Source organism: Zootoca vivipara, chromosome 5 (assembly GCF_963506605.1).
Source record: "Zootoca vivipara chromosome 5, rZooViv1.1, whole genome shotgun sequence".
Classification (NCBI taxonomy): Eukaryota; Metazoa; Chordata; class Lepidosauria; order Squamata; family Lacertidae; genus Zootoca; species Zootoca vivipara.
Window position 1 is genome coordinate 6,230,470 of NC_083280.1, and position 122,511 is coordinate 6,352,980.

The window sequence follows — 122,511 nt, forward strand, 5'->3', positions numbered from 1 at the left end:
TGTTGATAGCCGAGGAAAATGAGGCCATTTTCCTTACCGTTTTCAACACACACACACACAACCGGCAAAGCATCACCATGAAAAAGCATCACAGTATAAAAGAACACAACTCGCCAAAAAAGCTCGTGTGAATGGAATGCCATTTAACATTTTAATATATTATTTTCAAAAGACACTTCACCGACGACCTCATTTATTAAAAAAAAAATACAATATTTTAAAATCTCACTTAAGAAATGCTTTCCAAGGAAATCTGGAAAAAGATCAGCTTGAACTATAGAGGCATAACCCGCCCCAACTAATAATTCTTAAATTATAGCTCTTCTTAAATCCCTCACAAGCGATTTCCTCCTCCCAAACAGTTTCAAACCAATGCCTCCTTATTTCAAAGGGGATTATTCTCGCTTCTCCAGCTCGCATTCTTCTGAAAGAAGCTCCTTAGAATCTCCCCAACCAGATAAACACAACTGTTTAAATAACTTAAATAAATAAATAAATAAGACATTCTGGGCAACTGCAGCCCAGCTACTGCAAGATAAGGCCCACCAAAAGGCTCACCTATGCAGCTAACTAAGGCAGGAAATCCCAGCCAGGATTACTGGGAAGTTTTTCCTTCATGCCTCACCAGATCCTGGCCAAGGTGGTGCTGATCAAGTGGGAGGGAATCAGGAGGCGGAGGGCCTGAAAAAATGAGCGTTGGAGTGCGGTGGAAGAGCTCAGTGGGAAATCGAGAAAAAGGAATGGGAATCCAACAAGGCAGTAACAGAAGCATGGGGTTGGTCTAGATGACCCTCGGGGTCCCTTGCAACTCTATTCTATGGAGCTGGGAGAGGAATCCAGTTTAGACAGAGCTGTTATACCTCCCGAGTCCTGTCCTCTTATCGCCCTCCACGCAATACTCATTTTTTGGAGGGAGGCTTGACCGTGAAGGACTAAGCCACTAAGAGATATGATGAGAGGTTTCCTACGGGGATGGTTTTCACAAGCAGTTTTGAGCAAGTCTGCCCAACAGCCAACCTGCCTTTGTGGGCTGAAGACAAATAGGTTTAGAAATGTTTTTTTTTTCCACCCTTCGGTTAATTGTTCACAGGTGGAGATAGGCAGGCTGCTCACTCACAGGACCCGTTCATGGTTATTGTCTCGAGGCATCTGGTTTTATTTTTTGTCTTGCGCGTTTTAATGGAGAGCAAGATAGAAATGCCTCAGATAAAATAATGTAAGTCGTCTCCTGCATTTACAGCTTGTTTGGGCAGTCAATACAGTGGGGGGGGGGCAGGATTGTCAAGCACCTAAGACGCTGCACCCAGCTCCCTTCAGGATGGGGCAAGTGGCGTCTTGTATATGTGGAAAGCATCGCTGGCTGCAATCACCATCTTTTTAAAAACTTCTTTCCTGAAAGGATGGTAGCATTTCCTGTCTGCTTCCTCCTGGCCTCCTTTCCCTGCTCTCCGTTTCCGAAGCTTACTTGGTTAACGGTTTCATCTCCGAGAAACCAGCTTCCACTATGAACACACACACACACATACACACACACACACAGGGCAAAAGTCTCACCACCACAGAATTAGAACGGATTTGAACACGGCACATGCACAGCGGTACCTTTCCGCCGATATTTAGAGGCAGGGGGAGGGCAATTAACAAAGTAGACCGAGCAAAGTCCATGGATCGCGACACAGTTCATATGGGGGAATTTGAAACAAACAAATAGAAGAGGCATTGGAGGTGAGATTTCGTCCGATTTGATTTTAAAGAGAGGGTGGCTAAGAGGACCAGATGCGACTCTGCCCGGGGGGGAAACCCAGTTGGGCCCAACATCCATTTGGATCGTTTGAGGTTAAAGCAAAAAACAGTATTGCCTTTCCCAAGGCGCCCGGACACTTCCTCCCTTGCTGGGTGTGCCAATTTCAAATTACATTTTCATCACAGCTTTGAAGGAGACCTGCCGAAAGAAAGAAAAACAAACATGCACGCTGTTAGAAACAAAAACAGAAACTGCCGTTTTGTGGACTCCCATGCTCCCCCAAGCCTTCAAGAAAGAGTCTGAAACAGTCAGGATGCCTGGCACGAATGGCATGGAATTCAGAGAAGCTGCGCTCTTATAAATAAGCAGAGTGCCTAGTCCTCTTGATGTGTCCCGAGAGGGCTTTCGGCACATGGGTGCTAGTTAGAGAGAGATGCGCTTCTAGGGTGGGAGTCTGAATCGGGTGCTAAGGGCCTTTTAAAGCAGATTTTAGCTCGTCTATGAAGCAACACACCTGAGCTCACCACTACCAGGGCTACATCAATCAATAACACCCCAAACCTCTCTGGGAGGGGTAAAATATGTGCCCACTTAGCTGACTTGATCATCCAAGTTGTGTTGTATGTCTTGGAGAAACTTACATTGTTTGTTGATGCTAGATTTATAATGTTAGGAGTTGGAGAGTGCTTAATATTTATATTCTGCCCATAAAAGGATAATAAAACATAATAAAGCACTTTTCAACACAGGGTAGCCTTCAAATGTCTTCTACAATAATAAACTTCAAAAAGGGATATTCTAGGTCTCTGTTTCTTGGCTCTGCTAAGGCTTCTCCATGGTGATTTAAAAACAACCCAAGTAAGAACTGTCCAAGCAGGAATGGAGATGTGGCTCTGTCTGGCTCTGAGTGACACATCTGCCGTATAATAACACCGACCTACCTCACAGAGTTTCTGTAAGCCCAGCAAGGCTTTAAAAAGCCTCTGAGCCGCCCACCCCCTTCGGATGTTATACCTGGGCTGCTCTCTGCCTTGCTCATCCAATTCATAAATCACAACTGCTGGCAACTTATTTAAATGGCTATTTTCAGGAGTGATTTTAAAAGCCTTTTTATTGTTCTGAGAAATCTATACACGTGGGCAGCAAAAGCTATAAGAGCACAACTGGAAGGGATGTTAATGCTTTTAAAGCAGGGATGAGGGACAGTTCTCCAGATGTTGCTGAATTGAAACTCCTACCGCCCACGGCCTCTTGGCTCTGCTGGTTGCAAGAGCTGATGGGAGCTGGAGTCCCTCAACATCTGGAGGTTCCCACAGGTTCCCCATCCCGTCGTTTTACAAAGTCAGCTTAACATGACCAAAGCAGCTCACAGACCAGCAATTTAGTACCAGGGTGGCTTGTAAATCCGGGACTCTCAAGACTACTTGCAGCAAGATCCCATTTGGCACAGAACAAATATGGGGGTGCCTGGAGTATTTTGCTATTAGATTTTCTCTGGGATTTTAGGTCAAATTAGCAACGCCAACCCAAAGGGCTCTTCCAGGCCCCTTATAACTTCCCCCTCATTAAAAGGAAGAATTAAAGAACCTTTTAATGAGGGTGAAAGAGGAGAGCGTAAAATATGGTCTGAAGCTCAACATCCAAAAAAACCCCAAGATCATGGCCACTGGTCCCATCACCTCCTGGCAAATAGAAGGGGAAGAAATGGAGGCAGTGAGAGATTTTACTTTCCTGGGCTCCTTGATGACTGCAGATGGTGACAGCAGTCACGAAATTAAAAGACGCCTGCTTCTTGGGAGAAAAGCAATGACAAACCTAGACAGCATCTTAAAAAGCAGAGACATCACCTTGCCGACAAAGGCCCGTCTAGTTAAAGTTATGGTTTTCCCAGTGGTGATGTATGGAAGTGAGAGCTGGACCATAAAGAAGGCTGATCGCTGAAGAATTGATGCTTTTGAATTATGGTGTTGGAGGAGACTCTTGAGAGTTCCATGGACTGCAAGAAGATCAAACCTATCCATTCTGAAGGGCATCAGCCCTGAGTGCTCCCTGGAAGGACAGATCGTGAAGCTGAGGCTCCAATACTTTGGCCACCTCATGAGAAGGGAAGACTCCCTGGAAAAGACCCTGATGTTGGGAAAGATGGAGGGCACAAGGAGAAGGGGACGACAGAGGATGAGATGGTTGGACAGTGTTCTTGAAGCTACGAACATGAGTTTGACCAAACTGCGGGAGACAGTGGAAGACAGGAGTGCCTGGCGTGCCTGGCATCAATGGGGTCACAAAGAGTTGGACACGACTAAATGACTAAACAACAACAAATAACTTCCTTGGGAAATAGAAAAGAGGATAGCTCAGTTGGTTAGAGCATGGTGCTAATAATGCCAAGGTCACAGGTTCGATCCCCGTATGGGACTAGGTGATTCTCAGGGCCCTTCCAACTATGCAATCCTAGGATAAGATGAAAAGAGGTGGCAGTTTGGCCTGATCCAACCCCTGGGCAGGCTTATGAAGGAGGGCTGTGAAGGAATCAGGCAGAAGGCATCATCTTCAGAGCCGCTCCAGTGGTCATTTTTCAGAGCACTTGAAAGGTCCAGAAGACTCCGCCTCCAAGGTCTCTTCCAGACAGACTGCCTGTTCAGCATTCACCCTGATTTGTTTGCAGGGAGATTAGGCAACACTGGCTTTTGAATGACATTGGCTACTGTTTGTGGGAAGGTTAAATGGTGTTGCATCAAAGCAAGCAAGCTGCCCTGCACTCTCCTTTGCATTTCCCCCTCACTTTCCTTATCGCACAATGTTTCTCTCGGGGAAACTCAGGGACTGCACAATCAACTGCAATTGTCCATTCTGAATTTGCCAGTGTGTGCTAGAATCCCAGCCCAAAAGAAGGACAGTGCCCAGGAAGTGCAAAGATGGGAGCCACATCTGCAGTAATAGGATTGCCCAGAGTCAGCTGAGGCGAAAGGTCCCTCCGGGTCATTCAGGGAGGCACATGAAGGAAGGCCCTAGAGGATGATCTCAGGGTCCAGGGAGGTTTATATTGGGGAGAAGTGGTCCTTGAGGTATTGCAGTCCTGAGCCGTTTAAGGCTTTGCAGGTCAAAAGCAGCATTTTGAACTGGGCCCAGAAACTAATTAGCAGCTGGTGGAGTGTATTAAAAAAGAAAGGGATTGATTCAGGATCACTGAGTCAGACCCTTGGTCCATGGATACCTCAGTATTGTCTACACTGACTGGCAGCAGCTCTGCTCTCCAGCCCAGTCCTACCCGGCAATGCCACTGGGGATGGGACCTGGGACGCTCTGCACATGCGCAGCAGATGCTCTACACTGAGCTATGGCCCTTCCCTCCGCACGAGGCAGGAAGAGAGGAGAGAGGCAAGAGACTGAAACTGATGGGAGGAGCCTCGAGGAGGAGAGCCCAGACAAGCCTACAAGTCACATGTCCGCTCTTGGAATCAGGGCGTGCCCTAAGTCAGCCTCAGCCAACCTGTCTGGGGCTGATGGGAGTTGTAGTCAAAAACACCTGGAAGGCACCAGGACGGTCTGATGCTGCTCTAAGCGACTGCCTCCTGTGCCAAGCTGAGAATTTCAGTGCTTTAAAAATGCAATTATCATATATGTGAAGAATATGGGAGAATAAGACTTGATGGTATTGTTTCATATTTTTTGTATTTTTCTACTTTCTTTTTTCTTTATGTAAAATTCAATAAAAATCTCTATATATATAAATGTAAAAATCGTGAAACTGCGTTCTACACTTTTCTCCGTAACCGCTTGACCGATCGTCCTGAAATTTTGACACAACGATCCAGGCCACTCCCCGAGCGTTGTTGGGGGCAAAAATCCCTCAAATCACACACCTGGGCAGGTGTAGACCTGGTTTTCCACCAAGTCCAACAGCGCCCTCAAGTGGCGTAGTACCCTCCTCCACCCCCTCCCTTCCTGTGAAATCTAAGCCACACCCACAAACCAAATGACATCATCAACCAAGCAACTGAAACCACCAAGGCGGCCATTATCAGACAGACTAGGCCGCTTTCCAGACTAGGCAAGTGGAGGTGGGGGCGAATAGAGGGCAGGGATACGTAATGGGTCAGAATGGGGGGGGGGACACAGGGATGAAACCTGCCCTCTCCACAATATCTCACCTCGGCTTTGCAGACTAGGCCGCTTTCCAGACTAGGCCAAGTGGAGGTGGGGAGGGGGGAATAGAGGGCAGGGATACGTAATGGGTCAAAACGGGGGGGGGGGGGACACAGGGATGAAACCTGCCCTCTCCACAGTATCTCGCCTCGACTCAGGGGGACTCTGAGGCTCAGGGGTATCTGAAGGGGGGCTATTACCCTCCATTTCACAGGCTAACACACAGCAACGCGTGCAGGGCCAGCTAGTTATATATATAAAAAAACACAATTTAACATGAACTGATTTGTACAAGTGCCACTTGCCTCTTGCAGCCTTTGCCCCAAGGTCTCCTTGCTCCGAATGCTCTTCCTGTGTAAAAGAAGATATTACTATTGCAAAATACAATGTAGGGCCAGTCCTACATCATTAACCAACAGCTTCAGAGATATCCCGAAGGCGCCATTTTTTGCTGCTGCTGCTTCTTTTGCTTCACACCTCGCCAACACTCACCACCTGACTTTGCCATTAGAGGGGCTAATGAAACCGTGAGCTACAAACGACAATTTCTGTTGAGAATGGAAAATATTTATCTCTTTTTACATTGCTTACACCGGCACCATTGGCATCAATAAAATATTATCTTAAAGATTTCAAAATAGGTAAGGTAAAGGAGCTCTGGACAGTTAAGTCCAGTCAAAGGCGACTATGGGGTTGTGGCGCACATCTCGCTCTCAGGCCGAGGGAGCCAGTGTTTGCCCACAGACAGCTTTCCGGGTCATGTGGCCAGCAGAACACCGTGACGGAAGCCAGAGTGCACAGATTTCAAAATAAAACATTACAACGGAGGCCAACTACAAAATGTGGCAAAGTTAAATATAAATATAAATAAGAATGAGAGAACACATTTCAAAAGAAGCCATTACTTAAAGGAAATCAAATATACCGTATTTTTCCGTGTATAAAACTAGGGGTATTTTTTACCAAAAAAAATAGGTTTAAAATTGGGGCTCGTCTTATACACGGGTAGTACTGAGGGGTGTTTTCTTAATTTAGAGCCCCCCAAAATAGGGGGTGTCTTATACATGGAGGCGTCTTATACACGGAAAAACACGGTATTCTGTTTTTATTATTAATTACCATGGATTGTTCATTGATGACATGATATTTTGTGCATTTTGTTATGTTATTAAAATTACTTTTAAAAACGTAGTAGTGAAATTGGTTTATACTTGTAGTGTGGATCAGTTCTTAGAACAGGACTCTCAAAGAAAAGGACTCCCCAGCCAGAATGTGGGGAGACAAGGCAAGACAGGGGCCCAGTACTGTTTTGCAAAGACATCCGTGTACCTTGGTTCTCCAACTTAATCTGTTCTGGGAGTCTGTTCAACTCCTGAAACCGTTCGAAAACAAAGGCGCAGCTTCTGATTGGCTGCAGGAGCTTCCTGCACTCATTCGGAAGCCGCAGAAACACTTACTTCCAGGTTTGCAGCGTTTGAGAGCTGATTTGTTTGACAACTAGGCCGTTTGAGAACCAAGGTACCACTGTATTCTGAACCTGGTGCTCTCCAGATATTTTGACACTACAACTCTCACCGTGCTGCGGCTGATGGGAGTTGATCGTTCCAAACATCGGGGAGGCAACAGGTTCGGGAACACTGGTCGAACAGAAGCAAGCATGGCTTTACCTGTCTATTTTGGTAGCTACGATCACCGTGAAGCTGCCTTCTGTATCTGGCAAATACGTAGAAGGAACAATGGCGTAATTCCCTGAAGGGAGGCGGCACAGCTGGCTTACTTCCTGCGAGTAGCAATGGGGCACACAGCTGACCACTGGCTCCATGTGCAGGAAGGAAGAGGAAGGCATTTTCACATTGTTGTTGTCACTGGGGACCTAAAAAGGATTGCAGGCTGTTAAGAAGGCTTCCCTCGCTACGAGAAGCCAAGTTACAGGGAACCAGGCAGAGGGCCTTCTCGGTAGTGGCACCCACACTGTGGAATGCCCTCCCACCAGAGGTCAAAGAGAACAACAATTACCAGACCTTTAGAAGGCATCTCAAGGCAGCTCTGTTTAGGGAAGCTTTTAATGTTTGATGGATTTCTGTATTTTAATATTTTGTTGATGGGCAGGGTATGTATGTATGTATGTATGTATGTATGTATGTATGTATGTATGTATAAATAAATATTATCCCTGTGACCCTCAGGTATCTACTCCCTTAAGTCAACGGCTGGGTTCAATTGTAACACAAAACCGAAGCCTGTCCACAAACCATGGTTTGTTTCAGGCCAAGAAACCAGCATCTGAAACCAGGGTTTGAAGGGGTTTGCAAGTCACAGCTTGCACTAACCACAGTTTGCTTTTATGCCCAAATTCAAAGGCCTGCCTCAGGAAGGAATTGAACTGATGAGGGACAGTCCCAAGAAGATAGGAGAGAGAGACAAAGACAAAGACAGAGACACAGAAGCAGAGAGAGAAGCAGTTCCAAACCACGGTTTATCAGTTGTACTTATGGAAGCTCTGACCATGGTGTGGGTTCTTAATCACGGCTAGCCACGGCAGAAAAGGCCCGTTCTTGTGTTGCCACCATCTGGACCTCAGGTGAAGGAGGCACACAAAGAAGGGCCCGGTATGTTCATATGGGGAGAGTAGGTCCTTGAGGTTTCCTACCTGGAAGATGTGAAACCCTATTGGGCGGCACTTGTTATCTGGGCAGTGCTGGCGGAGGGCAATCTTGATGCTGCTCTGCCCCACGCCTGCGGGGATGGAGAAAGGGAAGCAGGGGTTGGTGTGGAAGGATGGGAAGTTGCGGCTGCCGCCGGCGTTCTGGCCTTTCCTCCAGCAGCCCTCCAGCCGGGCTGTGTCCCACTCGCCCCCCGGGAGCTCTTCGCGGATGGCGTTGTCGGGCGACGGGAGTTTTATCTCACTACAAAGGCAAGGCAAGGAGGGGCAAAGATAAGAGATGGGAGAGAGAAGTGGGGTTAACAAAGGGCACTTCTAGACATGGACCACGGAACCCATCATGGTGGTTCTGCGTTAAAAGGTCAAGCCCCACTGGTCAGAAAATGGGAAGTGTAATGCTGGTGGTCATCAAAAGAGGTTTCAAGACCGTCTCAAGGCAAATCTTAAAAAATGTAGTATAACACCAACAACTGGGAAACACTGGCCTGCAAGTGCTCCAGTTGGAGAACAGCCTTTCCCAAAGGTGTCATGGGCTTTGAAGACACTCAAACTCAGGACGCAAGGGAGAAATGTGCTAAGAGGAGGCATGCTTGGCAAACCCTCACCATGATCAACTCCCGCCCAGAAACCTATGTCCCCACTGTGGAAGGATGTGTGGATCCATAATTGGCCTCCACAGTCACTTATGGACTCACTTATAAAACCTTGTTTATGGAAGACCATCTTACTCGGCTACGAGGGATCGCCAAAGAAGAAGAACCTGGGTCACCTAACCCATATGCGATCCCTTAAATTGAGATTCATCTGGGCATGTTATGCTTCTCTAAAATAAATTTATACCCTGCTCCTGCCCACTCCAACCTGGCTTTTGGAGGGGGATTTTGGAGGGGGAACCACACTGCTTGATGACCTGCAGCGGAGCATGGACCACCTCCTGGCTCTCTTGGAACCTCTTTGTGGCTTTTCATAGAACTGTAGAGTTGGAAGGAACCCCACGGGCCTTGAGTTCAACCTCCCGCAATGCAGGAATCACAGCTGAAGAATCCCTGAACTAGAATCTAACCTCTAGTTTGAAAACCTCCAGTGAAGGAGAGACCACAAACTGCTGAGGTTCCACTGTCGAACAGCTCCTACCGGCAGAAATTTTGTCCTCTTGTTGGGGAAGTTGGGCATGTTTAACCTGGGAAAGAGGAGACTGAGAGGAGATATGATCGCCCTCTTCAAATATCCGTCACACAGAAGATGGAGCAAACTTGTTTTCTCCCATCCCGGAGGGTAGGACTCAAACCAATGGATTCAAGTTACAGGAAAGGAGATTCTGACTAAACATCAGGAAGAACGTTCTGATACTAAGAGCTGCTTGACAGTGGAACAGTCTCCCTCAGAAGGTCATGGACTCTCCCTCCCAGGAGGATTTTAAGCAGAGGCTGGATGGCCGCCTGTCATGTACAAACTAGTTGAGATACCTGCATTGCTGGGGGTTGGACTAGATGTCCCCTGGGGTCCCTTCCAACTCTACGATTCTATGATAATAGCACTTGCAGTAACAGTGCCCACCATTATTTAAACCACAGGGTGGGAAATCTTAAAAAGCAGCTAAGTTTCACACAAACTGCCAAGCTCGGTGGTACAGCACCTGCTTTCCAACCCTCAGCATCTCCAGGACAGAACTTGTGTGTGAAACTGCGGAGAGATGCTGCCAGTCAGAGTTGGAAAAACTGAGCTAGGGTCTGACTCATGGGTCTGGCTCATGTACCACCCTCCCTCCGCACATTGCATTTCCTTTCTTTTGGATGCACCTGAGGGAGATTCTTCCACTGGAGAAGACCCGAAGCAGGAAGTTGCCCTCAGCATCGTTCAGGAAGGTGCTGGGGATGACCAGGTAATAGCCAGGAGGCAGGTCACAATGCAGGTGCACCTCTCGGTTGTAGGAGTGGCAAACGGTGCTGGAAACTGGAGGAGCAGAGAGCGTCTTTGGGAGGCTGAACTGTTTCTTTTCGACCTGGAGGGTGGAAAAGGAGAGGGCAGTGCTACACCGGTCTTACTAAGTCTTACAAGTGGTCAAGGCAGGTCATCGCAAACACAAAGCATTCATGTCCCTGGGAGAGAGCTGCTCGTGCTTTGCCCCAGGAACCCACCCCAATGTATACAAAGAAAGCCCCCATAACCTGACCTTAGAACCTGTTTTGTGCGCAATAGTATTATTATTTATTAAATTTGTATACTGCCCACCACCTATACATTTCTGGGCAGTTCACAAGATAAAACTACAGTCGTACCTTGGATCTCGAACGGCTTAGTTGCCAAACGTTTCGGCTCCCGAACGATCGAAAACCGGAAGTGAGTGTTCCAGCTTCCGAACATTTTTTGGGAAGCCGAACGTCCAATGTAGCTTCCGATTGGCTGCAGGAGCTTCCTGCAGCCAATCAGAAGTCGTGCTTTGGTTTCCAAACAAACAAGAACAAAACGAAACCAATAACCGCCCCCCCCTCCCACAATGACTACAATATAATAACACCGAGATAAATTACACGTGGAGCTGCCTCTGAAGACGATTCAGCAGACACAGCGGCAAGTCTGCTTATCCTGGCAAGTTTTGACAGGATTTTACCAGTGTAGCATAATGATTAGAGACTAGGACCTGGGAAACACCCTGTTTCAAACTCCTGCTTGGCCATGGAGCTTGTTGGGTGACCATGGGCCAGTCACTGCCTCTCAGCCTATCCTACCTCACAGGGTTGTTGTGGGGTTAAATGAGGAGGCGGGCAATCATGTGGCACCTCCTTGAGCTCCTTGGAGAAAAAGGTGGCATCAAAATGCCATAAGTAAATATAAATAATTAAGCTTGGCCAGTTCGCAGTCTGTTCCAAGGGCCCACTTAAAGTGCTGGTTTGAGCCTTCAAGGCACCAATTTAGTTACCGTATACAGTGGTGCCTCGCTTAACGAATGCCCTGCTTAACGAAATTTCCGCTTAACGAAAGGTTTTTTCTAGTGGAGGTTGCCTCGCTAGACGAATTCGTTTTACGAAAAATTCGTCTAGCAAATCGCGGTTTTCCCATAGGAATGCATTGAAATTCAATTAATGCGTTCTTATGGGCAAAAAAAAATTCCCAAAAAATTCAATGCATTCCTATGGGATTCGCTAGACGAATTTTTCGTTATAAGAAAAGACCCGTGGAACGAATTAAATTCGTCTAGCGAGGCACCACTGTATTTTATTTATTTATCCGTAGACCTCAAGGCGCTTCGCCCCTTAAGAATTGCCTGTCTCGATCTCAAACGTGAAAGCAAGTTCATTTAAACTCATTTCCTATCCACTCACTTTTCCACAGAGCTAGAAACATTATGTAAAACAAGGCACCTTTTATCATATGTGGTGGACATGTAAGGTAGTAAAAGAATTTTGGGAAATGATATATAACGAATTGAAAAAGAATTTAAACAACCTTTTCTTTAAAAAAAACAACCCCGAAGACTTTCTGTTAGTAATTCTAGGTGCTGAAATCCCAATGGAGCAGAAAAAGACTATTTATGTATGTGATCACAGCTGCGCAGATGTTACTGGCCCAGAGATGGAAAGAAGACAAAGCCTCTACCAGAGAAGAATGGCCGATCAAGTGGATGGGATTATACCGAAATGGCAAAAATGACCAGAAGGATCAGAAATCAGGAAGACCAAAATTTTAATAAGGAATGGGGTGAAATTATAATTTATCTTAAAAACCATTGTAAACAGCTAAAATCATTAGTACAGGGGTTCCCAAACTAAGGCCCAGGGGCCAGATGCGACCCAATCGCCTTCTAAAACTGGCCTGTGGGTGGTCCGGGAATCAACATGTTTTTACATGAGTAGAATGTGTCCTTTTATTTAAAATGCGTCTCTGGGTTATTAGTGGGGCATAGGAATTCGTTCATATTTTTTTCCAAAATATAATCTGGCCCCCCACAAGGTCTGAGGGACAGTGGACCGGCCCCCTGCTGAAAAAGTTTGCTGACGCCTGCATTAGTAGGCTTAGAATAACACTTGTACTTTAATGTTGAATTTTGGATATAATGGAGATGTAAAAGCTCTGGATCATTATAAAAGATGCAGGAGGAAATGTTTAGTAAAAGGACCCACAAAAGGGAGGAGGGAAGTTCAAAAGGGAGGAGATTCTTTGGAATCTTGTTTTTCTGTTGGTTGTTGGATAATTGACTGTAAAACTTTAAATTGTAAAACTAAATAGATAAATAAAAATTTAAGAAACATTCTGTAAAACAAGGCGGCCCAGATCCCCACCCAAGCTGCTCATTACCTTCCATATGTGGAGTCCCACCGCGTGGTAATTTTTGCCTCGGATGCCATCGTTTAAAGCAGGATCCGCTTCCACTAAGCGGGGCCAGTTGCGGATCCTGCCCGCCCAGTCGGTGCTGTGCTTGCGGTGTTTCTGCAGGAGGGCAATGCACACCTCGCTCTGCTCAAAGACCCTCAGCCAGAACTTGGGGTTCGTGGGGAAGGTGCTGTTGTTGCGGCAACCACCTGCAGACTGGCCCCTCACCCAGGACCCATACAGCTTCTGAGTGTGGCTCAGCACTCTGTCTGTGGGGAGAGATGGAAAAAATAGGCACACATCCCATCACTGAGCCACAGCAGCATTTGGGGTTAGGGGGAGACCGCATCTCTTTCCTTGTGTCCTACCGGTGTAAAGGCTCTGAAGCTGTCCTTCTTCAGTAATTGGGTAACCGGTTATGATCTCATCAAATTCCGCAAAGAACTCCTCCTCTTCGACCCAAAATTCTCCTTCTTGGATCTGGGACAACAGCTCTGCAGCAACCACGGGGTCCAGTTGACTCCACCCTGGACCACTGAAGAACAAGCGGCAACAAGGACAAAAATGAATGTCAGTGTGGGGGTTAGAGTGCCGGACAAGGACCTGGGAGACCTGGGTTCAAATCCCTTCTCAGCTCACTGGGTGACTTTGGGCAAGTCACTCAATCTCAGCCTTACCTACCTGACAGGGTTGTTGTGAAGATAAAATGGAGAGGGGGAGAGATATGCATGCCACCTTGAGCTCCTTTGGAGGAAAGGTGGGATATAAATGTAATAATAGATACATTTATTATTATTACTATTATCATTCTTCACAATGTCGTTCAGTGTTTCCCGAACTTGGGTCTCCAGCTGTTTTTGGACTACAGCTCCTATCAGCCCCAGCTAGCAAGACCAGTGGTCAGGGATGATGGGAATTGTAGTCCCAAAACAGCTGGAGACCCAAACCTGGGAAACACTGGACACGGTACTTTAACGAAATACAAAAGGTTAAGTCCCTACACAAAATAGAATCCCCCCCCATTAGCCCTGCAATGTCACTCTGAGGCACAGTGGGAAATTAATATGGAAGCTGCCATTTTAACTTCCCACAATACCCCAGGACCAATGCTACATCCAGGGCATTGGGGAAGGGAAATTAAAATGGCTCCTCCAAAACACCCTACACAGAGAAGCCAGGGCAAGCATTCTTAGCACAGTGTTGGCTCGTGCCCGAGGATGCTGAATGCCAACTGGGCTGGCAAGTTGAGCTCCCAGGTGAAAAGGAGAACTATGGCTCTTGTGGTTTTAAGAGGTGTATAGAAGACAAGGTATACCATCTGAAAGTTCGCCTTGTCCACAAGTCCTTAGGGTGGAGGAAGGGGCTAGGTCCTCTTTCCTACCTGGACACCTTACGGAGAGACAGCCTATTTGGGCATCTCCCACTCTACGTCTGGTTTGGCCCAACAGAAAGAGCCAAAAGTTGCTATGCTTCATTGGCGCAGAAGATAAGATAAGATATCTTTATTGTCATTGTCCCCTTGCGGGAACAACGAAATTACTTGGTTGCTACATCCACTCAGATAAAGCATTCCGATAATCCAAAATTACAAACAGTAAATATAATACAAATAACAAGTAAAATAAGATGACTTCAAAGTCCAGGCTTTCCATTTAAGGCCAAAATCGCTCTAGAGAAGAAACTGTTCCTGAGACGGCTCGTTCTTGCCTGCATTGTTCTATATCTCCGTCCCGATGGCAGGAGCTGAAAGAAATGGTGACCAGGGTGCGTTGGATCTCTTGATATGTCTAGTGCTTTTCTATGGCACCTGGTGGTGTAGATTTGTTCTAAGGTGGTGAGTGAGCAGCCAATAATGCTTTCTGCTGTTTTAATAATTCTACACAGCCCTGCTCTGTCCTGAGAAGTACAGCTTCCGTACCACACACATGAACCGTACGTGAGCACCCTCTGTATGGCACAGTGATAGAAGGCAAGCAGCAGCTTTTGTGGAAGATGGTTTTTCCTTAAAATTCTCAAAAAATACAGTCTCTGCTGCGCCTCCTTCACAAGCCCCCTTGTATTAACACTCCAGGACAGATCCTCCTGTAACTCAATGCCTAGAAATCTAAACGTTGTTACCCTCTCCACACAAATCCCATCAATCAAAAGTGGCTGGACTTCGTTCTTCTGTCTCCTAAAGTCCACCACAAGCTCCTTTGTTTTCTTTGTATTTATGAGCAAGTTATTAACTCTGCACCAGCAGAAGCAGAAAGATGAGAATGGCTGTTGGCACACAGGCCGGTAACAATCAGCAAAGGTAAGTCCACATTCATTGTCTTCTCCTTGGCGAGCATGTTAGCAAAAATATAACCCTCGTCCCATTGGGGTGCACTGCCCCACCAACCTCGGCCAGCCCCCACCCGCCTGCCTCCTTACTTCCAAGCAGTCCAGAAGGTGGCCCCGGCTGTCAGCTTCCTCCTCCTTAGCCTCCCTGTTGCCCTTGTAGGGCTCAGCAGGGATGGGGATGGAGACGGAACTAGAATGAGCTGGCTCTGCCTGTCATTGGGCTCTGGCGCCACCTAGGGTTGGGCTCCCTGCCCTACCAGCCTCAACCCGTCGTCAAAGAAGGGAACCGGGCTGCAAATGGGACAGTTAAGACTTCTGCCACCACTATCAAGATATGCAGAATCCTCCCGAACCAATATAAGCAACTCGCTTCCTGGTTTGAGGAACAGACCTGAAGAAGCATTTATGGCGTTTGCAAATGGTATCCGATGCAGGCCCACGCAGGGACAAAAGCATGGCACAGAGGCATCCTTAAGAAACTGGCATGTGAAACGCGGTCCGCCCACTCACCCCTCCCTCCAGGGCCCTTTCCAGCAACGTCTCCCCCAGGGGTTACGGATCCGCAGCAGGATGATCTCCTTCCGGGACACTTTGGAGAGGTCCTGCATGTCAACGACGATGAAGGCGTGGAACTCCCCCAGTTCGCTGGTACCTGGGCATGCGGAGAAGGCAAGCGGTGGTTTAAAAAAGTGCAGCGTTCCTTTCACCCCTGGGGAGAGGGGAGGAAATGCCCTACACACATGCACACGTCATCTCTTTGCAATGGCCGTTCCCAATTTATGGAAGCCCCTTCCTATTATCTTTCTCCAGCCATCAATTCAAGGTCTATTTATTTGTAGAAAACTTCAGTGCAGCCAGAGTAACTATACTGGGATAACTGTATCACTGATGGTCTTACGGCTTTTGGTTATTGTACTGTGTTCTAGATTATGGTTTCAAATGCTAACTGCACCTCAGCAATGAAATACAAGGGTCTGATTGCCAAAACCTTGAAAACGAAGGCCGTTTACAACAGACGCATTTCAGAAAGCAGCCTGGCCATCCACAGGATTCTTGCCCAGCTAAATTCTGAGACTGAACAGGCTTTAAAGAGCTCCATGTTTACCTTGGCGTGAGCTGAAGACAGAGCAGCTCATTACACATTTCTCTTTCAAGTTCATCAGTCTCCTAAACACCGCCTTCTCCAAAACTTTGCCTGCCCTCTCCCTTTCTGTGCTCCGGCCTGGGTCTTTTAGGGACCACCTCTCAGCTAGGCCTCCTGTCAGATCCACAAGAGCGTCAGCAACCTGGCCTGCCCAGAGCTGTTCGTAAGATCCATGCACCCTAGAGAGAGAAAACGCAAAAACTTCAGGACATCATAGCGGTACTTCAAAAGAAAGCTTAAGTTGGTGAAAACATGTAAAGTCCCTGCCAATCCTTGGGATATCCGCTAATGCATCAGTTAGCGGCGAATGTATCAGAGTTACTGAGGCGAGTCAAGCCTACTAAATATTTTTGATGGCTAGAAGTTTTCGGGTGTGTTTTGCAAGACCAGGCTGATTATCAGCAACTCTAATACATTGGGCACCAGCAGCCAAAATTATTCACACGAATGGAAAACGCTATGTCATCCACACATATTTTTGTAAGGAAGAAAAATAAGTGCACCGGATTTGGAAAGCATCCAGAATCCCGCTGAAAAGATTTTTGTTAAGAAATATTTGAATAGGTAACTAACTTTCCCACAAATTCACAGTCCTCACTATCCAGAAAGCACAGCTAAGGGCAATTCTGGAAAAGAAAACAAGGACTGCAAAGGACACAACGGCCACGTTTGCATGTAACACTAAACCATGGGTAGGCAAACTAAAGCCTGGGGGCCGGATCCAGCCCAATCACCTTCTCAATCCGGCCCGCGGATGGTCCGGGAATCAGCGTGTTTTTACATGAGTAGAATGTGTGCTTTTATTTAAATTGCATTTCTGGGTTATTTGTGGGCATAGGAATTCGTTCATCCCCCCCCAATATAGTCTGGCACCCCACAAGGTCTGAGGGACAGTGGACTGGCCCCCTGCTGAAAAAGTTTGCTGACCCCTATATTAAACCATGGTTTAGTACTGCATATATGAATGGGAATGAGGCTGAGCCAGGCCTTGGGCTCAAACACTCCCCACCCAAGTTACTCCCATGCTGCTGCGAGAGTGGCTGGACCAGTAGTTCCTTTCAGTTCCTCCTAATCTTAGCGTGGACCAGGAGTGGTGTTTCATCACAAACCTTGGTCATTTTAACAAGCCAATTCCACAACCCATAATTCAACAATGGCTTGTTTTAAAACAGTGCAATGCATAACTTTTCTTGATTTTATCCACTGGGAGAATCCCATCAAGAGTAGCAGGTAAGTCACAATAGGAAGTGTTGTCCTATAATCACGTTCCTGGGATTTCTGGGCCTGTTTCTCCCCCAGAAGTTAAGGAGGCGTCTTGAGCCCCCAGAGGACAAATGTTTGGCCTGTTACTTGGCTCTGCCCAAAGAGGAACAAGGCAACACAATGGACTGATTGTCAGTCCTAAAAGATGAGCCGTTTGCCCTTAGGGAATTATCAAGGAAATGCTCTCATTTCGTATTAATTCCCAGTGTCAAAGTAATGAAGACAGGCAAGCTTTCAAATGTTTACGCCCCTTCAGGGTTCTTCCAACCACTTCCATGTGTGGAAGATCACACACAAAAGGAACACTCAGTGCAACCAAGACTTGTTTGAAAATTGCTGTGTGCGTCTGTGCAGCCGGGCACACGGTTTGCAATCCCCTCCAGGGCAAGTCCCTCCACACGTACTTGGCGTAGGCCTTTTCCAGCAGAGGGAGCCAAAACACATCTTCTGTCTGGCACTGCGAGAAGCAGAGTTTGCCCCCCAGGCAAGGCAGGCGGTCATCTATGGTGACCTCCACCCAGTGCCCAAATTGCCAGACCCGGCAAGTGAAACAGCCTCTGTATTTCTCATCTCTCCAGCTGGGCTGACCCAGAGGTATCACCTGCGAGAACAAAACAGGAGCAAGTCAGAAGCAACAGGAGCAGGCAAAGGCTTTTGAATTCCGCGTCTGGGGGCTCGCCGCTTGAGGGTGCAGGCGCCCGAAGACTCCTTTCCTTCCTGCCTTCTTTAAATGTAGCAAGATTCTAGTCCTTATGGCTACAGATAAAAAGCTTAAAAGCATATGATATATAAATAATAATAATAATAATAATAATAATAATAATATATTATTTATACCCTGCCCATCTGGCTGGGTTTCCCCAGCCACTCTGGGCGGCTTCCAACAGAAAAATAAAACACAGTAATCTATTAAACATTAAAAGCCTCCCTAAACAGGGCTGCCTTCAGATGTCTTCTAAAAGTCTGGTAGTTGTTTTTCTCTTTGACATCTGATGGGAGGGCGTTCCACAGGGCGGGCACCACTACCGAGAAGGCCCTCTGCCTGGTTCCCTGCAACTTGGCTTCTCGCAACGAGGGAACCGCCAGAAGGCCCTCGGTGCTGGACCTCAGTGTCCGGGCAAAATGATGGAGGTGGAGACGCTCCTTCAGGTATCCTGGACCGAGGCCATTTAGGGCTTTAAAGGTCAGTACCAACACCTGGGGAAATTGCACAATGAGCAGGGCAGTCCTTTGGTAACTTATGGCCTCTCTTCTACTCTTCCAAACACACCTTGGCCAGACATCCGTATCCATTCTTCCTCTCATTTCCTAAATAGAAACTTCTGCTTAATATGTGAAGTTTAATCTGATTGGGAACCGGCGGTGTGATTTGGAGTGATTTAAAGGCCAGCAAGGACCTGTTTTGAATCAATCAGGTAATAATAATGCAGTAAAATGCACCTTACGTTTCGGAGGCACTGTGCCAAGCTAGGCTCCCTGGTGCCAAAACAGATAGTAAGTCAAACCCCCCCCAACCTGTTGTCCTCCAAGTGTTTTGGACTGAAACTCCCACCATTCCTGACCATTCATCATGTTGGCTGGGGCTGGTGGGAGTTGTAGTTCAAAACATCTGCAGAGAACCAGACCGTAAGAACATGGATCCTCTCCCAACCAAAAGAACAGCACTTTCCTGTACCTTGGCCAACAGGTATTTACTCTTCTGCAAAGCAGCGCAGGCACACAGGAACCAGCAGTCTCCCAGCATCCCTTGCTTGACTTGCCACTCATATTGATTGTCGGAAAATAATCGAGGTGTAGAACAAATCTCCTGGTGGGGGAAAAGAAACAGCGCAAGTTTACCGCTAACTTTTTATAGAGCCAACTGTATTTCAGGATTAAACAGCAAGGCTCTAGGATTCCGCTTTGAGTGGTTTTACAGAACAGGTTGGTTCTATTCCTTGGAGGTTTTTAAGCAGAAGTTGGATGGCCATCTGTCATGAATGCTGTAGTGGAGATTCCTGCAACTGCAGGGGGGTTGGACTAGATGACCCCCAGGGCCCATTCTAATTCTATTGCATGTTCTGTACTTCATCATTTGTGACTAAGCCAGCGCTCCCCGCCCGATTCACTTGCTACCCATTTTGAAAAGTTGCAGAATTAGTCAAAACATGTAAGTAACTTGGGCTGGGTTTTTTTTGTAGTTAAGGAACATGTTTTCCTCCATAAGGCAACTGTGTACCAAGTCACTGCTCTGGAAAAATCTGGAGTGCTGTGATCATACAGATGCTCATTATCTATAAATGGGCAGCTGCTGTCATGGGTCATAAATCAACCCTCAGATGCTGTGCACAGAGGTGGAAAATAAACCTAAGGTTTTAAGAATAGAGAAGCAAGTTCTGGGGAGAGAAACAAGTGGTACTGTAAGTTTCCACTGGTTATGACAGGGGCCGATTGTTTTGCACCAACATAACCTCCCCTTGCCCCATCCAACACAAACCTTCATTTCCTAGTACAGCTTCCCCACTGTTTTTCAAATGTGCATGAAAAAATTTTTATAGTAAGGTATGTATGCATAAAGACAGGGGTGCCCCGTTAAAAATAAAACTTTTCACGGGAGCAGGAATGAGGTTGATCTGGGATTCTATTTGCACAATTAGAATGGCATGAAGGAGGGTGGGGATGAGTGTGTTAACAACAACAACCCCCCCCCAAAAAAAAACCCAATTGGAGGAAAACACCAGCTGTACCCATGGAGGCTCCTCACATGATTTCTAAATCACCTGGGAAGTATCCTCCCCCCCAATTGAAAAAGCTCCGTTTCAGAAGCTGACCCTCCACATATGGCGAGGACAAACAGGCAGGCGACTTGCAATTCTTGTTCCCAACTCTGCCTGACCACATGGAGTACTAAAATGTATAGATGGGGTTGATGTGGGTCAGGCCTGCTGGGAAACCAAGTTCACTGCAGAGGGTTGGGCTAAATGACCCTTGGGTCCCTTCCAGCTCTAAGATTTTATTATTTTATGAAGTCAATAATCCACTGCGGCTGCTCTTAAGTGCTGCCCTCTTGTTCTCACCCTGGGATGTTTTTTTTTAAAAAAAACAACCTTAAATTTGTGGTTTTGTTTGGCTACTTGCTAGTGACTAGGATTTTGCTTTTTTAAAAAACCCACATCAGTCAAAGCGTCCCTGTAAGCTGGTAGGTTTTGCATGTATTTTATTTAGTCATTTTAAAATTAAAATTGCCTCAATTTCCTAAGCAGATGGGTAAAGTAAAGGTAAAGGGACCCCTGACCGCTAGGTCCAGTTGCAGACAACTCTGGGGTTGCGGCGCTCATCTCGCTTTATTGGCCGAGGGGGCCGGCATACAGCTTCCAGGTCATGTGGCCAGCATGACTAAGCCACTTCTGGCAAACCAGAGCAACGCACGGAAACGCTGTTTACCTTCCCACCAGAGTGGTACCTATTTATCTACTTGCACTTTGACGTGCTGTTGAACTGCTAGGTTCGCAGGAGCAGGGACCGAGCAACGGGAGCTCACCCCGTCGCGGGGATTCGAACCGCCGACCCTCTGATCGGCAAGCCCTAGGTTCTGTGGTTTAGACCACAGCACCACCCGCATCCCTAAGTAGATGGGTAGGCTTGTCTAATGTTATTGGCAGGCACCAAAAAGAGTACAGTGAAGGACTAGAGCCTGCTTGATCTCAAGAGGCAGGGAGTTCCAATGTGCAGGCGTTGCCACACTAAATAATCAAGTGCTTAGAGATGTGGGTCAAAGGATAAACCAGGACATTTGTGGTATGAAAAGTTACTGGATTTCAGTGGGAAGTTACAGCACTTGCACTGGTTGGAAATGAAGCAGTTTGACTACTCCAAAACCTTGGCAGATGCAAACAGTATTGAAGTAGGGATTGCGTTTAACTGCGCTGTGTGCAAATCATCACAAAAGCACAATAAATAGGGTGTGTGGAAAGGCCAAAACAAACCTGAGGTCTCAGCCAACAAATCTCCCCCCTGAAATGAGCCAACGGAGTCGAGTAGTTAAAAAAGAGAGAGTCGTCGTTAGCTGGAAATGCGAGGTCCTTGTAAAGATCTCCCTTGAGATCCGACAGCTCCCGGTCTCCCAGCATCTTCTAGGAAACAGCAAATATTTGCATCAACGTCAGAGACTTCAGGACTCCAATTTAAACCTGCAACCGTATTAGAAAGGAGGAAAATTAGCCACAGTTATAAAGATACACACTGTCAGAAAAGAAAGGGTGATGGGAGAGGAGAGAAAGCAAAAAGACATGAAAAAACAGGCCCCCAGAAAGAGGCTCCTTTCTAATACAGTGGTGCCTCGCTAGACGAATTTAATTCGTTCCACGGGTCTTTTCTTATAACGAAAAATTCGTCTAGTGAATCCCATAGGAATGCATTGAATTTTTTTTGATTTTTTTTTTTGCCCATAGGAACGCATTAATTGAATTTCAATGCATTCCTATGGGAAACCGCGATTCGCTAGACAAATTTTTCATAAAACGAATTCGTCTAGCGAGGCAACCTCTGCTCGAAAAATCCTTTCGTTAAGCGGAAATTTCGTTAAGCAGGGCATTCATTAAGCGAGGCATCAACCTGGGGTTGAGTACCCAATCCGTTCCGGGGTGCCGTTCGCACCCCAAAAAGTACTCAACCCAAGCGGCGCTTTAGCACATGCGCGAAGCGCAGATAGAGTGCTTCTGCGCATGCGCGCGCAGCAGAACCTGAAAGTAAACATTTCCGGGTCTGCCGAGTACGCAACCCGAAAGTACGCACCCCGCAGCGTAATCAACCCAAGGTATGACTGTACAAGAGCTCGGGATCACAGAATGGACTGGCAGGAGGTTTTGAGTCAGATAAAAGGAAATACTTCTTCATGCAAAGCATAGTTAACTTACAGAACTCACTGGGGATGGCCACTAGTTTGAAACAGGACTGATCAGATCCCTGGGCTGATTAGGCATGACAGCCAAAAGGAGCCTCCAGCTTCAAAGGCAGTATACCTTTGCACAACAGACTCAAGAGGCAGATAGCAAGGGAGGGCTCTTGCCCTCACGCCTTACTTGTGGGCTTCCCAGAAGCATCTGGCAGGGACCGTGAAACTTTTGGGAGTCCATTAGAGGAGGGATGTTAGAGAAGAGAATTGCAATGTCATTTGGGGATGACTTTGCGCTGTCTATCAGCCAAGTCCAGAGATGCTCTGAAATAGCAGAAGCTAATACTCTCCTTACCCTATATGTAGTCAAGAAAAATCAGACTCCTGCTCCCCCTGGTGTGAAATGAACGTTAAGTCACTTACCATGCCTGCTCTCTGTTTCCGTCCCTTTTACCTGCAATAGTCTTCATTCAGAAACCCTGGATACGTCCTAAGGAACCCACAAGCTGGGTCTATACAAATTGGGGGGGGGGAGGTACAGAGAAAGGAATCAGTTTGCATGGGGAAAACCAGACTCGATACTAGTGATTCCCAACCTTTTTTTTTGCCATGTCCCACCTGAGCATCTCTAAAATCCTGAACCCTCCCCCCCCTTGTGACATATAATTCTTATTATTCAAAAAGTGAACTCCTATTCATGTCATAGCTGCCAAGTTTTCCCTTTTCTCGCGAGGAAGCCTATTCAGCATAAGGGAAAATCCCTTAAAAAAGGGATAACTTGGCAGCTATGATTCATGTAGAGGAAGCCTAAAAGGCCATTAACTTGGTCTAAACTCATTCTTGAATTGCCTCCCTTAAAAATCAAATTGCTCCCCTGTGGGGCATGTGCCCCACGTTGGGAACCACAGCTCTATACAGTGAGGAGCCGAGTGAGAAACAATGGGGTGTTTGGGGCCTTTCAGGGAAAGCAAACAGAATCAAAACTCTGTAACCGGAAACTCCAAATTTCTGCCCACGATATAAATATAATTCTCTGTTCTTATGAGGTTGGCCCTGGCTGAGGCAGTGAAGGTGATGCCAGCATTGCCAGAACAGGATAGGGAGATATGGCAAAATAAATGAATATTTTCCCATTTACAGTACTGAAAACTGTAGCTCCGTGAGGGGGAATAGACAAACTACAGCTCCCAGAATTCTGTTCCTGCTGTTTAAAGTGGCATGGCTCAGCACAAATGTATCGGATGTTCAGAAAGGAATGCCGCCTTTTCATTTATCTATGATTATTTTTAAAGGGCAGGGTTTATTTATATTTTATAATTTTATATTTAGACAGCCATTTATTATTATTAAACAACTGACTTTCAGAAGACATCTGAAGGCAGGCCTGTGTAGGGAAGTTTTTAATGTTTGACGTTTTACTGTGGTTTTATTAATTGTCGAAAGCCGCCTAGAGTAACCGGGGCCACCCCCGCATCAGATAATAATAATAATAATAATAATAATAATAATAACAATAATAACAATAATAATAATATTTTTAAATGAATATTTTGGATTGCTCTTTGCAAATCGCTTAGGGGTTTTCTGTTGGGTAAAGCGGTATATAAATGTTGTACAATAAATAAACAAACAAAAGCAGCGTGCTGCCCTTCTTGTGTGGAGGCAGTTTGAAGAGGCCGCTCCCTTCATCGCCAAGACAACCCTGCTCACACTTGTTACAAACACAATGCCAGGCAACGATGAAATGCTCACAATGACCCCCACAGAAAAACCCATTCAGGTCTCTTTGCACCCACACCACACATTTAAAGCGCAGGACTTCCCAGAATCCTGGGAACCGTACTTTGAAGAAGGTGCTGGCACTTGTGAGGGGGCAAACTACAGTTCCTAGGGCTCTCTTTTTGGGGGGGTATTGCGCTTTAAATGTACGGTGTGGATGCGACCGCAGGCATCCTCGGACACAACTGACCCCCAAAAAGCGACCTCAGAAGCGCAGCAGAGCATCTTCCCCCTCAGCAACCCCAGACTCACCACGACGAACATGGATGTCGCATCGCCAACCCCACATTCTCTCATGCCATCAAAAGCCAGCGACACCTCATGTCCCTTGTCCCCCACAAATGCACACAGGGCCACACCGGTGGACGTGTCAACCTACCCCCATCAGGGTGGGATTGAGACCTTTAGAGGCCCTAAGCGCTTAAAAAGCGCTTAAAAAGATGCCTCTATATATGTCTAATTCAGCCGACGCGACCAACAAACATGTGAGCTTCAATGGACCGAGTGGCGCTTTGCCAGTTGCCAGATTCTAATTTCGTTGTATTTCCAAGATTAATGTATATCATTAATATCATCATCATCATCATCATATTATTATTATTATTATTATTATTATTATGTGTGTATATGGAAACCGAGCCAGGTGGCTGGGGTATAAAGAATAAAATTATTATTATCATCATCATCATGCAATTTTTTTCCATTAATGTAGGAGGCTTTAAATTGCTGTGGTGGCCCCTTCTCTTGACGCTTATTTTGTTTCATGGTTGATCTAGCCCCAATCCCCATCTTTCTCACCGCAGATCCAAGCTATTCCTTCATTACGTTTCTATCCTACCTTTCCTCCAGGGAACCCATGGTGGTCTACTTGATTCTCCCCTTCCCCATTTCACCCTCACAACAACCCTGCGAGGCAGGTTAGGTTGGGAGCCAGTGACAGGTCACCCGGTGAGCTTCATGGCTTCCCAGAGCCCGGTGCAACACCCCAAGTCAGTAGAATGCATCTATATCCATGCCATTCCCCACCTCACCCCACTCATCTTCTAAATCTGTGCTTTCAGCTGCTGTGCAACAGGCTGAACTTTAATCAGAAAAAAAGAGAAAGGCAGCAACGCACTTCAGGGCAGGAGAGTATTTTCCACAGACTCAACAGAGGACAGGACTTCTGTGCCTTTAATTGCCCTGCTCTCTTTTGAGTCTGGAAACCTTAAAGAGAAACCAGCAGACCCTTTGTTTAATTTCCAAGCCAGGCCCGGCTCTAGGTAGACCCCCGGTGGCGCAGGGCACCATGGCGCCGGCCTGCCAGAAAGGCGCCGCGAGCTGCGCCCGCCCGCTGACCGGCCGGTCCGCCGGTCCGCCGCGCAGCTGCGCCTGTGGGAGCCGCGCTGCACCCACCCGCCCACCGCACTGGGAAACGGGGCGGGAGGGCGCCAGAGAGATCGCGCTGTGCCTGCCCGCCCACCCGCCGCTGCGCCCACCCGCCCACTGCGCTGGGAAACGGGGCGGGAGGGCGCCAGAGAGATCCGGCGCACCACAGCAGCAGGGGCGTTTAAGACGGCCCTGTTCCAAGCAAAGGGTCTGCTGGTTTCTCTTTAAGGTTTCCAGACTCAAAAGAGAGCAGGGCAACTAAAGGCACAGAAGTCCTGTCCTCTATTGAGTCTGGCAACCCTAATTTTCCACAACAACTAAAAAGCCCAGGCGCCTTGTTCTCTGTTGCATTGCATCGCCATTCCAAGCAGAAACCCCGACACTGGACCACACCGAAGGCCTGTCCATCCCAGCACCTTTGACAGCCTTTCAGGATCTGCCCAGCAAGCCGGGCCTCCCCTGTTTTGCGCGCCCAGCACCTGTGAGTCACAGGTACAGTGCCTCGGAACATGGAGGCTCGCTAGGTGCCATGCCCGATCGCTGCCGATTGCGCACCCCCTTTTAACGCCATTCAAGCAAATGGCAGGCCACCTCCATTTCTGGATGGCAGCGAATTCTAGCACGCCAGGTTCCCCGCCTGGAATCAATCTCACCCCAGGAAAAGCCATGCCTGGGACAGCCCTACCTCGGCCACACATCAGCTTCCGCTTCCTCCCCTTGCCCTAGCAAACAAAGCCCCTCTTGTTCTCTTCCCATGGCAAAGCAACCCGGGCCACTCTGCATGCACGCATGCATGGTCGTGCAAGCAAGCAAGCAAGCAGCCCCTTTCGCCCCTTGCACAGCGCGCTCTGCATCCATCATCTCGGTCCCACCTTTCAGCCAGATCGCAGCGGAGATCTCTCTCCAGCCAACCCAAAGGAAGGTCCGAAGCACACGATGCAGCCACGACCAATGGCAAAACCCCGTTGTTCCCGATGCAAACACACACGCAAACCCCAATGCACTACCTTTGCAGCCTAGAAAACTACTGTTCCCATCATGCATCTGCGTCGACGAGCGGCAAGGCTCCCAGCATGCATTGCTGGTCGAAGGAACTACACGTCCCAGCATGCCCTTAGGTTATTTTCCCCTTCTCACCTATGCAAAACTGTCCCGGGTTTTTTTTTCTTTTTTCAGAGGGGGTATCTTTGAGTGTAGGCAAGCTGTGCATTTTCTAAAAACAATAACTCAAGCTCTGGCACAGAGTGGCAAATAAGAGGAATGGTTAGTAGCGCTGGGAAATGGAACCTCCCAGTTCTTAAACCGTATCTGTTCCGGCGCGTAACAAAATCTGGGAGTTGAGCTGCCTTGAATTCAAAAACTGGGCTCCCTCGTCTTCTGCAGTGTTTGCTGTCCTTGCATTTTCTCCTAAGCAGTGCAGACCATAGCTTGTTAGGGTTTTTAAAAAAATCTGCTGGCAACATAAATCTTAGGATCATTCCAGTTCTTTTTATTTGCACCCACCTCTCCTCTCAATTGCATGACTACATGGACAGTATTCTGTGTGACACAGCTCCATGGGTATGTTTAACATAATGATACCGGCAATTTGTTCTCATTTCCTTTCCTAATAATCCTTCACGTGGAATTTGCCTTTTTCGCAGTTGCCGCACACTGGCCCCAGGATCTCTTTTTCTGATCGTTCACCACCAGTTCAGATTCTATTAGCATATATGTTAAGTTAATGCTGGCTGGGGCTTGTAAGGGTTGCAGCCCAAAACTTGTTGGGTGAAAGCTATCTTAAAACAACAACCAATTTATTTATTGCCCCCCCCCAAACAAAAATCCTGGCTATACCCATAGCCCATGCATACATTCCACCAGTGATCCTGCTCTGCATTGTTTTCCTCATTTTCTGGATCAATTGCTAATCCAGCTTTAAAGAGCAATCAGCTACTTGGTCGGGCTGTGATTGCTTAGTACTTTAATCTCATTACTGTATATAGAAATCTCAGCACAAAAAGCAACCAACATTGAGCAAACCAAGAAAATACTTACTGAAGGGGCTTTACATCCTTCCCTGGGGAGGGAGTTTTGAACCTGGAGTCACTGAGCTAAGAACTGTTAATTTGCCCAGACATTTTAGGGATGACTGCTGTTACGTTTTGTACTGGTAATCTTAACGGTAAAGGTATCCCTGGCCGTTAGGTCCAGTCGCAGACGACTCTGGGGTTGCACGCTCATCTCACTCTATAGGCCGAAGGAGCCGGCGTTTGTCCGCAGACAGCTTCTGGGTCATGTGGCCAGCATGACAAAGCCACTTCTGGTGAACCAGAGCAGCACACAGAAACGCCGTTTACCTTCCCGCCGGAGCGGTACCTATTTATCTACTTGCAGTTCATGCTTTTGAACTGCTAGGTTGGTAGGAGCAGGGACTGAACAACAGGACCTCACCCTGTCATGGGAATTCAAACCGTCGACCTTCTGATCGGCAAGCCCTAGGCTCTGTGGTTTAACCAACAGTGGCTGGTAATTTTAACAGTGCTCAAATTGATTTAGTGTGCATAGTGTTGTTGTTTTAAAATTTTGTAAACCCACCCTGAGATCTGGATGGCAAGTGGTCTAGAAATGCCCAGAAATAAGTAATTAAGTGTGCCTCTGGCAAAGTGTGTGAATCTTGCATCAATACTTTCATGCCCTGGTGTGATATTTGCATGGGGTGAGTGGGGCTGAGGTTGAGACAAGCATAGATGGTGCAGTGGGGGTGGGAAAACAGGCAAAACTGAGATTCAGAAAGTCACAAAGTTTAGTTTAATTCAACATTTATCAGTGATGTTATCATAAGGCATCAATGTACGTTTAAAAAGAATTTCCACCAGGGTTACATACATTCTCTCCGGGTGGGGGGGAGGACTGCAATAAAACAGAGGCCTAAGGCAGCCCGAGGTGCAAGGTGGGTGGTGGCAAGACTCTGCCAGGATGGAACTGCTGTCAAAGCGGGTGCATGCCAAGAGGGGCCAATTATTTGCAATGTTTCAGATGGGTGGGTGGAAAGGGAGGGAAACCCCCACCATATCCCCCGGTAATGTTAACTAAATTTAATCTCTGTTGTGAGGGAGAGACAAGCTTGCTGTGACTTCAGGATACCACAAATTAGGTGAAGCATCTTTCCGATGCCTCTAGTTCATTATTGCTGCTTTATCAAGCTTTGAGGCGAAACACCAATACTTCCAGAAAATCAATTTAAAATCAAAGAACGGGAGGGCAGAGCAAATATGTAAACAGCAAGCACCTACTATTTTTATATGTTCAGACTGCTGCCTGAGATTCCTCGCTCCTGCCTGCAGTATGTGCCAAACGTAGCCTCTCTTTTTCCAGAAGGGGCGACATTAACCAATGTTCTTGTTGAAATGTGGTGGCCACGAGCACAGGAAAATCCCATGGCTGCTCCACACTACTTTGTGCGACAGGGAAATAAGGAGGGGAATTGTGTGTGTCACTGACTGCAGGTCCCAAGGAAGAGTCTGCCACGTTCCCCAAGTGCACGGGGACAAGACATCTACGGCAGGGGTGAGGAACACTTTTCGGGCTGAGAAAAGCAGTGACGTTTCAGCAAAGGGAGGGCCAGACACACCAAGTCACACACCCTTATCAGACAAAAACACACATGCTGAACACAGAGCAGCCCCCGCCCCACCTGCAATTTGCATTGCCAAAAAAACCCCAACCCAGTTCATTTCAACAGATCCGTTTTTGGTGATGCAAACTGTAGGTGCTGGGAGCCCGATACAGATCGGAGCCATGGTGTGGGAGGTCAAGGACTTTTATCCCCCTTGGGTATGTTCCCCATCTGGACCAAGTCCCAATGCCTGCAGTTTGCCGCTTTCTCCCGCCCTCCTGATAGAAGGGGGGCCAAAGAGAAGACATTCAGGGAGCCTGATGGGAAACCTCCGAGGATTGCATCCATCAAGCCCATGAATCAAAGGGTTCCCCATCTGTTCTTTACAGGATCACAGCAGCAAGCACCAGCATATTCTCGTCTACCACAAAGCGTTAAGCAGCCCTTTGGGCACACTCAACTCTCGAAAAGGCAAACAAAGTTAATTTAAAAACACACACACACACTCCTCTACTGCCTCCACCCCTGGAAGATATGGCAATTTCCAGCACCCTGTTTGATTTTCATTGGAAGCCTCTTTGTAGACCTATTTGTTCAATCATCAGCTCTCTGCTTCTTGCAGAAAAGGGCGCTCAGAGAGATATTAAAAACACAGCCGCTCCCACAGCAGGAAAACTTGACACTGCACCATTTTGTCCACTTCCAGCCATCTTCTGAAAGATGCACCAATGCCTCTACATACGGTTGCCCTTCCATTCACTTTTGACAGACGGCAGTTCGGCTGGCTGGTCAGAAGGGCATTGCATAGTCAGTCTCTTGTTTCTTTCTGCCTAATGGCCAGGAAGGAAAGGCTTTGCTGGTGGGCAGCAAGGCTCTGAGCTCGAGAGACAGCTTTGGAAGAAGCTGGCTTTCATATTCAACGGTTGCTTTCTCATCCAGAGAGAGAGAGACTTAAAAATGTCCTTAGCCAAGACACAGGCTGAACAGGACACAAAGCATACCGTTCTGCACTCAAAACCTAGCCTGTTTGTCCATTCCTATGACCATTGGGAAGCACCAACAGACCAGAGAGACAATCCGCCAGAATCTTCACTTCTTCTGGCCTCCTTTAAAATGAGCAGAGTTTGCACACTTAACAAATGCGGAAAGTTCCCGGAGGATTGTGCCTGAGTTTGCCACTGCATCCCATTTGTTAATTTGCAAGATGAGTTGGGGATGCGAGTCATCCTTACCTGCTGTTTTCAGAGCTGCGTTCCAGACACTAATGAAGGATTCGCAGCGTAGTTTTAGGAAAACAGGCCCCTGGCCCCATTACAGTTAGCTGAGTGGGTTTGGGTGTCAAACGTCCCACAAAAAAGAGAAAATCAGAAGTGAAATGAGAGGGAGATTTCAAATCCACCCCGTCTCCTAGCCTTTAACGTTTGACCATCTTGATGAAACCAAGGCATTGCTTGAAGGCATTGTTCTAAACCCTCCACCTCCTGAGTAACACAGTAGAAGAGCACAAAAACGGAACAGGCTCCCCCATCACTCCTTTTCTGTTCTTTGCAGAGCACTGCCAAACCTTCAAATCTCCATGATCCTGATAGTGTTCCCCCCCTCCCTTTACTTCCTTGTCAGTGCACAGCCAGTGGCGACTTTGCCTCTCTGAAGGCCTGGAAGACACAGCCCCTCCCAAGTGCCCGAGACAGAACTCTTCCCGTTTGCAGTGGGAGAAGAAAAGTCGCCCTGGAATCCACATTCATGATGCATCAAGTCAACAGATCCATCCCGTAACAGTTCCCGCTTGCAGCTAGAAGGGGAGACATCCCTGATATCTGGCTGTGCCAAGGAATTGGGCACCGGAAGGCACATTTGTGTGTGTAATGGGGGTGGGTGGGAGCGACAACAAGAGGTCCTATCTCCCCCCACAAGCTGTGGCACAGAGGGTCAGGAGGCAGCACTTGGTTCATGTTGCCCCTCGTCTGGCTGCTGCTCCTCCACTTTCAAACACCCGGCATGAGCTGGGGAGCTAAGCAGACACGTTTACGTCCCTGAGAGAAATGGCACTATGTGCAGCTTCTGGGGGTTTGTCCTCTACCACAGCAGCCAGAGGGTCTGCCACAACAGCTGTCGCGTCCATGGCAAGGAGTGGGTTCAGGCCCTGCGTCAAGATCTGCTGAATGGTCTTCCGCAAGTTGGGGTGCAACTGGTTCTGGGTCTGGTAGAAAATGTCCAAGGCAAACGACTTCAGGGTGCCGGTGCAGAGGTCCTCGTACAATGGAATTGTGTACATCCGCGACATCTGCAATACAAATGGGACTCAGTAACCGTACAAAAATAAATATGCATTCTGGTTTAGAGCTAACAATGAAAACTGATAGATTGGTGGTACTGCATAAGTCAGCCAAAGGACTGGCTTATTATTATTATTATTATTATTATTATTATTATTATTATTATTATTAAAATTTGTATACCACCCTTCATCCAAAGATCACAGGGCAGTTCACAACATAAAAATACAAAATTAGAACACAAAATACATAACAAAACAAAAACAAACCAAAAAACCCCTCCCACAAAAACATTTTTATTATTGCGCAAACACATTATTCTTGTATCATAGTAAAAGGGAAAGTACTAGAGCGTACAGCAGCAGATATATTCTATGCTTATGAGAATATTTTATTATTTTGCTAGTTATGCTGTTTCAAATGTGCCTTTTATATTTGACTTGACTTAGTAATGTTTTCTTTTGAAATGTTTAAGATAATTTTTGTTAACTTTGCTCTGCTAAATGTGCATTCTGCAGTTGACCTCCTCTGCAGTGTTTTTTATAAAAATGTTTAGGTTAGGATAATATTTTAGTTTCCTGTGAATTATGTTTGAATGTTAATTGTATTTAACTATATACTTTATATTCAACTTTCTTCAGTAATGTTTTATTCTGAATTGTTTTATTTGCTGTTTTAATGTAGGTTGTAAACTGCTTTGAGATTCCCCCCCCTTAAAAATATAAAGCAGTATAGAAATGAAATGAAGAAGAAGAAAAATAGAGATTCAAAAGTGAAGATATAAATAGATTGGCTTCTTAAAATCTACTGAAACACCATGAGTTGCATCCAAGATACGTTCAGATGCCCTGAACTCCAAGTTAGTGATGTCCATTAATTTCATTAAGTCCTCCTTCTTGTTACACCCTCATCTCTTATCCCTCCTCTCTCCTCCTGGGCGATGCTTCTTCGCACTTTTCCCACCCACATCCAAGATTTTCCTCCACCTCTTGATTCCCTCCTCTGTGTAAAGCACCTCCCACGGATCAGGAAGTCTTGGTTTGGCTCGCAACCTTAAACTGGGCAGGCGGCCTTTGGTGACCCACTCTCTCTCAGCCTCAGTCCTCTGTCTGCACTACAGGAAACATAATACTGACCTGCCTAACCTCATCCAGCCCACCAATGAGTTCAGCCACCAGTTTCCACGTGCCGACAAACTGCACCACACACCTGATCCACACACTCGGTCAATCAGCAGGAGTTCCAGGGTCTGTTGCACGCAGCTTGTTTCATGCCCAAATCTCACGCCCCCGAGAGACACAGGGTGTTTTTAATCTGGAAGTTAGTACCTGGTTTTCCAAGAAGCGCCGGACTTTGTGAAGATCGGGATGGTAGTCATTGCGGACAATGATCTGCAGCCAGCGGATGCGAATCTCTGCATTCATGCCGTCCAACTGAGCCGAGTAGCATTCAGAGAGCTTTGATATCACCTCTGAAGAGCACATACGGAAATGTTCAGAAATGGAACCAGGGGGCCTGGCAATTCTCCAACCCAGAAGGGCTTCAGATCCTTGAGAAGACTGAATTTGCAAACCTAACCCAACCACACCTTAACGCGAAAAATGCCCCTAGATTTTAGTCTGCCTCTGGCTTGCTCTGAGGTTCGTATGAGCAAAGGCAGCTAACATTCACTGCCATTCACAGCACGGCCGCTTCAGCTCATATGGTGAGATACTCTGAACAATACTAAGGAGGAAATGAAATTCATAGGGACATAGGAAGCTGTGGTAGACCGTGCCGGTCCACTGCTCTATCTAACTCAATACTGTCTGCACTGGCTGGCAGTGGTTCTCCAGGGTTTCACACAGAGATCTTTCTCAACTCTACCTGGAGATGCGAAAACCAGACCTGGATTTTTTTGCATGCAAAACATGGTCTCACCCTAGTCTCCCACTCTTTATGGGAAGGCACAAGGCATGTGAAATGTCCTCAGGCTGCCCACAGCTGTGTCCCATTCAGCTGTACTCGCCACACCCAGTTTCAGGTACAGCAGGTGTGTCAAGTTTCCCAGGGGATCCTGTCCTCTCCTCCTCCAGCTCCATACTACTGGCTGGTCACTCATGCTCCCGTTTTATACTTAGGGCTGCTTCCCATACAGACCTTTTACTCACGACCTTCAAATTTTTCTGGCTGAGCTATGTAGGGACTCAGATGCTCACCTGCCAGCTCAACGAAACTCACCTTCAGGCAATGGAGACCCGTCCAGCAGCCTGTCAAGGAAGAGCACGGTCTGGAACGTCCGCCATTCTGCGATATCAACACTGCCACCAGCAGCCACAGCATCCAGAGGCTCTGTGGTCCAGAGGCTGAAGAGCGTCTCCACAGGGCAGGTCAGACTGGATCCCTGAGATAAGTCTGGCTCAACTAAAGGAGGACCCGTCGCATTGAGCCAGCGTTCAAACTCTAGTCCTGCAACAGACACACAAACCAGAATCAGACAAGGAGCAGTCTGGACTTCTTTCCAGCTTGGGAGCAGTCAGGTTTCTGTGAGCACTTGCAGCTGCGTTATACTGGATCAGGCTGCTGGCAGAATACTATCTGCACTGGTACGGCAGTGGTCCTCTAGCATCTCAGGCACAAATATTTCTTCAGTCCTGTCCCCGGGGATGTTTTTCGCTCGTGATACCAGTGTACCATTCAACAGTGGATGGTACTCGCTAGAAAGGCTGTGGACTCTCCTTCATTGGAATTTTTAAAGCCGAGATTGGGTGGCCATCTGTCTTGGACACCTTAGTTGAGATTCTCGCATTGTAGGGGGTTGAACTAGATGTTCCTTGGGGTACCTTCCAACTCTACGATTCTGTGATTCTATGAAACTGGGACCTTCAGAATGCAAGACGTGAGCTCCACAACGAAGTAAAGCAAAGCATGGGTCCCAAGTCTACGGACCATGTGCTAAGGCAATCTTAATCTCCAATATCACAAAACAATCATGACTCTCCCTTCTCCCCCGCTCCAAGCCCTACTCAGATAATGATATGATGGAGCTTTCTCCTGGCAGGCACAACACCAACCAGTCAGAGAGGGGAAGGAGGACAGGGGCAAACTCTTGAAATTGCAAGCAGCAATTAAATTAAATACAAATCCAAGCCACCCAACTCTCCACATGTCTTTGCTGCAGGCTACACCCTGTTAAATACTTCCCTTTTCTCCTCCCAGCTCTTAAGTGGCGTGAACTTAGAACAGCAACAGCATGAACTATATTCATATTCATTCCAGTATCAGTGGTGAGTCAGCCATCGAAAGCAATTCACAGTTGTGACTTCCTTGAACCCAGCCCCTGGCTTCTCCTCCTGTGCTATGAATTGCAACCTACAGATTTAGCTTAAGCTGCAACAGTGCAAGAAACAGTCGAATCACTGGCAGGCCAGAGGGGACAGCTCTTTGCTGCTTCTCATAGAATCATATAATTGGAAGAGACCCTGAGTCATCAACCCCCTGCAACGCAAGGATCTCAACTAAAGCACCCAGGACAGATGGCTAGTCAAGTCTCCAATGAAGGAGAGTCCACCACCTTCCAAGGAAGACTGCTCCACTGCTGAACAGTTCTTACTGACAACAAGTTCTTCCTGATGTTCTTGTAACTTGAAGCCATTGGTTCAAGTCCCAACCTCTGGAGCAGGAGAAAACAAGCTCACTCCATCTTCTATGTGACAGCCCTTGAGATATTTGAACCCGGCCAGATGAGCGGGGTATAAATAATAAATTATTATATTATTATATCCTCTCAGTCTCCTCTTTTCCAGGCTAAACGTCCCCGGCTCCTTCAACCGTTCTTCATCAGGCTTGGCTTCCAGACCCTTGGTTTCTCCCATCCCATTCCAGCCTCTACACCACCTGACTGCCAAAGAGGCCCACACAAAGCACCATGACTGTGGAGCCATCCCCTCTCTCTGTCCCTGTCTGAATGGCACAACAGGTGCTGCACTGCATACCCACAGAATGAAGATGATGCTAGTGCAGAAGCTCCCAGGGTCACTTATTTTCACTTCAACGAAAGCAAAAGCAGCAAATGTGTTCTTCTCTACCTGTTCTGCTCTCAATGCATTGTTCTTTCAATTCTGGAAAGAAAGCCAGGAAGGAATCCAAGAGATCTTGGGCCACAACACTAGTGAACTTGTACTTCTCGATGTAGGCCTGGAAGAGAGCCGGGAGAATGGGTCAAGGAGTTGGCAAGTTTCAGGGGAAAGAGAAAGACAGTTAAGTAGCAAAATCTATATATATATAAATGTAGGCATTGCGCGCGCAGAGGTCACAGCCTTTCTCCATAACTGCTGAACCATAATGTAACAAATTTGGCCACAACGTTCCATGCCCATCAGGGAGGGATCTGGCATAATTTTTTTCCAAAAAAACCACACCTTTCACACCTAAAATAATGATTAAACACAAAAAAGTGGCGCCCAAATTAGACGTCACCACCAGAAGCTCTGAAGACTCCAGCAGCATCCAATAGAAAGGCAGATTGCACCCTGCTGCCTCCAAAGCTGCACCACCAGATGACATCACAAAATTCCACAGCAACCAACTGAAAAAAGGCCTTTTGCAGCAACAAGGGCCAGCTTTTTCAATAGGCCGCAGCATTGCCAAGCAAGGAAAACTGAGTAGGCTGCACCATTCAGTAGGCCACAGGCAAAAACAGAATAGGGCCTTTCACAATGGGGTGGTCACAGGGATGAGGCACAACAAAGGGAGGAACACATAGCCGTGGGGGGGGGGAGGACCCTGAATCCGCCAAAGCAGTGGGGGTTGGGGGGTTGGGACAGGGAAAACTGAGTAGGCCTCACCATTGCCCAGTAGGCCACAGGCAAAAACAAGCAGAATATGGGGCTTTCACAACCGGGGGGGGGGGGGGTCCACAGGGATGAGGCACAACAAAGGGAGGGGGGACACATAGCCATGGGGGGGGGGGAGGAAGAACCTTGAGTCAGCCAAAACAGTGGGGGGTAGGTTGGGACAGGGAAAACTGAGTAGGCTGCAACATTGCCCAGTAGGCCTCAGGCAAAAACAAACATAACATGGGCCTTTAACAGGGTGGGGGAATCACAGGAATGAGGCATGACAATGGGGGAGGGGGCTCACAGGGATGAGGCACAACAAAGGGAGGGCGGAAACACATAGCCATGGAGGGGGGGGTAGGACCCCGAGTCAACCAAAGCAGTGAGGTGTGGGGACATTTTCAGGAACAGGCGTGGGTGGGGGGAGTCTTATTTTTGAAACACAGTAGGGGAGTCAGGGTTGGGACAGGGCAGGTGAGAGGACTCTAAAGGGAGACTCTGAAGGTCCATTTAACAGAAAAAAGGTCCATTTAACACAAAAACCCACAGCAACGCGTGGCTGGGCCAGCTAGTCATATATACAGTGGTACCTCTACTTACAAATAACTCTACTTACGAATTTTTCTACTTACAAATGGAGCTCCGTCCGCCATCTTGGATGCGGTTTAGATAGGATTTTTTCTACAGTACTTACGAATTTTTAGATAGGGTTGCTTCGACTTACGAATTTTTTTCCCCAATGCATTCCTATGAGATTCGACTTACACATTTTTTCGACTTACAAATGTGTGTTCGGAACACATTAAATTCGTAAGTAGAGGTACCACTGTATATATATAACGAGGGAAGGAAGGGCAATAACGGAGTAGGCGAAGGGGGATGGAACAAGCATGCAGAGGAAAAAGTGAAATGCAACAGGTAAGGAAAGTCTATTTCCCAGAGGAGACTGCATAGTGGGGAGAGAGAGAGAAAGAGAAAGAGAAAGAGAAAGAGAAAGAACTTATGTAAACCAACATTGTTGACCCACATTACCACTGACACCCCAAATCATGAAACTCCTTCCTCCTAAAGATTCACTAAAGGACATTCATCTGTCACAAGAACTTCCTTTAAATTATTTGGCACTTCAATCCTTTAGGAGGGCCAGGCTGAACGCAGAAATAAAATACCTATATAATGCTCCAGGAAGTTGTTGGTAATTGGGGAGCAGGGATGCAACTGGCATGCACGACAGGCAGCATTTCTTGGCATACATGAACACAAGACTCAGGCTAGTGAAAGCGAGGTCTCTCTGACAACATGTAGGCCACATTTTCAAGATGGGTGTTTGCCATGAAACCCCTTCTATTTTGTCTTCCTTCTCCACTACCTCCCAACTCCTTGCTTTGACTGAGTTGTTTTAACTGGGACCCGTTGCTGATCTATGTCACCAAGCGGTCTCCTGCAGAACTGTCCTCATCTAACAAACAGCTATTTTCAAGCCCTTGCTTAAAGCATGCCATACTGCCTCTCCTCCTCCTTTTCTAAAATTGCCACCCCTCTCTTTCTGCTGGGTGTCTCAAAGGGAAATCCATACAGGCAAGAGTCTCACATACATGCACACAGACACACCCCACCTCTGAAACCCAAGTTACTAACTCGAAGGAAGGCATCAAAGCGTGCTGGGTCTCCACAGAGCTGAGACAGGTAGTAAACAAAGCAGTAACCTTTCTCGTACGTGAAGAGGTTCATCAGATTGCTAGGATTCACACCTGTAAGACCAAGGGATGGGTAACAGGCAAGGGGAGGGAAGGAGAGAGAGAGAAAACACAACAGTATCTTGGTAAAGCTGCAAGCGAAAATGCCACCAAAAGCTTCCTTGGTCCACAGCTTCTTCTCCTCCTCCTCAAATTACGGCTTTTAATTACTTATTTATACAGCATCATCAGTGTCTATGGTGCTCCATAAAGTTTCAGAAGCAAAACATGAAAACAGGCCCCTGCAACCCCACATGCCAAGAGTTTGCAATCTGGAGCAGGAAATGGAGAAGGCAAGAGGGAGAGGGATGAATCTGTGGTCACAGCCACACTTCTTCAACCAGGCATTCGGTTGATTAAGATTCTATGGCTTTTAAAATCTGTTTATGGGAGGGGGGGTGTTGGCTTGGTTTTGTTTTTTTATGTATTTTATATTCTCATTTTGTGTTTTTGTGCTGTGGATCTTGGAAAGGAAAGGAAAGGAAATCAGGAAGACCAACATTTTAATAAGGAATGGGGAAAATTTATAATTTATCTTAAACACCATTGTAAACAGTTAAAATTGTTAGTAGGATTGGAATAACACTTGTAGTTTAATGGTGAATTTTGGACACAATGGAGAGGTGAAAGATTTGGATTATTCTAAAAGATGCAAGAGGAAATGGTTAGCAATAGGACCCACAAAGGGGAGGAGGGAAGTCCAGGAGATTCTTTGGAATCTTGTTTCTGTGTTGTATGTTGGATATGTGACTGTAAAAATTTAATCTGGAAAAAAACCCAAATAAATAAATTCATAAAAAGGGAAGGGAAGGAAAATAAAAATAAAATAGCACTCTCAAATAGCCCAGTCTCAAATCTTCCATTCTTGGGCAAGGTGATTGACCGAGTGGTTGCTGAACAACTCCAGGCACGCCTAGAAGAAGCTGACAATTTGGATCCCTTCAAGTCGGGATTCAGGCCTCATCATGGGACTGCAACTGCCTTGGTTGCACTGGTTGATGATCTCCAGCGGGCTAGGGACAAAGGTAAGAGCTGTTTCCTAGTTCTGCTGGAACTCTCAGCGGCTTTTGACACCATCGACCATAACATCCTTCTGGACCGTCTAGAGGGGTTGGGAGCTGGGGGCACTGTCATACAGTGGTTCCGCTCCTTCCTCCTGGGCCGTGTCCAGAAAGTGGTGGTGGGGGATGAGTGCTCAGACCCATGGGCTCTCACTTGTGGGGTGCCTCGGGGTTCTGTCCTCTCCCCCATGCTTTTTAACATCTATATGCAGCCGTTGGGAGAGATCATCAGGGGTTTTGGGCTGGGTGTTCATCAGTATGCGGATGATACCCAGCTCTACCTCTCTTTCAAATCAGAACCAGTGAAGGCGGTGAGGGTCCTGAGTGAGTGTCTGGAGGCGGTTGGAGGTTGGATGGCGGCTAACAGACTGAGGTTGAATCCTGACAAGACAGAAGTACTGTTTGTGGGGGACAGGAGGCAGGCAGGTGTGGGGGACTCCCTGGTCCTGAATGGGGTAACTGTGACCCTGAAGGACCAAGTGCGCAGCCTGGGAGTCATTTTAGACTCACAGCTGTCCATGGAGGCGCAGGTTAATTCTGTATCCAGGGCAGCTGTTTATCAGCTCCATTTGGTACGCAGGCTGAGGCCCTACCTGCCTGTGGACTGTCTCGCCAGAGTGGTGCATGCTCTAGTTATCTCTCGCTTGGACTACTGCAATGCGCTCTACGTGGGGCTACCTTTGAAGGTGACCCGGAAACTACAATTAATCCAGAATGCAGCAGCTAGACTGGTGACTGGGAGCAGCCGCCGAGACCACATAACACTGGTCATGAAAGACCTGCATTGGCTCCCAGTACATTTCCGAGCACAATTCAAAGTGTTGGTGCTGACCTTTAAAGCCCTAAACGACCTCGGTCCAGTATACCTGAAGGAGCGTCTCCACCTCCATCGCTCTGCCCGGACACTGAGGTCCAGTGCCGAGGGCCTTCTGGCGGTTCCCTCGCTGCGAGAGGCCAAGTTACAGGGAACCAGGCAGAGGGCCTTCTTGGTGGTGGCACCCGCCCTGTGGAACGCCCTCCCACCAGCTGTCAAAAAGAAAAATAACTACCAGACTTTTAGAGGACATCTGAAGGCAGCCCTGTTTAGGGAGTCTTTTAATGTTTAATCGATTATTTTATTTTATTTTTCTGTTGGAAGCTGCCCAGAGTGGCTGGGGAAACCCAGCCAGATGGGCGGGGTATAAATATATTGTTGTTGTTGTTGTTGTTGTTGTTGTTGTTGTTGTTGTTGTTGTTGTTGTTGTTATACCACTTTCATAGTTTCCTCTAAAGCAAGCATCCCCAAACTTCGGCCCTCCAGATGTTTTGGACTACAATTCCCATCTTCCCTGACCACTGGTCCTGTTAGCTAGGGATCATGGGAGTTGTAGGCCAAAACATCTGGAGGGCCGCATTTTGGGGATGCCTGCTCTAAAGGATCTTGGATACCGCAGTTTGTTAAGGTTCTCCTAAGAATTTTCAGCACTCTTTACAAACTACAATTCCTGGGGTCACCTGGGAGAAGCCCCAGCTGTGAAAGAGGCATAAGAGTGCTTCCTGGAGGAAGCACACAAAGAAGGGCCTCGGATGGTGATCACAGGGTCTGGGTTGGTTCATATGGGGAGAGGCGGTCCTTGAGGTATTACCATCAAGTAACCTAGCAGTTAGACCTTATGTAATCTCCTGGGGTTCTTACAGTGCAATCCTACAGAGTTCAGTGGGGCTTAGGCTTACTGTCAGGTAGTAAGGATTGCAGCCTTATAGACCCTTCTGTAGTCAAAGAATGTAAAGAAGCAGGGAGACGAGAGAAAGAAGGGAACCCAGCAATGCAGGGGCGTGTTGTGAGACTGAAATCTAAACTAACCACCTCCATACTTTATCGTGAAAGCTCGTTGCCTGCCCCTAATTTAGAGCAGCATTTTGATAACAAACAACTTCCACTGTGCTGTGATACTTCATGCTTGGCCTCTGTCTGCGACACTGAATTTGTTTTGTGGAACTGACCCAAGATGCAGCCACCTATTTCAGGCTTCGGGGGGGTGGAGGGGTGGGATGATATTACAGCCATGATAGCAGAAGCTCATGCATAACAGGAAGCCAGAGATGGGCAGGGTGAGCTGGCCTGTTTTATAAAAGCCGAGACCCAGCTGGCCAGTCTCAACACAGGACATACCTGGCTCCAGCTTCACCTGAAGCTTGCTAACAGGGTTGTCCTCCCCAAGGAGCTTCATTTGCCTGTGGAGGGCATCAAGGCGGAAGGCAGTCTCCAGGCACGTAAAGGCAGCACCTGCACACGAAAACAAAATGTATTGGTGCCTAAAGCCTGCAGCACAAAAATCTGGCTGTGCACTTCAAATATACATGTGGACTTCAGCTTCCCTTCCCTTTGCAGCCCCCCATCCACCTCTTTTCTCTGTTCATTCTCTCTCCCAATCCCTCCAGCCCTCTCGCACTCCTCTCCTGGCCTTCTGCTTTTGCCTTCCCTCCTCTGGACCGCTCCCAGTTCCAAACCCCATTTCCTAACCTCCCTGTGACCCACCCTATTAGACCTGCTCTCTTCACGGGACCTCACCACTCTGACCCAGTCCTTGCTACCATCTGAACAGCTCACCCACTGGCAGCCTGTTCCCACCCTTCTGTGACATCATGGAAGGCCAACCAAACACTCCCAAGAAGCTACATTGCCAAATCGCAAAACCCCTCAATCACGGCATTACAATTAAGATTCAGGGAAAGGAATTAGTTCATTCAGCCATACAACAATTCTACAAAGGGGTGGGCACACTTTAGGTTTGTGGCATGTACTTCCTCTGTTTTTCACTAAAACCCCAAGGGAACCCAACTGGAGACAACTGCAAAAATAGTGGGTAAGATATGGAATTGGTACAGGACGCCTCTGAGCACACGCTTAGCCCAGGAATTTATATCCAGAACCTGAACTCATAGTCCTTCCACACAAAAATCCACTCCTGGTTTCACCCTCCCCCCAAGCTTTCTTTAGTTCAGCAGCTTAATTTAGAGAATTCTGATCTACTGCAGATTGTCCAGAGATATACCAGTTGGTTGTGATCAATCTTCTGCCCACAACTGCTGTGAAGTAGGTCACTGTTTCAGAGCTGGTGAAATGAAGGCCAAGAGAAAGCAGCTAATCTGAGATAAATGACCAAGTTGAAATCCTGGGCTTCCCAAGAAATGCCCAGCATTCAGCAGAGGGGATGGCACAGGATCTCAAGGAAGCAGATGATGGAATGGTGTACACTTTAGGGCTGTCACCCTAAAGGCAATTTTAAATCAAGTTATGTGACAGCTGCTATCACATGTTGAACTGTTCAAGTGCATCACATAACCTGGGACATTTTCTGCATGGAACTGGAAACTGTTTTGTGTATCAGTTAACCAAGAATCAAGTTGCAACCCACAATTCATCGACTCCAGAGTAGTCTCATTAAAATTCAGTTGTTTCTGTTTCAGGGGTCCAATCAGTGGCAGAGCTTCATGCTCCAGAACTGGGGGGGGAGCAGGCAGGGGCGGGGCTGGTGCGCGCCCTGGGGGCGTGGCGTGGGGCAGCCGCGATGGCACCCCACTGGGATCACGCTGCCGGGGGCGGTGCACTCCCCCCACACTCCTCTTCCTCTGCCAGTGGGTCCAAATTGTCCTCTGATTTCCCTTCTTATTTGTCTTCAGAGGTCAAGGTTGAGTGTGATTAAAAGACACTGGGAGAGCGGGATTCTTGGTGGGGTAAGTATAAATAGATGGAGGGGGATTTTGCTTGATGCTGCTGTTACATGTGTGCTGATGTACCATTTGATTAAACAGTAAGAGAAAGGGTTCACAGCAATTGTGAGATGATACAGGATTGCAGGACTCTGCAACCAGACTACCCTTCTAGAATTAACGTACCGAGACAAAATACTGAAGCAACCTTTTTTTAAAGCTAGTTCCAGACTAGCTAAGCTTCTCTCTTCTTTCCCTTGGGATACTGCCCTTGGGATACAGCTCTCACGATAACTGTAATGTTGCGTATGCAAAGAGGGAGAGGGCTTTCAGCTCTCCCCCCCCCCGGTGTGCGGCTCCCTGCCCGGCTCTGCCCTCAGTGTCTTCGCACAGCACAACTGCCCGAGGCAGGGTTCCAGGATCCGTGCAGGACCTGCACACTAAGAGGTGAGCACACAAAGGCTTCCCCACATCAAATGGCCACACTGAGCTGGGAGCAGCTTGGCATGGGGCCAGAAGCACGACCCCACAGCCTGTCTCTACTCACTGCCCCTCTTTTGCATGCGTAACATATGAAGAGAGCTATGTAGTTAATTAGGGCTACACTTTGTAAATTTTACTTTTAACATCTTTACTGAAAGTTCAAAAAGTACATAACTATATGTGCATCAAATATGGTGAGACTCAAACAAAAAAGAGAAAGAGAGAAAGGGAACCCGTGCAGAAGGGGGGAAAGGGGATGTGGGAAAAACTCAAAACTGTGTATTTTACAAGGATGTTATTGCACTTTACCAGATCTTAACCTATTATAGTATTTGTAAGAATAGATTCCAAATGTCACTGAATTTGTCCATGGCAAGTCTGCGTTTATATGCAAGTTGTTCATACGTTGCGAGTTTGCGTAAGTCTTCAATCCAATCATAGAAGGGAATTAGGGCTACTCTTGAGCCACGATCTAAAACCCAGTTCACATCACGGTTCGATCTTGATTAAATAATAGCCTTAATGATGGCTTTCGCCAAAGGACTGACAAACTGCTTTACAGTTGTGGGGAGACAAAGGGGAAATTTGCTCCCGAGAGAAGAGGAGCCATGCAGAGGTATCTCGAGCCTGGCTTCCTATTTGTTGAGAACGGTTATTTGGGAAGTATTAGGAGCTCCAAGAGATCTAGAGCGTCAGGATTGCAGCTCCCTGATGCTTTGTTAGGAACTGTAGATGCTATAAGAATGGCAGCTCTTGAGGGCCCCCGCTAACGGCGCCCAGGTTGCTGAAACAAGCTCTTCTTTTCAAACTATGTGAACAATGTCACGGACCTACCCTGCCGCTTACCATAGGTCTCGGTGGTGATCCGGCGCTGAGCGTAAGTGGCCAGCCCCTCGCTCAGCCACATCTCTTCCCACGTGGCGTTGGTGACGGCGTTGCCAAACCAGCTGTGGGCCACTTCGTGGATGACATCGATGATGAGGAATTCGTCGCTCTCCAGGATGGAGGAGATTATGAAGGTGAGGCAGGGGTTCTCCATGGCGACAATGGGGAAAGAGGGAGGAAGGAAAACTATGTCGTACCTGGAAGGGACAAGGAGAGGGTGGGGAGGACGCAGGTCACTCTCAGGACCTGGGAGCCATAATTCTCACAAGTGTGTGGAAATGCATAGAGGACTCCTGGGACTTTGGGCTCTCAAATTTCAGCCGCGCCCTGCGAGACGCTAAAATTTGGTGCCCCTCGGCTCTTGAGCTCTGTTCTAAAGCATTGTTTTGGTGCCCCAGTGTGGCCCCACCAGTCGCGCCACCCTAAAACTGCCTGTTCCCAGTCTCTCCCAGCCCATCTGTGCACTCTGGGTGCGGTGGGAGGGGCACTGCCATTTAAGCAGTAGGGTTGGCTGTATGTTACGCATCCACCAAGCTGAGAGTGGAAAACCTGAGATTTTAACCGTGTTATGGGGGAGATTAAGACAGGGACTGGCTTTGTGCAGGGACTCAAGCCCTGTACCCCTCTGCACAAAATCATTCTGAAGTTCCCTTATAACGGCACACAATCCAATGGACTGGCCCCTTATTTATCACAGTCTTTCTACTTGCAGTAGGAGAATGAAAGAATAATGCAGCCCTCCACAGCTACAGCATTCCTCGCCCCCCCGCATTCACCTGCCACAATTTAAGAAGGATGATGACATGCTGGAACATGTGCAGAGGAGAGCGACCAAGATGATCAAGGGTCTGGAAACCAAGCCTGATGAGCAATGGTTGAGGGAACTGGGTATGTTTAGCCTGGTAAAGGAGAGACTGGGAGGAGATAGGATAGCCACCTTCAAATATCTGAAGGGCTGTCACATGGGAGATGGAGAAAGCTTGTTTTCTGCTGCTCTGGATGGTAGGACCCGAACCAATGGATTCAAGTTACAAGTAAGGAGATTCTGACTAAACATCAGGAAGAAATTTCTGGCAGTAAGAGCTTTTCAACAGTGGAATGGACTCCTTCAGACAGTGGTGAGCTCTCCTCCTTTGGAGTTTTTTAAGCGGAGATTGGATGGCCGTGTGTCACTGATGCTTTTGTTTAGATTCCTGCATTGCAGGGGGTTTGACTAGATGACCCTCAGGGTCCCTTCCACCTCTATAATTCTATTCTATGATTCTATCACCCCATGAAGAGCCTTGAACAATTGTTGCATTCTTGATTGAGGCAGGCTCATTATAACCGTTTGAAAAACCACCATTTAAAAGTCTAACATTTCACCCATTAGCTCTGGATTCTGATCCTTTTGCACTCCATGTCAGAATGAGCCAGACTTTATATTATTCCAGGTTTTCTGTGCAAGGAAACAACATGCTCACAATTTGGCAAGGCACCCTTAATTTCAGAATAAAACCCTTCTGGATGAGGCACCCGTTGGATGCCTGATACCATTCTTGGTACCCAAGAGGTGCGGGTGGCAGCTGAATCACTGCCTCTACAGATACCTTCAATTTTATTCCAAAAGCGTGAATGCTCCAAACCTACCTTCCCCATATATAGGGCCCATAGAGGCTCTCTGCAGCGCTGAGCCAGCGCTCAACCCGACCCGACAGTTTGCTGATAGCTGTTGACAACAGGCATGGTTCCGCCCACACTTTGCTCCTGTTACAAAGACAGCAACAGTCAACTCACTGACTTCATGCTGGTTCCGCCATTCATATCATTCACTAGTGATTTTGGATCCCTGTTACGACACTTAAAATACACATTTGCAGACAATTTCAAGGTCTAAGTCAGGAGTTGTCAACCTGGTCCCTACCGCCCAGTAGTGGGCATTTCAGGATTAAAGGTGGGCAGTAGGGGGTTCCACGGCACAAGCTGAATCCTCCTTCCATTGAGCACTGGTGGGCGGTAAGGAAATTTTACCATCAAGAAAGATGCATTAGTGGGCGGTAGGATAAAAAGGTTGACTATCCCGGTCTAGTTCCAGGTAGGTAGCCGTGTTGGTCTGACGTAGTCGAAACAAAATAATAAAATTCCTTCCAGCAGCACCTTAGAGACCAACTAAGTTTGTCATTGGTATGAGCTTTCGTGTGCATGCACACTTCTTCAGATACAGAGTGTGACAAACTTAGTTGGTCTCTAAGGTGCTGCTGGAAGGAATTTTATTATTTTGTTTCAACTACCCCTGGTCTAAGTAAAGTTCCTGACTGATGATTAGGCAAAAGCCACAAATATTTTCCTGGATATGGAGATGCCACACTGTGTGACAGGTGTCTTGCGGCACAATCAGTCAGCAGTGTTCAAGCTGCACAAGTCTGATCTACAAGTGTGCAGTGTCCCATGTCACCAGGAACAGCTTTTCCTGATCCATCCAGCTTGATGACTTCCAAGCACAAGCCTTGCATTTACGCATTAGCCTGGTTGCCGCAGGTGAGTAAGGATTCCATGCAAGCGAGAAAGTGGGCTGGTGGAGGAGGCATAGATTGCTTAGATTGCTCCATCCTTCCTCCATCAGTCCACTTGGTTTCTATGACAGAAGTCTATTCCTCCACTGCCAGCATGGAAATGCAACAGGTCAGAGGAAGGCGCGTGAATCACTCTATCCCTTCTCCACCACTCTGCTCGGTAGGAAGCAGTTTTCTACTCTTCCACCACCAGCACGAAAATGCAGGCTAGTAAAAGGAACAATGGAAACATTTGAAAGGCTGCTAAAGCAGCTCCTCACAATGAGCACAGCTCAGGCAGAGAAAAGTAGCTTACCTAGGACCAATGTCTGCAGGTACAAGGTCCCCTGCCACCAGGGCCACAAGGTAAGCAGGAATTGGGTATTCCATGTAGAACTGATAGGTGCCCTCTTCTTCCTCATAGGTGCTTTGGGTAGCACTCATCAACACTTGCATACCTGCAGGAGCCTGGAAAACAAGCAAAGGGTTGTCAGGATGCTCTACAGGCCAAGGAGACTAACAGCTGATTTGCACAAGACTCAGTTGCCTAGTATGCACATCACAGCAAGCTAAACTGTGGCTTATCAGGACTGTGTGCAAACATGCAGAGTCCTGGAGAGGAGCAAGCAGCCACTTTGCTCTTCCTGGTCCTTTTTTTCTTGTGCCGTGCTGAGCTAAGCCAAGGTTTGACTTGGCATGACATCCAAACACAAGAAGAGCTGTAACTCAGGGGCAGATTATCTGCTTTGCCTGCACAAGATCCCAGGATCAATCCTTGGCCGCTCCAGGGAAGGCTGGGGAAGGCTCCCTGTTTAAACCCTGGAGAGTCGCTGTCAGCCTGTGTTGACAATACTGAGCTAGATAAACAAGGCAGCTTCCCTTGTTCCTATGGGGTGAAGCTCGTTCCTCTCTAACCACAAACTGTAGCAAAGGTTTGTTCTTGACTAGTGCTTGCAGTTGGTAAGTTTAACTACAAGTCTGGGTTTGGACAACAGGCTAAGCCGAACCTGGGCTTAGTTCAGCCCAGTGCAGGAACAAAACCAAAAAAGGAGTGGGGAGCAGCTGTGAGTTCTTCTCTGGGAACTCACACATTCACTGCTGTTTGGTGACATGCAAACCAGGCAAATGTGCACTAAAAAAAGAGAGAAATTGCCCATGCAATCCAAATTCCTAAGATAAACGGAATTCTATATAAACTGTGAAAATTGAGCAGATTTCCATAATTTACCCAAGTCTGCATAACTTTTTGTTGCTCTGCTAGTCACTGGTAGGTCAAAAGAGCAGTAAAGGGCACTAAAGCCCCAGTTCGTGCCATTCATGCCAACCCTCTGGCACCTGAGATAACAACAACAACAGATTAGACAGCCGGACAGCTCTTTCTAGGAAGGATATTCAAGAGGCGTGAGCAGTATCAGTTGAAGCAAGATGTCTCTGCCCTAGCCTGGGGTGAGAAGAAGGGGAGATTGTGATCCACTAATATACCAACTAGCCAGTTTCTCATGGACCAGTATTGTCAGCCTTTCAAAAAAGATGCTGAATCAGACTTCAATCTGAATGTCAGGCAGCTACATTTGTGAGCAAGAGTTAATACTCAAAAGCATTTAACGCAAATTAGTTATGCCTTAAGAGAGCCTCAGTGTGTACTCTTGCTTTTTAAAAATTTAAAGCACACCCGTTGACCGCAGGGTTTTTTAGTAATAAACAAACCAAAAAGCAAACCCACACAAGTCTGAAGTCAGCTCAGCCTAATCTTCCAACCACTTGAGTGAAAAAGGAGACACAGATCAAGTCTCTTGTGCTGATTGAAATGAATCAAGAGGTTTAAAAGACAGTGGCTCACGGATGCCCAAAGTGATGCTTATTTCAGAGTCCAACTCCTGAAGAAAAAGAACCAGAGTTCTTTGGGCAGAGGGGGGATGCAAAGAACCTGACTGCCTACCTGCACGTGGCCTTCTGGCAATAGACCCAGCAGATAAAGGAAAAGTTGTTAGCCAAACACCCATCCCAGAAGTATTGATATGGTGTAAGGGAAAGCAGCAAACTTTGTTCCCGAGCAGGTCTGTTCAGACAGATCCCAACATTTCACAGAGCACAGCAAACCTGAATGAATGTTTCTCCTCCCTAAGGAAATGGTGGTTTGTGACAGGCTTCCTACCTTGACGATGGCGGAGTAAGTACATTTCACAGCCGGCGTGTCAAAACAGGGGAAGAAGGAGCGGTTGCACACGGAATGGCCTTGCGTGAAGACAAATGGCTTGGCGTTGCCATAGGTCAGCTCTGGATCCAGCCACCAGATCTAATGACGCAACAAGAAGGAATGTGTGAGAAATGACAGTAATAAAAGCAACAGCCGTAAGGGAGCAGAGAGTATTTTCTAAAAGAGTGAGACGAGTTTCATTTTATTAAGCTGCACACATCACTCATGAGGGAAGAGGAGAGGGAGGCAGGCAAGCTGGCAAATACCCCACCGTGTGTCTGTCCATGAATAAGTCAGACTGTGTCCTTTTCCACCACCAACATTGGCACAACTGTAGTGGAGGACCAATCAACTGCCCTGTATGAAAGTGAACTAGAAGAGGCAGGCAAAGACACCATCGCAGTTTATCAATGTTGAAAGCTCGACACTGACAAAAAAAACCCCACATATATTAAGCAAAATAGAAACATCATCACCCGACCCCACACCCCACCCACCCACCTCTTTTCCCCTTTTCTTCCCAATGTCTCAACAAATGAAAGTGATTTGTAAAAATGTTATGAAAGACATTGCACATATCTTTGTAAACCAAGAAAATCTTTAATAATAAAATAAAAATAAAAATCAATGTTGAAAGCTGTCTAATTGTTAATAGTTAATTACTTATCCACCTTACACACCTTAAGGAATGGCTCCTCCCAGGCGTACCTTACCACCACTTCAGATCACCAATTCTTTGCTCTACAAAACTCAACTGCCTTGAGGAAACATACCAAATGCCATCTCTGCATGCTTTTTGCTAGCAAGCTCAAGCATCAAATTTTGTTCAAGAAAGTGTTAAAATAACACTGACAGATGCCCAAGCTGGTGTCATTTCAACATTGCTGCTGCTAGTTTTGAAGTATTGTTCTGTTTTTAACAGGTATTTTGTTTTGATTTATGACTTCAGACATTCTATCAAAAAGTGACAGTAAGCTTTATAAATAAAAATGAATATTCAGAGGGCATCAACAAGCCAAAGGCTGGCTGGTTTCTTTGTCCCCCACTTTCCCTTCATGCATGCTTTCCGTTCTGGAAATGAAGGTTTTCCGTTTTATCATCTCCCTGGTTCCATGCATCTGCTCTGGTTTCACAAACCAGAATAATAGCAACTCTTTCTATGCTTGATTTGTAGCAAAGAAATACTTCTCTGTGTAACTGCAGGCAAGTCCCCCCCCTTCCATGCAATTGTTCTTCTCAGCAACCCTGACTCACCTGACCTTACCATAACTGGAATCCACTGCACTGGACTAACCTGCACTGGCGGCATCACAATGTGTACAAGTGTCATTAGAAAACAGAATTAAAATGCAATGCCAAAAACAGCAGCAGGACTTACACATATGCCCAATTTCTACATATGCAGCAAACCTTGCTCACAGTGAATCCAGATGACCCTTAGCCATTTGGTAACTTAACCTTTGCTTCTGCCCTCCAGATGTTTGGACTATTATTTATTATTTTTATTTATTAAATTTGTATACTGCCCTATACCCGTAGATCTCAGAGTGGTTCAATTATAACTCCCATCAGCACAAGAACATAGGAAAAGCTCTCTCATACTAAGAACGGAAGCCCTTTTCAGACTATCTCAGGAAAAATGATAGTTTGATGAACTCGCGAGCAGGATTTGAAATATGAGCAACAGAAGGAATTAAGAGAATATAGTATTGATGTGTTGGTATAAGAAATAGAAGGTATTGTGCAGCAAGGGGGGGACTGAAACACAATGGAAAATGGGGCAGGAAGTTGAGAAAAGTTAAATTTATTATGTACTGAAGTATATATGTCAAACGTCTGAAAATTCAATAAAAAAATTATTACAAAGGAAGCAAGGAAGCCAACTCATACTGAACCAAGCCACTGGTCCACCTTCCTCAGTACTGCCTACACAGATTGGCAGGGTTTCAAGCAAGGGATGTTCCAGGCCATACCTGGAGATGCCAGCGACTGAACACACTACATTTTACATTCTTTTTCTGATTCCATGATTAATCTTTCCATTGGAAGAAATAATCCAGGAGTCGTCCCAAACTAGGTTGCCCAGGCTCCAGACACAGACACCTCCATACTAGACCAACCCTCTCGCTCCCTTGGCCCTCAATCATAGTTGCATGTTGGGCCAGCTGACCAATCCCCTCTCTTCGCCCTCTCCCTATTTTTTTGAAAATTCCAAGCTTTAAACAGGACAGAGGGATTCAAGCATGCCGTTCATTTAGCGGGCATCTAGCTAGTTCCAAAGGCTACAAAGCCAATTTGTTATATACATTTGGATTTTTACAGTAAAGACTGTTCAAGCCTTCCTACAAACCTGTGCTTTACGCCAAACAGAACAAGGAGAAAGGAAAAGCTCATAAAATGTGTGCCTTGTTACTTGGGAAGAACAGCAAGGGAGGAGTGCAGAGAAACAGAAGGAAATTAATCCAGAGCTGTGTCAACATTTCAAACGAAATGGCACAGAGGTCTCCAGCTGTCTTGACCACGGGCAGCCTTCCAAGAGGCAGCACAGAGAAAAGGCCTTTCCACTGCCTCTTTTTAGAACCTGGTGGACAAGCGTGGCTTGTTCCATTGTCATGAAAAGCACACAACAGTAAAGATAAGAAGTTCGATTGTCCACAAAAAGAGAGAGAAAAGGATTTAAGAGAAAAATACCAACCATTTATGGATAGCTGCTCCTAAATGGGTTAAGCCCTATTTTCTCGATCTCACCTATCAAACAGGGTGAAGAGGGATTGAAAAGGCCCTGAGGATTTGAAATAAGGATGCGGAAATCTAAGTAAATACTACCGTATATCGTCCAGCAGTTGATTTCAACCAGATGAGAAGGAGCAAATAAAATCCAGCACAAAAAAGGATGGTGGCCAAAGGCAACAGATTCTGTCATCCCAGGGAGGGGAGAGAACATGCCTCAAGAGTTAGCCTCAGCCCACTGCTTTGTTTTGGTGCACGATGCTATGGAGAGTGCTGGCCCTGTGCAACTAATCGCCATAGTATGTAAAAAGAAATAAGGGAATTATAGCTGTGCAACCCTCAAAGAGCCTTAGGCCACCCTACATCCACATGATCAGGAGACTGTTCCCTTTGAGACACTCTAGAACTGTGTCCAGCCCAATGCTTTGTTTGGCGCATTGCTCTCGTGGCAGTATATGCAGAAATTAATAAGGAACTGGGAGTGCACACCCCAAATGAAGCTTTGGGGCATCATATACCACACACCCACCTCCAGAAGAGTGGTATCTATGAGACACCAGAACATTGTGTCCACCTGGTGTCATTTCTGAGCAATTCACTGAAAAGTATGCTAGATCTACATCGAGAACTGCCCGATATATGTGGAAATGAGTAAGAAACTGGGATTGTGCACCCCACAAAACCAAGAGACTACCACTTTTGGATTGCCCTAGCATTATTTCCAACTCAACTCTTTCTTTTTGCAAAAGACACTGTTGGCCATGCTGGCCCATGCAAATCTTTGCAAATAAATATACAAATAAGCAACTGGAGCTGTACAGCCCACAATAAGCTTGGGGCCACCACAAATCATACTTACCCAACCAGAAGACACCCCTTCAGGGTGCCCTAGCACTGCACCCAGCCCAGCAGTCAAGAGCATTGGGTCCACACTAATAATTGCCAATGCATGCAGAAATGATCCAGGAACTGGGGTTGTACATCTGGAACTAAGCTTTGGAGGTTGAATTAGAGGACACTTCCAACTCTATAATTCTATGATATCAAGAAGACTATTTCATTTTGGTGGAAGGGACTGTCAAGTGTGCTTCTCTTAGTTCCTTGTTCTTTTTTAATTGGCTATTATTTACATAGGAGCCGCATGTCTGACCGTGTCTTGTAGCAGATACAACGTTAGGGTGACTCAAAGGCAATAGTCTCTTGCTTGCAGAAGTGCATAACCCTAGCTCCACATTTTCATATATGTTGGCAATTATTCGTGTGGGCACAACCCAGCATGTGCGACGGTGTCTTACAACAAAATGAAGCATTGCTGTGGCGATTCAAAAGCAACAGTCTCCTGGTTGTATCGGTGTGTGGTTTTGTGTGGCCCCCATCTGTTGGGTGCATGCCCCCAGTTCTTTATCCATTTCCCACCACCCATATATTGATAATAAATGGGATGGAGGAAATACACTTCCCAGTATCCTGAGCCAAATCAAAGCACTGGGTGGCTACAGTGCTAGGAGTGTCTCATAGAAGATACTCTCCTGGAGATGCTGGTATAAGACCTCTTATGGTAGCCCAAAGCTTTGTTTGGAGTGCACAGCTCCAATGGCTTATTATTTGCAAGTAGGATTACCATGTGTTAAAAAGCACTGCACAAAATCAATGGCTTGATAGAGAAGAATTCTTGAGGGTCTTGAGGGTCTAAAGGGGAAAGTCACAGAGATATACAGCATACACCAAAGCTTATTTTGGGGTGCAGTGGGATGTAAGCCAATTGCTTACTGAAACTGCTTATCTAGCATCGTTGCAAATTGTCTTTGGGGGGAACTGGCAACTAGTCACCAACTCCAGTCCTGTTTGCAGTCCAGCTTTTCTAAAGAATCCTTTAAATTCTGGTTTCATGAGTGTGCTGGAAATTCTATGCAGGGAGATCCCTAAACTCCCTTCACATCGTATCCAGGATTCTCGGGGGGGGGGGGGTCTTATTCCAAATCTCAGTCTCCTTGACTTAACAGACACATAGCTGTTTTCTTGACAGAAGCCTTGTGATGGTACCATCCGAGTGTGTCCTTGACAGCTGTTCCCCAATTCTGACCCTACCTTCTAGAAAGAATGTGGCAAGAATCAAAATCCGAACATCTTCTGGAAGTGATTTAATATCCTATATAATAGAGAGGATAGAGAAAAAGGGAGTGGAGGCAACATTTTTTTTAATGTTACTCCATGAAAATGTTTTGTTATGCATGCAAGTTATTATCAGACACCTGTTAAGTATTGGGGGGGGAGTTGAGTTCATTACAAATGCCATGTTCATTGGAAAGGATAAGGCAGCGTTAGCAGCTGTCACAAGGTGACCTGTAATAGATCAAGAGCAAATGATAGCTGGTTGGAGGGTGAAGGGAGGGGGGATTCAAGTGGATCCCTGCTCCCACCTGTCCCACATGCCTATTTGCAGAGGAGACTTTCCAATATCTTAAACCAGTATGACATCAAAACTGGGAAACTGGGCATTAAGGGCTCATTGGTCCTGGTTTGATATTCTGATTTGTAGCGAGCCTTCAGACCAGTTTTCCAGCTCAGATGTCACAGGAAACTGTGGTTAAGAAACCAGAAATCTCCAATTACAGCTGGTGCACAAGAGGATGAAGGAAGCAGAGAGGAGAAAGGAACAATTGAACTTTATTAATCGTTTGTTGTTGGGTCAGCCGCATTACGTTAGATGCAGACCAGTGTGGCATGACGGCTAACGTGATGGATTTGGAGGTAAACCTCACAGAAGTCTTTCCACATATTTTTGCCTGCCACAAAACCCTTGCCTGTTGCGTAGGATGCTGGAATGCATTCTAGGAAACACTCACAGCTTCCACAAGGGTCCAGGCAGTAGTGCTGGATCTCTTCAGGAGGGTATCCTCCTGAATCAAGAGGAGGAACCTTTATGGCTCTCCAGATTGTGTTGGCCTCCAACTCCCATCAGCCCCAACCAGAAGACCAATGGCCAAGAATGGTGGAAGTCATAATCCAATTATATATGGCAGACCAGTTTCCTGTCCCTGCTCTGGAACATGCATCAATTGTTCTGCTTTTCTGCATCTAACAGGTTACCCCCATCTAATAATCTAGCTACCACTGTGGCAAAGTTCCCTACTTGTAACGTATTTAAATGCATTCATTTTTTATTCTTTTTAGCAACTTATCGCTCAGATTATTTTTCTGCATCCCTTACTGTCAGTTTGCATTTCTTTCGCAATAATCTGCTTTCTTTTTCTTGTTCCCTTCACCTGGATAAGGCTTCCTTGAACAAAGCTGGCCTTTATAACTTCCTTGACTCTGTTCTTTAACCACGCTGGTATCCTCTTGGACCTCGCAGCATCTTCCGTACTCTAGCCGAGCTGCTGTCAAAGGGCAATCAGCTCCAGATCTGCACTGCCTTTACCACCATCACATTCCACTGCAAGTTATCCCCTAAAATGACACCATGAGCACCACCCACCCACCCCATAACACAATCTTTGGGGTTGCACAGAGAAAGGGGCACTTACAGCGGGTGCATCGATCGTGGTGTAGCGGATGATGACCTGGAAGGGCTGGTGAGGCTCCAGGGAAGACGGTAAGGAGATGGTGAGGGCCGAACCGTAGTCCGTGAAGGGGTCCACCCTGAAGAAAAGCGGGCAAGGGGCCACCGAGGCCGGCGCGGGGTCGTCAGGGAAGGTGGGTATGGGTGGAGGGGGCACCCCAGGCACGAGAGGAAAGTCGGAAAAGGAGCATGAAAAGTGGTTGATGGGGCTGGCTGGGGCAGTGAGGGGAGAGTGGGGGGCAGCTGCTGCACCCCTCAGGGCTCCCTCGGGGCCCGGCAGAGGAGTCCCATCCTGAGAGCCAGGGGCAAGGGGGCAGTCTGGTGAAACCAGGAAGTCGGGGGGCCCTGCCACTGGGCAGCTGTGGTGGCAGCAGTGGGCGGTCAGGGGGTCTGCCGGGGGCCCGGGACCCGCCAGCTCAGGGGCCAGGGGTGGCCCCAAGGCCGAAAGTGCGCTGGGGGTGCTGAGCGGGCAGTGCAGGTGGGGGTCCGAGAGGGGCGTAGGAGAGGGGCACCCCGTGGGCGGGGAAGGGCAGCGGGTCAAGAGGCGCCCGGGGGCCGGGTCGCTCCTCTCCGGGCCGGACAGCTCCGAGGAAGAGGAGGAGGAGGAAGAAGAGGAGACAGGAGCGGGGTCCCAGGCGGGGCACCTCGGGGCGCCATCCCCGCCGCCGCCGCCCCGGCTCTCCGCGCTGCCCGGCGAGGCGGCGTCGGGGAAGACGAAGCCGCAGCGTCCACCGCCGGCCGGGGAGGGCCGGAAGGCGACCGAGGCGACCCGCAAGGCCGGGTGCGCGTCCAACACCAGGGCCTGCCGGCGGCTCTGGCTGCCGCTGCCGCCGCCACTGCTACTGCTGCTGCCAGCTCGGCGTCCCCGCCGGGCGCACAGCTCCAGCACCGAGCAGCCGGCCAAGGCGCGGGCGTCGGGCCGCAAGTGCAGCCCCAGGCGGAGGTGCCGGAGGCGGAAGAGCGACGAGCTGGAGGCCGAGGCCACGTCCGGGGGGCTCTCCGAGGCCGCCATGGGCGGAGGGCGCCGGGCGGAGAGAGGCGCGCGCGGTGGCGGCGGCGGGCGGCCCAGGCGGCGGCTATGTGAAATCCATGGGCGGGAGGCGGCGGCGCGGCGGGAGGCTCGCGCAGGCCGCTCGGCAGCGCCAGGAAGAGGCTCGGCCCGGCCCGGCCTGGCCCTGCCCAGCGCTGGGGCCTGGCTGGCTGACGGACGGGCTGACTGGCTGCCGGGCTCGCGTGCGGCGCCTCGCCGAGGGTGCGAGGCCGTCGGCCGCCGGGAGGCGCCCGAGGGAAGCGGGAGGCGGCTCGGGGCGAGGAGGAGGCCGGCAGCGGCCAGCAGGGGGGAAGAGAGAGCGGCGGAGGGAGAGGAGGAGGAGGAGCGGAGGCCGAGGCCTCGCCGTGTGGACGGGCACGAAGAGGATGCGGAGCGGAGTCGGGTCGATCTGGCTCCCTCCTTAAAAAGACGGACCCGTAATATTGCCATAGCTGCCAAGTTTTCCCTTTTCTCGTGAGGAAGCCTATTCAGCATAAGGGAAAATCCCTTTTAAAAAGGAATAACTTGGCAGCTATGAATATTGCACTGTGTTATAAGAAAAAGCCAAGCAGAAGCGACTCTGCACATGCTCTGTCTGGGACATTTTGTGTTGGCAGGGCGTTTCAAACACACGCCATAGCTGCCAAGTTATCCCTTTTTTTAAGGGATTTTCCATTATGCTGAATAGGCTTCCTCGCGAGAAAAGGGAAAACTTGGCAGCTATGACACACGCACACACACCCGTTATTTAATTTTAAGTTTGAAATCCAAAAAATATGTTAAACACACTCTTTGGGGCAAAGCAGCTTTTCCCTTAGGACAGGGGTTCTCAAACTTTTTTCTCTGGGCAAGTGCTGCAGGTGTATTTTTTGTAGATATGGGAGGAAATTCACAGCTGATGATGATCACAGGGGTCTGGGTTAGTTCCTATGGGGAGAGGTCCTTGAGGTACTGTGACCCTGAGCTGTTTAGGCAAATCATTTTGCCTACTGAATCAGCCTGCCTGCTTGTTAATAAAGTTTATCTCCTTTATCTAATATCTTACAATCTCAGGACTCTACAAATCAGTGTGTGTTGCATCCAGATTATAAAGAGTAGACCTACTGAAATTATTGGCCCTCAATAAGTCATGGCCATTCATTTCAACACTGGGTAGGGCTAATATTGGATACAAGCCAGTAACTATAAAGATTTGCACCTACTAAAATCAAGAGCAAAAATGACCAAACATTCACAGAGCTGGATTTTTTTAAGTGTTCAATTACAATACAGTAATGAATCATCTAATACAGGAAACCAACTTGAATTACTTTTTCCTTGTTTTTGTTTCGGGAACCTATTATTTCAGTTGTCAAGAGATATTTGCCAAGAAGCAAGCTGATGTTCTGCTGAAAGCAGTATGTATGTATAAGAGCCCTGTGGTAAAAAAATTCCCTGCGACAATTGTTTTAACACAGAGTGGGCAGGGCTGCTTATGTGCTGGATCCATCCCCTGGCCAAATTTCACCTAGCTCATGACATCAAGTGCACACTCTTTTCTTGCCCTTTCCAGCCTTCCCCTTGGGAAAGTTGAGGTGGCGCAGGAGTTATTCAAAGGCGCCCAATAGCATATGCCCCCAACCACCCAGCAGGTGAGGAGGCAAAGAAAGCTATCATATCATCAGCTCTGGATTGGAGGGACGGATTCCCTAAATGACTTGTGGCAGTGAGTAGGCCCCACTTAACTCAGTGGACTCTACTCCTGAGTCATGCATACACGCTGAGTCATGCATACACGCTGAGTCATGCATACATGCTGAGTCATGCATACAGCTGCTCGACTTCCTTACTCCTGTGATAATTTGCTTTCTCGAACCTTGCTGTTAACCAGTTAGCATAGAAATAAAGCTTGATCCTTAACTGCAAGGGCACCTTCCACCCTGGCATGGAACAGATTATTATTTCTGCAGAGCCAACAAAAGCAACTGTCCTTACCATATACAGTGGTGCCTCTGGTTACGAAATTAATTCGTTCTGGAGGTCCATTCTTAACCTGAAACCGTTCTTAACCTGAGGTACCACTTTAGCTAATGGAGCCTTCCGCTGCCACTGCGCCACCGTCCCGCGATTTCTGTTCTCATCCTGGGGCAAAGTTGTTAACCCGAGGTACTACTTCCAGGTTAGCGGAGTCTGTAACCCAAGGTGTTTGTAACCTGAGGTACCACTGTACAGTGATGTTACTTACCCCTGTCCCAGCATTGCTTACTTTAAAACTACAAATGCATTTGATTACATCTGTGCCCCACCTTTCCTTAAGGAGTCCTGGGGTTCTCTCCTCCCCTTCCTTTTAGCCTCACAACCACCCTGTGAAGCAGATTAGGCTGAGAGACGAGGGACTGGGCAGTCTCCCGATGAGCTGCATGGTGCAGTTTGGGGCACAGAGTCCTTAAATCTGGGTCTCCCACTCCTAGAGTCAAATACTTTAGCTGCAAAGAAACACTGGCTCTTCCTTCCTACATCCTGCAGAAGGGATGTAGCTGTGTGTCCCCTTTACTGCTTTGCACTGCAGTTGGGATGTAGTCAGCGCTTCTGAAGAAAGAGCTTTGGCTTGATGTACTAGGGATGTTGATTTGTTCATGTAGCTGACACCCAGTGCTTCCCCCCCCCTCTAGAAAAAGAGGTGCCAGTACTTACCATGAGGTTGTTAGAGTAAGTGTCACACTTTTTAACAACCCGTACTGCGTACCCTTGAGTACCCCCTTTAAAAAAATAGAACCACTGCTGGCACCAAGTATCGGCAGCAGCAGGGCAAACTCCATCTACTTTATTGCTGGGAAGAGATCCACCACGGCCCAAATAATAGAATGCACACAAGAGTTTTACAAAGCCCAAAATAGTTTTTATTCACTTTTTCAGATTTCTGTCTCAACAAGACAATTTGCAAACATGCTAAGGCTATAAAATGTCCAACTGGACCAAAGGGAAAAAAAAGAGGAAAAAAAGACATGCAACGCTGACCAAATTTAAAATCTCAGCTATTACAAGACTGACCATGCCCAGCTGGGCTACTGGCCCCAGACAACAGGGATTGCGTACAGTAACCATGGTAACGTACCACACAGGACTCAGCACCTGAGGTAGGTCTCTTTACAGTAAGAAAATAAAATTTCCTACACCAGTGTTAAACCCTGATCAGCAGGAGCCTGCTAAAAATTGCAGTGGTGGTAGTGGTGGGAGGGATAATAGATGGGATATAGTAACAAATATGCAGAAAATAAAAAGCTTGCACGCAGACAGAGTAGAGCAAAGAATTAATTGTTACAAACACCCAAGTATCTGAAAACCTTCCCAAGTGAAGTATTAGCGTATTTAGATCACTAGATCTATAATTCAGCAGAGGCCACTTTGAAAACTTTTGCAGACAGCACCAGGGTATCAGTCTGATGGTGGTTAATTGCTGTAGTTCATTAATGATGGATGGATTTGCTCAGCAAAGCAGAAGCAGTTTGCATTTCCTTTCTATAAAATATAAACCGAACTCTGCTGATATAGAACGTGTATTCACATTCCCTTTATTGCACCAGAGCGAGTGGCAATGAGTTTTTCTTTAAAGGTACCTAATGCTAATGTGTGGTTCTTCCTCTCTTGCTACCGACAAAGCTAATTTATGAATCTCACAAGAGACACAAAGAAACCTGACCCCCACTGCAGGCGTGTTATGGGAAACAGCTGCCACTACTTCCATGTGCCCTAGCAATGTGCCAAAGAGCATGATGGGTCTGATGAAACCAAGCCACATCAACAGAGCCCATCTCTCTTCTGTGAAGGACAGTGACAACAGGACACAGGAGGAGACAAGGGCAAAAGCCCATTTCCATCCAGAGATCTGGGAAACTCCAGCACTAAGAGAATACAGACTGCAGAAGACGAAACAGGGTCTAACGCAGCCTGGAAAAAGCCAGGTTCCCAGTACCGTAAAACTGTACAAAAATGATAGAAAAGAATATGCACTGGTATTAACACAGCGCTCATTTTAATATAAAATAAACAGCTTACATTTCCACTGTAAATATAGGCTATGTACAGAATTCTGTATAGATACAGCTACATGTATAAAGCTTCAATATAGGCCTCTTGATAAATTTATAATCATGGCTCCCTGAGCCATTTTGTAGAGTGCATTTAATAGCAAAAAACTAGTAAGAAGAATATGGAATAAATACCGTAATAAAAACCATAAAGAACCCTCCTTACAGTACTTTTTAGAAAAGAACTGAATCGTGACCCACAATGCTAAAAATTAAAAGATGAAAAGGCAATAATCTGCTTGGAGAACATGAAGACAGAGGAGTTCCTGCCACAGGCAGAAACTGTTACCCTCCCGATTAAAGTGACATTGCCCTGAATTTTAGCCCTTGACAGCAATCTTATTTTCTGCAGCAGCAAACATGGCGTAGAAGCGAGAGTTCTCATTGGACAGGAGAACCGATGGAGTATCAAATTCCATCACCTAAAACAAAAATTAAGGGGGAGACCATTAGAGATACATGGAATGTATACCATTAAACCTTTCATTTACCAAAATGAGTAACATTGAGTAACACGACAACATTGAAGCAGGTAGCTGAAAAGGATAATCTAGTCCAGCCTTCCTCAACCTAGTGCCCTCCATATGTTTTGACTATAGCACCCATCAGCCCCACTCTGAAGCTTTCAAAAACTAGTTTTAAAGCACCCCAACAAAGTACCTGTTCAGATTTTCCTTTAAAGTCTCCAATGAAGGATATCAAACCACCCTTTAAGGCAGTGTGTTTCATTGCTGAGTAGCTCAGAGGTTTTAACATTTAAACCAGACCTGAGATCTCTCCTAATTATGTAAGCATTGCACAATTCTGTCCCACGTTGAAGAGGGGCTCGTTGCAACGGCTTGAGAACACCAGTTTTGTGTGATCTTCTGCGGAGGGTGAAAAAAGGTTCGTTTCTTGCTCACCTGCCCTTGCATCAGAGCCATGATCCGATCAGAGCCCAGAACCGTATGCAGGCGGTGAGCAATTGTCAGCATTGTGCAGTCTGCAAATGCCTCCCTGATAGTCTCCTGGATCAGCAAATCAGTCTCTGTGTCCATGGCAGCTGTTGCTTCATCCAGGATCAAGATCTGAATATAGCGTAACATGAACGTTGTTAAAAATAGAGACATACACCTCTCTCAGTGCTCCCAAGAAGGACCAAAAATGTAACATAACAAAACAAAGCCCTAACAGAAGCTGCCAAGAAAACCAAAGTGCAAGTAGGAAAGTAAGTACAAACAGACAAATAAGCCAAGAGAATAAAGAAAGTATTTTTCCTAGGTGAGGGAGGGAGACTAAACAGAGAGAGTAGTCACATGGAGCTGCCTCTCATGGTGGGAATCCATAGACCTTCGTTGTCTGGAGTCCTCCTGCCCTGCCCCAGGGAACAGCCCACTATGAAAGGACTCAAAGGATCCACTGGGTTCACCAGGTGTTCCTGAAGTGCAACTCTCATCATCTCTGAACACTGAACATGTTGGCTGATGGGGAGTTGGAAGTCCAACAGCATAAAGAAGGCACCATCTTGGTCACCCAACAGGGTCTTAACCCTAGGAGGCTGAATTCTGCTTTGCTCTGGGCTCTCTCAACACAAAAAATAGCACAAACTTGAAACACTACCTTAGTTGGGGGGGATTAGGAGGGGGAAGCCTATTAGGCTGTTGGGATACATTGGACCCCTTCTATTATTTACTATGACTCTAGTATTTCACCTATGCATTTAAAGTTTCTGCTCCCTCTTCTGCTTCTTTTCCTCCAGGTCGTCCTAATAGCCCACAGAGAACTGCCTAAATGGTGGGTTGGATCTTTTCCCTAGGCACAAGGCACAGGCTTGTTTGCCCCCAAAGAAACAAAAAATAAATAAATTACAGGATGTTCTCTATGTACATGCTTCTTCACTACAAAAAATTAAGTTGATGTTGTGGGGCCCAGTGCACCACAATATATTTTGTGTACGGCTAGGAGTCTGCTGGACCCAAATAGCAGATTGATACTATCAGAATAAATGGTGGATAATGGTTTTTTTTAAAAAATGGGACTGCCAGAAACTTCAAACATATGCTGGTTTTTTATTGTTTTCTTCTTTTTAAATCCAACATGTGCATGCAATGTGCATCACAGTAGAAAATTGCCCTAGTAGCATAATAGGAAAGGAGCTGAAAGTGTCTGCACTCTTCTGCCTGTGCAGATGAGGATAGACCAAGCAAGGAGGTAGAGGATACAAGGAGGCAAAGGATACAAGGCGGCAGAGAGTAAAATGCAGAAAGCTAAACAGGTTTAGGATCAGGGGATGAAGCCGACATGTGCACTCTGAACAAAAACAGCATTCCGGAAAATTTATCTACAGTAAAGGATGTGGTAGCCAGTTGACTATTGCTTTAATCCTGACACTGGAGCAAGCTTTTCTGAGGGAAGAAGATAATATGCCATATACATATGGTCTTTGTCTTCTACACACCAGCTCACCTTACAACGGCGCAGTAATACCCTGGCAATACAAAGCAACTGCCTCTCCCCGACAGAGAAGTTCTCGCCATTTTCCATCACTTCGGATTCAAGTTTCATGGGCATCTGAGAAATCTGAACCAGAAGAAGGGAATAGAGATGGATCAATGCTGTGGTCTGGCACTGTTGCAGCACAACAGCGTTGTCCAGGGGCACCACAACTGGTTATGAGAAAAACAAAGTGTGTCACAAGAGTCCAAGCACCTCTCATGCAAGGAGCACGGCACACAGATCCAAGATTAAAAGTAAGCATTCTCCTCTGATTTTTAGAAACCTCCAGCATGGACCACACCAGATTCATGCAGCATCACCAAGGAAGAGCCCTACCTCAATCAATAGTGTGCACAAGAATTCATCTGGCAAGGTCCTTTATTAATTTATAACATTTGAATCACTTTTACTCAAAAGTGAGTAATGATCTCTGACCCCGTAAGCATGTAGGTCAGCAGAATCTTGGAAACCAAGTACAAATTGTATGTATATGTGTCTTAGAAGCTATTATCCAGATCTATTATGCTGACCCCCCCCCCATTATGTGCATCACTGCACATCTGTGCAAGTCTCCTTAATCCTCCTTCCAGTTTTTCAGTTGTTTATATGAGCCAGGCCTCACTCTAAAAAACAGAGCCAGTAAGAGTATGTGAACAGTTAACAAATGTGCTTAACTTCAAGCCAGATAATTTGGACCTTATTAGCTTTCCCTGCATGTTTTTTTTTCTTTTACAAAAGAAGATAGAGGACTCGTTTCAGTCAATCCTATCCACTTGCTCTATGTCTGAAGGAATGACCAAGGATACCCAGATGGGCAGAGTATAAATAAAAAATGATAGATTTGTTGTTGTTGTTGTTGTTGTTGTTGTTGTTGTTGTTGTTGTTGCTTGCTAGAAAAACTTTTTTCTCATGCAAATGGGACCACAGTGATACCAGCAACCATCTTACATGGCCAAGGTGCTGCACTTGTGCTGCTAAAGTAAGAACCCCCAACCCCTGTCACCAATCCCCTTACTTACACAGTCCTTCATGTGAGTCCTTTCCAAAGCATCCCAGATTTGCTCTTCACTGTACTGCGTGAAAGGATCCAAGTTATATCTAGAGGAGGGAAAGAGTAATAATAATAATACTTTATAATTAGGTAAAACGAAGGTGAGCTCCCAAAAACGCGTCTAAAGCAGTGATGGCTAACCTATATTGGCCTGAAGGCCAACCATCCAGGGGCTGTAGAACTAGAGTTGGAAGGGACCCTGGGGGGGTCATAAAGTCCAACCCCTGCAATACAGAAATCCTGCCCTCAGCCGTCCCTGGGTGGGCTCACCATCAACCTTCTGGTTAACAGCCTGACACTGCGCCACAGAGGACAATTGTGGGTGTGGCCACCACATACGGTTATACACACAGAGAGCCACACAAGCCTCCCTCCCTCGGTTGAAAAACACAGATTAACTGTGGAGTGGGGCTTATCAACTGGGTGACAGGGGAGAGGGAAATTTGCATCCCTCGTAAGAGTGCTGGGCTCTGCCCAACCCACTGCTGGGTCTACGGTATTATTATCATCAGCTCCCACTCCCCAAATCAGCAAACCTGGGGGTGGGATGGGGGAGAAGATTAAGCCCTTGACCTGGGGGTTAGTTGCAATGGCAACCATTTATCACAGAAAACTTAAATCAATTTTTCCCAACCCGGTGTCCTCTGGCTGCTGCCAGACTACAGCTCCCATCATCCCTGACCATGAGCTATGCTGCATGGGGCTGATGGGATTTTGGAGTCCAACAACAACTAGAGGGCAACACGTTGAGAAAGATCGAGTCAATATTTAAGCAGCACTAAGATCCTTAATTCAATCACCAGTACCTTTTGCCTTCAAAAGGAACAAAATGGAGACAGTGGAAGTAGACAGCAGGAGTGAATCGCTACTCTATGTCCCAGGGCAATGGAATTCCCTCCTCTCTTGTGGCCAAGGCAATTTCACTTGAAGGGTGGCAGGTGAGGGAGAGGAAGATGCAAGCTCTTTTCTACCTCTTTGGCTATGGGTGAAACTAACCTCACGGTACCACTGAACAACACAGGCTCTTGGGGAATTATGGACAGCTTGCTCCGGAGATCTGCTAAGCCAATGTCATTGATTTTCACTCCATCAATTTTAATGCAGCCTCCTGACAGTTCAACCAAGCGGAAGAGAGCCATTCCTAGAGAGGACTTCCCTGGGGTGGAAAAGCAAGGAAGAATTAAGGGTTAACTGGTGACTTCTGCAACACACAGTCATGGTCCAAGTCCAGACAACAGACAGAAGCAAATACATTAAAAACTCACTCCATGAAGTGTTAAAATTAGAGGTGCCAGGTCAGCCTTTTAGCAGCCAAAGATACTTTTTAAAATTTGCTCAATATATTTAAATTCCACCTTTCAAGCAGTTCACAGCTTAACATGGTGGCTTATAATTCAATAGACATAATATAAGAGTGAAATGGGACAAGGAGAGGAGAATAAAAAAAATGCAGGTTCTATGGCCACCTCTGACTGCAATTCTGAGAGTGAAGGAGCCAAAAGACTATAATAAAACCAACTCTGACCAGAGAAAAAGCCACATTCCTGGGAGGAACACAGAAGACACTCAATTTATTTATACAGTGGTACCTTGAGTTACATACTTAATCCATTCCGGAGGTCCATTCGCAACAGGAAACTGCTTGTAACATGAGGCGCTCTTTCTCTAATGGCGCCTCCCGCTGCTGCTGGGCCGCCGGAGCGCGACTTTCACTCGCATCCCGGGGCAAAGGTTGCAACAAGAGGCATCTATTTCTGGGTTAGCGGAGCACATAACCCGCAGCATTCGTAAGGGGGATGATACGTAACACGAGGTACCACTGTATTTATTTAAAAAAAAATTCTCTACTGCTATATCTTAATATATATCTAAGTCATTTAAAACAATACAAAGATACAATAAAAGCATTAGAAAGACAAAAGGAAACGTCAGCAAACCATTTTGGAAGGATGTACTCTTTACAGCCTGCATAGGCCTGGCAGAATTAAGAGGTTTTCAAAAAGCGTTTAAAAGTTGGCACAGAAGGTGCCTGCTGAATCTCTCCTGGCAGAGCATTCTGCAGGACTGGGCCAACAGGACTAAACAAAGCCAAACAATCAAGTTTTATTACCGGTATGTAGTGGGTGTGTCAATTGTGCAGGTGCATATAGTTGCCAATGTGAATTAATCTTAGCGGGACCTGTTCTGGCATGGAAATGAGTACATTTACTGAACACAGGGTGTTCTTCAGAAATAACAAGTGCCAGACACATAAGCCGCTAGGTGGCTCCAGTCAGCTTTCATTGGTACTGATGGCAGCATTTTCACAAAGATACAATACATGGGACTGGATTTTAGCTTCCTGAAGTGCTGCCTAGGTATGTCCTTACCTGACCCCGTCCTTCCCACAATGCCAATCTTTTCCTTGGGTTTGATGGTGAAGGACACTTTCTTGAGGACAAGCGGCAAGTTCTCCCGATACCGCATTTCTGCATTTTCGAAGATGACTTCTCCTTCCTGAGGCCAGTCTGGAGGGGGAGCCTTGTTTTTAATCCGAGCTGGAGCCTCCAGAGAAAGAGTCTTAGAAAGTTGCAGAGGATAAAAAAAGAGGTCAGGTGTCAACTGAGAACAGTGGCCCCAGGAATATGTTCTCATAAAAGACTACAGCTGGTAACTGACTCTTCAACACAAGCAAGATTCAACAGAAACTGACACATCATGCATGGGAGAGATGGTGCAGCTCCTGACCTCGAAGCATTTTTACGGAGATCAAGGCACTCTTTCCCTCAAATACCCTATGATGATGGGACAGCTCCTCTTACATCCAATTTGGGAACAAAAGTGTCAGAAGCTTCTGGAGCAAAGAGCTGCCTCAGTTACAGCTACTGCCCAAGGTATTGGTTTCTCAGAGAATTCTCTCTCACTCCTCCTCATTGCATAAACTAGATGGATTATGACTACATAAACTTTCGGGGATAAATATTGGCAATACAGGAAATAAATCTAGGACACAGGTGACCTTCTGTCAAACTCTTTTCTCAGCTCTCTGCTGAGTATTGCTGTTGTATTACCAAATTTTATTTTTGAGAGCAGATGAACTGATATTCAGCTCTGACAGCCCCCAAAACTGAGAGGGTGCCTCCTCCCAGTGGAGATTTCAGACTCTTCCTGTAATGGAAGGGAAAAGTCACCATCACAAGATCTCATCTCCTTCACGAACAGAAGGAACCTCACAACTCTGAACATTTCTTCTTTCTTTATTTTGACAAGTGTTCTTCCTGGAGTTCAGTTGTCAATACCGTACCAGAGTTACACTGTGCCAACACAGTACAAAGTAAAGTGATTTCATTTAAACATCCTCCACATTTTTATGTTCATGCCACCCACAAGGTTAAACTCATGTCACATGTCAAATTAAGCCAATTTTTAAAATACATTTTTCACTAATGCTACTTAATGAAATTTCCTAAAAGAAATGAAAATTAATGCAGTCAAACGATACAGAATAAATCAAGACAAAGTGTTATATGCATACATGTAAAAATTAAGCCAGTATAGAGCACAGTTAAATGGCTGGAGGGACTTTTCTAGAGAGAGAGGTCATCTAAGACCAGTAAAAGCAATAGAAAAATATTTTGAGTACCTTGATATAGTGGTCAATCCTCTCCACTGAGGTGAAGCGGGCCTCTGTCTCTGAAGCTAGCCTGACTGTGAACTGGAACAACCCTGTGAGCTGATGACAAAACAGACAAGGATGTTATCTTAAAAAAAAAAAGCATTTAAAAAGAGAATGCATCTAAGGACTGGTGATAAACATTTTAGATTAACTTGAATATGCAAGGAACCAATATGGAACTTGAACTCTTGCCAGAACAGTAGAAGAACAACATGAGAATTATAAGAGGCTCTTAGATTTAACCTGAAGAAAGTGATTTGAAACCTCAAAGACAGCAATTTCATTCTAGATTCCTACTCTTTCCTCCTGTTGTCCTATTAATCTGTAAGGTTATAAGAGTCTGTGTTGGTAGCCTATTGAATTAATTGACCACAAAGGTATGTTTTCTATTCAAATTTGATGGCATTTTAAAATGAAAAACACTATTTACTTTTAAAAATTAAAAATAACAGCTTCTGAACACAGACTATTGGTTATGATTTCTCATCTTAATTTGAATCTTCTTCCCCTGAAATTATTTGTGAATTTAGCTTTCCAAGTAAACACCAAACATTAATAATTTCCTTATACTGGGCTGCCTTCAGATGTCTTCTAAAAGTTGCAGTGTTATTTATCTCCTTGACATCTGACAGGACGGTGTTCCACAGGGCTGGTGCCACCACCAAGAAGGCCCTCTGCCTAGTTCCCCGTAACTTCACTTCTTACAGTGAGGGACCCACCAGAAGCCCCTCGGAGCTGGACCTCAATATCTGGGCTGAATGATGGGGGTGGAGACCCTCCTTCAGGTATACTGGGCCGAGGTCATTTAGGGATTTAAAGGTCAGCACCAACACTTTGAATTGTGCTCGGAAATATACTGGGAGCCAACGTAGGTCTTTTAGGACCAGTGTTATATGGTCCCAGTGGCCATTCCCAGTCACCAGTCTTGCAGCCGAATTCTGAATTAATTGTGGTTTCTGAGTCACCCTTAACATAAAGGCAAAAAGAAAAGAAAAAAAGCTCCATGGTATTATGTAATATCACAGCAATTCAGCCAACGTCTGTGGGCTCAGACAAAGAGGCAAAGCAGGGTGGCCAGTTTTTAGCTTTTACAGTGGTACCTCGGTTTATGAACACAATTGGTTCCGGAAGTCTGTTCATAAACTGAAGCGTTCATAAACTGAAGCGAACTTTCCCATTGAAAGTAATGGAAAGTGGATTAATCCATTCCAGATGGTCCGCGGAGTAACCGTTCATAAACTGAAGCGAACTTTCCCATTGAAAGTAATGGAAAGTGGATTAATCCGTTCCAGACGGGTCCGCGGAGTACTTAAACTGAAGCGTTCATAAACTGAAACATGGGTGTAATTGGTTCCGGAAGTCTGTTCATAAACTAAAGCGTTCATAAACTGAAGCGAACTTTCCCATTAAAAGTAATGGAAAGTGAATTAATCCGTTCCAGATGGGTCCGCGGCGTTCATAAACCGAAAATTCATAAACCGAGGTGTTCATAAACCGAGGTTCCACTGTATTATAAATTTGGCAAAATATATATTTTTGCTACTGCACAAGAATGGCATTCCTACTTACACCTGGAGTTCAAAGATTCAAATGCAATTTTGAAAACTTCAGAAGGGAAGCCATTACCTGAACAGCATAGGAGATGGCCAGCCCAGCATAGGCAGGCGAAATCTGACCGTGCATGAAAACAATCATTAGGCCAGTGGTTGTAATGAGGGCAATGCTGACAATATCCAGTCTGACAGCGAGCCAGCGCATTGCACAGCTGAACAAGTAGAAGGGTGATTGATTGTTATCCAGCAGTTCTTGATATCTAAAAGGAAAATGAAGAGAAATACTAGTAGGATTCTAGGTAGCTTACCTTAAATGCAGAGAAATTTCACCAAAAAAATTGACTGTAGTCAAATGACAGCAGTCAGTATATATATATAGAGTCCAGTAACATGCAAATACTGTGTTTCAGAGAAGTAGAGCAATAACCTGCGCAAAAACTCCTGCCCTTTATTGTAAGCATGAATTGTAGAGAGGCCTTGAATGCTTGATGTGATGTGTGAGAGGAACGGGGACTGTGTAATGTTGTCCAGACGCTTCAGCTCCCGAATGAAGACTCTGCAGAAAGAAAAGAATCAGTTGGAAGGGCGAGATATCTGGCCCTGCAAACTACTCGTGTCACCTGTCTGGGGGAACATGACTGCAGAATCCCTGAACAACGGTTGCGTTTACCTCGATACAACATGCAGCACTATAAAAAGGACGACAAGGGGCCCAACTGCCATCAGGAACCATGGAAAGACACCAGAGATCACTCCCACACAGAAGAACACCAGGATGACGTTCTGTATGAACATTTCCGCTTGAAATGGCAGGCGAACATCAACTGGAAAAAAATAGACGGAGATGGCAGTCTTCACATAGGAGACTGAACACAAAAAGAGTTCTGATCTGGTAAAAGCTCTCCTTCAGAAATTCAGGTCTCACTTCCACCCAGGAAACAGAAACATACCACCATATTCTTCCAACCCTGGCCATATCTATCCAGAACTCTTATTCTCCCACTTCGCTGTCACCATATCTACAACCAGGCTTGTTCAGCTGCAGAAATACCAAGCTGCCACTTTAGGAAAAACCCTGACCCACATCTTCATTTGGAGTCATGCTCTCCCCTTTCATCTATATGCATTTGGAAAAAACCTCACTATATATATGGAATATATGGAAAATAACTGTTTACAGCTGAAAACGCTGGCAGTATTAAGATAAATTCAATAAATAATTTTTGATGGATGTAAATGTGGAAAACTGATTTGAATGGTTATAGTAAAATATGCACGGATGTATATGCAAAATGAACCATGGAAAGAGAAGAAGGGACGTTTTGTCAAATGTTTATTTGGAATTGTAAAATTGAAAATGTAATAAAAATTATTTTTTAAAACTCCACTAGTTTTCAGTAAGGACTTTCCCTGGGCTGCTTTGGGAGGCAGAGGGTAGGATATAAATTTGACAAATACATAAAAGAAATTACTCTGCCCCACCAGTCATAGATGTGTTTCGTATTTTACATGCATTTTTTAAAATTTTCCATAACATCTTGGGGGGGGGGGTGTTTCAACATGCTAAAAAAAGCATGTGGTGCAGTCGTATTGGAACCACACCACTTCAAATTGGCAGTTATTCTTGTATATTTATTTTCCACATGGGTATGGGTTATATGCTTGAATGTCAGCCAATTTTTTTTAAAAAAAGAATCTACACATAGAAAGCTTGTCACCAGAAGAGGTAGTCCTGGCAGAAACACATCCTTTCCACAGTTACCAGTTAGTCCAAACAGGTCACTTACAGAGACCAAGTATAGGTCATTAACAGAGACCAATTACCTTCATCCATGTCTTTGGAGAACCTATTAAGAATTCGCCCTGCAGGAGTTGTATCAAAAAATTTCATAGGGCTGCGAAGAATCCGTCGGAAGAGCTCATCATGGAGCCTGGAGGAGGCTCGCAATGTCCCCTGCAATGACAATAAAGGAAGTTTGTGGCATTAGAATAAGATATCTGGTATATGCACTTAAAACTGCCTGGGGCTCATGGGAGGTGGTCCAACATCTGGAAGGACAGATTCCCATCCCTGGCTGACAGGCTTCAAAACGGAGATTCACAGAACATCTCTCAAGATCTTTCCCACTAGCTCCTTTCAAGAGAAGAGGCTAGGCTATTGCAACCACAAGGAAGCATCTCTCCTTTCCTTCCTCACAATGCAAGAAGTGAAGGTACCAAAAGAAAAAGCAGACTGTGCAGAGAAATAGCCCTGGGAATGCTTTCTAACTGGTATCTGGGATGACTCAAACTAGGGTGGTGGCAACTGGACAGATGGGGAGGGGGAGAATCTTCAGTCCATGGGTAAGCCAAACAGGGTTCTCATTTGGCTTGCAAGTCTATTTTCCCCGTCACCTGCCCCACAACTGACATCGTATGCAAAATCAGGTGCAGGGCAGGTACAGACGCAGCTGAAAATGAACTAGGAGCCTTAAAGGAGGCATTCAATTGTTCCTTGGAAAGTGGAGCTTGTATTCAATACACTTTAAATCTTCCACCAAATGCCACCTTGCTGGGACTGTTTGCTGCACTCAAGAGAAGCTCCCAAGCACAGGCAAAGTCAGGTTGGTAGGTGGTGCAGATTAATGGTGGCTACAAATGCTGCTGGGATCCCCTGGGCTCAGGAACTCCAGAGTGGAATGAAACCCAGCCAAAAGCAGATTTGGCAGCCGAGCACCAATCAGCTGTGACTACAAATCCCATTTTCAGCAGGGATCTCCATTTGTAGCCCAGTCTGAGTGTGCTTCCGATTCTTTCCCTTGAATCTGAGTCACCTGACACATCATGGGATGACAGGCAGGTACCAAAAGGAAATGAAGGAATATTTCTCTGTGATACAACACAAAGCTGGCTCACCTCAGTGAACCTGGCCATTGGACTCTGCTGCACAAAACGAAAAAACCCGCCATTCTGTTCCTGCCTCTGGGGACATACACATACCTTGACAAAGACGACGCCACGCACAACCTTCAGAATCAGCATGATACCCATTGAGAGCGCATAGATGCCAGCGTAGTAATGCATATGTGGGTTGTCCTTCATACTGCTGCTCACAACTGTTTCATTTCCCAACATGAGAGTAGAGTTCTATTAAAAATCAAGAACATACACAGGATATAGATCTGCCCTGTTTCACAGTCAGTTGACCAAACTTTAGATTACCCTCGAATTTCTATATTTCTATGAATGAAACTCTGCTGGTAGAATTTTTAGAGTCCTTCTGGAAGTCTAGGATAATATGGTTAAATATGCACTTTAACGTCAAAGCAAATATTTAATTAAACCATCAAATCAGGCTCACAAGTTTGTTCTTGCAACAATATAAGGCCAAGTTCCCTCTGAGGTAAAGTTATTTTGGCTGACAATTATCTTGAAAAAAAACTTTCCCTTGTATACATTATTGCACTTACAGATCTGTCATTCTCCATTCTTTTTCCTAGCTCTTTCTAGATACTGGACCAACAGACGCTGTCTCTCAGCCACCTGGTTCTGCTCCAGTATCAAAGCCTCCCTAGAAATAGTTATTAACAATTTTGATTACTAGCTCTCTAAGCTCATTTTGCATATGATTGCTATAAGCTTTAACTACCCCATCTCCCAAAGAGCTTACTTTCTTCTTGTTGTAAATTTCAACAACCTACAAGGTCATGTGGGTAAAATAATATCGACCTACCCTACAAGAGTTAAGTACAGTCAAACCTCAGTTCCCGAACGCCTCCATTTTGGAACATTTTGGCTCTCAAACGTCAAAAACCCGGAAGTAAATGCTCCAGTTTAAGAACGTTTTTCAGAAGCCGAATGTCCAACGCGGCTTCTGCTTGAGTGCAGGAAGCTCTTGCAACCAATTGGAAGCCGCACCTCGGTTGTGAAACATTTCAAAAGCCGAACAGGATTCCGGAACTGATTACGTTCAACAACCGAGGTTTGACTGTACTGCAACAAGACAATGTATGTAAAGCGTTCAGAATGTCTGAAAACACTTTATAAACAACAGATATTTGTGATCCACTGACTGACAGGCTGGTGCTTTAGCAGAGCTGCTGTCTGTCTGGTTCTCATCCTTGTTATGGGAGGATTTGCAGGTGGGCCTGTAGTTCTGTGGAAGAGCACATGCCTTGCAGGATCTAGCCTGGCATTTACAGCTAAAAGGACTGCAGAGACCATGTGATCCCATGAAGACAATCTCTTCTTAATCCACTAGCAAATCAAATATATTGTTGGCTCTTACCCCACTGCCTTGCTTGATCCAGTAACTCAGCCACCAATTGCTGAATGCAGTGCTGCCCACATTCAATATAAAGAGAGCCATGATGATGATAAAAGCAATGGGGCCTCCAGCTGCTTGGATATAGACGCCGTAAACTGACCAAGGGACAGAACCTTTGCCTTTCTCTTCCAGCTGCATGAGTTGACCTAAAACACACACATACAAAGAAGGAGGGTGGGGGGAGAGAGAGACAGAGAAGCAAGAAGTGAGCACACTAACAAGGCAAGACTCAGAGACTGCTATCTGTACTGTGAACGTTTCAGCAGCATCCTTATACAGATTTCCCAATCTATGCATGGCATATAGTTTAAGAAAACAAATAGATTGATCAGTATTCAGGCCCTCACACCACTCAATGCAAATTTACAAGTGTAACACAAACTTCTCTGTCCTGATGCTGTGTTTTAATGATTAACCAACATCTCTGTGGTACACAAGACCTTAAAGCTTAAAATGCCAAAGGGCAAGATGGGTCATCCACACCTAAACCAGGTTGTCAGCTGTATTGAAAACTATCTGGAATGTACTAAATCCAAACAGAATACACTCATGGACTAGATCACTTTAAGCCAGAGTTCCATTTGAGCAGAAGTTTGCATGCATTTCTGGGTGAAAAATTGTACCTTCTTCCTTCTTAACTGCTTTCTCTTTCTTCACAGATCCTGTTTTAGTGCCTTTATCTGGGTGCCTTTTCAATGAATTGTTTGTGGTTTTCTTTACATTAATCTGGGGGGAAACAAATGGGAGGAATTGGACACAACCTATTTTAACTCTGAAACAGCACATTCAACAAAGATAATTACAGATACAGTTCTCAGTAGAAACTTCCCCTATCCACAAGAAAAAAAAAACAATGACTAGTCACTTTCCATGACAGCTGCAACAAATGGCTTGCAAGCATAAGAAAAGGTAGTAACAGATACCTCAATGTGTGGAGTCTCTCCCAGTTGCAGGTTATTAAAAATGGCTGCATAGTCACCATTCAAATTCATCAGATCCTCATGGCTTCCCCTCTCAGTGACACAACCCTCTTTCATGAAGATCACTTCGTCACAATCCACAAGATACTACAAAGCCAAAGACAGGGAGAGAATAATTTCTGTCTGAGGTTGCTATGCCCAAATTCCATTTTCATTTCCCCCTCCCCAATGTTAATAGGTTATCACGATACCATGAAGCAACTAGCCCAATAAAATAGGTTTAATTACAATTACACCAAAAAGTACTTCCATCTTTTTATCCTGAAACTGTGTCTAGTCAGCTTTACTGAAGAACCTCATTATTGTTTTTTCGAAAGCAGTTTATTTCCGTCTAAAATGTCCATCCCTGTTTTATGATCCACTAGATTTTTCCAAACTTGAAAACCCAACTGCTGCAGCCTCATTTCCGTTTTCTGCACATTAACCACCAGGTCTACTGTGCGTGTGGCTGATTTAATTCTGGATGCATTCCCTTGGTTTCTCCCTGCAGATTCCCTTGGCTGCCTTCCCCTCTACGCTTACACTTACGCCAGTGAAGATGCCTCTTACCTTTCCCCTCTGTAGAGCGATCAGCAATTTTTGGCTTTACAGATTAACAGCTACTCTCAACAGCGGCATCTACCCTCATCCAAACTTACTTTTCCCACGTCAAACTGATGGAGAGGCTGAGGGTAGAACCACAAGTGTACCTGCAGCTGGTGGGTGATAAAGAGAACCGTTTTTGACTTCATGTGCTTCCGTATTGCACTGTTGAATATGTGGTTTCCAACATGGGCATCCAAGGCGCTGAGAGGGTCATCAAGGATGTAAATGTCCTTGTCGCTGTACAGAGCTCGAGCGAGGCTGATTCTCTGGCGCTGCCCCCCACTCAGGTTTGCGCCTCGTTCACCAATCTAAGTTAAAGATGCTTTAGTTACAGGTAGGTAGCCGTGTTGGTCTGAGTCGAAGCAAAATATCTGATATCTGAAGCAAAATATCTGGTATCTGAAGAAGTGTGCATGCACACGAAAGCTCATACCAAAATATAAACTTAGTTGGTCTTTAAGGTGCTACTGAAGGAATTTTTTTAAAGATGCTTTGTTAAAGGATCTCCTTTTTTATAGCTTAAGACAAAACAGAAAGACTTTATCTTTCCATTACATTTATATCCTGTCCTTCTTCCAAAGACCTGAGAAGTTGCACGATAGCCCAGCAAGATGGGAATCAGTGTTTATTGGCCCCCAAAAATTGAAGGCCTGCACTACGTTTCCTCTACATTTGAACCAAACCACCTAACCGCTATAGGTCACCGCTATAGCTCACTGGGCTTGTGAATCCTGGGAAGTAAGTGCAGTCAAAGGCAGAAAGAGAACATGACATGGCCAATAGACCAGTACACCAACATGAGGTGTGTGAGAGTGCCTGGCCTTATAGTGAGCTGTTTGCCCTGGGAGAGTGGCTGCCCAACAAGATTCCTACCTCTGTCAAGTCTCCATTAGGTAGGATAGCCAGATCAGGTCTGAGACAGCAGTCATTCAGCACAGTGTTATACCTGGAAAAAACACATATTTAAATAGCAGTGAACAGCAACATTTCCAGGTATGGTGTTAGCGGCAACAGAGGAAGGAAGGACTGAAAAGGAGCTATGAAAAATTAGAAAAGGAGCAAATATACCAAAGGCCAGAAATTGCAAACTTTTAATCAGACTAAGGCAGGCAGTACATGATATTACAAAACTGCTTCAGAAGGTACGCAATGATAGTATGGAAATAAAGAGACAAATGGAGTATCTTTTTTAACTCACACCAAGCTGGAACAGGCTGAGCATTCACAATTTGTCATTATATTACTACAGCTTACAAACCTTTCTTCTTCAAATTCCTTCCCGAAGAGGATATTGTCTCTAAGTGTTGCATTGAGAATCCAGGCCTGCTGGGCTGCATAAGCAAATGTTCCATCCACAGAAATGCTGCCTTCCAGCAGAGTCATCTGAAACAAGCAGAAGAAAGTCTAGAAATGATGCCATTCCACATCTGTATGGGAAAGTTTCTCCCTCCTTCCTTTCCTCTTATACTCCCCCCTGCCCCGCTCAACCTCTCGAGCACAAAAAAAGCATAGCTTGTTTCAAGTTCAGCATGCATAGCTATTTAAGACTTTTTAAGATCTTAAGCATGCCTCACTTGTTTTTTATGATCCAAGTCTGAGGTCAGATAAATTTTTTATCATGTGGACTAAAGGTACATTGAGCGAAATGCAACTGCTGGCGGCAAAGAGGGTGGCAGCACAGACATCCTGCTCCTCTCACAGGCAGAATGCAAACGCAGCCAGCAAAACAGTGTGAAGAAACAAGAAAACATGAGATTGTTTCTCACCTGTCCTAAAATGGCTGAAATGAACGAGGTTTTCCCACTCCCCACGCTGCCACAAATGCCAACAAGTTTTCCCTAGGTTAGACCATAAAAAGAAATGTTATTGTAACAGAAATAGTACTTCAGGCTAGGAAGAAATCTTATTCACCACTTAAGCATTTAACTGAACAAGTGCAAGGGGTGGGAAGAGGAATCACTGACAATATTAGATTATACAATTGGGAGGGGCGGAGGGAGGGAGGGAGACAAGAAATCTGCAGTACCGGAGAAGACTTTTGCTTTAATTTTTATTTAGATACAATGATATTCCACCTTTCCTCCAATAAGCTCAAGGTGGCATATGTAGTTCTCCTCCCCATTTTATCCTCACAACAACACGTGAGGTAGGTTAGGCTGAGAATGAGCAGGTGGCCTAAGGCCACCCAGTCAGCTTCATGGCCAAGTGAGGATTTGAACCCCGGTCTCCCGGGTCCTAGGTCCAACACCTTAACCACTATGCCACTGGCTCCACACTGTGTTGAAGGGAAGTCACTTTAGCCTTTCGCTTATTATACACAGCACTGGTGTTTATGTGTGAAAACCTATAGGAGCACTTGCATGGACCCTTCCTGTGGGGCTATATAGTAGATCACAGCTCTGTAGCATGCCTGACCCTCTTTTCAGGACTTAAAATGTCTATCATTGCACTGATGTACTGAAACTGTATTTGCCGCAAACACAAAACACAGCCTTTTAAGTTCTGATTCAAAGGAGAGGCTTTTGATTCCTCACCTTCTCGATTTCCAGGTCAACATTGTAAAGAACCCTCTGCAGCCGCACATTTGCTAGATGGACATTTTTGTTCTCCTCCTCCGGGCTTGGCGGTTCGTCGCTGTCGACTAAGAGTTGACCCTTCTGCTCAGCTAGCATTGTCTGCTGTCCCTCGCGTTGTTGCAACTTCATCTTCTCCTTCTTGCCCTTCTCTTTCTTGTCTTTTTTCATTTTAGGAGTCATCTTTGGTGAGCTCTGGACACTGGCATGGGAGGATTCCCATGCCAAGGTGGCATTTTTCACCTCTATGGCGGTGTGTGGGTTGGCTGGTTTTTTCCTTACCATATGAACCTCTTCCATTAGAAACAAACTCTGATAGGAGTTGTGAGAGAGGTGCAAAGATGAGACACCTGGTCAAGACTGGAAGGGGACAAGCCTACGGCACACTCACGCAGCAACACACATCAGGCTATACAGTGGAAGGAAGCTGAAGAGCAAAAGGTAGCTCATTAGTGAAAACTAACTCCAGGTCCACAAAAGGGCCTGGCTAGCCATGAATGTGGTGGTTCTCAGACAGAGAGTCTTCTGCAGAGTCACCATTCTCTGGACACAAATATGGTTAGGTTCAATATCGTCCCGTCCCCCCCAAATATTCATCTTGAATTTCAGGGTTTGGAGGGTGACATAGAGTGACAGGAGGAAGCAGAGGAAAGGTTTGCTCATTAGAAATCCCACAAGACTTAGGGATGCAAAATGTTTCTTAGCCAGTGTTCAGGGAGGCTGAATTCCCTGCACAAAATTCAGTTGCCTAAGAATTTGACAAGTTACAAGAAACTCTGAGGATAGTACAGAGGCTCTTTATCATGTTTTCCACCACATCCATATACTCATATATTCTTAGGTTCCACAATATCTGTCAAACAGTTTGACACAGAAAAATCAGATGAAAACCAAGCAGTTTCCAGTTAGTTAAACCGCTATTTCCAACCAAGATGCACCTTTCCCTCAGATACCAATTCCCAACCCAGAAATAATTATGGGAATTGCAATGGACTACTAAATTAGGTCTACTCTACTCTGAGTAAAACTTAGTTGATTCCTCTTTGTATCTTTTTGTAATGATTCGCTGCTGCTCTCTCAAATAATTAAAAATTATTAAAATGGGCTAAATGGCTAGCTTGCTTGAGGAATTTCTGACTGTTCAAGTGGCAGTATCTTAAAGATCCAATAGCCATTTATGCATATAAAATGCATATAAACATACATATGTAAAATCGCTTTGACTTTGGGGAAAGAGCTGGGCTTCAGCCAAAAACTCCTAGAAGCCCAGAGAAAAAGGGAAGGGTGTGGCATATCTAAGCTGCAATGTGCATCCTGGTTGTGTTCAGAGATGCACTCTCAACACACACAGGTCTAGCAGTCCAGACAGCTCTCTACTGCAAAGGACTGAACATCCTAAAATAAGCCGCAGAGTCTCCTGCAACTCACAGGGATTCCACAGAAGAAACAGATATGGTTTTCTGAAGACTGAAAGTCACTGTTCTAAGCAACCCATTGATACTATAAACTATTATGGTTACCTATATGCTTTACTGTAGCCTGAAATCCTCACATTTGCAAATGCATGTTTCTCTACAGGCTTATGCTTAAGAAGGATGCAACCCTACACTCACTTTTACATGGAGGTAAGTGCACATTTTAAGGTTTGAGTCAGTATATTACAGTCAAATAGCCAATCTTGCAATTTCAAGAGAAGTCACTTAAGTCTACATCACACTCTTCTTGAGCTGAAAGGAGCTAAGAAGAGACTACACATGAGTGCTCCTAGAAATGCACCTTTGACTACGATAAAGGTCCCAGTCCATGCCAATTAAAAGCAGCAAGATTGTGACTGCTCACCTTAAATCTGTCAGCTGCAACAGATGCTTCAGAAAGAGACTTCACAGAAAAAGGTGTGACTTTCAGAGCAAAGGTCATCGAGTTGAACACTGTAACCACCGTAAAAGCCTGAAACACAAATGGAAGAATTTTTAGCACTATATTTAAAAGGATGCCTCCTCCTGTATCAACCTGCTTAAGCATTAACATCAGCCCAAGAAACCCTGCTTGTAGCCCCAGCCCCTAATGGTGTGGGGGGGGGGAGAGAACAGTGCGTGTGAGGGCCTTCTCTGTGGTGGCTCTGTCCCTGTGAAATAACCTCCCCTTTGATATTCCACTGACATTTTGTCAAGGCCCTTGAGGACAGGGGAAGTTTGATCCTAAAGTTGGTAATTATTGCTTTTATTTGTTCACCCCCGATTTTAAAACTACCAAGGTGGAGGAAAGCTCTCTCCACACACTTTCCATAGGAAAGGACAGTAATAGCAATGGGAAGAAGCTAGACCACTTCAGAAGCAGGTATAGGATGATTTCAGCCACCCAGCCTGCCCATTCCCATATCTGAAGTTAACATTACCTGAGCTGCTGTTAGGTCATAGCCAAGGATCATATGAACAGAGAAGGTCACCACACTGGCAATGACCACAACTATGGGAGCCACTCCTACAGTGATACTCTGGACATATCCAACACGTTCCAAGATTTTGCGTTCTTCCTCTCTGATTTCTGAGAATAGAGAACACAACCGCAAAACACATGAGACAAGCAGAACACACATCACATGTCTGAAGCTCTCCGTTTTAGTTAGATAACTTTATCAGTCATGACATCACAGATATGCTCCAGAACCAAACTTATAGGTGAACAAAATGATGATATAGATTAGTACTAATACCAAAAATAAATAATATGCCTATGTTTTAGGTTTTAAAATGCCCAGCACTGGAGTGGGTGACTTTTAAGACTAGCAATCCCAAGCAATGAAGGAAGATTGGCTCTCGCATTACAAACAGCCACACAAGTTCAACAACAGTGGGAAAGAAGTTTCCAGTGTCATGACCAGGTTTCAGCCGAAGCAGAGTGCTAAATGATCTAGCAAGGTCTCTTTATTGCCAAATTGTTGAGAGGTGGAGAGAAAGAAAACTGACACTCACTTTGAACACTCTGAGAGAAGGCTTTGACCCAGGCATACATTTTAATAAACTTAATGTAATTAAGAACTTCATTCATTTTCTGGACACGCTCATCGGTTGCAGACACACACTGCCTTCTGAAATAAGCCGTGAGACGGGATGCAAACATCTGCAATGAAAAGAGGCACCATAAAACCCAAGAGCGGACACAGTAGGATCCCCTTTGACAACAAACAACACAGATTAATCGAAGTTCACCAGGGCTGTGCTAGATGATTTAATGGTGGTTTTCTCATCTCTAGGGGTCTTGCTGCCCAAGAAGGAAGGAAGGCTATCTGAAAGCATCCAGGCACAGGATAAGTGGCAGGGAGCATTAAAAGGAAATAACAAAGTCTGCCACGAACAAACCACGTTTCCTTTATCTTGCTTAAAGCTACAACTTTCTAAATGCAGTAATATTCAGAAGACTTTTTTTAGTAAAAACAATTTAGGGTTATGTTTTTGTATGGCAGTCATTGTACTAGTTTTAAAAAACTGTTTAGATATTGGGTGTTTAGGTTGTATGTGATGTACTGTTTGCAATATGATTAACATTCTGTATTGTGTATTAACTAAATATATTACAAGAGGTATTTTTTATTTAAAAAATTATATTTTTATACTTTATTGTTTTTACAGACATTTCCCTAAATAGTTTAATCAAAAAGCATTGGGAACTATATCTATTTGTGTGGTTGACTTCTTTGCAGATTTACCACAACTGTAATTGATCCTTATTTCTGTGTATCATCTAGCAAAGAAGATCCATGTTTGACCTTCATATGTGACTACCAACATGCAGCTGACACGCTTTTTCCTTTACACAAAGGAAGTGCTACTCATATAAAAAATGAATCACATTTGATTGAAGCAGACCTTCTGACCTCTCCTTCCTAAATACACCTTCAACTCATATGCAGATAGGCACCTACTCACCATCGCTGGGTAGAAGAGAATGAAGACTGCCGATCCCAAAAAACCTGTTGGTCCCAGTATGATGACGTTATAAACCATGCCAAGAATAGCAATGATAGGACCTCCAGCCAACAAGCTACCCACTGCTGTCGCCTCATACATTCTCTGTCCATCATTAGAACACATGTTTATGAGCTGAAACACAATGCAAATGAAAGATGACCAGGGAGAAGAGATGCACATTATCCTCAGAAGATCTAACTCCTATTATTTACAGGTAGCTTTTCTGCACATGTACAACAACAATTTAATTCATTTTGTTTTTTTAAAAAACAACTACCGGTCAATAAAATTGAACATTAAAAGGTAGCTATGGAGCAATACGGCAAGAAAGAAAGAAACTCCAAATGACTGTTCAAATCCAAAGGTGGGCAAAGAAAACTCCCCAGCAAGGGAATTCCACATTTGAGTACCACTGCAGAAGAAGTCCTGCACTTGATATCCATCAATTGTATAGCCAGGAAGGGCCAACTGAATAGCTTAGATGGGTAATGCTGGCCTTTCAGGTAAGTCTGCCCCACCCCATGCCAAGCCAATTAAGATGAAATGCAAGAGCAAAGGCACTTGCAGATAAATACTCTTTGAAGCAAGCACAGCAGACCATTTTTTGCTTCCCACCTTCAGAAGTCTTGTTATCCTTCCTGGCTTTACTTTAACCAGGACTAGTTCAGGTAACGACTAAACAGCATGTTATCAGAAGGCGCTTGGAACAGGTTAAGGCTGTGGAGGGGAACACACAGAGCCCTCTGCATAAACTGCTTGCCTGAGTTAACTGTCTAGCTGGGGGCAGGATCTGCTTCATTCGAACTGCAGGTTACTCTGAGTATGTGGGGGCATCCCCACACCACCCACTCTCACCTCCCCCCAGGTGTTTTTGCTTTTTCAAAGGCAAAAGGATGCATTTCAGCCTACCTCTCCCAAAGACTTTTCCTTGATATATTTCAGCTTGAGTATTTTCTTAAAAGCCATGGTAAGGATAGCTCCGCGCAGCCTGACCCCAGTGCGGTAATTTAAAGCCCAAGTTAAAGCCAAGGACCAGGAGCGCACTATCTCTGTCATTAAGAGGCCGAAAACTAACAAGAGGCCGTACTGCAGGTTGGGCTCCGTCTGCTGCGTGTATTCAAGGAGGTGTTTCACAACAAAGGCCTACAGGGAGAAATGCAAACGTGCATGAACACCTCAATGTGCCAGAGGAACCATTTAATTGTTTTATGTTAAGTTAGAATTAAGGAGCTACTTCATTTCCAGTAAGAAATATGTATTGTTGATTGGAAGTCTTTGGAACCACAGCTATTAAATAACCCATGCTGAAAACAAGCAGTAAGTCAAAATTCAGCAAGTGAAATAATTTGGAACTTTCCAATGGTTTATAAGAAAATCCTGCTCCTTGAGGTAGTCTAACTTAACATAAATTTGTCAGTTAGCTGAAAGCAATCCATCATCATATTCTTTATAGTAATCTGTACTTATGCAAAAACAGAGCACATCTTTTTTTAAAATAAAAAATAAAAGATATACACATGACATTAAGACCTTTTTTATTTCTTTGTTTCAAACGTGCTTATTTGATAAAAAGGAACAAATGTACCTACAGTTGAACTGGGGAAGAGTGTGAGAAGGACATTTTGCAAAACATTCCTGAAAATAAACATCAGCAGTTTAATAGTAAAGAAAAGCACAAGCAAGAAAATAAAAAAGGCGATAGCAACAATTAAAAATTAAAAAAAATGCAACCCTTCACCCACTCCCCCCTGGCCTCCCCCCTCAAAAGACAAAAACAATTTTACCTCGGCAATCACATTTCAAACACCACCTGCAAAGAGAGAGGGAAACAGCACCAAAGCACAAGTCCCCCATCGGGTGTGCTGACCAAGGGGCACAGTGCAGTACACAACTCATGTTCATCGCAATATTAAGTACTAATAAATGGAAGCAGTAACTTTATTATTATTTTGTGAAGTACCACCATATTAAAATGGATAAAACATCTCACAAACACTGTACAAAAGAAAAGAAAAGAAAGGTGCTGTGGAAAACATACAAATCTGCACACACAAGGAAAAGTTATACAAGGCCTGAATCCAACATACAGTCTGGCTTCCGACACAAAACCAAGTTAAAACTTCACATACACACAGAATTTAAACGATACATGGAAAAGCAGAGCCAGTATTTGTTCACAAAGTCCGAGGAAGAGCGAAACTTGTGCGGCTAGTCAGGAAGACTTCCAAGGCCAGTTGGGCTTTCGTGATTGGTTTAACAGAGCTCTACTATGATAAGGCTTCCCAGTTGGACTTTTTCAATGATGCCTACAGATGCTGGCGCTTAGGGTTCTTTAATCAGAGCTGAAGTACCTTTGCCAACCACAAAAATCTGAAACCAAGGCAGCGGTTTGGGAAGGCTTTCAGAGTCCGCAAGAAGTCCTCTTGACTAAACTAAGGTTTGCAAATCAGAGTTCTGTGCAACACAAGAATGGATGGGAAATGAATGCACACTGCTTCAAGCAAAGGTAAGAGCTGCTAAAGCCCAGCATCAAGTGACAGATTAAAAAAATGGAGGCAGAACAAGCACACGAGTCCTGAGGTAGTCAATTCTGAATGTCATAATCGGGAACTCAACTGTATAGCATTTCTCCCATGCGCTTCCACATGCACATGTTAAGAGCCAGGTGTCCATCATGTTCCCAAAGTGACCATTAAAAGCACAAAAAGAGAGCCTTATATAAATTCCTGATCAAAGTGCAACAGCTCATGTTTCAAGGTTATGTAAGCCAGCTTTCTCCTCCACTGGCCTTGCTTTACATCCTTCATGTTCAAGACGTGGTTTGGTGTTACTTAAGCAAGAAGGTATTTGGTTCTTTCCTAGCATTCAATCCTACAAAGGCAGCTGAGTCAGTGGAAGAGCCCATAACTCCTGAGCCAAACTTCACAACACAGACAGGTGTGGTACAGGAAAAAGAGTCTCTAGCAGAGCATGTGCAAAATCAGAAGGAATTCTCTTCTTCTCTAATTTAGAGTGTTCCTTTTTATTGCACACGAAATCAGAAACTCCAGTGTAGAATAAGAGATGTTGCTTACACTTATTTAAGATTTGAAGAAAGTTATTATAGCAATATTAAAAGGAAAAATGACAACATTTTCAATCTTATAACTTTGTTTTGGTTAAAGCAGTGAAGAGAATACCATCATATAAAACTGTACAAAAATTATAGCTACCAAAACTAGCAGAGGTATGGGAAATTACTTCTGAAAACTATCATGGAAATAGCTGCCCTTAGCTGCCTGACTATCTTAAGCATTCCCATGAATAAACGTCACCTTACCTTTCATCTTGGCGTTGGATTCTGCCCAGCTTGACTGTCTCATTCTGATCGCAGAATACAGCCATCCTGGAAATTCTAAAGAACAGCTTCTGTCATTGGTTCCACTACAGAGAAAAATCCCCCCCCAGCCGCATCCAGCTTTTACAGCACAAAGGAAGCTGTGACTGGAGTTGAACTGGAAGAGTTGGAGGCTTACCTCAAATAGCTCCCCCTTCCAACCTCCCTCCCCACACCCCACAATACACCTTCTTCAAAAACTAAATGAGGAATCAAACTGCACTTCACTGCAACAGGAACTTTTGCTGTTCTTCCAAAGAGAAAAATCCAAATTTTATACCTTTGGCAGGACTGAGCAAACCTGAACATGAAATGCTTAGCAGCCCCCACAATGGAACATATTTTTAAAAGTTACATCTCATTCTGAGCTCTACAGGCATTAGACAAACCCATGTTGTCTCAACTGGATGAAGGGTAAATATGAGTCTGAAAACAGTGCCAGGAAAGAATTTTTTACAAAATATACTTTAAAGGGGGAGGGGGCCAGACTATTGAACATCTGGATATACAAGGAACTTACGGACAGTAACACCTCTATGTTTAAGAATTTTAAGAACTGCTGCTTTCCATTAGCATACCATGTTTACTGCTGAGAATGGCGATTTGCAAAAATGGCTCATCTTTACTTAGCAATACAAAAGGGTAAATTGGATACTCTGTTTTCAAGCACCACTCTCACACGAAAAGATTTAGAAAGAAAAAAAAAACACTGATATTTCAGCAGGAACAGCAATTAGGTTTCAAAGTACAGTAGTGAGGTAGTAAGGATTCCTCTCTTGTTCTAGACAATAAAGTCAATTAATAGAGTTCTTCATTCAGAGAACACAGGTTACTGAGTAATGGAGGATGTGCACAGATTAGGTACATCCTAATCCAGCACGGAGTATATTCTATTCAGTTCCTTCCTGTCTTGCAGTTTGGGTTTGATGGATTGGAATCATGCAGTCCAAAGATATAAGGGGCAACTCTGCTACCAACTCTATGCTAGAGGTAAGAGCATCCACAGGGCCCTGTAGTGAAACAATGACAGAAGCTCTTCTTGGGGGAAGCTTGTTCTGATTAAACCTCATTCTTACTGGCAATTAAAAGCATTATCAAATAAAGCCTCTTGCAAGTGATTCAAAATTCCACCACCAGCTATTAACAAACAAAACAGAACAAAGAAAACCAAGAAAAACTACTTACTCCCTTCTTAACAAGGAACGCGATAAAACTTTTGAGATTTAAGAAAATGAGTGGGATTTGGAAATTTTAAAAAAGAGAGACAAAAGACAAGACTGTTTTTAACATTAACCTCAGCTGTACTTACCCAAGCATTGAACCATCCCGCTTAACAGCACACTGAAATGTGTACTACAAGCAATAACACTGCTCCTACTCCTCAAGGGAAATTTGTAGAGAATAGATTTAGTTAAGATGTTAAAGAGTAAATCTTGCACAGCACGTGCAACAAACAGGCGACAAAAAAATGCTGTGAATGTCAAGTCCTACATGCTGCATCTTCATTACCACCTACAAGTAGCAGCTACAGTCTTCCAATCATGCCACCAGAAGGATAACCTATCCAACTGCCTTTTCAAAGAAGTCGAACAACACTAGCTCTGCAGAATCCTCTGAGCCCTGTTTCCTACAGATCTTAAGAAGTGATTTAGTACCAGCACTCCATTCCATTTCTTGCAGAGTGCACTCAAAGCAAGTGACCTAACAAAGGACTGCTTTGCTGCTTTCCCCCAAAATTCATTACCCTCCCATATCCGGCCACCTGGTACAAACAATAAAAACCGCAACATACACACAGAACAGTTTGAAAGCTTTAAGATTCCCGCAGCATTCTGAAAAGACTTGTTCATTTTCTGCAAACTGCAAGGCATATTTCTAACTAATCAAAACATTTAGAAGATCCTCTGCAAGAACTTGGAATACATTAGCACTGGCCATGGGATGGAGCCCACTCTGGATGTTAGACAAAGGATGGATAGTACTTACTGGTCCACAGAAGCCAGCAAGTTGTGTGACCATCAAGCACACTATGGAAATGATGAGCCTGGTGCGACAGAAGACCCATACGACCCTTCGGAGAGAGGCATCATCTGGCCCACGTTCATGCAGTTCTCGCTGCCACAATCTTTCCAGCCTGGAACACAAAATACAGATGTAAGGAATCTCACTTCCATTTTCTTCAACATCAAATAACATGAACTAAATGGGACAAGAGTGGTAATTTTTTAATAAAGAAAGGAGGAGAAAGAAGAAGATCCAAAGGGGAGTCACTGGCATAGCCATTAATTAAAAATAAAATAATAAAAATAGGATAGGAGAAATTTACAGAAAGAAGTCAGAACAGCCTTCAATCACCACCTGACATAACATCTTACAGTAGGCTATTCCAAGGGAAGCAAATCTGTTTAGAGACAACATAACAAAAACATACCTTCTGCAGTTAACCTCTGATGACTCATGAGTTGATAAGGACCATACATCTTCTGTGAACAGTTCTCCTTTCTTATAGGCTGTTCGCGCCAGAGGAGTAAGCCAAGAGAATGTCAAATAGGAGAAAAGTCCGGCATTGTCTATTGGATGTAGATGTCTATAATTAGAGGAGAAGAGATATTATAACAAAACCAAAAGCATAAAACACACTACAGCTTTCAGAAGTAAAATAAGACCTTTATTTATTCAAGATGGTGGCTGCCACTTTTTCTTAGCAAGCTTAGCCGTATGAGTGGGAACTCACTTTTAAAAATCAAAGTTGCTATTTTTCCAACAAGCATGCTTCTAGCACCTCTAAACACTTCTGTTTTCAGATCAGCTGTGTCTGTAGTTCAATACACAAAGTCTTACTTCGAAGTAGTCCGGATAGGTTTCATCAAGTTCAAGCCATGGTGATATTTTCCTCTGTGATGGCCCTCATCCAACACGCCCAAGTGAGAATTTGTATTTGTTGGGACATCTAAGGGAAGACCTTCTGCCCGAGCAGCTGTTTCCATTGCATCTTGGAATTCAAACGGCTTGACAGGAAAAAACAGAATGCAAATAAATTGGATTGGATTTAAAAACATTATTTCTGCTTCAGGCCATTTCATATCTTAAGGATCCTAGCAGGATGGCAGAGCACATACTTTGCATATCCCACTTCAGTCTCTGACACCTCCAGGTAAAAGTGGGAAAGACTCCATCCAGAAACCATGGCTAGGCACTGCCAGTCCGTGTTGACAATGCTGAATTAGATGGGCCAAAGGTTTGAACCTGTATCAGTCAGCTTCCTGTATTCCAAGCAATTCCATGGCCCTGCTTGATGGGGGCTAGTGCATTCCCATCTACAATAGGAAAACCACAGGATTGCTCTTTGCTGGAGGGAATGGCATCAGATCATCTTTTATCTTCTTCTCTGACTGAATATCTGGTGACTGGCAGACTGCACCATATCCCTCAGAGAAACAGTCTGAAGACCACCAGTAGTTTGCATTTAAATTATAATCCCTCAAGCAACATTTCTCCTATGGGTCTGAGTCATGGGGCACCATATTGCCAGGGGAATTGAAATCTACATAGCTACAACACAGCCCTCCACCATCTAATCCAGTGGCATATGTAGAATCTACAGAATTCCAGCTTTCCAGGGGGAGATACCATAACTTTATTATTATTATTATTATTATTATTATTATTATTATTATTATATAATTTATAGAGCATTAAGAAAAGGGAATGCCAGTTCTAGGATAAGAAACTAACACTGTCTTTTGTGGTGCTTCCAGCAAGTTGGAACCAGGACTTCTATATGTCCTGCTAGGATTTTCCCTTGACCTTACTCACTCCTGCTGCATGCGTCTGAAAATTGAAGTTCCATTTTGCTATTACAGTATGGTTAATAGACCCATCATTCCTTGCCTCCCTTTCCTGGCTGATGAAAATAGTTCTCATCTGGTACATTGCTATATCTGATTTGTTTCTTTTTGGCAACACCCAGCGCATACACCCAGAAAAGTTTTTACGAGATCCTATTAACAACCAAAGTTAATAATTTCAAAACACTGGATGAAACAAGTGCGACACCATTTAGTTAAAGCTGCAAATTAATGTGGTTTCTCCACCCACTCCAGAGCAGCTTTTCAAAAATGAATATCTAATTTGCTTGCTTTGGATAATTTGAAAAGGATATTCTGTGTCAAGCAAACCCATTTCATTGATTTGTGCCAACTCCAATTCATCAATGTCATTGATTTTGAATTGATTTCAAACAAATCAAAATCCTCCAATCAGGAGAAATTCTGATTGCTCCTTAGGAGAAAGACATTTGCTACAAAATGTTCAACTCTATGTACGCACCAAAGTTTCCATAACTTTATCAATTTGTCCTACAAAAGTCATAGCAGACTTAACTCTTAAAGAAACAACAATTCCTTCCTACTTGCATGCAACTTGGAAAAAAGTATTTATCCTTCAAAAGGAAGGAGAAGTTATTGCATATACTACCAAGCTGTGGAGGCCCAGAAAAGTGTATCCTTTCTACATAAACCATTACAAACCATGAGCGCATTAGCCTATATTAGGGTGGTCAAGTTAGGCCTAGCAACGAAGGGTGCCCTTAATAAGGCAGAGCTAAGTCCAGCTGTCATTGTTCCTTGGCCTAGAATACCACTCCTGAAATTAACTAGCAAACACCAATTGTCAGGTTTTTTTAAAAAAATTACTCACCTTTTCAAGCAGGGGAATCTGTAGATATCACACGTGTGACAGAGAGAGGAGTGTTCAATTAGGATGTCGGAAACCTAGCCCACTGATTCTTGAAGTGGGCTTGGGCAAGTCACTAATTAACTTACAAGAATGCCACAAAGCTAAAATACCACATGATGCTGCTAGCAGCAAGAATGCCCAAAACTTTACAGATTCTTTTTAAAATGATGTTCTTTAAAGATGTGCTTTATAATTTTGGTTTCTTACAAGACAGATGACTTAATGACTTTTTACAGACAGGAGAATCTAACAGTATAAACTAACAGAATAATAGTATAATCTAATCTCCAATATATAATTAAACAGTTGGTGGTGTTTGACACAACCTTTGACTAGTGCCTATGAAAGCCCATGTGGTACAGAATACAAATTGAGCTGAAGAGAGTTAAGGTGTCAGAACATGCCATTCTTTTCATCAGAAGAATAACTCTGCCTCTTCACTCAGTAACATGGCAAGTATTTGAAATTTTCCTGGCCACTGCGGTGCTCAAAGCACCAGCCTCTCTAGCACATAACAAAGATGCCCTTTTGCATCTTCATCTTCTAGCCCAGTCGAGACACAAATGTGACTTGCAATAGCATAGCCTCAAGTGAATTACTCAAGCCCTGATTAACTTTTCAAAAACCTTCTCCAGTTTGCCTCAGAGCTCCCACGAGACACAGTAATTGAAAATCCTATCATCCTCTATAATCCCACACACGAAGCTATTACATGTGATTTGAAACTCACAAGGCCTTTATAGCTGTTCACTTTCTGAAACCATACTAAGAAGGTGGGGGGGGGAGAGAGAGCTCATGAAATAAAACAGCCAGTAACATACTACAGTCATACCTCTGGTTACATTCGCTGCGGGTTGCGTACATCACAGGTCATGAACACGCCGAACCCGGAAGTGCCAGAACAGATTACTTCTGAGTTTGGCGATTCACGCATGCGTAGACGCGCCGAATGACGTCACGCGCATGCGCAGACTCGGCGCTTCGGGTTGCATACTGCTCTGGTTGCGAACAGGGCTCCGGAACGGATCCCGTTCGTATCCAGAGGTACCACTGTATATACATGTAGCTCAGCATAAGAGAAAAGTGGAGATGCAGGTGGTTAACCTTAGCTAACCTAAACAGGTATTGCTTCCAGAAAGAAAAATTACATTACATATTTCATTCCGTGTGCTGCTCTGGTTCACCAGAAGCGGCTTTGTCATGCTGGCCACATGACCTGGAAGCTGTATGCCGGTTCCCTCGGCCAATAACACGAGATGAGCGCCGCAACCCCAGAGTCAGTCACGACTGGACCTAATGGTCAGGGGTCCCTTTACCTCTACCTTACCACACACACAAGCTGCTGCACCGGACTTTCAGCTTCCGAAAATCGTTCAAAAACCAGAACACTTCCACTTCGACTCACTTCCAGGTTTCGACCATTTGGGAGCAGATTTGTTCGGGAGCAAAGTCATTTGAGATCCAAGGTACGACTGTACAGTACTTTAACAAATAAATTAAATTACTTCCCCCAGTCATGTCACAAAGTCAACTAACTTTGCCTAAAATAATGTCAAGGAGCTCTTGTAGTGCTCCTTTGGTCTTCAAGCCACGGTGGAGAGGGCGGAGGACCATGCAGAAAAAGAGCATCTGCCCCTGCAATTCTTCCATTTTTAAGTGTATAAATGGCATACACCGCCTAAGCATGTATTTGCACTGTAAAAATATTCAGAACCTGCAATCCTGGGCCCATATGCTCCTAGCCCCGCCCCCGTCACCCTTTAAGATTAACCGCATCTTGCCACCTAGAACCACATAAACTGTGGTTTGCTGAAACAGGACAACTCCAAACCATTAAGTAACTGTCTTAGCAAACTTTGATTAAGATTAACCACAACTTAGTGTTTGGACACAATGTTAAACTGTAGTTAAACTAAAATGGAACTAGAAGCTTCTGATCTCTTCCTCACAGCCAGGTCAGCAGAGTGCATAAAAATCAATGATTTTTTTTTTAAAAAAATTAAAAAACGGATTTTTTTTATTTAAATCGGAATTTTTTAAAATAAAATGCTTTTTGAGGGAAATATATTACCATCCAAAGGTTGTTCCATCATGAAATAAAGATTAGTTTTTTAATTATGTAGAATAAGGTTGTATATGTTTAATTTCTGGGGTAAATAAATTCCATTAATCCATTCACAATGTCATGCTCTTCCAGAGGTTTTTGTAAGATTATTGGGCAGTTTCTCTGCCTACAAGATATTATCACAGATGCTTGATTTACTTTTGCAGTTCTCAAAACTGAATTTGACTCAGCAGAGATCACATGCCTCTACTTCACAGCAAAAATGTTATAACATGAACAGAGTTGAGAAAAAGACCTTAATCCTATTGTTCTACAAACCTATGAATACAGAATCAACCCCTTCAGTGCTAAGTTTCAAGAAGTTCAGTGAATAGAATAGAAACAAAATTTTTCTGATTGTTTGGAGTGGACAGTATTTAAGTTTTTCATGTGTAGGCTGGGCTGACAGTCTAAGTTTCTTAAAATACATATATTTTGTTTTTGTTTAGCCAAATTAGTTAACAAACATGGATGTTTGTTTAAGCAAATAACATATGCTTTGATGTTATTGTTTCAGTTGAATAAATCTATTTAAATTGTTATTATTAAGGTACAGTAATGATTATTTTTCTCCTTCCTAAGTACAACAGTAAAGTTGTCCAAATATGAATGATTAACCTATTAAGCTGGGGATAAAAAACTAATATGAAAAGTTGTTATTCTAAAAATCTTCATCTACTTGCATATTAAAGTTATACCAGCAAGAAATAGTCTTTATGTAGAAAACTATGATTTAAATCAAGCCTTACTGACTAGTGATTTAAATCATGATTTAAATCGTGATTTAAATCAGTTTGATTTAAATCAAATCCACCCTGCAGGTCAGGGGGGGAGGAGGTTCAGTGCAGCTCACAATATACATCCGGTATATACGGCAATGTATAATCCCTGGGTGGTGGTGGAAAGAAACCACAATCTATCTTAAAAAAATTATTTTACAAGGATTCTGCATTATGGAAGGGTACAGCTATAGCCATAGCTGCCAAGTCCGGATCGTAAAGATCCGGGATCGGCAGCGCGCGCATGACCGGAAGTTGCGTGACGCAACTTCCGGTGGCGCTTCGCCCTTCTATGGGCACCAGAAAATGGCGGCGCCAGCACCGGAAGTCGCTTCCGCGCATGACCGGAAACACGTAAAAGCGACTTCCGACGCCGGCGTCACCATTTTCTGGTGCCCATAGAAGGGCAAAGCGGCACCAGAAAAATGGCCGCCGGGAAGAAGCGAATTTAAGGGAAAATGCCGGGATTTTCCGCCAAACGGGAGACCGCCGGGAAACGGTAAGAAAAAAGGGGTTTTCCCGGCGGATACGGGATACTTGGCAGCTATGGCTATAGCTAGCACTTTAGTGCCCTCATAGTTGCTGACAAGACTGAATTATGCATTGCTTATTTAATTATTACATTATTTCTACAATTAACTTAATATACTCTAAGAACAGAGTTTTGGCTGCCCACAAGGGCAACTTGCATTTCCTCCCTGAATTACTTAGCTGGGTAATCCAGAAGCTCTACTGGTATTTTTTAATGAAATGCAACTCAAAGAGAACATTACCATCTTTTCTGAACATTTAGTTTTCATCAGCCAGAATACAGAGAATCCAGTCCATTTTACTCCTTGTTTGCAGAGAACTAGCAGCAGCTTCACCAAACTGGATTAAGCACCAATTTATTTGCACTTCTACAGTCACACAATTAACTTTCTGGCTCACTATTTGTCCCTGCAGTTAAAAATAATGAAAAGAACAGCAATGAATCTGCCAGAAGCACAGTGAAATTTAACAATCAATAGTGTTATGCAGGGCTGTTCTTCGCAGATCAGGGGTTGGGGTCATAGTACGCAACTAATCACAACTCTAGAAGTATTTGGGTCCTCTAATTATTGAGATGTCAAGATAGCAGCAAGCAACACATTCATGCCTCCCACAATGTCCTGCTCTCCAATGCAAGAACAAGATACATTTCTTCCTTTAGGAGGTGCTGTTGTCACCAGAAAAGAAAAAGGTTTCAGTTTTGTTTTTGCATGCCTGTGGTATGCATTGGTTCTGTTCCTCTTCACTAGGCCTCAAAGCACTGGGAAAAAATATAGAGCAACAAAAAGGGCCTGAAAGTATATGTGCTGTTGTGGCAATCAGAGAAGTGTTATGAAAGAAAAAAAGAAATGAAAATATTTTAAACATTAAATGCTGTAAAACAGTCTTTAAAAAGTGAAATACTGTAAAGTAATTTAAGCATACTGTATAGTAGTAGCTAAAGTGGTTAACAGACCACACACATCAGTGTGAGGAAATACATAAGGTTTCATGGGCAAAACATGGGAGGTGGAGTAAGCATGTTGCATAGCAAACAGTGATGAATGACAAATTAAATTTCAGTTCCTGTTTGGATACACTATATTTTTAATATGCTAGTTGTGATAATTTTATGCCCATTAAAATTGTCCATAGTTATATTTTATGTTTCTAAAGTAACAGAATGACTTTCAATCTGGAAAATAAAAAAGAAGTGCTAATGTAGCATTTTTTTCAATTTTTTCGGAAATTTACATTTTTCCCAGGGGGGAAACGGGAAAAAAAACCGGTTTTTTTTCCAAGCTTCAAAATTTCCAGAAATTTTACATCTCTAGTTGTAGTCCAAAACATGTAATGGGCACCAGCTTGAAGAAGGCTGCATTAAAGAGACTGTCACATTGTTATGCAAAGCTCCATCATTTTAACCTACCGTAGTTTAAATATTTGCCTAACATAACCAAAGCTTCTGGGGTTCTTCAGAAACATGCCCCTAAAACCACTGACGTAAAATATGAATACAACTCTCACAAATAGTTACTCAATTCAGCACATTTACATAATGTGTTCCTTGCACAGTCTCTCCTCACACTGTGTAATTTGTGGACTTCCTTGCCAAGGTGTTAAAAAGGCTTAGTTACAATACATTTCAAAAAAACATGTAGCCTGGAGGAAAGAATAGCAAGAGTTTGATCACTTCAGCAACTTGGTTTCTACATGTCTTTTATCCTTCTAGCAAGGCCCTTCATTATTTCAAGTGACAATTTAATAGTTATGTTTTTCAATGAGGGCCACAGCCAAGTTTCTGGTTTGGTTTTTAAAAAATAAAAAGAAAGAATGTGAAAGGCCGCACTATTGCAACATTTCCTATGTCTACTCCATGAGATGCAGAAATGCCTTCTGTCCACCAAGGGCATCTGAAGGCCAGGCTGCAAGGGCACGGGAGGGGCCTGAATTGCAATGACAGAAAACAACAATACCCGCCTAGTGGCTGCCTGGCACAGCTGGGAGGAGAAAAGAGAAGGCAAGTACAGACCAAACACCCTCAAAAAGAAGAGGGCATGAACAATAGTTCTGCAAGAAAAGAGGAACTTACCGGTAGATATATATTGTTAAGGAGTTAGCTGGATAGCTTTGAATGGGACGCTAGGCAGATGACAGAAATTGCAAAGGTAAGAGCAGGCTCTAGGAGTGCTGTGAAGCAGAGGCAAGCCAGTGATTATATGGCATTGCCATGTGGGGGGGGGGGCATGAAGCTGCCTCTCACACTGCAATTTTATTTATCAAGAGTCTAACACAATAGAAAACTGAAAACAGAAGGTCAAATGTTTTGTGAGGGTAGGAATTCATTTTAGTAGCTTCAAGAACACTGTCCAACCATCTCATCCTCTGCCGTCCCCTTCTCCTTGTGCCCTCCATCTTTCCCAACATCAGGGTCTTTTCCAGGGAGTCTTCTCTTCTCATGAGGTGACCAAAGTATTGGAGCCTCAGCTTCAGTATTCCAGAGGCAGCATTCCCCAGATTTACAAGACAGCATTATGATACTGTCTGTTTTTAATCTCTTTTCTAATATTTCATTATGTGGATTAGCCTCTTTTTTCCTGTTGCTGCAGAGACTTGGAGAGCTCAAATGAAAACTCCAGAATGAGAGCAGGTCATAGCAAGACTGATTTCCTATCTTGTTTCAGGCAAGAAAATGCTACTTGTGAATCATTCTGAACACAAGGAACATAAAGTGTGGGAGAGGCTACTGTCATGGCCCAACATTCTTTCCTAGCATGAATGATGGCAAAAGGCTATGTAGCCTACACTGTGAAGTGGAAAGGACACAAGCAGACCAGCTAAGTTTATAGAATTTCATTGCTGATACCAAGAGGATATTTCCTCCCACTCCACTGGACAATCCTTTCACTTCTGAAACTTTAACTGGGCCAGCAAACTCTCTGTTCTGGGTTGAGTGGCAAGGCAGTTAGTTGAAGGGATTAAAAAATAGCCCCAGATCAGTTTAAATCCAAAGAAACTCAGTCTCCCCTGATGCCCTCACACACCCGCAAAATCGGCTCCAAAATGCTGGGAGACGCTCTGGAGCAGATAGGTAGGAGATCACAGAACAACCACCTAATTCTGATTTTGAAAAATGTTTGGCTCAGCCCATTATCGCAACACAATTGCAGCTCTCTTGATGTGTGTAAACAGAAATGGATATTGTATTATCCATGCTTTCGACACCTTCTTTTTAAACTCTTTCCTCCACAATCTCACAAACATTGATCACAGATACTTAAGAGACCCATGTTCAATTGGCCAGATTATGATAAAGGAAGCCTCGAAGGAGAGCAGAGAACATTAAAAATATGCTACAGTAGCTGCACAGTCCACAGGCAACTACCCCTAGCTGCTTCAAGCTGCTTTAATTCTCTGGTTGGCCTCTGTTATATTCTCCGACCGATGGAGAACCCCATAAGGGCAGATCTTTGCTTATATCAGCTGAGAATGTTACACAATGCATGAACCCAACCTAGGACATAAACTAATCTGAAGAGCTATCAGACTACAATGGCTGCAATGCTCTCAAATCCTTGCATTTTAAAGAGAATGATGCCTGCTATAACAACACTGTTGTCACCAGAAATGTGACAGTTAAGTGCTACTATTGGATTCTGGATTTCACCAGTGGAACCAGCTTAGTGAAAGGTCACCAAGTAGCTTAGCATCACCACCTGCATTTGAACACAGACATTCTAACTTCCCCTAACAAATGAGAGCAATATTCTGCTGAGTCACAGACAATAGCAGTAAGCCTATAGCATTGGCAGAAGCTAAGAGCTGACACTGCACTTGAAACTATGACCCATTGTGCAGTCTTTGAGGTTCCAAGCTCTTATGGTGCACCTGCTTAAAAAAACAATGGTAGGGGGAGCTTTCCATTATCTCATTTGAACACATACCTTCATTTGGGGGGGGCAGGAGCAGCAGCACAAAAACACCATATATATTGCAGCATAAGCTTTTATGGGACAGAGCTGCATCTTCATCAGATGCAACAACAAAGAAGATGCAGCCCTGGCTCTGTTCACATCACAGTAAGTGTGTTATAGGGCTGGGCAATATTCAACATTTCAAGCATTTCAAACATATTCAGCATTTCAACACGGCAGTGTATCGCCAGCCAAACATTGGTCTGGCGATATACCGCGATGTTGAAAAAACAAGCTGCATTGGCCTCAGCCTGCAAGTCTGATGAAATTGCCGCAAGAGCTTAGGCGGTTTCACCCCAGCGCCTACCGTAGCAGGCTGGGACAACACAGCCTTTTTCTATGGCTCAGCTGGGGCGCAGGAGGGCTCCCACTAACAAGACTCAATGTGTTTGGGTATAGTATTTTCTATCATATAAAAATAGGAATTCTCATGCACAGAGCAGCCATAACTAGGTAAGGTAGTAGGTAAAAACCAGTTAGCAACATGCCAATCATGTTATGCAATCATAAGCTGCTTTCTGTTAACATTACCCTTTTCCAAAGTTTCCCAGAGTATTGGTTTGCTGTTGTTTATGCATCTGGTTGCAAAGCAAAGTATCCATCTCTGCCAAAATTACTAGGTCTCCCACACTTTGCAAAAATAATTGGATTCCCCCCCCAACCTAGGCTGCACACATTGCAAGAACAGTGGTAGAGCAGCAGAATGACAGTAGACAATTTCCAGGGCAATTTTATTATTTATGTAAAACCCTATTTCCTAATTAAGAAGCAGATTTTTTTTAAGGCAAGGGCTAGAATTTCATAAAATGTGAACAATGAAGAGTCAGCACTAATATGATCTATGAAATGCATGACTGTTTGCATGTAATATGATTCTTCTCATTGAATAAACAACCTCTAAATCACAATTAGCCAAGAGTGTTCACTGGTTAAATTTGGTTTGCTTATGATTGCATCGTGAACTTTTTTCTAATAAGTAATAATAATTTTAATAATAGTTTTATTATTTATACCCTGCCCATCTGGCTGGGTTTCCCCAGGATTTTCCATTTTACCAGCACTTTTCACAGAAGATCTCCAAAAATCACCCACCCCTCAGTAGGCAAAAGTATCCCCTGGCTACATACAGCCTCCAGAAACCAGGTCTATTAGAACTTCAACACTTCATGGGACACAAATGGATTCCAAACCCTTGCTATTACCATTGTTGTTGTTTAGTCGTTTAGTCGTGTCCGACTCTTCGTGACCCCATGGACCATAGCACGCCAGGCACTCCTGTCTTGCACTGCCTCCCGCAGTTTGGTCAAACTCATGTTCGTAGCTTCGAGAACACTGTCCAACCATCTTGTCCTCTGTCGTCCCCTTCTCCTAGTGCCCTCAATCTTTCCCAACATCAGGGTCTTTTCCAAGGATTCTTCTCTTCTCATGAGGTGGCCAAAGTATTGGAGCCTCAGCTTCACGATCCGTCCTTCCAGGGAGCACTCAGGGCTGATTTCCTTAAGAATGGATAGGTTTGATCTTCTTGCAGTCCATGGGACTCTCAAGAGTCTCCTCCAGCACCATAATTCAAAAGCATCAATTCTTCGGCGATCAGCCTTCTTTATGGTCCAACTCTCACTTCCATACATCACTACTGGGAAAACCATAGCTTTAACTATACGGACCTTTGTCGGCAAGGTGATGTCTCTGCTTTTTAAGATGCTGTCTAGGTTTGTCATTGCTTTTCTCCCAAGAAGCAGGCGTCTTTTAATTTCGTGACTGCTGTCACCATCTGCAGTGATCAAGGAGCCCAAGAAAGTAAAATCTCTCACTGCCTCCATTTCTTCCCCTTCTATTTGCCAGGAGGTGATGGGACCAGTGGCCATGATCTTGGTTTTTTTGATGTTGAGCTTCAGACCATATTTTGCGCTCTCCTCTTTCACCCTCATTAAAAGGTTCTTTAATTCCTCCTCGCTTTCTGCCATCAAGGTTGTGTCATCTGCATATCTGAGGTTGTTGATATTTCTTCCAGCAATCTTAATTCCGGCTTGGGATTCATCTAGTCCAGTCTTTCGCATGATGAATTCTGCATATAAGTTAAATAAGCAGGGAGACAATATACAACCTTGTCGTACTCCTTTCCCAATTTTGAACCAATCAGTTGTTCCATATCCAGTTCTAACTGTAGCTTCTTGTCCCACATAGAGATTTCTCAGGAGACAGATGAGGTGATCAGGCACTCCCATTTCTTTAAGAACTTGCCATAGTTTGCTGTGGTCGACACAGTCAAAGGCTTTTGCATAGTCAATGAAGCAGAAGTAGACGTTTTTCTGGAACTCTCTAGCTTTCTCCATAATCCAGCGCATGTTTGCTATTTGGTCTCTGGTTCCTCTGCCCTTTCGAAATCCAGCTTGCACTTCTGGGAGTTCTCGGTCCACATACTGCCTAAGCCTGCCTTGTAGAATTTTAAGCATAACCTTGCTAGCGTGTGAAATGAGCGCAATTGTGCGGTAGTTGCAGCATTCTTTGGCACTGCCCTTCTTTGGAATTGGGATGTAGACTGATCTTCTCCAATCCTCTGGCCATTGCTGAGTTTTCCAAACTTGCTGGCATATTGGGTGTAGCACCTTAACAGCATCATCTTTTAAAATTTTAAACAGTTCAGCTGGAATATCATCACTTCCACTGGCCTTGTTATTAGCAATGCTTTCTAAGGCCCATTTGACTTCACTCTCCAAGATGTCTGGCTCAAGGTCAGCAACCACACTACCTGAGGTGTACGAGACCTCCATATCTTTCTGGTATAATTCCTCTGTGTATTCTTGCCACCTCTTCTTGATGTCTTCTGCTTCTGTTAGGTCCTTACCACTTTTGTCCTTGATTATGGTAATCTTTGTACGAAATGTTCCTTTCATATCTCCAATTTTCTTGAACAGATCTCTGGTTTTCCCCATTCTATTGTTTTCCTCTATTTCTTTGCATTGCTCATTTAAGAAGACCCTCTTGTCTCTCCTTGCTGTTTTTTGGAAATCTGCATTCAGTTTCCTGTATCTTTCCCTATCTCCCTTGCATTTTGCTTGCCTCCTCTCCTCCGCTATTTGTAAGGCCTCGTTGGACAGCCATTTTGCTTTCTTGCATTTCCTTTTCCTTGGGATGGTTTTCATTGCTGCCTCCTGTATAATGTTACGAGCCTCCATCCATAGTTCTTCAGGCACTCTGTCCACCAAATCTAAATCCTTAAACCTGTTCCTCACTTCCACTGTGTATTCATAAGGGATTTGATTCAGATTGTATCTTACTGGCCCAGTGGTTTTTCCTACTTTCTTCAGTTTAAGCTGGAATTTTGCTATAAGAAGCTGATGATCTGAGTTACAGTCAGCTCCAGGTCTTGTTTTTGCTGACTGTATGGAGCTTCTCCATCTTTGGCTGCAGAGAATATAATCAATCTGATTTCGATGCTGTCCATTTGGTGATATCCATGTGTAGAGTCGTCTCTTGTGTTGTTGGAATAGAGTGTTTGTGATGACCAGCTTGTTCTCTTGACAGAACTCTATTAGCCTTTGCCCTGCTTCATTTTGAACTCCAAGGCCAAACTTGCCAGTTGTTCCTTTTATCTCTTGATTCCCTACTTTAGCATTCCAGTCCCCTGTAATGAGAAGAACATCCTTCTTTGGTGTCATTTCTAGAAGGTTTTGTAGGTCTTCATAGAATTGGTCAATTTCACTTTCTTCAGCACCGGTAGTTGGTGCATAAACTTGGATTACTGTGATGTTAAAAGGTCTGCCTTGGATTCGTATCGAGATCATTCTGTCATTTTTGAGATTGCATCCCATTACAGCTTTTGCCACTCCTTTGTTGACTATGAGGGCCACTCCATTTCTGCTACAGGATTCTTGCCCACAGTAGTAGATATGATAGTCATCCGAACTGAATTCGCCCATTCCCTTCCATTTTAGTTCACTGATGCCCAGGATGTCGATATTTATTCTTGTCATCTCATTTTTGACCACATCCAGCTTACCTCCACTCATGGTTCTTACATTCCAGGTTCCTATGCAATATTTTTCTTTACAGCATCGGACTTTCCTTTCGCTTCCAGGCATATCCGCAACTGAGCGTCCTTTCGGCTTTGGCCCAGCCGCTTCATCAGCTCTGAATCTACTTGTATTTGTCCTCCGCTCTTCCTCAGTAGCATGTTGGACGCCTTCCGACCAGAGGGGCTCCACTTCCAGCGTCATAACTTTTATATGCCTGTTGTCTTTGTCCATGGAGTTTTCTTGGCAGGGATACTGGAGTGGCTTGCCAGTTCCTTCTCCAGGTGGATCACGTTTAGTCAAAACTCTCCACTATGACCTGTCCATCTTGGGTGGCCCTGCATGGCATAGCTCATAGCTTCTCTGAGTTATTCAAGCCCCTTCGCCACGACAAGGCATTGATCCATGGCTATTACCATTATAATTATGAATATGAAAGGACAACCACCCTCACTGAAATCCTCATGGTACTAAATAATATGCTCATCTGAAAGCAGCCTAACTACCTGCAATAAGCAGGGTGTCTATGAATTAACCCATACTACTTTGACAGCCACACATCAAGAGCAAACTGGTTCACATTCCACAGGTGCATGCATGAGTCGAAGGGTGCATTGCTTTAAAAAAAACAGGTGATGAAGCACCAACACCAAGACATACAAGGTTCAATCTACAGCACCTCCATTTAAGATCTTGGGTAACAAGGGCTGGGAAAACTAATGAAAGCAGCTGCCACACAAATCTGACTCTACTAGGCAAACCCATCAGCAAGGATACACCAGTACCAATAATAATAGCATATAAATAAGCCAGTTATGACCAACAATTTCATTCAAGTAGACAACAGGGAAAGTTTCTACTATCCAAGGACTCTCCTTCCTTGGAAGTTTTTAACAATTATATAATTCTATGATCTGTGAGAGTGTATCCTCATGACAGGTCTCTTTACTGCATGACACATAATCTACTGGAATCTGGCACACAGCATTTTCTGTGACAGCAACTGTGAATTTCTGTTTGCTTGTTTGTTTTTATTAAATCTCTATACCACCCTCCATCCAAGGATCACATGGCAATTAAAAATATAAAAACACAAAAATACATAACATAGTAACAAAAATTACCAATAAAACACACCAGTTTAAAAGGCCACAGATGGGTTTAATTAGCCAAAGGCCCGAGAGAAGAGGAATGTTTTCGCCTGGCACCTAAACATATGTAACAAAAGCGCCAAGTGAGCCTACCTGGGGAGAACAATCCACAAGTGGGAACCCACCACAGAAAAAGCCTGTTCTCATATTGCCACCCTCCGGACCTCTACAGTCTCTTCTTATGTTCTCATTATAATTATGAAGCTGACGTAATAAAATTAAAGCTACTAAACTAGGCAGTTCCAAAAGCTGCCACTCAAAAGACAAAAATCACAGCTCCTGACCTTGTGTTTGTCTTGCTGGTAATTCAGCCCATCTTGTTCTTCACGTTGGCCTCGGCTGCCTCTCTCCCTCACATTTCTATACCCAGGACTGGGTATAACATATTCTTTTCCTAGATTGATATCTTTCATCTTCTCCTTCTGTTAACGCCAGGGTTAACAAATGTATCTGCCACACAAAAAACTCTGGAGGAAAAAGAGACAAAGCAATCTTGCATTAGAATCATCACACCCCATATCTTCTTAAATGATGTTTTAAACAGGCTTGGATTGTAGTTTTTGAATCCTATAGGAAAATATGACCATGGTACAGTACTATTCTTCCATTACCACCTGCATAACCATGTCAGAAATTAGCCAAGCGCCAGGCACATTTTGTGACTGGCACGGGTCCAACTGCTATCACACACAGCCTCTGGATATCAGGTTGGTGATTGGGGAAAGCAAAATGTCACTTTGAAAAGGATCTGAAATATTTTATTTCAAGTTTGAATTTGATTTATTCTGGATTGTTTTATTTGATGTTTTAATGTGTTGTAAATCGCTTTGAGATTTGTTCTTTACAATATAAAGTGGTATAGAAATGGAATTAATCATCACCATCGTGAATGGGGGGGGGGCAGTGCCGAGACATTCCATTGTGGCAACTGTAACCTAGGTCAAAGGTGCCATTGGGGGATTAGATTATATACCTGAGCTTCTAACATTGCTACAGATTATATACCACGTCCCATGCACTATTCTAGCAGTGATCTCAAAGTACTGTAAAGAGAAACACACACACTTCTCCATAAAAAGTTTGTCATGCAAGTTTCAGAAGCAGCCTTTGGAGTCCATGTGCCTGAATATAGTTTATCATCTGTTCTAAAACACTTCACAATTCTTAACATGCAGCAGGATATCTGCAAATGCAGAACCTAGCCATGATCTTGACAAGCACAGCCCTTTGAAGAAAGGTCATGAGGGAATATTTGACTGAACAGACCTATTAACACACTCCTGAATTTCACTACATGTTTCCGAAAGAAAAAAGCACAAGATATAGCAATATGCCTGTTGTCTTTGTCCATGGAGTTTTCTTGGCAGGGATACTGGAGTGGCTTACCAGTTCCTTCTCCAGATGGATCACGTTTAGTCAAAACTCTCCACTATGACCTGTCCATCTTGGGTGGCCCTGCATGGCATAGCTCATAGCTTCTCTGAGTTATTCAAGCCCCTTCGCCACGACAAGGCATTGATCCATGGTGCTGGAGGAGACTCTTGAGAGTCCCATGGACTGCAAGAAGATCAAACCTATCCATTCTTAAGGAAATCAGCCCTGAGTGCTCACTGGAAGGACAGATCGTGAAGCTGAGGCTCCAATACTTTGGCCACCTCATGAGAAGAGAAGAATCCTTGGAAAAGACCTTATGTTGGGAAAGATTGAGGGCACTAGGAGAAGGGGACGACAGAGGATGAGATGGTTGGACAGTGTTCTCGAAGCTACGAACATGAGTTTGACCAAACTGCGGGAGGCAGTGCAAGACAGGAGTGCCTGGCGTGCTATGGTCCATGGGGTCACGAAGAGTCGGACACGACTAAACGACTAAACAACAACATAACAATATGAATAAAACTATGCTTTTGTCAGACAGAACTCTGCATTAGGAAGAATGGAAACCCAGCTATTCTAAGCAGCACAAGGCACAAAGCTGTCTACAACAAAACACATACGGTACTTTAAGTTCCTACAGACAGAAAGTGGCAAAAAGGGGATTATGCCTCATGGTAACATAAAAAACAAATTTCAGTTCTGTCCACTGCTGTAAATACTAGTCTATAAGGAACAAAATAAAAACAATCCTTCCAGTAGCACCTTAGAGACCAACTAAGTTTGTCATTGGTATGAGCTTTTATGTGCATGCACACTTCTTCAGATACACATGCACACGAAAACTCATACCAATGACAAACTTAGTTGGTCTCTAAGGTGCTACTGGAAGAATTTTTTTTATTTTGTTTCGACTACGGCAGATCGACACAGCTACCTACCTGGAACTAGTCTATAAGGAAAAAATTCCTTCCAATAGCACTTTAGAGACCAACTAAGTTTGTCATTGGTATGAGCTAGTCTTTAAGGAGTTAGCCTACTTCCAGGGACAGTGTCAATGGGTGCCAATCTCCACAACAATTGTTGCTAGTTCAGACTGAATGTCCCTATCAGCAAGGAAGGTATAATTGCCATTGCACAAATATACGGTAGCAATAGCTGCTCTAAACCTTCCAATGGGAAGAACATATTCCTTTTAGAAATCTGTTGTTTCATCTTTATTCTTATAGGACCCCACTCAAACTATTTTATGTTACTCATAACTAGCTAAGAATCTATTTCCCACATAAATTTTTCAAAGAAACAGGTTTATTTTTAAGGCAAGGATAAGAAGATGCAGTCACTTTTGAAGAAATGCACATGCAGAAACAAGCTGTTATTCTCTGCAAGTTCATTTGAATGTTATCTTACACTATGCAATAGTGACAGCCAGTGCACTGTATTAATGCACCTCACACTGTGTCTCAAATGTGGTACAACTAATACAGCAACTATGCAAGTTCAGTGTATTAGTCACTAAGGCTGCAGTCCTAATCTTATGTAATGGAGTAAACACCATAGAATTTAATTGGTCTTCGTTTCAAGTAGAAAATAAATTGGGATTATACTGCAAGCAACTATACCTTCCATAGGAACTCCTTCATGTTACTAAGTTTTCATCCCCCCAATGATGTTCATACAGTATTCCTTTCCTCACCCTTTTTTAAGGTTATGGCAAGCAATCAACTGTCTATAAAGCCATCCCTTGGGGGTGGGGGAGTCACCTTGATCTGATGTCATTGCCTTTGATACCCCAAGGGCATTTAAAGCAGTCTTTAAAAAAAATATTAATACATCATAGCAGATCTATGAAACAGCCTCAGAGTGCATGAGTCAGCAAATCTTGCTACAGTATGTTGCCATGAAATAATCATTTTTGTCATTGGTAAAAAAACTGCACGTCTTTGCATGACATTAAAGATCTTTAGAAAAGCTATTTTCCTAAGGTACAAACTGACAGATAAATGTCATTTTCATTTGCAGCTCATCAGGGTAGTTGCATTTGACTTGTTCCAAGGGATCTATACTGAACCCCCTCCCCCAAGAAAAAAAAACATTCACAGAACACCATTCCCTTATAAAATTTCTGGGTGGCCTGGAAGATGATTCTGCATCCTCTCTCTGTGCTGCCAGATCTGATGCTTGGTCATCCATTACTTTGTTTGCAGCACCATCTGTGGGGCCAATTTATAAAGGAGCAGCAAGCAATTCTTGTTTTAAACAACGCTTTTAATGCAAAATTTTAGAACTGTGGGGCAGCAGCAGCAGCGCCTATCCTGTGTTTCTCAACCCTTACATCTCTTGAAAGGTACCCAGCACTAGACAGCCTCCCTTCTGCCACTGAAAACAGCAGCAGCAATGTAAACAAGGGAGGGGTCCTCAACCTGTAAACTGCTCTGCATAGCCCATTTCACAATCTCATCCACTTCCATGCAGATACTTGAACAGGGTGAAGGACCGCCTTTTTAAAAAGCACAGCAAAGTGAAAGAGGAAGGACTTGTTTGGATGTCTGAAAAATCATTATTCTGCATGAAAAGGGAGAACAGGAAAGACCTTTGTCACTAGACTTGTAGAAAGATGTGCTGTTCTGCAGGAGTGTGCAAGGGAGGGAGCATCCTAAAGCACTGGAAAGGGCAGAAAAGGAAAAACAACAACAGGTCTGACTCTGCACCTTCTAATCTCTCTCTCACACACATACCAATTTCTGTATTCATTCATAGGCTCCCCCCCCCCGCCTCCATAAAGAAGTTAAAAACAAAAATACAAGGAGTGCAATCCAAATCACACTTACTAGAGAGTAAGGCTGTGATCCTAATGCCAGCCACTTACCTGAGAGCAAGCCTATGTCACTATTGAGCACGGTGGGCCTTCCTCCCAAGTAAACAGGCACAGAAGTGGTCAGCCAGCCCTTCAGAAGGACTCCCAATGCCCTCTTCCCCCAGTCGCCCTCCCCACTTAAGGAAAGTGATGCCTGTTTCACTGCCCCATTCAAGGCTCTGCCCCAAAGGTCTTGATGAGGAAGAGCGTGGGTGGCAAAAGGAAATGCCCAAGTTTGCAAAACGAAGAGGAAGAAACGAATCTAGACTCCTGAATAAACTGGGAATGATGGGGAGGTGGGTTTTTTGTTGTTGTTGTTTTTGCGTGGGGGAGGAGAGAGAAAGGAGGAAATGAGATTCCCCTTCTTACTGGAACCGAGGCCGCATCAGCAACCAGGGAAGGCCGTCCTTTTGGTACTGTTAATCTTCTGACTGCCTATGCAAATCTATAGATAGATATGTACTGCATGTCCCCTTTCCAATCCTGCCCGTTCCTGGCCCCACCCCGCACGAAATTTCTCATGCATTCATAGGCCGCCGCCCCCTCCCAGAAATAAATTACAAACAAAAAACCCCAGTCCAAAGTCAAAGGTATTGTGGGGGGGGGGTAGAGAGGGCGCCTCCCCGGCGGATCTCTTTCAAAATGTCCTCCTTCTCTCCCCCCCTCCCGCACCTTCCAAAACAACCCCCCCTCCAAAAAAAACCAACAGCCTCCACCTTTTCCTTACAAGGAACTCCGTTCAGAGTCCAGGGTGGAGAGAAGGGAAGTCTTCGGGAGCAGCTCCCCCCAATATATACTGTATATACAACCCCCCCTCACAAAAACGACGCCTGAGGTCCCCATAACAACCCCTGACCCCCCTCCCCAAAAAAGGACTTCTGAGGAGAACAAACCTCATTTAAGCCGTCCCCCCCTCCTCAAGTGTCTTCTGAGGGGAGGGGGCATTTCCCCAATTTAAATCATCGCCCCCCCTCCATTTGAATAACCGCCCTCATACCTGGCTTGAGCGACAGCGCCTCTACAGCCCTCAGCGGCCCCGGAGCCTCAACTGGGGTCAATAGGCAGCCCGAGAACCTCAGATCGGCTCCTCAGTCGCACTGCGCCTGCGCGGGCACCCGCGGGCAGCCCAGTCCACTACCACTTACCACCACCACCAGCAGAGTCTTCTTTCCCCCTCCGTCGCGGGGTGCTTCGGGAGGTGTAGTCCGCGATCCCTGCCGGTGCCCCTGCTTGGGCTGAGGAGAGGGACTACGCATCCCACAAGGCAGCGCGTGGGGCCAAGCCGGCCCGCAGGCTCCTCCCCCCACTTATCCTCTTCTCTCGCCGGCCGGGTCCTGAACGTTCTGAGCACCTCCTGGGTCCTTCTGGGCGCTCTCCGCACGTGCGCTCCCCCCCGCCCGAGGGCGCCGCACGTGTTTGCTTGCTTGTCCGGTGGAGTGGGGGGGGAGGGTTCCCAGCTCCAGCTTTGGGGTATATTGCAGCGGGAGCTGCAAACGGCGCAAGCCAGTTTTGAGCTGCGCGGACCCGTGCGCGCTTTCCCTGGTAATAGGGTCCCATTGAACTGAATGGGGTGCTGTGGGGCTCGCTTCTGTAGGCCTGTTGTCGCTGTTAATCTGCAGTCTTTGCGCGCGCGGTGGTTTTGGGGGAAAGGGGAGCTTCTCCCCCAGCCGGAATGAGCTCCGTTGGATTTTTCTTTGTAAAAACTCCCATAGGATTTTGCGCCGCTGGTACTGAGCCGGCTTCATCGGATGCGCGGAGTGGATAGGAGTGGTTTAGTTTTATTTGACAAGGTTCATGTACCGCTTTAATCAACAAAAACTTCATAAGTAGTAGTTCAGATAATCAATGTAAAACATTCACTGCGAATACCAGTAACTTTAACAACAAACCAGTCTCAGGGTCGTTGCTTCTACCCCCATGTTAGGAGAAAGCTTTCCTTTGTTACAGGGGGTGGACTAGATGACACTCTTGATCCCTTCCAAAAAGCCTATGATTCCATGAAATGCACATCAAGTTTATCATAGAATCTTAGAGTTGGAAGGGACCCCAAGGGTCATCTACTCCAACCCCTTGCAATGCAGGAATCTCAGCTAAAGCATCCATGACAGATGGCCATCCAACCTCTGTTTAAAAACCTCCAAGGAAGGAGAGTCCACCACTCTCGTGGGAGTCTGTTCCACTGCTGAACAGCTCTTACTGTCAGAAAGGTTTTCCAAATGTTTAGTTGGAATCTCCTTTCTTGCAATTTGAAGTCATTGGTTTGAGTCCTACCTTGCAGAGCAGTAGAAAACAAACATACTTCCTCCTTCATGTGACAGCCGTTCAGGTATTTGAAGGCAGCTGTCATATCACCTGTCAGCCTCCTCTTTTCCAGGCTAAACATACCCAGTTCATTCAACTGTTCCTCATAAGGCTTGGTTTTCAGACCCTTGATCATCTTGGTTGCCCTTCTCTGCACATGTTCCAGCTTGTCAACCTCCTCCTTAAATTGTGGTGCCCAGAATTGGACACAGTATTCCAAGTGTGGTCTGACTAAGGCAGAATAGAGATACTATTACTTCCCTTGATCTGGACACTAGACGTCTGTTGATGCAAAGTAGAAGTAAAATCAGTAATATCAATGAGGAGGGAGTTCCACCGAGTAGCTTTTCTTGTGGCTGCCACACTGAAAGACTGATTGCTAGCAAGTGTGGCACAAATGTTAGTTGGCACCTGTAAAGGTGCCAGTTCTTCACACCAAAGCAGTCAAGTGGCCATGTATTGAGAGTAAGGTGGTCTGTACTTTGTGCAATTCATTGCATTGCCCTCTGATAACCATTTGCAGTTCCATCCTGCCCACACTACACTGCTGGGAGCAATGATGCAGCTGACGAAGTGCACTCTAGTCTACAAAAGCATATGCTGTGATGTCATGGAACGTAAAGCTATTGGTAGCAACTGGCCTTAATGGCTATACATGTATTTACCGTCAGTATCAGAAGCAGCGCATAGTTACTGAAACTCACAGGAAAGGAGAGCAATGCAGTTGTGTTCATGTCCTGCCTTGCACACTTCCCACATGCACCTGGCTGGTCATTATGAGAACAGGATGCTGCACTAGATGGGGCATGGCCTGATCCAGCCTTAAGGATGGATATCTCGGATATGGGGCAGGGAGAGTTAAAACATTGGGGCTAAAAGGCCACGAATGCCTTGGTTGTGGCTTTGTTTCAAGGCTGCTTCTGTGTTTTATTTCTGTAGCATTTTGCGTAGTTACTGTCTTAGTCTGTAATCAACACACTTGCCCGAGAGGAAGCCCCGTTGGCTTTAGTGTGGCTTACTTCTGAAGAAGACATGTCTAAGATGGCACTGTTAATTATTTCCCTGAGAGTTTTAACTGAAGGGCAGCACTGACATTTTCTAAATAAATACATGAAATGCAAGCACTCCATTAGATCCTTGCAGGCCCAGAACTCATGCAAAAGAAGAACAAGGTGACCTACTTACAAGGATAGTATAATTAGCAATGGCTTCCTACCTTATTGACCACCTCATTTGGGGCTAAATATGTAGCATCTGTTGTATGAAGGAAATCCTTAGGCCTTGATTCAAAACCCAAGTAAAAGAGAGTGGGGGATGGTTGCTGCTGAGAGGCAAAGCTAAGGTCAGGGGAAATAGAATAATATTCATAGTCCAACTCCTGCAATGTAGAAATCACAGAATCCCTAACAGGTGCTCCCTCCAACCTCTGGTTAAAAACCACCAGTGAAGTCCATCACCTTCCAAAGCCCCTTCCACCCATTTAACAGCTCTTACTGTCAGAAAATGCTTCCTAATGTTTTCTCTGAATCTCTTCTCATTTGAATCAATTGGTTTGGGTTCTACCCTCTGGAGCAGGCATAGGCAACCTTGGCTCTCCAGATGTTTTGGAACTACAACTCCCATGATCCCTAGCTAACAGGGCCAGTGGTCAAGGATTATGGGAGTTGTAGTTCCAAAACATCTGGAGCGCCAAGGTGGCCTATGCCTGCTCTGCAGCAACAGAACACAAACTTGCTTCATCTTCCACGGGACAGCGCTTCAGATATTTGAATAAATGGCCTCAGGGGTAGCTTGCAATAACAGGCCAATCAAAATGTACCGGTAATTTTGATATTACTCCTGGAGCTAAGTATGGGGGAAGTGCTATAGTTGATTTGCATATGTAAGTTATTGCTACAGATTATTTGCATACACTCTTTTGTACAGTCCACGCTCCTCATATGTAGGGCAGGGATTGCAACCTGTGGCCTTTTGGATGCTGTTGGAAGGCTCCCAACAGCCCCAGCCAGCAGAGCCAAAGGTCAGCGATAACAAGTTGGGGGAGGGTGTCCAGCTCTCAGAGGATGACCTCCAAACCATCCTAAATATCTTCGCAGACGCTTACAGCAAGCTTGGCCTATCACTCAACATCCAAAAAATCAAAGTGTTGCACCAACAAACACAAAACAACCCCTCTGCAGCACCACAAATCCAACTCAATAGTATAACATTGGAAAGTGTTGATCACTTCTCCTACTTGGGCGGTTATCTTTCCACAAGGGCCAATATTGATGCCAAAATATAGCATTGCTTGAGCTCTGCAAGTGCAGCTTTCTCCCAATTGAAGTGCAGAGTGTTTGAGGACCGGGACATTCGCAGGGAAAGCAAAATGCTTGTTTACAAAGCTATTGTACTACCAAGTTTACTGCATGCTTGCGAAACATAGACCACTTATAAATGCCATCTGCAACTTGAAAGAGTCCATCAACAGTGTCTCCAAAAATTTTTTACACGTCACTTGGGAAGACAGGCAAACTAATGTCAGTGTACTGGAAGAAGCAAAGATCACCAGTGTTGAAGCAATGATTAATCAACTTCATTGGACTGGTCATGTTATTTGGATGTCTGATTATAATATTCCAAAGCAACTACTCTATTCTGAACTTAAAAATGGAAAGCGTAATGCTGGTGGTTAACAAAAGAGGTTTAAAGACACACTCAAGGCAAATCTAAAAAAAGGTAAAATAAAAAAATTCCTTCAGTAGCACCTTAAAGACCAACTAAGTTTTTATTTTGGTATGAGCTTTCGTGTGCATGCACACTTCTTCAGATACAGTGAAATGGAAGTTTCCAGGCACTTATGTAGGGAAGGGGTGGGGAGGGGTGGGGATGGGGAGGGGGGATCACTCAGAAGGGTGGTGGAAATGGGTGATTGACTGGCTGATAGCTGTTGATGACCGCAAACGACTGCAAATGGTTTTGCATGAAAAAGCAAGGGTTGAGATGGCTGAAGATCGCTTATCATGTATAATGAGATAAGAACCCGATATCTCTGTTCAAACCAGGTCCCTCCATGGTTTTGAGCTTGGTGATAAGTTGCAATTCAGCAACTTCTCTTTCCAGTCTATTTCTGAAATTCTTTTGTAGTAAGACAGCTACTTTGAGATCTTGTATAGAATGTCCTGGGAGATTGAAGTGTTCTCCTACTGGTTTTTCTGTCTTCTGGTTCCTGATGTCAGATTTATGTCCATTTATCCTTTGGCGTAGGGTTTGGCCTGTTTGTCCAATATAGAGAGCTGAAGGGCACTGTTGGCATTTGATGGCATACACAATGTTAGAGGATGAGCAATTAAATAGTCCTGAGATGGTATGCCAACTTTGCTGCCACATACACCCAGACAACACCATTACTGGCCCCAACAACATCCAACATACCATCTCAGGACTATTTAATTGCTCATCCTCTAACATTGTGTATGCCATCAAATGCCAACAGTGCCCTTCAGCTCTCTATATTGGACAAACAGGCCAAACCCTACGCCAAAGGATAAATGGACATAAATCTGACATCAGGAACCAGAAGACAGAAAAACCAGTAGGAGAACACTTCAATCTCCCAGGACATTCTATACAAGATCTCAAAGTAGCTGTCTTACTACAAAAGAATTTCAGAAATAGACTGGAAAGAGAAGTTGCTGAATTGCAACTTATCACCAAGCTCAAAACCATGGAGGGACCTGGTTTGAACAGAGATATCGGGTTCTTATCTCATTATACATGATAAGCGATCTTCAGCCATCTCAACCCTTGCTTTTTCATGCAAAACCATTTGCAGTCGTTTGCGGTCATCAACAGCTATCAGCCAGTCAATCACCCATTTCCACCACCCTTCTGAGTGATCCCCCCTCCCCATCCCCACCCCTCCCCACCCCTTCCCTACATAAGTGCCTGGAAACTTCCATTTCACTGTATCTGAAGAAGTGTGCATGCACACGAAAGCTCATACCAAAATAAAAACTTAGTTGGTCTTTAAGGTGCTACTGAAGGAATTTTTTTATTTTACTTCGATCCAGACCAACACGGCTACCTACCTGTAACCTAAAAAAAGGTAGTATAAACACTGACAACTGGGAAACACCGGCCTGCGAGCGCTCCAATTGGAAAACAGCCTTTATCAAAAGTGTCATGACCTTTGAAACAAAATAGAAATAAAATAGAAAAATTCCTTCCAGTAGCACCTTAGAGACCAACTAAGCTTGTCATTGGTATGAGCTTTTGTGTGCATGCACACTTCTTCAGATACATTGAAACAGAAGTCACCAGACCCTTATATATAGTGAAAGGGTGGGGAGGGGTATTACCCAGAAGGGTGATGGGAATGGGTGATTGACTGATAGGAGTGGTAAACCTGTTGATGACTGAAGGACTGCAATTGGTCTTACAGGAAAAAGCAAGGGGTGAGATTGCTAAAAATAGCTTTATCATGTATAATGAGATAAGAATCCAATGTGTCTGATCAGACCAGGTCCCTCCATGGTTTTAAGTTTGGTAAAGGTAAAGGGACCCCTGACTATTAGGTCCAGTCATGACCGACCCTGGGGTTGCGGCGCTCATCTCGCGTTACTGGCCGAGGGAGCTGGCGTACAGCTTCCAGGTCATGTGGCCAGCATGACTAAGCCGCTTCTGGCGAACCAGAGCAGCACACGGAAACGCCGTTTACCTTCCCGCTGTAGCGGTACCTATTTATCTACTTGCACTTTGATGTGCTTTTGAACTGCTAGGTTGGCAGGAGCTGGGACCGAGCAACAGGTGCTCACCCCGCCGCAGGGATTTGAACCGCGGACCTTCTGATCAGCAAGCCCTAGGCTCTGTGGTTTAACCCACAGTGCCACCCGCGTCCCATTTTAAGATTGGTAATAAGTTGCAATTCAGCAACTTCTCTTTCCAGTCTATTTCTGAAATTCTTTTGTAATAAGACAGCTACTTTGAGATCTTTATAGAATGCCCTGGGAGATTGAAGTGTTCTCCTACTGGTTTGTCATGTGATTTGAAGACGCTCGAACGCAGGATGAAAGGGAGAAATGTGCTAAGAGGAAGGCAGACTTGGCAAACCCTCACTGTGATCCACTCCTGCCCAGAAATCTACGTATGTCCCCACTGTGGAAGGATGTGTGTATCAGAATTAAAAAAGAAATTGACCTCCACAGTCACTTACGGACTCACTGTTAAGACCATGTTCATGGAAGACAATCTTGCTTGGCTATGAGTGATCCATTCCAAAGAAGTAGAAGAGTCCTCTCCCATTCACTAAGGACAGGGAGGGTATGCCCTTTTGTCAACTGTTTGCTAGTCATTGTACACCATTTACCCATAATTTCCCTAACAAAGGAGATACTTGTCAGGACCATTTAAATAATGGCTTCTTAGGCTCCTCGAGACAGAAGAGGGTTGGTGGAACCAGCAGTGCAGCTGATAGTTATCAGCAGGGAGGCATTTGTTAAGTAAATGGCTCAAAAGGCCCAATGAATATTTGGCAGAAACTCTTCCCACCCCTCTCACTCCTTAGACATGAACCTAGTGACTCCAACATGCAAATGTCCTAAGTCTAATGTGACGATAATTGAAATCACCCATTGCTACAGCATTTCCTCTTTTGGATGCCTTCTTGATTCTATTCTCCATCTCATGATCACCCTCAGTATTTTGGCGAGGAGACCAAGTGTTCAATTACTAAACCATCTCAATTTCAACTTCCCCTTTCCTCAGTAAAACAGTAGACACTCAAATGGAGCAAGATGTGGTTGCTCTCCAACTCCCATCAGCCCTAGCAAGCAAGGGATAAGAAAGAATTGTAGTTTATCAGCACATGGAGAGCAGCAGGTTCTGCATGCACTTCTGTTTTAAATATACCTACCAGCCCAGGGGGACTGGGCCTTCAACAAAACCAAGTGGGTGGGACATAGTGTCTGTCAATCACCTGACATCATGATATCAGATGACTGACAAGTATGTAGGACACAGCTGTCAATGTTTACACTGAAGCTGCTGCTAACACAAAGCTTTGTGCTATTGGACCAAGGTGGGCTCCTTACTTGGGTGTTGGAAACATACCTTTCTCCAGCAATTGGGAGCTCACGTTAAGGTCCCAGTTGCTCCTTTTGTAGCCAGGTGATAGATTGTCAGGTATGGAGCAGGTGGGCGTGGCTTGCAAGGAACAGCCTAGCAGGCAATATTGGGACCACTGCTCATCCAAATTTGGTCCATCATCCAAAATTCCCCACCCACAACCAAAACATTGCAGTTGTGCAGCACTCCTGCCTTTTTCCAGGATACTACCTGCCACACCTTTCATTGCAGGGGGTAGGGCTAGATGACCCTTGGGATCCCTTCCAACATGATTTGTTGTTTAGTCGTTTAGTCGTGTCCGACTCTTTGTGACCCCATGGACCAGAGCACGCCAGGCACTCCTGTCTTCCACTGCCTCCCGCAGTTTGGTCAAACTCATGTTCGTAGCTTCGAGAACACTGTCCAACCATCTCGTCCTCTGTCGTCCCCTTCTCCTAGTGCCCTCAATCTTTCCCAACATCAGGGTCTTTTCCAGGGAGTCTTCTCTTCTCATGAGGTGGCCAAAGTATTGGAGCCTCAGCTTCACGATCTGTCCTTCCAGTGAGCACTCAGGGCCGATTTCCAACATGATAATACTGTGATTCTATGATTCACAGATACTTAGCGTTCTTTTGCCACTGAGCACATTCTGTCCTCAGTGGGCTGTCTGGAGCCATTTTTGCCCCGTTAGGTTTGTTCTCTCTTAAATAAATATGTTTCTACTTCTCCAAATGTTAGGGTTAACCAAACACAGGGGTACCTCTCTCATACTGATACCTCACTCTTATTTCTCATTGGCCCCATGTCACCAAGTTTGCTATTTGTTGGTATATGATGATGATGTCAAGGCTGAGCCTACGAAACATAGATATTTTTAATATTTTAAAAAAACATACCGCTCGAGGGTAAGAACCTGAAAAGGGGCAAGGGTGATTTAACACTGGGGAAAGTTGTCTTTTTACTTTGTGACTTGGGAGTTGGCCACAACCGTCTCCTGGCACCCTATGAGAAACAAAACACCAGGAAGGACAACATGAAGCAAATTTCTGAAGAACAAATGCAGGTTTTGTTCTGACATTGTGTTCCAGAGCTCCTTTTTAAATGTCCTAACTCAGCAAGGAAGAACAGTGCCTGGAAGAAGCCATCTGGGGCTGCCAGTTGTTATATGCACATAGTTGCCCATCAACAAGATCCAGATAGACTCCAATATGTACAGTGGTACCTCGGGTTAAGAACTTAATTCATTCTGGAGGTCCGTTCTTAACCTGAGGTACCACTTTAGCTAATGGGGCCTCCTGCTGCCGCTGCGCCGCCACCACACAATTTCTGTTCTCATCCTGAAGCAAAGTTCTTAACCCAAGGTACTATTTTTGGGTTAGCGGAGTCTGTAACCTGAAGTGTCTGTAACCCGAGGTACCACTGTAAAACTCTCTTCTTTTGCTTTCAAAAAAAAGAAGAAGAGCCAGATAGGAACCGTTAACTGCAATATGCTTTATGGTCCTCATGTCATCTGTCTTCACCATAATTTGCATGGGACCAATCTTTGTTGTTGTTGTTTATTTGTTTAGTCGTGTCTGACTCTTCGTGACCCCATGGATCAGAGCACGCCTGGCACTCCTGTCTTCCACTGCCTCCCACAGTTTGGTCAAATTCATTTTAGTAGCTTCAAGAACACTGTCCAACCATCTTGTCCTCTGTCGTCCCCTTCTCCTAGTTCCCTCAATCTTTCCCAACATCAGGGTCTTTTCCAGGGAGTCTTCTCTTCTCATGAGGTGGCCAAAGTATTGGAGCCTCAGCTTCAGGATCTGTCCTTCCAGTGAGCACTCAGGGCTGATTTCCTTAAGAATGGATAGGTTTGATCTTCTTGCAGTCCACGGGACTCTCAAGAGTCTCTATATCACCTCTATTTGGTGGATAGAATCAACCAGAGTGTTGCACAGGCTGTGTGTCACACACAACATATATTTAAGGTACATAATGTTTCCCTGCAAACAGCCCTGGGAACTGTAGTTTGCCCCTTTCAGGGCTGCATCTCCCAGCACCGTTGACAAACTACAGTTCCCGGGATTCTTTGGGGGAAGTTGTGGGCTTTAAACATGTGGCATGTAGCCAGCCACAAATTTTAAATTTGCATGCAGTAATTTATATTGATAGATGCCTCTGGGAAATTAAGATGGTGGGTCTCTGCACTTTGCAGTTTGCCAGGCTACCGTAATGGTCCAAACTTTAGCTTCATGGCTGAATGATGGAACCTTTGACACTTGAAAAATAAATTAAATAAATTGCCTAAGGGCTGCACTCCCATCTAAGCAATCTTCTGGGGAGCACATGCAAATGGTGGGTGGGGACAGAGGCGAAGCAACAAATGTAAATGTCAACTTTGTATAGTAGGCTACTTTGAAGGAAGGTGTGAAGTAGGGTGGGTGGGGTGTGGGGCCAGGAAAGAGTTGTGAGGGCCAGATAGAGGGGTCTGGGGACCACATCTGACATTCATGTCTGAGGTCTCCCAGCCTCACTCTAAGTGCTACACCATCAAGAGTAATATGAGATGGGAGCCTTGGGGACAGTAAATGAGGTGAAGGGACAACAGCAACTGATCTTTGAGTTATTCTCCTCCTCTACAATTTCTCTTCATTGGGGCGGGAGCCTGGGCAGTGTGTATGGGGCCCTGGGCTGCCCAGATGACAAGAACATCCCCTCTTGGCCTTGCTAATGTGATCCAAAGGAAAGGAAAGTACAGTAATATGTTTGGCGCCAGATTGGCTGCAGGAGTTGCTGAAAGGAGGTGTAGAAGGCACCATCCAACCGCACTGAGGACTCCACTCCAGATTAGGGTCGGGTTTACTCAGGGCCGTCTTAAGCATGCCCGGCGCCCTGGTGCGCCGGATGCCTCCGGCGCCCCCCCGCCCCATTTCCCAGCGTGGCGGGTGGGTGGGCGGGCGCCACGCACAGCGCAGCGGCCACAGGCGCAGCTGCACTGCGCCACCCAGCCTGCTGTAGGGCCGGCCCTGGGCCAGGTGGCTCTGCCCGCCCCCTGTTGTGACGCCCCTGCGCGCGGCGGAGGCGGCCCCAGGCCCGCGTGCCTCTGGAGAGCGGCCTGAAGCCGCTGAACAGTGGAGGCGTGCCTGGGGCAGCCTCAGCCGCGCCTCTCAGTGGGTGCAGCAGCGCCCCGTGCCACTGGGGGCGGGCCTAGAGCCGGCCCTGGGTTTACTGTACTTTGCTTCTCCCAAAGATATCCCACAAGGCAACAGGTATGGATTTTTCCTCTGGGATTTACTCTCAAAGCGTTTCTCACAAATGAGGTTTAGGACCAGAGTTTTTTCGTCCTCCTAGATGGGCTCCCTTCCCAGGTTGATGAGTCCTATCTGCCCCTCACTTCCCTCTACATCTTGTGCAGAAAGGATTACCTTTCCATGGACAGAACTAGGACAGGAGATATATCTGATGCATGCAATCAGATGCTTCTGCCAGTTGCTGCGTGCCCCTTGCAGACTGGGGGGGGGGGGTGTTCACAGGAGCCTATATTCCCAAGGGAATGCTCTTTACCAGTCACTTTTCAAAGAGTTCCTGGTTTCATCAGAGGCTCTTATCTCTTGCTACTCACTTCACCTTCTGATTCATCCCTTTCTGGCAGGTGAAAAAACCCAGCTGCTGTAAGCAAGATGTTAGGTTTGAATTCCAGGGTAATTGAGGGTAAACACAAATTGGTACAGCTTATAGTTAAAATGTCTTATTCTTAAATGGAGTTATTGTTTCCTTGGGCACACATTTCAAGTCTATTTAATTCGTATATTGATTGTTAAATTCCATTCTGATTGTCTTTATCGTTTTTGCAAAGAACTACACAGAAACTCTGGTTTTAGTATGCTGGCTGTTTGACCATAATAATAAACATTAATTCATTCATTCCTACTTACCAAGTGGTGACTGAGAAAAAGCCTTACCACTAGCGAAAGCTCCCAGTCTTTATGCCACACATTAGAATAACTGGGGCAAGGCAGGAGATGCATGTTTTTAATTGTTTAATTGTTACTGCCTGTTGAGTCGTGGCTTAAGAAGTCCAGATACGCATCTTCAATAGAACAGTTCTTTATTCAGGGCAAAACAGGACTGACTCTGAGGGCAGGAAGGCTACATTTATAGGGACAGGGATACATTTTGGAGGGAACAATATCAGGCAATCACAGTGCTGCCTTTTGGAGGGAACCAATAAGACAGAGGATCCAAATACAGCAGCTTAAATGAACCAATAGTAGCTGTACCCTCTGGAACCAAAAGGCAGTTACTTTACCCTAAAGCACATACAGACAATAGTAATGCAGATATAAAATCCTTTGACTCAATACACAACACTGCCGATGGTAAATTGGTCCTATGCATTGGGCCTGATCCAGAAAAGCAAAAGAGGTGGCACAATGTAAAGATAGCTGCTCATCTCTCACCTTGTTCATTTCTTGCCCTGGTGGGGTATCTTTTTATTCATTGTATTTTATTAAATTTCAAAAAATTCACACATACACTCCAAAACACAATAACTTTTTCTTTTTCTTCCCTTCCCATTTTCCATGGTGTTTACAATTTCTCCCCCTTGCTTATATCATAACCACCATTCAATAACCTCTAATTTCTTCTGTTGCTCGTACTTCAAATCCTGCTCATGAATTCCTCATACTATATTGCTTTAAATATTCTGAAAAAGGCTTCCATCCTTCCACAAAACAATCCTCATTAGGTTCTCTTATTTTTGCTGTTGGCTCTACCAATTCTGCCTAGTCCATCACTTTTCTTATCCATTACCCTGGTAGGGAATCTCTAGCTTATGGGCAACCATTTATTTACCTGCTCCTGCTGCCAAAGCACCCACTACAAAAAAAAGCAATCAGCACCAATTTGGGGTGAGGTCTTGCGCCAAATAGAAGCAATCATGCCCAAAATTGGCACAGATGGCAGCACCGCTTCTCCGCTGGTTGAGGTGGCAGGGCAGGTGGGGCACCCACAAGTGTGCTGTTTGGGGAGCTTCTGCCGCCTGAGGCAATGGTCTCGCCCTGCCTAATGGTTGGGCTGGGTCTGTGTGACCCGATCCAGCAGGCTCTTCTTAGGTACCCAGCCAGCCAGAACCCTGATACTGAGCAAATTGGTCTCAGAGGTCCCATTGGCTCCAGTCCAACCAACTGCAAATTACCTGGGCTCAGATTCCAGCCTGATTGCTGAGTACTTTTCCCACACCACAATGGCGCCCTGCAAAATCCTTTCGCAAGTGCTTAATAACAGGCTAAGAGGAAGGGTTGCAAAATGACCTGTAAGAAGAAAACCACAGAGGATGCATTAGACAGTGGGAAACTTGTAATAAATAGCCTTAAGCATGGACTCGCCTGGTGTTTTTAACACACAGTTCAGCCAATGTCTTATGTTTCTTTTAGAATTCTGTCTTAGCTCAAGAGCACATTTAATGGAATGGCCGGGTTGGAAATAAATAATTCTTTTCTTCTTCTTCTTCTTCTTCTTCTTCTTCTTCTTCTTCTTCTTCTTCTTCTTCTTCTTCTTCTTCTTCTTCGCCATCAATGTCCTTTGCTTTCTTTAAGATGAAGAACAATAATTTATGATATAGCAGGATGTGCTGCCCAGGGTTAAGTATTGTTATAATTTGGGGGGAGGGGAGAGACCCCAAACCCAATAACTAAATGTCAGAATCTAGTTAATATTTGGAATATTGAAAGGAGAATTCCATTGTTGGCATTCTTCTGTCTCAAAAGTCCACCTCCGGGGGTGAAGTCAAGCCGCTGCAAGCCTGGGCTGTGTGTCTGGAGGTCCTGGTCTGCCCAGATGACAAGACGCCCCTCTCAGCCTCGCTGATGTGGTCCTAAGCAGAGCAAGACATTTGTCACCAGCTTGGCTGCAGGAGTTGCTAGAAGGCAAGATTCCAGGCAAGTTGAAAAATACAGTCTAAGCTTCCTTTCTGAGGAATATAGCAAGTGGAATGGAGGAAAGTGGCTATAAAACAGAGAGTCATTTTGGTGGCAGAGAACCAAGTAGCAAAACAATGCCATTGAAAACAAAACAAAAACCTATTTTGAAACAATATCAACTACTGTACAAACATTTTAATAAACATTTTAATGCTGCTTTTCTAAGATTGATTTGTGGCAAGCAGCCCAAGGAATATTTACTGAGAGACTGCTATATAAATGATAATAGTAACAACTTTTCTTCCTTCTCCTCTAAGGGCTTTTTGTCTATTATTGCCCGCCCAAATATTCAAAACTTTCTTGATGCAAAATCCTTTCTATCATGTCCTCTGCTTGGTCCTTTTCAACGCCATACATAATGAGCCATGCAAAGTGTTTTTTGTTCAATTGTTGGTGCAAATTTAAGTACAGTTATTATGGCAAGCTAGAATAATGGCTTGAACTTTAACTGAATGTACTGGTTTGGCCACCATTAATCAGAAATCTTCCTGTAGAATATTCCACCGGGAGCTTTGAGCATGCATATATAAACTGGTTGGGTTGTAATTTTACTGCTGTTTGGGGCCATTTTATTCTGAGTGGTGCAGGTGTATTTTTGTTTTGTAATCATGGTTGGAAATTCACACAGCTCTGTTCTCCTCTTGCCTTTCAGCATTTGCCGCTTGAGGCAGCTTCCTCACTCTGCCTCATGGTAGAGCCAGCAATGTCTGGAGAGTACCACTTTGGCACCATGAGCCCCTTGTAAGCAAATGTATCTATTTTCTGCTGGGGAACATTGTAGACATGCATTCTGGTTCCTTAGATCAGTGGTTCTCAAACTCTCCCCCTCCCCGGGCCACACTTTCAGAATAAAAATCTGCTTGTGGCACACCAATTTTTTTATTGATAAGAAATACATTTGGGGGGTGGGGGAAGAAAAAACTTCTAGCAGTGCTTGATTTATAACACAGAACACAAATGCTTTATAATATCATAATCAAAATCCATTTATTTATTTAGATGCCTCCCATCTCACAGGGTTGCCCCAGCCACGAGGGCGGCTTTCAACAAATTAAACAAATCAAACCTTTCAAGCACAGTAAAACATCAAACATTAAAAACTTCCCTATACAGGGCAGCCTACAGATGTCTTCTAAAAGTCAGATAGTTGTTTATTTCCTTGACATCATAGGGAATCAGAAAAGCATAAAACAATGCAGCCACATAAGAACTTGGCTCATTCCCGGAATACAATATTGATTGTCCTTGAATCTTCCTGGCACACTTGCCATCCTCTCCTGCCACACCAGTGTGGCATGCCACATCCTTTGAGAACCACTGCTGTTGATTCTTACAAGGCTTTGGTTCTCAGTGGATCCTGCGGAACAGTTCTACGTGACGATATTGAATCAGGCCAAATGAGAGGGGGCTGCATCTGTCCCCACCTCATACAGTGAGGTCACCAGGGCCCCCCAGTGATGTCTTCTTGGGTGCACACACATTTTTGCACACCGAGATCCTGCAAAAGCTACCACTTCCTTCTGCGTGGAAAAGTATTGAGGACAGTGTTGCCATGGGGTTGTACGTGCCCACTATCGAATGACAAGCACTGATCGCAGAGAAGATGCAATGCAAAAAATGTGTAGGCTCATTGAGGACACATCCTCAGCAGGGGCTGCCATACACCACCCTTTCATATGCAAGTCGCCTATCAAAGTGACTCAGCATTTTGCTAATCCCAAGATTACGTAAATCTGAGTCTGTGCATTTGTTCTACTGACCTCCTACCTGTTTATACACCCACGTTTACCTAATAAAATCCCAGGCTCAGCTACCATTATAGGGTGTGCGTGTGTGTTTTTTCCCTGGCTTATGAAACACT

The 122,511-nt window shown here is 45.0% G+C and overlaps 3 protein-coding genes across 9 annotated transcripts; all 3 read right to left on the minus strand.

Annotated features, from left to right (window-relative positions):
- Nucleotides 1–200: 200 nt before the first annotated feature.
- CAPN10 (calpain 10) lies at nt 201–28,246 on the minus strand. 4 transcript variants are annotated; one of them, XM_035133627.2, is made up of 14 exons: nt 26,488–28,246; nt 22,892–22,980; nt 21,561–21,707; nt 19,271–19,402; nt 18,000–18,196; nt 16,294–16,511; nt 15,699–15,840; nt 13,232–13,398; nt 12,849–13,132; nt 10,352–10,554; nt 8,541–8,796; nt 7,558–7,763; nt 6,196–6,241; nt 201–1,942 (listed from the first exon to the last, which is right to left on the minus strand). In XM_035133627.2, exons 2-14 carry the CDS (start codon nt 22,892–22,894, stop codon nt 1,913–1,915), a joined length of 2,031 nt encoding a protein of 676 aa, XP_034989518.1. In that variant the 5' UTR covers nt 22,895–22,980; nt 26,488–28,246; the 3' UTR covers nt 201–1,912. The 4 variants fall into 4 exon arrangements, with proteins under 4 accessions (XP_034989518.1, XP_034989520.1, XP_034989519.1 ...); XM_035133629.2 differs by having other exon boundaries at nt 21,561–21,764; XM_035133628.2 differs by lacking the exon at nt 26,488–28,246 and adding an exon at nt 26,301–26,481.
- Nucleotides 28,247–28,382: 136 nt separating this feature from the next.
- On the minus strand, nt 28,383–56,524 carry RNPEPL1 (arginyl aminopeptidase like 1). The gene is made up of 11 exons (XM_035133631.2): nt 55,150–56,524; nt 48,851–48,991; nt 47,012–47,163; nt 45,794–45,910; nt 44,126–44,361; nt 41,256–41,369; nt 37,945–38,057; nt 35,557–35,665; nt 33,710–33,937; nt 32,818–32,960; nt 28,383–31,497 (listed from the first exon to the last, which is right to left on the minus strand). Exons 1-11 carry the CDS (start codon nt 56,194–56,196, stop codon nt 31,225–31,227), a joined length of 2,673 nt encoding a protein of 890 aa, XP_034989522.2. The 5' UTR covers nt 56,197–56,524; the 3' UTR covers nt 28,383–31,224.
- Nucleotides 56,525–59,070: 2,546 nt separating this feature from the next.
- On the minus strand, nt 59,071–107,449 carry ABCC5 (ATP binding cassette subfamily C member 5). 4 transcript variants are annotated; one of them, XM_035133620.2, is made up of 30 exons: nt 107,297–107,449; nt 102,356–102,538; nt 87,645–87,811; nt 87,235–87,390; nt 86,790–86,937; nt 82,337–82,570; nt 81,386–81,559; nt 80,432–80,579; nt 79,855–80,003; nt 79,299–79,406; nt 77,421–77,771; nt 76,653–76,724; nt 76,145–76,269; nt 75,760–75,832; nt 74,991–75,194; nt 74,245–74,388; nt 73,945–74,047; nt 73,283–73,467; nt 71,995–72,141; nt 70,840–70,969; nt 69,686–69,839; nt 69,443–69,571; nt 69,089–69,275; nt 67,430–67,519; nt 66,177–66,366; nt 64,804–64,963; nt 63,776–63,854; nt 62,727–62,840; nt 61,184–61,348; nt 59,071–60,703 (listed from the first exon to the last, which is right to left on the minus strand). In XM_035133620.2, exons 2-30 carry the CDS (start codon nt 102,482–102,484, stop codon nt 60,602–60,604), a joined length of 4,317 nt encoding a protein of 1,438 aa, XP_034989511.1. In that variant the 5' UTR covers nt 102,485–102,538; nt 107,297–107,449; the 3' UTR covers nt 59,071–60,601. The 4 variants fall into 4 exon arrangements, with proteins under 4 accessions (XP_034989511.1, XP_034989512.1, XP_060130283.1 ...); XM_035133621.2 differs by lacking the exon at nt 77,421–77,771; XM_060274300.1 differs by lacking the exons at nt 73,283–73,467; nt 73,945–74,047; nt 74,245–74,388; ... (13 more) ...; nt 102,356–102,538; nt 107,297–107,449 and adding an exon at nt 72,465–73,270.
- Between the last annotated feature and the right edge of the window lie 15,062 nt (nt 107,450–122,511).

Bases quoted from the DNA above. Each gene is read 5' to 3' on its own strand.
- CAPN10 (XM_035133627.2), bottom strand. The intron at 13,399-15,698 runs GTGAGTGGGCGG...CTTGTTCTTCAG, and splicing joins AAAGGGCCCTGGAGGGAGGG to TGGTCCAGGGTGGAGTCAAC. The intron at 13,133-13,231 runs GTAGGACACAAG...CTCTCCCCACAG, and splicing joins GCTTCAGAGCCTTTACACCG to ACAGAGTGCTGAGCCACACT.
- ABCC5 (XM_035133620.2), bottom strand. From the start codon at position 102,484: ATGAAAGATATCAATCTAGGAAAAGAATATGTTATACCCAGTCCTGGG. The intron at 82,571-86,789 runs GTAAGTACTATC...TTCTCCCTGTAG, and splicing joins TTGCTGGCTTCTGTGGACCA to GCCTTTGTTGTGAAACACCT. The intron at 69,840-70,839 runs GTAATTGGTCTC...ATTTTTTTCCAG, and splicing joins CTCCAAAGACATGGATGAAG to TTGATGTTCGCCTGCCATTT.
- RNPEPL1 (XM_035133631.2), bottom strand. From the start codon at position 56,196: ATGGCGGCCTCGGAGAGCCCCCCGGACGTGGCCTCGGCCTCCAGCTCG. The intron at 48,992-55,149 runs GTAAGTGCCCCT...TTGCGTCATTAG, and splicing joins CCACGATCGATGCACCCGCT to ATCTGGTGGCTGGATCCAGA. The intron at 45,911-47,011 runs GTAAGCTACTTT...TCTTTGTAACAG, and splicing joins CCTGCAGACATTGGTCCTAG to GAGCAAAGTGTGGGCGGAAC.